The sequence below is a fragment of the Candoia aspera genome, chromosome 1, assembly GCF_035149785.1.
Source record: "Candoia aspera isolate rCanAsp1 chromosome 1, rCanAsp1.hap2, whole genome shotgun sequence".
Lineage (NCBI taxonomy): Eukaryota > Metazoa > Chordata > Lepidosauria > Squamata > Boidae > Candoia > Candoia aspera.
In genome coordinates this window covers 101,514,451-101,621,683 of record NC_086153.1, presented here as the reverse complement: position 1 = coordinate 101,621,683, position 107,233 = coordinate 101,514,451, and the positions used below count along the sequence as shown (strand labels likewise).

The 107,233-nt window shown below is 39.6% G+C and overlaps 2 protein-coding genes across 4 annotated transcripts; one reads left to right on the top strand and one right to left on the bottom strand.

The window, feature by feature from the left end:
- Positions 1–1,445: 1,445 nt before the first annotated feature.
- Positions 1,446–104,667, top strand: NT5DC1 (5'-nucleotidase domain containing 1). 3 transcript variants are annotated; one of them, XM_063310880.1, is made up of 13 exons: positions 1,446–1,709; positions 3,758–3,849; positions 4,979–5,050; positions 9,975–10,081; positions 11,003–11,082; positions 12,426–12,507; positions 75,503–75,677; positions 77,123–77,220; positions 86,314–86,432; positions 86,909–87,067; positions 95,046–95,214; positions 101,677–101,772; positions 104,387–104,667. In XM_063310880.1, exons 1-13 carry the CDS (start codon positions 1,617–1,619, stop codon positions 104,482–104,484), a joined length of 1,440 nt encoding a protein of 479 aa, XP_063166950.1. In that variant the 5' UTR covers positions 1,446–1,616; the 3' UTR covers positions 104,485–104,667. The 3 variants fall into 3 exon arrangements, 2 of the variants coding, with proteins under 2 accessions (XP_063166950.1, XP_063166942.1); XR_010068455.1 differs by having other exon boundaries at positions 1,447–1,709; positions 101,677–101,924; positions 104,387–104,456; XM_063310872.1 differs by having other exon boundaries at positions 1,543–1,709; positions 101,677–101,812; positions 104,387–104,443.
- Positions 14,947–22,651, bottom strand: COL10A1 (collagen type X alpha 1 chain). Its single transcript, XM_063290909.1, has 2 exons — positions 22,483–22,651; positions 14,947–16,784 (listed from the first exon to the last, which is right to left on the bottom strand). The coding sequence occupies exons 1-2, from the start codon at positions 22,649–22,651 to the stop codon at positions 14,947–14,949; spliced, it is 2,007 nt and encodes a 668-aa protein (XP_063146979.1).
- Positions 104,668–107,233: the final 2,566 nt, after the last annotated feature.

Sequence of the window (107,233 nt, the reverse complement as noted above, 5' to 3'; positions counted from 1 at the left end):
CCCAGTATCTGTTCTATAGGAGCTGCATTGCTTACAAATAGATTTTGGGCCCATTCAAGGTACTGGTAGCCAATGTTACCATCAGGTTATCTTCCTTAGATAAAATTTGCCTACATTACAGGTAGTCCTCACTTAACAATTGGGACTGGAATTTTGATCACTAAGCAATGTGGTTGTTAAGCGAATCTGACCTGATTTTATGACCTTTTTTTGGCAGTCATTAAGCGAATCATGTGATTCCCCATTGATTTTGCTTGCTGGATGCTGGCTGGGAAGGTCGAAAATGGTGATCACTTGACCACGGGATTCTGCAATGGTTGTAAATGTGAACCATTTGCCAAGCACCTGAACTGCAATCACGTGACTGTGGGGGAATGCTGCGATGGCTATGTGTGAGGATCGGCAGTAAGTAGTGTTTTTTCAGTGTCGTTCTAAGTCCAAACTGTGGCTAAACAAACGGCTGTTAAGCGAGGACAACCTGTTTATGTGGTTTAGCAGAGAGAGAGTGCTTTCGGTGCCCAAGAGATTAGATTGTGGGGCTGGGACCCAGAGAATAACATTCTTAGTAGCAGCCCCCTCTCTGGAACATCACTTCCTGAAGTCTGTGGGCTCCCACCCTTCTGCTTTCAGAAACATGGTAAAGACAATCCTTTTCTAGAGGTCATTTAGACAATAAGTTCTTATTGATGGTAGTAGTAGTTTTTATCAACAGCGTTTAATAGCTTACTGTGAATTGTTTTACTGCAAAATTATGAATATATTTTATATATTGTAAGCCACTCAGTCATATGAGTATGTGACATATAAATGTGTGTAAATAATTAATTTTTGAATTTTCTACTTGCACTAGATAAATGTATTTATTAAACATGCAAGACAGCTAGCAGAGGAAAAATGTTAAGACTGGAAAATTTTATTTTAAGCTTACATCCTCACTTTTATTACTGTTGGATGACAGTGCACTTATGAATTTTGGTTGCTAGTATGAACAAGAAGACACACCTGTGGGCTATCTGGATCAATCTGACAGATAGCAACAAGCCAGGCTCCAGTGATCTTGTTCCAATTTTAAACTATTTTGAAGTGGAAAGATATGAGGTATAGCTTATCTGTAAGATCTGTCATGAATAAAGGCTCTGAAACTCTATAGATCCAGATGATAACTGTCCAGTTAATGTGCAAATCACAGAGCAAAAGGAATAGATTCAAACTTCTTTTAACTCAACCTTGTCTTAAATACCCAAAGCAAATTGTTTCACCTTTCTGAATGGGAGAGGGCTATGCATCCTGCCATACCGAACTCCTTGAGGGACACCATGTGTTCCAGCAATGAACATTTAAACCCGGTTCTGCGTCCAAACGAAACCCTGACCAGGGTTCGTGCTAGTTGGAAGTAGTACGATCAGATGAACTCTGGCTTTTAGTGCCATAGCTGGTTCTCTAGCCCAAGCCCTGGAGGAAAGGAAAACACAAAGCAGGCCGAGAGGATCAGCCTCTGCAGGAAACGGCCGCTGCCGTCGCATCACCCAGTTTACACGCACAGCCGAGCTGCAGTTTCCTCGCGGAACACCGAAAGGAAGCCGCACGCCTGCCAGTTCGCCGCCGCCGCCGCCGCCATGGCCCAGTTCTTCTCGCTGGCCGATTGTGAAGTGATCGGTTTCGATTTGGACCACACGCTCTGTCGCTACAACCTGGTGGAGAGCGCCCGGGTGAGTGGTGCAGCTGGAAGAAAGGCCGCACGGGCTGGTTCCGGCTGGGCTGTTTGAATGGCCGCCGCAGCCGCCCAGCGCAGCGCTGTTGAGAAACAGCCCCTACGACGATCCTTTGGCTAGCGAGCTTCGCAGAGCAATCTTCGGACTGGTTGGGTGGCTCCTCCGGGTTAGGAGGAGGATCCAGATTGTAGCGAGCGCGGCCCAGCCTAATGTTTGCACAGCCCTGCCCGCTGCAAGTACTGCTCTGACGTCTTTTTGCGCGGCTGCAGTAAAACCCGCAGCGGAGCACGGGGACAGACTACCGTAACGCTATTTAACGAAGCGGAAAGGGGCGCGTGAGTTTAGCCCGGCCTGAACGGGCCTTTCCAGGAGGCCAATAATTTTGGGGTGGAAGCCCCCTAGGCTGTATTTCGGCCAGAACGCACATACCCGGAATTAAGCTGTACTGTATGAAAAAGCAACGGACTTAACTTCGGTCTGCATAAGATTATGCTATTATATTACAAGCCTGTATACTTTCACCAAGCAGTAACTCCTGCTAAAGTCAGTGAGATTTTGTTGTTGCGAATACATATGTGTAGGCTTTTGGTACTAGTCTCAAAATCTGTGTTCCCTCGGAAGTTGCATTATAGCTTTCGGCGTTTACACCCAGGACAGCATTAGCTGACAGCCTTTGTGCCTTTTACCAATCTATCTCCCTCTGTGTTTCCAAACTGGTTCTGAGTGTTAATACTGTACTCTGATTAGAAGTTGTATATTCCAGTATTTTTAACTTTTTCATATTTGTTTAGGAAAATTTATTTTGATTTTTTTTAATTTAAGGCCATTAAAAAACAATTAGATAAAAACATACAGCAAGTGTAGCAATGTTTTGTATATAAAATTTTGGAAAATATTTTTTATTTGGTATAAGGGAAACCTTGCCTGTTGATTGGTCTCTCCCTCCCCCCCCCCTGCATTTTTTTTTTCTTTTCCTAAATCAGTACATCAACTTTTGGGCAAGCTGAACTACAGTGCATCTTTCATCATGCAATGCACAAATGTCTCTCTGCATTGTTCTTCAGCCCCACTTCTGTTCTTATATAGGGGCTAAGCACACTTCACAGGTAGTTTTTTTCTGCAGATTGCAGGAATGGCAAAGGTTCAGGAGATCTTATATTCTGATGAAAGTTGGAGCACCTTCACCTATGTGCAGCTCAAGCACAACTATACCAACTATACCATTATGTACCAAAATCTAATAAATGCATAACTAGAATAACAACTGCCCTTCAACTAGTATACGGATAATATTTTTCTTCTAGCAGTTCAATTTTCATGACTTCCAAAGAGAGAAACTCTGAAAGAAATAATGCTGAGAGTTCCTTTTCAAAGATCCTGTTCTGTAAGAACTTCTGAATTATAATTCCTACAGTTCTTTTAGGTGATGGCGTAATTCTTAAATCAGTCATTGGATTTTATGCATGCTTACACAGGAATAAGGCCCAGGTCGGGCTTGCTTTTGCATATAGTACAGATTTAATTGGAATGTGCTTTGGATGGAAAAACAAGCAGCTTCAGGTCTGTATCCAGTGGAAAGAAAAACTTGTACACTTTTTGTTCATACACAAATAACAAAAATATTTATATCCCACTTTTTACCTAAAATAGGGCTCCCAGGTCAGTCTGCTAAACCCACTGTGACAAATGCATGGAAATTACATTCACTTATTTAATGAGCCTTGTCAGTACCCCCACCCTGGGTCCTGTAGTTTAACCAGTTTGCTATGTGTATATAATACTCCAATTTAAATTGCAAACTGATTTCAGCTGCTATTAGGATCAGAACACCCTGAGGGAAGAAAGCTGACATTTCTGAACACGTCGCCATTCCTAAAGCCTACCATTTTGCTGAAGAATCAGATCATTAAGAGGCCATCTACAATGCTGATGTTTTTACATACAGATAATTATTTCTGTTGCTAGAAAGGTAGACCCTGAAGAGTGAAGCAATGGTGTTTCAGTATATCTTTATGTAGCATTAAACTTTTTTTCTTGATTTGTAGCTTATATATGACAGCTTTGCTCAATATATGGTGAAAGAAAGAGGATATGATAAGGAACTACTGAATGTGGTCCCTGAAAACTGGGATTTCTGGTGAGTGATTTTTTTTTTTAATTCTCTTTCCTCTCCGCTCATTAGTTGCTTCTGGAAGAACAGCCTGCCTGCATTTAAGCATTATTAACCGAGCAGTCTCTCAGAAGCAAGAATACCCAATTAAGATTGATATAATTTATTTCAAGGTAAGAGCATGTAGGATTGCAGCTGAAGGGTACTAATGTTGCGGGGCTATATCCTGCTTCCCTATTTTCTCCACCCAACATTTATCCTGACTTTCTGGGTGCAGAAGTGTCCTTGTTTCCTTGATTGCTCAATCCTATAGATACATCAAGTATGATAGATTTTCAAGCGCATGGATTCTCATCCCATCCTTTGGTTGAGGAGCTGGGATTTTCTTCCCTTCAGTCTCTGCCTTCCGTATAATAAATAAGCAAGGCTTTCTCTGCAGCTTTTAAAAGACGTGTGAGCACTCCTTCTTTTCATTGCTGTGTTGTAGGAATAGAGTGGATTGGAGGATGTTCCAGTCAATCATCCTTTTCTTGTTTTCTTTCTCTTTTTGACACTTCATTTATATCTACTGTGTACACAGTTTGGTGTAGTGGTTAAGGAACAACCAGGAGACCATGGGTTTTTAGTCCTCCCTTAGCATGAAAGTCAGCTGGTGACTTTGAGTCAGTCACTTTCTCTCAGCCCAACCCACCTCACAGGGCTGTTGTTGTGGGGAAAATTGGAGGTGGGAGCATTATGTACACTAATTGAGTTGTACAAAATAAAGGGATGATGATGATGATGATGATGATACATAGCAGACTGCCATGGCAAGATACATCAGTTTTGGCAGACGTTTAAATTGATGGCTTGCGAAGGGCTTTTGTAATTAGACCAAAGGCCATAGGTTTTCTTTGGCCTGTCTGTATATCCTCCAACATATCCATTTTCTTGATTTTGTTGATTAGGAAGCCAGACTATGGATTAATATCAGTTTCCCACATTGTGCAGGTTATGCTGAAGTCCCAGGCTTTCATTTAGTACTAAGAGCCTTGATTATCTCTACTGCCCCTGTGGCATTTAAGACCACAGTCTGTTTACAGCTTCTTTGTATTTTGAAGCTTGCTCATAATGCACATCTTTTTCCCCTTCCACTGATGAACCTGAACTTATACAGCTGTAAGGGCTTAGTGCTGGACCTGGAAGAGGGGAACTTTCTTAAGCTTGCAGAGGATGGAACCATTTTGAGGTAACACTGCAATTCCTTACAAAAGTTTATGTTATACAGTTTAACTTTCTCACAATATTCTGTTTTCAAAGTGCAATCATATCAATCCTTCTGTTAAGTCATCATTTCCAGTTTGATGTTCTCCAGATGTGTTGAAGCCACATGCCTGGAATTTCCATCTCAAATCAATCATGTTTGGATTCTAGTACTTGTAATTCTGATCAATCTGGAAGGCTCCAGTTGGGGAAGACTGCTTTAAGCGCTGGCTATGTGTATAGTCAGACAGGTCTCCCAATTAACTGATCATAATAAGGATTTACTTTTAATACCAGGTGGTCCTCAGGTTACGACAGCAATTGGGACTGGGATTGCTGTTGCTAAGCGATGTGGTCGTAAAGTGCAACATCACGTGACCATGTCGCTTAGTGACAAAAATCCCGGCAGCCCCGGTTGCTGTCGTAACCCCAAGATGTGCGGGTCATTAAGCAGGAAGCAGCGGGAGTCCCAGGTAAAGAGCATGGGGGTGCCACAGGGTTGCCAAGGGGAGTGGGGGAGGCCCAGCGCAGGCCATGTGCGAGAGCAGGGAAGCTGTGGGAAGCAGGGCGCTGTGCAAGTGCAGGGAGGATATGGGAAGCAGGGAGCTGGGCAAGCACAGGGAGGCTGGGAGAAACGGTGTGTGGTGCTGCGCGAGTGCAGTGAGGCCAGGGGAACTTAGCAGAGTGACTTTCAACCTTCTCTGCTGGCTTCCCCGTTGACTTTGCTTTGGGGAAGCCGGCAGGGAAGATTGCGAATGACAATCACGTGACTGTGGGGCGCTGCAACCATTATAAGTGCAAGCTGGTTGCCAAGTGCCCAAATTGCAATCTCGTGACCGTGAGGGTGGTGTGATGGCTGGAACTTCAAGGACCAGTCATAAGTACCATTCATTCAGTACTGTCACATCTTCGAACGGCTGCTGAACAAGTGGTCTGTAAGTGAGGACTACCTGTAATTTAGATCCTGTCCTGTCTTCCTGAATGCAGTTCAAGTTAAAGAATCTGTACTATATTGCTAATGATGGAATTTTCAGTTAAAGTTTTAAAAGTTCATCTAGGCACCAAGTTAAAATGACAAATGAAAGAATCCCTAATTCTGGATCTACTTTTTTCAAGATAATATGAAGCTGAATGTTTGGACATAGTGCTTAAGATTCAGGGCCAATCAGTATAAAAAAGAAGAAAAATAGAGCCCAACAGAACTTCTTTTTTTATTAACTTTGAGCCACCAGTGAAGTTGCCTTTTAAATTCAACAGAACTTTAACCGAACAGGATGAACCTCACCACTATAGCCAACAGTTTTTAGATGTCTTGGGACTGAAATTAACATGCAAGTGATCTTTAAAGTGATTAACATGCAAGTGATTTTTAAAGTGATTAACATGCAAGTGATTTTTAAAGGGATGTACACATGAAATGAAATACATGCACTTGAAGATTCATGTTTTCAACAGCAATAGAAAGGTTTATAGGGTAATGATAAAAAATAAGTGAAAGGAGCATAGTGAAATGCAGTTTTCAGTAACTATTTTTCATGTTACCCTTCTGTGCGAGCTATGGGGACTAGGAATGGGAGGCATGGTGTTACAATGGTTCTCCTCCTTTCTCTCAGGCCAGTTCCAGTCATGTTGGCAGGGGGGAGAGGTCAACCTTTTGGCCCCTTATCTGAGGGGTGCCTCAGGGTTCAACACTCTGACCACTCCTGTTTGATAACTTCAGGTAGTCTTCACTTAGCGACCAGCTGCTTAAAGGGCATTCAAAGTCACGATGGTACCCCAAAAGTAAATTTCCGACTGGGGCCCGAAACTATGACCCTCCCAAGGCCTCCGCAATCAAGTGACCAAAATTTGGCCATCCCAGAAGTGGCGGCCATTTTGGCTCACATGTCCGTCCTTTGGAACCAGGAAGTCTTCCAGGCTTATGATGCTGGATTTCTGAGGCAGCAGGCCAGGTCACGTGGTCGCACTACTTCCTGTGATTTAGCAGCTGGCAGAGGGAGGCTTGGGTGTGCCTTACTGTAAAAATCTCTAAAAGTTACAGTACTTTTTTTTCCTGCTGTAGTAAACTGCAGCTTTCATTACTCTACAGTACTGTACAGTACTGTATATAAATCTGATTTTTGTAAAACAGCTGTTTTAAAAACAGTAAACCAGCATTCAGCATTGTTAAATATAATTAAAAATCAGGTAGGCAGAGGATGGAACATGCATGGCACCATACAAATCTCTACTTAAGTTAATCGAAAACTGGGAAAAAATTAAAGGCAAGCATAAGTACCAGAGTTCTACAGTATAGTACTGCACCTTTAAACCTGTTTAGTACTGTACTGTAGGACAAAGATTCCAATGAAGACCTTACAGTAAATTTTTTTAATAATGAACCAGTAATATTAGCTGAAAATAACAGTAATATTAACTGAAAATAATACTACTGTAGCCACAGAAGTATTTCCATACTCATGTTTTGGTGGAAAACATATGACTACCACACTCTACCCCCCACAATATTGCAAAGTAACTCCTAGTTTGCTTAACAACTGCACCATTCTCTTAACAAGTTAAGGAAACCACAGGCCCCAATCTTGAATCACTTAATGACCGCTGTGACTCGCTTAACAACTGCTGTAGAAAAAGGTTGTAAAAACAAGTCTGACTCACTTAACAACCATTATGACCTACAACCAAAAATCTGGGCTCAATTGTGGTTGTTAAATGAAGATTACCTGTACATGCAATCTCTGGGTGAGATCAGTATACTGATGATACTCAGTTGTACCTCCTGACCCTATGTCAACCAAGTGATGATATCAAGGTAACATCTCAGGGCCTGGAGGCTGTGAAGATCTGGATAGGGAGGAACAGGCTTCAACTCAATTCTGAAAAGGGAGACGGCACCCAGGAGGAGGGCCTTTTCTTCACCCACCCTTTGGAACATCATTTCCCCTGAGGTCAGACTAGCCCCAGCCTTGCTGGCCTGGGGATCCAGTAACTTGAGTATGGAACCTGCAAAGTGGCTTTTTTGCTAGGGAAATTGAATGTGCTCTCCCACAGATTATGCTTTTTAAAATTTTTTATTGTTTTTAATGTTTTTTAATGTTTTTGTTGGGGTTTTTTGGATATTTGGTTGTATTATTTTGTGTTTTTTACTTTGTAAGCCACCCAGAGTCATGGATGTGAAATGGGCAGATATATAAATTAAATAAGTAAATAGTTCCTGTCCACTGGAATGATATACCCTCCCCCCCGCCCGAGATTTGTGTTACCCTAACCCTGCCCTCCTTGGCTCTTTCCCCAGGCTCTAGGATAGAAGTGGTTTTCTTTGGTTGTTGTTGTTGTTGTTATTACTATTATTATTGTAATTATTATTATTAGACCTAGTTCTCTTTTTCTGTTAGTTCTATCAGGTCATGCCATCTTATTGGGGATCTTTTATTGATTATTTTCATTGTAAGCAGCCCAGAGTCAATTGAGTTGGACAGCTCTATACATTTTATTAGTAAATAAATAAATTCATGATGCTTCTGTGCGTAGTGTGTGGCCACATGCACCCATTTTTTTTTGGTGTTTTCTTATAAATGGTACATTTAGATGGAGTTTACTTTCTGCCCATATACCCCTAGAAGCCTGCACTTGTTGAGCTGTGTTTGACATTTGCTGGTACAGAAATCTTCATGTGTCACGCCCTGTCTATGCAGAGTAAAGCACTGACGCTGATTCGTGCAAGAGCAGGTTCAGTTTTATTCTGTACATAGTACCAGTTCCGAAAAAAGCTGAGAGTGACAGGAGCGTGCCGGCGCGGGGTTTAAATACCCCGCGCCGGTCAGCGCCCCCTCACTCAGGGTTACATCATCCCCCCTTTGTCCTGCATGCTGTCTTGCCGGTAGGTGAAGGGTTGCGAGGCCCCGCTGGTGCTCCGGGATCGCCCATCATCGGTTTCCTTATTCAGCCGGTGATTGCTGTCAGCTGGGCGATCTCCGTTGCGCTGGTGCTAACAGCTTGGGTGTGCCTCGCGATCCGCTTAGCCTTTGTCTCTTCTTTCTTCTTTGTGAGCTGATGGCTGCTTATCTTGGGCCCCTTCCCCTGCTTCCTTGTTATTGTCATGTGTGCCATTGCGCTGATGTCTTCAGCTCAACGGCACTCATGACATCATGTCTGATAGCTTTATTTCCCTGCCTGCAATTATACTAAATATTTTGGACTAATTAAGGCCCAGGACAATGACATTTATGTTATGTTATGCAAATGAACATAACAGCCTTTTCTTTGTTTTTATTCACTGAAGCCCTATATGAACTCTTAGGCATTACTCCTTCAATATTTATACTCCCACACTTGAATTTGAATTCTCAGTGGCATTTTCTGTTCCATAGATAGGAAGATAAGTTTTTCCTACCTGCCACAAAACAATTATCAAAATAATAGAAGTTATTATTGAAAGCAAAGAGTGATATGAGATGCAGATGATAGCAGACATCACTGCTGAAGATTATGGATGTCTTTGAAGATCAGCCATTTTCTTCACTTCCCTATTCAGTTGCCTCTTCCCGTCAGCTCATTTCCAATCCCTGCTTCTTTTCCCTTCCTTTCCCAGTTTGATGACCTCTTATCCGTCCCCGTCCCATTTTTTCCCCCTTCTTCTCAGCTTCTGCTATTGGAAGGAGGGAGGGTATACACTTGTTTTTCTATGAAAAAATAGCTTTTGCATGAGAGGGAGAGAACAGTTGGTATATGCAGGTGAGAGACAGATACTTTCATAAATTGGTTCACCTTATTTTATAGGTGATTAATTTTAATCTGTAATTCATTTTTTTATTTTTTAGCATTTAGAGAATTCTATTATAATGTTGGAAAAGAGAAATAAAAGAACATAAAATATAACAACATTCGTATCTGATTCTTCCCTTAAACAGGGCAAGTCATGGTACAAAACATATGACCTCTGGAGAGATTTTGGAGAAGTACGGAAGGAGGGAGTGGAAACACTTTAAGACAATGAGTGGGATGGTTTCTCGTTCAGGTACTACATGCATGGACCCAGCCCATATAATAGATTGTTATTGTATCAACTCACCTGGCCTGTATGCAACCTTTTAACATTCAGAGACTTAAGGCAGGACAAAGGCAGAGTTGGGAGAGTGGGTGTACGTCAAAGAACTAGCTGAGGGGACGGGAAGGGAGTGCCGTAGGCCTAATCTAGCTAGAGCAGTCCACCATAGCTGTTTTTTTTTACTAAAAGGGGAAAAGTTGCTCCAATTCCAATCATGAATCTTACATTTTATGCCAGGTTTTCCTGTAATTAATGTGTCACAATATAAAAAATGGGAAGTTTTCATTTCTTTTTCCAAAAACTTTTTTAACATCCAGGCTATCTATAAGGCTAAAATTAGAAGGAAATATATAAGTAGGAGGCTGAAAGCTTATTCCCAAAGGTGATAAAGAAGTCAGGCTGAAGCTTGCTTCATACATAGTCTGAGATGCTTTGATGTGTGGGAGAGTCTGAGATGGATAAAGTTATAAGTTTTTTTTTTCTAAAAAGGGGAGATTACCTTTCAGAAAAGCTCCATCTTCAGCTTTTTCTGGAAGCAGACAGTATTGGAGACAGACAACTCTTCAATGGGAGTCATTTCAGGGGGCTAGCCCCATCGCTGAAAAACAGCACTTCCAGGCTTAACCCTCACCTACTCCTGGAAATTAATGATATATCCCTGAATTCATTACATAATTTTGGATTTCCTACAATGATATTTGGGTTATGGTCTGGGAGGCAGCTCTAATTGTATGATTCTCCAACATTCTGATGTCTTTTGAGTAATATCCTGCTCAAGATACAAGGGCAAGGGTTGCAGACACCACTATTATTATAGTAAATAATAACTTCATAAAATGTTGATTTGTCCACTAAATATCTAATACGGCATTCAATTTCTTGTCTTTACAGCTAAATATTATGCCTATGACAATTACTTTGATCTACCTGGGTCACTTCTTTGTGCACGGATTGTGGATGGTTTAAACAAAGTAAGTAATAATCAGGTTTGGACCCCAAGGGAAATACATTTCACTTAATGTTCTTCCTGATTCTGCTTCTGCTTCTCCTCTCCCTTCCAACATGTTATATGAAGCTTGAACATTCTTTCAGGGATCAAATTCTTTACTCTTGTTTCATGGCAGCAGCTCATAGGAATTAGCTAGAACTGAATCACACATCTGCAGCTGAAGGAATTCATTTTTCTTAGGGAGGTAAATGTTGTCGATGCCTGTCTCTGTTTCTATTTCAGACAGCCCTACGTGTAAATGGGACAGTGATTCTGCTTATTGGCTTGTCCCTGAAACTCAGACATCATTTCTGTGATCAGCACTGATAAATCTCTTATTCTGAAGTTTTATGGACCGAGCAGGCAAACTCTTTTTCAGTGTGTTTATTACTGTATGTGTTCTAGTAACTTGCCATTCTTGCTTCAAAGATACTCTTTTTTGGGGGATATAAAAACCTGAAAAGATGGATAAAAATGTAGGTCTAAAAAGGGGAAGCCTGTCCTGTGTGGGGGACTTGGCAAGCAGGCAAGCATGAAATGAACTTTTTATTTTTTGACTGATGTCTCCAAAACTTATTAAATCCATCCCTTTGTTTAGAATGACTTCCACATTTCTTTTGGGTCGGTGTGCAAATGTTGTCATCCAGAGACCCATATGAAAAACAAGGCTTTTATGTTCATGTTAGGCATCATTAAGAAGAGAGTTTCCCAGAACACTCATCTTTAAGCAGATAAGATTTATTGTAATGATCAGCAGCCATCATTTATGTACTGCAGTGATGCCTGTGGTGAATCTCTTTCACACAAGTTATCCCCTTCCTGCAATTAATCATTTTTGGCTTTTGTTTTTTAATATTAAAATGTCTGTTTCATACAGGGAAGTTCAAGAAGAAGTGAAGTATAAAAAAATCAAGTCAGTAATGCAATCATGAAAGGGCATAATCTCTTTGGTCACCTCATTACATCACAGAGGGAAATCCAGTCCTACATATTAATAGCAAAGTCAGTCTTTAAATGTGTGTTGTTATGCTGCCAAAACTAAGGGAGAAACTTAAGGGGCATAAGAGGAAGGCATTCCAAAACATTCCATTGATAACTGAGCATGCTCAATTGAAGGGGTGGGGAAATGAAGAACAGAAACAGGGTGATGAAGTAGAGTGTTTTACAAATGGGAAGAAAGGCTGACTGGTATCCTGAGTGGGAGAACACTATATGACTGCATTGTATTTCAGGCTGCATTTGTGAACACTCGCTTATTTTCTCATTGCTTATTAGAAAAGCTTCTTACACTGAAAAAGCCAATGGGGTTTCTTTTTATGCTTGTAGCACAGCCCTAGGAGAAAATATGACTTCTGGAAGGATATGGTTGCTGCCATACAGTATAATTATAAAACTTCTGCTTTTAAAGGTGAGTGATTTCCCTGTATTTCAAGGGCAATTTCTTTGTCGAAGCTGCTTTTCATGTATCTGTCAGAACATAAGTGGCCCTTTGTGATGGTCTTGGCCATGCACGTTCACAATTAAAATATATTCATGTGGACTGAGTTGGAATCATAGTGTAGATTTATGTAGGTGGGACTATCTCAAATTCTGGATTAATAGTTCAGGAAGCCTCTTGACTAACTAGCGTGTACTGCAGTTCTGTAACCTTTTCCCTGCTGCAGTAAGTAAAATGTTTTACCTTGCGGTAAGGAACACTTTTTATCAGAAACTTTTTTGCAGCTAATAAGGAGCAGAGTTTTTGGCTTACTCTGTGTGAGGGGGGCCTTAGATGGGAAGTCAGGCACAAATCCAGGAGTTCTTGATTCTGTGGGTGCTTAGAGCATGAGACTACTCAACCCTCCCCAGACCTGCAAATAACTGGATGTATTGGTGTGTGGGAATCACCTTGGGAGACAGGAGAGAGAGCTGCAGCCTAGACAATGGTCTGATAAGAGAAATTTGAGTCTGAAGGAGGAAGGGTGGGAAAAGCATCTCAGAAGGGACTCTCCCTAGTTTTTGGTAGAATAAAAGTGAATTGAAGGGAGGGGTACTTTCAGACTTGCAAGATTCTGTTAATGTGACCTGACAAGAAAGATAGAGCTAGTACTCCTGGTTGTGCTTATTGCCTGGACTACCTCGCAAGGCTAATACTGGAAACGTTGGTTTACATGGTAGGCTGAGAGAAAGAAAACTTTTGCAGGCATTAGGGGATGAGCCATGTGAAAAACTAACCAGCGTGAAACTTTTACACATTTTCCAGCTTTTTCCCCCTCCTTTGTAAATGTCCATCTCCTGCCCTTACTTTACATACGGGAATCCAGCACAGAATTGAATGTTCCAGTATGTGTATCTGAATGCCTAATTTGTGGCTAAGGCCTATCCTGAGACACACAGCAATGCAGATAGTGTCCTAGGGGAGCACAAAAGGGTAGAAACATGGGTGGTTTGAGAGCTGTTCCTTTCAAAAGGTTTAAGGGGATCGTCTTAGATACTGTGCCTTCAATGCCGTTGATATGGAATGGAAATGGGGATGCCCAACGCATGTGAAGTAGAAGTTAAGGGTGGGTGTGGGTGCATGGGTATGTAAGTTTTAGCAAAGGAATGCTTATTCCCCATGGCAACTATACTAGAATTGTATTGCAGATTGCAACAAGGCACAGGGCTAAACATAGATAAAGGTCTTCGTATTATGAAGATGATAAACTTGTCCTCCAGAAATTCCCAGGGTAACGTACAGCAGAATACCACAATGCAGTAAAGACAATTGACAGAATTAAACCTAGAAGGCTTACTTTGTCAAAGTAAGCATTTAGGATAATAACACTATCTTTTGATAGCAAAATTCACTAAATAATGATCAGAGAAATTGAAAGAAATGTTTCACTTTTTATTTATAAGTTTTTTTTTAAATCAAAGTAGACAGATACAACCAGATGTTTTTAGAACGAACTGTAAAATGTGGATATTAAAAGAATACAGTACAGGCCATTTATTTTGATTTCATACAAAATGGTTTTGGAATCAAGATGTTGGTTTGGGATGAAATATTAACAAAATGTAGACTGGTTGCACAGTGGTACAATTATACTTACTATATTTATAATAAGTTATTCATAATTATACAAGCACCATAAGGTAAAAGAAACTTAAATAATGTTTTCTTTATGCAGTTGTTAGGTATTGTATGTAAACAGATGTCATTCTGTAAAGGGTAATACAGTAATTTGAACTATTTTCTGAGGATTATAATGCTGTCAGTTTAGCATTAAATATATCTACAGTGCATATGATCACCCATTACTAGGTAACAGGAGTGACTTATGTATGGAAGCAGCCTTTCATGCTTCCAGCTAATGTCTGTGCACTTGCATGTTTGGATAGACGTTCTTTCCACCTTAGATGCTCACCTGGGATACCACTGAACCAAATGGATTCATTTTGTGATGCAAATGATTCATTGAAAATGTTTTGAATTGTAGGATTGACAGTTCTTGCCTTTCCTGATTCAATTTCCCATAAAGCTATGTATTGCACATTTCTTTGTATTGGTAGCATTACGCTCTACACATCTATGAAAAGCGGTTAAGACAGTGGTGCCCTTTTTCAGAAATAATCTTGGCAATTTTAATTAGCTTTTCAGTATGTGGGCAAGTAAAAGCCATTTCTCAGTGTTGCAGTACCGTATGATTGTACCTTGTGAATAATCCTTTTTTCCTTTTTTTTTTTTTTAAATCATGCATTATGTTCTTTAGAAATGTGATGTTGCATTCAGATTTAATTTGGCTAATTCTGTTTTACATGTACAGTAGATATACATACTCTACATACATACATACCTGGAGGCCTTTTTCTGTTTTGCTGAATATTACATTTGTGCAAATAAGAAACCTGAGAAGGAGGAATGGACGTACTCTGATGAGTAAAGGCCATTTGTGTCATTGTTGGGCAGCTGTAACCAGACTTGGTCATTTTCCATGAGGTCAACAACAGCACTACCAGAAGCCTGATCAAGGTATCCTTTCTTGTACTCATCAAAGGTGTACATGATGGGTGAGCCATTTTTGTACAGGCCAACCCAAACATGTGTGCCTTTGACATGAACATGGTAGGCGAAGTAGTAAAGCCCTGGTATCCTGCAGGTGAAGATGCCTGATCGGGTGTCATAGTGCTGTTGTTTGTTGTACAAAATTATATCAAATCTGATAGGAGCAGCAGATGCAGGGTAAGCTTTGGAAAGAATGGCAGTGAAAGCTGACACCGGTCTGCCAGTGAGACCTTGAATTGGACCAGATTTTATAACTGGCACTCCTGCCAGGGCTTGTCCTGGTGGGAGGATTGCTTGTCCAGGAGGACCAGGGGGACCTGGAGGGCCTGGCAATCCAGGCTCCCCAGGGCGGCCTTTGGAACCTGGTGGCCCCGGTGGTCCCATAGGTCCATCTGAACCTTTGGATGAAATTCCAGCTGGACCTGGTAATCCTGGTGCACCTGTGTTCCCTTTGCTGCCAGGGAGTCCTGGAATACCTGAAGGACCAACTGGTCCTCTTGTACCAGGTATTCCAGGTGATCCTCTAGGGCCTTGCTGACCATTGACTCCTGCTGCACCTTTAGGTCCTGATGACCCCATTGGTCCAGGTAAACCAGGTGGCCCAGCAGGGCCTGGATCTCCTTTAGACCCTCCCATACCTGGATAGCCTTTGGAGCCAGGAAGCCCTGGCTCCCCTGGCTTCCCTGCTCTGCCCTCCAATCCTGGCAAGCCTCTTTCTCCTTTAATACCTGCCAATCCTGCTGGACCTGCAGGGCCTCTTTCCCCTTTGAGCCCAGGTTTACCACTTATACCACTGGCACCTCTCAGCCCTTGAGGACCTGTTTCCCCAGAGAGCCCAACTGGTCCAGGTTCTCCAGGGGTACCAGCTGGACCCTGTTCTCCCTTGGCTCCTGGGCTACCAGGGAGTCCTTCAGGCCCCCTACTTCCCTTCATCCCTGGCAATCCAGGTTTCCCAAATCCTGGGAGACCAGAGGGCCCAGTTGAGCCTGGAGGGCCAGGAAGTCCTTTTGCCCCAGGGGTTCCTGGGAGGCCAGGTGATCCACTTGGGCCAGGGAGTCCTTTTCTCGGCACTCCGGGTTTCCCAGAAGGGCCTTGGGGACCTGGAAGGCCAACTGGTCCTGGTAAGCCTGGTAAACCTTTGTCCCCTTTAATACCTGGGTGCCCTGGAAGCCCTCTTTCCCCAGGCCTTCCTATCCCTGCGCGTCCTGGAGGCCCCTGTGGCCCTAGCACACCTTTCTCCCCTGGGCGACCTGGAACCCCATACCCATTTTCTCCCTTTGCCCCTTTAATACCAGGAGTGCCTGGGTCACCTTTTTCTCCAGGCAAGCCTCTTGGTCCTTGGAGTCCTGGCAGCCCTTGCTTCCCAGCCACAGAAATTCCTGCAGGACCAGGGGCCCCAGGGGGACCTCTAGGCCCTGGAAGACCAGCAGGCCCCATGTTTCCTTTTTCACCAGGGAGTCCTCTCTCTCCTGGTCTTCCTGTCAAGCCTGGCGTGCCTGGCTTTCCAACAGCTGAAAGTCCTGGGGGTCCTGGTGGCCCTTGAGGCCCTTGTCTTCCATAGCCTGGTTTTCCTGGTGCTCCTGAAGGGCCTGGGAACCCCCTGGGGCCAGGAGGGCCTGCTGGGCCTTGAGGGCCTTGTTCCCCCCTTGCCTGTGAAACTAAAACAACATTGAGATAGTTAGCATCCTATAGGAATTAAATGGTTCAGAAGGGCAAGTAGACATAACTTCAAACGTTTTACACTTTCCTAACAACTTCTATTAAAAAAAACAGCTATGCCATTTAACAGTTACTGTTATTTCTTATAACAACATGATAGTTTGTGTACATTTCACTGGAAGTCAGTTGGGAAGGGAGGGAGGGAGGGAGGGAGGGAGGAAGGAAGGAAGGAAACTTTTTCCTCCCTCAAGCAGCTTGTTTACATCTGCTGAATAATTTTTTGACCTTGGAAAACAAAGGCACAGTTGCATTAATAGATACCAAAAAAGCTAAATCATGAAGGTTTAATGAAGATTCAATGAAAATAAACTGAAAACATCTCATTGTCTTTGGTGTGCATGAAATTTCAAAATGTCTAGATATGGCAAGCCTGAGAGTTGCTCCCTGTTCATGATTTTAATGGGCTGTTCATATTTTGGAGCCTGCAGTATTTCCTTATAAGAAACAAAATCACAACAGTAAATTTCATCTTTGTGATAGATTGCATAAGACAACATAAATATGTTGGTATGGGACCATTTACAGAATTGTCTGCCAGACATGTTCTGTTCCTTAGATGCTTGATGAGGACATTTCTCTTTGCACTAGAGGCATTTGTAATTAGATTTATTCAAGTAGAGGAGGTGTAGGAACCTGAATCTCTGTTTCTTCTAAACCTGCATGTTGTTGTTTATTCGTTCAGTCGCTTCCGACTCTTCATGACTTCATGGACCAGCCCACGCCAGAGCTTCCTGCCAGTCAAACCTGCATACATTTTCTGATATAAAGAAAGAAGGCAGGTCCCACAAGCTCCTTGATTGTGTGAATGACTGTAATCTCCTTAATTAGAGAAGTTAAATCATAAGAATCCTAGGTAGAACAAGTAAGTGTAGCGGTGTCTCAGGAGAACCTATTGCATGAAAAGATGATCTCTCTTCCCATACCCAGCTCTCCATGATATTTCTACCAGAAGGAAGGAGATGTGGTACAGCCAGAATAAAGACAGGGACAGACTGGCGAATGTGTTGGTTGCCCAAGAATTTCTGGGGCCCAATCCACCATCCTTTCTTTTCCAGCAATAGAAACATTACCCTGCTAAAGGGCAGAGCCAGCCTTATGAGAACAATCCTGTTCAAGTTTACTTGCAAAACTCAGTTCAATGTAAAAGTTTATTTATTATTATTTTTTATTTACTAGATTCATATTCCATCAGGTTGTGTGCATAATGCTCCCTTCTCCTATTTTCCCCACAAGAACCCTGTGAAGTGGGTCAGGCTGAGAGAATAAGTGACCCAAAGTCATATGTCACCTTTCTTGAAAGCGATATTCAGTGAGTTGAACATGATCGTTGTGTTTTAATGCAGCCCCCAACAAGTAATTTATTCTATTATTAAAAACAGGGGGAAAAAATCCAGAACGGACTACTCCTATGTGGTTTTGGGACTGGAGCTACGATATGTTTGTTTAAAGCTTCTAATATTAATGTAGTTCCTTGGTATTTTTTAAACCAGTAGAGGGAGCCACGCAGCCATGTACAAGCCAAAGAAAAAGGAATTTGTGTCTTTTTGTAGAATATACAGAATCTATAAGGACCTTGGACATAAATGCAAACATGATACTTAAAAAAGTATATTTAGAACTGTTAATTAGAAGGCTTCATATCAAGACTGTATTACATTTTTCATAATTTAAACCAGCTTCTCCCAACCAGATGCCTTCCAAATTACTGGACTACTATTCCCAAAATTCATAGTCAGTAGAATTCTGAGGGTTGTCATCTTAACAGACATGGAAAGTTTCAGGTTGGATAGGTGTCACTGAAGCTATGCTTCCTTACACACAACTCCAACTGCTAACAGAAGGAACTAAGCTTAAAATTAAAAAGAACTCTTTATAGTTATTGAAAGCATCTGTTTGGATACCGTGGAAAGCTTTGGGCAGTTCTTTGCCAGAGACCACTCCAGAGTACTAGAATCATGTTTGGCAAACCTAATATAAGGGAGCAGCAATAGCAAACCAAATAAGTACAATGATTTATCTTGTAAAAGTTTGTACAAATCTTAAGCGTTTTGTGTAATCACTTCAGTGTTTAAGTTGGGAACAGCGTAGCCTTACAATTACTGAGACTTGAAAAATCTTCTTTGAACTTACTACAAAATAGCAAAACCACATACACATTTTCCACATCTTTGTCCGTTGGGCATCAGGAAGAGCTGTTCAATTCTTGCTAGTCTCAAATAAACGTTTTTAAAGAGAGAAGTTTACTTTTTTGTGCATTTAGTAAACCTATTTATTCTTATTTAACTTGCATCTAAATATGCCTTGTAAAAATTACGTCCAGGATAATCTCCAGGTACTGCACAAGAAATCCCATGGACCTATGAACATTATAATATGGCTGAGTGTCAATGGTACATTGAACACGTTAAAAAATTTTCCTGGGTCTGCATTAAGTTTTGTAGAAACCTAGCATCTAGAACCTGAAAACTAATTTTAACATCTATTTTACTTGGCTTTCTTGTCCAAAGTATTTGCAGTCTTTGACAAGCTTATTCATTCCTGGGTTAGCTGTATCTTATTCTGGAACAAACTATCTTAGGAGCAAAAGCTAGTCCATATGTTAAAACAATGACCCTGAATGACCTAAGTATACAGTTGAAGCTCCATGAAAATCCTTCTTTGTATAAAAAGGATGGAGGGGGTATTATTCTGTGAATGTTGTTTCAGGATGCGGTAGGATCCAATTCCTGTGTATCAGCCCTGTTCACATAGCTTGGATTGTACAGTGTCTGATGCTTAGGCACTGAAAGTTGGTACCACCTTTAGAAAGGAACTGAATATCTATGTTAATTAGAAACATCCCATGTAACATTAAACTGAAATCTATGCTCCTGTAACTTAATCTGACTAGATCAAGTCCTGCTTTCTCTGACAGACAAGAACAAATCTTTGCCAGCAGAGGAGAAACACAACTCTGTGGGAGGAGTCATTGTTGAACTCTTCCCCATTTGAAGAATGTCGAGGTTTCCTTGTAATTTGTGCTGTGATGAGAGGGAGCTGTAGTGGGGGATCTTCACCCTCACTCCCCATGATATCATGCAATGTTTTTCAAATTTGGCAATTTTAAGTTGTGTTGACTTCAACTCCCAGAATTCCCCAGCCAACACTGGTGTAATGCTTCTCATTCCCCCCTGCCAGTGTGGAAGCAACAGTTCAACAGTTCAGATCAAGCAAGGCATCCTTTCCAACCAAGGATTGTGCATCAATTTCTTAATCATGTGGATTTCAAAGTAGGCTCCTGCCTGACCTCATTAGAAATGCATATGTTTAAACCTTAATATTTCCTTTTAAGCTTTAATTCACTTAAAATGGCAGCAGCTGGAATTCAGTATGGAATTGCAGTTTTAAGAATCTGAAAATATTCTGTTAAACTTAGAAAAAATATAGCTAATTCTTTTATACTTCTACCTCTATTTTAACCTCCTGATAATAACACTTTTGCTATGAACTGCACAGTATACCTTACCTAAGCTAATTTCTGAGCCAAACAAAGAACTGTGAGAACTGTAGAATGGATTGTACAAGTCTTAACTGCAGTGTTAACCTTTATAGCATCCTACAAAGACATCTGAGAATTACAGTTAACTAAAAATCCTTTTAGATATCTCATATTCTGTAATTTCACTACTGGGTATTTCAGAAGAGTTCCTTGTAGGTCTGCCATACTATCTAGAATCCTCCAGACACTACAATTCTTAGTGCCCTCAGTTAACATGGGATAATGACAAGGGAGGATAGACGCTGTAATGCAGCAGTATTCAGAGAGCCACAACTACTCCACCTATGGCGGCGGTGGTGATTCTGATGATGAAGCTATTTGTTTGATTTACACTATTCCTTCCTACTTTGGCTACTCTGGTTGTTAACAAAACTTTGAGAGCCAGTTTGGTGTAGTGATTAAGGCACCAGGTTAGAAACCAGGAGAACGTGAGTTTTAGTCCTGCCTTAGGCACAAAGCCAGCTGGATGGCCTTGGGCCAATCACTTTCTCTCAGCCCTAGGAAGGAGGCAATGGAAAACCACTTCTGAAAAGCCTTGCCAAAAAACCTGCAAGGACTTGTCCAGGCAGTCTCCGAGAATTGGACACGATTGAATGGATTAAAAAAAACCCTTCCTACTCTGGTTGCTAACAAAACTGTAAAAATAGAAATACAAAAAATGAAAAATACAGCTTTTAGCAGATGACATTAGACTGGTCTAAACTTAAAGCATATGTTATCATTTCAAAATCCATCTAACAAATGAATTTCTGCATCAAAGTACCAGTCAGTACATATACTAAAACCTGAAGTTAGAACATTTCCAGAAAAAGTAAAGATTTCGTGTCTGAAATTCCTGTTACTACAGTGAAATGTGGAATTTCAGCATTGCCATAACTTCTCATTAAAGACATTATATTTGCATAAAACTGAATAAAGGACTTGAATTTCCATTTAAAATAAATTCTCTTTGATTCTTTTGTAAATCACTTCCTAAATAGTATTACCTAAATGAATGGAAAGCTAAATCCATTCACGTATTACAGACAGGACAGCAGAGAAGCCTGCATGGTAGGTTGCTGGATATTGCTGATCTCCGGTTTCTGTTAAATCCAGTGAGCTCGGCCAATTATGAGAGATGATAGGACTTGCAATTCACCATCATCTAGAAAGCCGCAGGTTGCCTACCTGATTTTCTAGAACATTGACCACCTTGTGATATCACATTAGATATCCTGTGGGTATCAATGAGCCTATCTTACAGAGGAGAAAACATATATCTTGAACTTTTGCTTAAAGTCTAGTGTTTTGCTAAGAAAATTATCTTATTACCCATTTTGCTGTTAACTGCTCAGAATTCTTTCAGAGTGGAATGGATCACAAAGTCATTGCAACAAATCTCAGAACTAAGTTTTAGAGATGGGTAGTGTTGACGGTATTTTCATGCATTTGTTCCTGCTGGTACATCATTTATATTGCAATTGTTATGTTTCAGGGAAGAATGGAAGTGAAAAAATGTTTTCAGTGTGCATTTCCCATGTTCTGCCTTGAGCCTTTTGAAAGTTAGACCACAAAAGTATAGTTTGGAGAAGGTGTTCTTAAAATCACAACTGGCATGCCTTACCGTGTGGTCTGTGTTGCTTTCCAGTCCTTCGTAACTGCATCAATTGAACTTGTGAGCATAAAACTGAAGGGTGAGTTTTGAAAAACTGCACAATCTAGCCTCTTTGGGATGAACCACTTTAAAATATTTGGTGGCATGTATATTTAAACAGTTTCTTCTTATAATTGAAATCATCTTTCTCATGGAAAGACAGTGCATCAAAGAGGTTTTCCTAATATCCTAGTTTTCTATGTGTGTACCAGAAATGTTTATAGATAGAGTATTCAAACATTTTAATCTCCCATGTGTTATTTCCCTGCAATTATTCGTCAGTATTTAGTTTCACAGTGATAATTTAGATAAGTATCCTAAAGAGAACATGAGTAGTTTATCTTACAAAACCAATATTTTTTGTCCCTCAAAACAACACTTAGGAAATAGTAAGTATCCTGGTTGATACTTACAATCAACATACTTAACAAAAGTATTCATACTTTAAGAAGGAAATATCACTTACCAGGAGTTTTTACACTGAAAGGCAGAAAAGGTGGTCCTTTGATTGGCGTATTTGATTGTTTCTGATATCGTTCAGGATAAAAGCGTTCATCACCCCAGACTATGTTTATGGAAAGCAGCAACAGCAGAAAGGATAGGTATAACTTCATATTCCTAAATCCACTCTTCATTGAAGGAAGTAAAAAAATACTATTTGTGTATATATTTGGAGAATTGAGCTTTGGATTCTTTCTATCCCTACAAAGCTGAAGTAGATACATGCACACACCTCAATGGAACTCAACGGAGTACAGGCTTTAAATATTTTTTTTTAAATGTACGAGTTGCAAGCATTAGAAATCTAGTCACATTTTGTTGCATGTTCAGCATGATATGCAAATATACTAGAAAGAAAAAGGGGAGAAAATTACAAAGCTGCCAGTACTGTCTCCATATAAACCCACTGAAGTTTCCCAAAGCAGGATCTGGCTTCCCCTGTTTCAGAAAGCAAGCACCATTAGGAACTTATGCAGCACGTATGCCTTCTGCACTAACTGTAATCAGAATACCCTCAAGTGTCCTTAATGAGCACACAAAAAACCTCTGTCCCACTTAGAGGTGTTTGGAAGCCAAGCCAGATGGAATTGCAGCATACCAGCATGTTGTAGAATTACAAATGTGCAGTGGAGCAGTCTTGGCTCATGTGTCCTTCTACTACAGGTGTGCAGAGCAGAAGCTGTTATTTCAAGGAGCATCCTGAGTTATTTATACTGTTTGTGCCTTCTGTGATGAAGTTGCACTGTGTGGTAGCTCCACCTTCAAACCAAGAAAATGCTAATTATGGTGGAAAGTTTTCTTGGCCAAACATGTTGTGTCAGGTTGGGTTTCTATTATTATTATTTTGGGTGCCAATCTCCATTCATGAATTTACTTTAATTGTACTAAAACTGAGAACAGGTTAGTAGCTTATCTTCAGAAAGTACCTATGCCTTAAAAATAGAAAACACTAAGGTTTGTTTTGATTGAAATTTCTCCCTCCTCTCCTCTGCAGCAAAAGAAGAAACAAATGGGTAAACTATGCTAGGACTACATTTATTATCTAGGCTTTTTGGAAGATAATCCCTGCAAGTAAAGTTTGATAAAGGTCCACCAATCTGTAAAGACTAGTATGTATTTTCTTTTATGTAGATTTTCTATGCCTAATTCACCCATTTTCATGTTGGTTTCCCCAATTTTTTATAAAAAAGGTTTCTTCTGTTTCTCCATTCTCCTGCTAGTAATTCATTCAAGAGAGGATTTTTTGCATTAAAACTGGAATGTTGCAAGAATTTAGCATTGAACTGTGGGAATATAAGGACTCATTTATCCTATTGAAATAGGCAGTTTCCAGCTTTTTTGTTAGAGGATTTTTTGCTCCATACCTTTTTTTTAAATAGGAAATGACATATTCCATCAAAAAAAGCTCTCCAAGCCCCAAATTCCCAGTCAGTGAAACAAAAGAAACTTAAGCAGAGGTCTGCACTATTAGACTGCATAAAGCATTTGGAAGAGGTACTTCAGAAACTCTGTTGGCGCAAGCGAATCACCCGTTTGAAGCATTAAACTAGCAGTCCCTTCTGAAAGGCTTGTGCAAACTCTTTGAAGCTGTCCCTGGCTGTAGATGCAGGTGCGTGCACGCATAGATAACCCTGACTCTGGGACTGTCAGCGAAGCGGTGTGCATCCTCATACAAATGGAGATGGCAAAGAGCCTGTAAAACAGCCATGCAGCAGGGAGGCTAATGATGAGAGGAGCATCACACTGATGTGTCACAAGCTCTGTACTGACTTGACGATGTATCTGCCCGTTTTGTATGTGTGTCGTGATGTTGCATTCCGTATGAAAGAAGCAGAGCTTGTGTTGTGATGGCATGGTGCTGCTTTTATCATTTTGACAAAAGCGGTGGATCTGGCAGATGCTTCTGCAGTCATGCAAATCTTCCAAAGAAAGTAGATTCTTTAATGCTTTCAGAAAGAAGTGCATGGCTTTGCTAATAGGCTTTGCAAAGCCCCTTTTTCACATGCTGGGCACAGCCCTAACAGTAACTATATCCTACACTGAGGGAGAATGTTTAATGCATATGATGGTGTATCCATGCTTGGCAATACAGCCTCCTTCACTTCAGTGGAGAAAGCAGGCTCACGTTCCTTTGAATGTTTGGTTTTCCATAACTGGATAATATACTCCATGCACCTATAAGGCTGTGTCCCAGACTTGAATGTGTCATGGTGGTATCATTGAAAGCCCTTGTTTTCAGAACATAAAAAGGTATATCCATCTCCGTCCAAGAGGCCTCATGCATGTTGATTGTTCAACTATGAGCCATTTTATAGCAAGCATTTATTTCTCCACAATGTAATCAGATTATGCATTAGCTGTATGTATGTATGTATGTGTTTGTTTGTTTGTTTGTTTGCCACCCATCTCATGTCCATGACTCTGGCTAGCTCACAATTAAAACAGAATAAAGACATTAAAAAACAACAAAAATTCAAAACAACAAAAATGGCATAAAATTACCAGCCAGGAAGACTCATAAATACTCGAACAAGCCATGACACAAGCTCAGCCATGCTGCCGGGCCCCCAAGCTCGATGACAAAGCCAGGGTTTTAAAGCCCTGCAAAAGGCCAGCAGGGTCAGAGCAAGTCTAATTTCTGGGGGGATGATGCTCCAGAGGCGGGCACCACAGCAGAAAAGGGGCTCTCCTCCTGGGTCCCGACAGGTGACACTCTCTCACCTGTTGGGACCCAGAGCATGCCTCTCCTGCCAGGTCTAACAGGACAGGTAGGCACCATTGGGGAGAGACGGTCCCGTAAGCAACCTGGCCCCATGCCATGAAGGGCTTTAAAGGTAACCACCAGCACCTTGAATAGCACTCAGAAGCATACCAGTAGCTGACGCAGCTCGCGAAGCAGAGGTGTCACGTGTGCCAAATGACTAGCACCCATAACAGCCCACACCACTGTGTTTTGCACCAGCTGAAGCCTCCGAATACTCTTCAAGGACAGCTCCATATACAGTAGAGTGTATTGCAGTAGTCCATTCAGGAGGTGTCAGCCCTCCCAGGTAAACAAGACAGGAAACATGACCAGATGAGCTACTTCTACTTTATTGTTAGGCTACAGTACATTAACAGAATCTTGCAAATCTGAAAGTACAAATCTCCCACTGTCCCTTTTTACCACCTGCCAAGTTAGGGCGGATCCTTTCTAACTTTCTTTCTCTGTCCGTTACTCAATTGTGGGCTACTCCCCCTTTTATCTGGTCTTTCCCTAGGCAGCATCTCTTCCCCCCGTCTTCCAAGGTCATTCTCACATTCCATTACAGGACGTGACTAAGGCGTGAGTTCTGAGCAGGGTTCCCTTGGTCCAGGCATGAGCGCAACTGACACACCACACAAGCTGTGCAAAATACGCAATTGATTCAGCCTATGAACAGCACAGGAAGTCTGCTTGCTTTACTTGAAACAGCTTCCTGCTCTGCCTTGTCTGGAAGCCATAATAGCTGTTTTGCTATGGGCTTTAACTCAACTGTAATCTCCATATTCCATTCCCTGTATATTAGGTGCATGGATCCATTTATGAGCGTGAGTGGAGGTGCATTGAAGGATCAAGTCTTTGTTCAGTCATCTTGATCTGTCATTTATCATTTATGATACATTGGGACCACCATATCATAAGTGCAGCAACCACACTCCACACTTGGCCTTTGTACAGTTGTCCACAGCAGCTGAAGGGACTAGCTGTCAGTGCTTCATGTGTTTCTGCTTTTGATTTTCAAAAATTTCTTACAGCATTCTCACAGCAAATAAAACAAAAAAACTAAATAGTTTCTGTGTCCATGCATTTGGTCAAGACAGAAGTACACAGAAGCATGTTGACTTCATTTCTTCCCCTCCTATCCTCAAATGTGTCTTGTGCCTGACATAAATGTAGTTCTTTTGTAGGTTTGTACATGAGTTATGGGGCTATTTGTATTACCTCCTTGCTATTTGTAATAACTGTTTGGTTTAGAAAATGCACTTTCCCCCCTTTTTCTTATGTGAATACTTGACCAAAGATACAGATTCTTTTTTAAAAATCCTAACTTAATGAAGCTAGGTTTAGAAAGCTGGGCAAGATTCTACTCTTAAATAGTCTTTTATTTTTTAATTATGTGAAGGTTAGCCTTTCCCCTGCCCATATTAGTTAGGAAACTCTTAGTATAACCTGATGCCTTCTGGATGTCCTGGATTAAATCTTCTCCAATTCCCAGTAATAGCAGGAAATGGTAAGGATTTGTCCAATATGTTGTCCGAAACATATGGAATGCAGGACATTGGTCCTAAGGAAAACTGGGGCAAAGTGGATGTGATTTTGGAGCTCTCGTGGCTCATGAGACCCATCACAATATGCCACAAGCTTGGGAGCTAAGGAACAAACAACCTCAGGAAGGTGAATAGTACACACGGAATTTCACAGTTCAGAACAGACTGAAGTCCTCAGGACCTCTGATTAAACATAGGAATTGCCAGTTTGAGTGAGCTCAGAATCTGACTCATCCAGTCCTCTGTTTCGCAGTGGCTCACTAGGTAGGACATGAATATGAGCTTACTTTTTTTGTTGTGTTTCTTGGCAACTGTATTCAGAGGGGGAAATGGCCCTCCAATACTACTTTCTTTATTCACAAGTGAGAACAGAATTTCCATTTGTGCAGCAGTATACTTTACTAGCTATTTAAGTAATTTAGAAATCATGTTTTATGATTTTATTTAAATCAGAATTTATTGGCATGTTTTATGAAGTACATGATTTATATTAATTATTTTATCTACACATACAGTATTTCTATCTATGTTCATATATGGTAATTTAAATTTAAATAATTTATATGCTGCTTTTCACTTGGCCATGATATGGTAGCTATACAAAATAGTATGTGACAGAAGAAAATTTTAAAGGTCCCTTAGTTGAACATCGTAATGAGTCAGGTTGAGTAAGTTTGTATGTATGTTTGTATATTTCATTTATCCATGCATCCATTGATCCAGTACTGAAAAGTAACTAATCTCTCTGGGAAATCTGCCTATTCCTAAGGATGCATCTATTATTCCTAAGGATGCATCTCACAACAAAAAAGATGATAAATGTGGTAATTTAATTATTGTAAACAATATGTTTAAGAGGTGTTGAAATATGTCAGAAGCAGAACTGGGGGGAGATTATTTATATCACTGAATATTAACTCAAGTTATGCTTCACGCTATACATGATATGATTATTTTTCCACAGATACTGGAATTTGCAAAGTGGCTTTTTGTTAAAATTGCTAGGAAGCTTTTTAAAATATCCATTACTTAAATACAAGCAGGAGAAATTGGTAAGCACTTGGTGAATTTATTAGCACTTACAAATTCTTCAGGTATGCACATATCTACAAGTAGAAGAATAGAAAGGTCCCTTGAGTCATTTACTGATTCCTTGGGGAACGCCACTTTCATGAATGTTTTTCTTGGCAGACTATAGAGCAGGGTGGTTTGCCATTGTCTTCCCCAGTTGTAATTACCTTTCCCCCAGCGAGCTGGGTACCCGTTTTACCAACCTCGGAAGGATGGAAGGCTAAGTCAACCTGAGCCGGCTACCTGAGAAACCAATTTCCGCTGGGATCGAACTCTGCTGCAATACTGCTGCCTACCACTCTGCGCCACATGAGGCTCCTATACCCACAGTACTATATTGTAAATGTGCACCCACATCCATAGATATTTTATAATATGTGCCAATACATTGGTAATAACTACCAACTTCTCCTACTTATATTTAAGACATTAGATAGTTTTAAAAGCTTCCTAACAATGTTAACCTGCCAACTGTTGTAGGGGGTGTTTAGCAACAGTTTACAGTTACAGTGGTGATGAAAAAGTAACTTTACGAGCCATCCTCACATTTACAACCTTCGCAGGTCTGTAAAGCAAAGGAAAGCTGAAGTAAGATCATAAGCACAGCTGTGGTTTCACTAAGTGACCGCTTCACTTAATGACCAAGTTGCTGGTCCCAATTGTGGTCATTAAATGAAGATTACCTGTACAAACTTCTATATGCTCTGGATAATCACTATCTTTTTGCTAGCCATACCATAGCCATAAGCCCTGATTGGGGATCCCAGCTGTCATAGATGCCATCTCTGAGACAGTTTCCTGCACCCAGCTAATATGGCAGCTTTGTCCTGTGTTGATTAATGCCTTGCATTTATGGATAATGTGAAGCCTATCATGTTATCTCGTTTCTTTAAATTGGAGCTATTGTGCTTTTGCTGAGTGATCATACAGTCCTGTCTAGTTATATTGGTATCAGCTCTAGCATATTGATGTCTCTTTTGATTAGCCTTTTAGAACGCCCCACAAGGCTGCAATCCTGAGGATGAATTCAAAATTTAGTACTTCAGTGGGGTTTCTGAAAAAGAACTGCACTGCAACATTACCCTATTAAAGTAGGTATAATTATTTATATCCTATGTACATAGCACATAGCAAACATCAGCATTTCCTTGCAATTATTCCCTTAGTCATTCAACAATGAAAGAGAGGCTTGTTTATTTTGGCATTAGATGCATAACTTGAGTGGTCATTTAGGGCGATTCCTTACCATAGCACTTTAGTTAGTGTAAGGATATTCTTATTTTATCCAGCCAAGTTCTAATAGCATCGCTGTTTTTCTGGAATCTGTTTACCTGCAACCAGTTACGATGCTGAGGCTTTAGTTAAAATAATGTATGCACTATAATTCTTTATTTAAAAAGTGACATAGTGTCCTGAGTTTCCTAAATAGACACAGAAATGCTTAATTAAAATATATATTTTTATGAGTTTCTGTGAATAAAAGAGCTGGTGGGTTTAACCATGGGTAGGCAGGTTCTTTTAGATGTTGGTTCTTCCTGTGATGCCAGTCATAAGCTGAAATACGATGTACCAAGGAGTAGCTCTGCTTCTGGAATAAGGAAGATTACCTCAGCAGGACCGCTGCTTTATTGGGCCCAGTTCTGCTCTGCTGCTTTCCCAAGTTTTGAAAACCATTGCTGCAAACCATTTAACTGTTTTTAAAGCTTAAGAAAGTGGCTGAGAATACATAGAGGCCCTGTAATTAGAAAGCCCTTTATTTTTTTAGAAAAAGAGGAAAAATTAAATTCTCAATCTATTACAAGGCTCTTCGGCTTTCAAAGTCAATTCCTGTTGACTAGTGTTTCCCCTTAAACTGAGGCTAAGAAATCAGATATTCTCTTTCCTGTAGCTACTTCATAAAAAGAGATTGCAATACCATAAGTACCTAATAAAGTATTTGATCATAAGGTCATCATATCTGGCTGGCTGGGGAATTCTGGGAGTTGAAGTCCACACATCTTAAAGTTGCCAAGGTTGAGAAACACTGTCTTAGAGAGTATGAAGCCTTGAAATTGACCAGCCTGTATTTGGCTCAAGGCATGTGACTGAAAGGACTCGGGTCTTGTAATTTGGTAGCTTGCATGGGGGGAATTCCTTTCCCAGTGGCTGCTGCCACCAGGGAAGCCTGAGTCCTCACTTCCTCTTCTCGTATTATGTACTTGGGGTAGCTCACAGCTCTCACACAGATCCCCACAGCTATACCCCGTTCTCAAACTCTAGCTCTTCAGGAACACTTATCCACTGGCTACGTCTTGGCTGCACAAATCCAGATCACTAGATGGCAGCCAAGGGATGCAAAAACCCTTTTTTGCTGTCTAGTGGTCATTAGTGCAGACAATTCACCAAGTGACCCATAGACCATCATCTTAAATCAATCAGTTGATGGGACAACAGAAAAAAAAAGACAAATCTTGTGGTACATAACCACAGTATTGTGGATTATTACCTTTCTTCTGGTACTTCCATTTCTCTTTCTATCTGGACACAATTGAGATTGAGGAAGAGCACGATCTGTTAGAACCCTTTGTTTCTCTCTCATACAAGGCGCAAAGAAGGGGAGTGGAAGATAGAGATTTGCTGAAACTGTCTTTTCCAGAAAGAAGGGGTTATTATGTATGGGAGGTTTCCTGAAGAGAAGTCGGAGTTTCTGAGGGGGGCAGTTGGGCTGTTCGATTTCTGTAAAAAAAAAGCTCTGTGCGCATTGTGGGGACATGTAAATGCTTTGGTCTATTTTGAAGTGGGATAAAGGTTTAAGAATATCTGTTTGGATTGTTTTTAGGGTTTGGCTGATTTCATTTATTTTTAATGATTTGGATTAAGATTACTAAGGTATATAAAATGGTTTTGGGTTTGATATGATTTAAGATTATTAAAATTGTTGTATTGAGTATAACGGCAGACAATTTATATGCTTTTTAGTTTGATCTTTATTATATTAGACAGGAATGTGTAGAATAGTTGTAGGAAGGAAATAATTAAATAAATGTTATCCTTGAGGGGGTAGTTGATTAGGAGGTGTGTGAGTGTGTGTGTGTGTATTCTTTTAATCTAAGGGAATGGAACAACTGGATTTAGTTATTTTTATAATGTGCCAATGAAATGATTTATAGAAATAATGTGATTTTGGTTTAATATAGAGTGAGGGATTGATTATGGAAAATTGTTGTATATCCTGGCTGTTAAAAGTCAGAAGTCACCTCTTTTTGTAACTCTAAAAAAAAAATTCTCTTGTGTTTTCATACTTCTTTAGTTTTTTTTTCTTTTTCTTTGTAGTTTTTTCTTTTTCTGTAGCTTTTATCTTTGTCTGAAACTTAATAAAATTCTTTTAAAAAAAGAAAGTAACTGCCTTTTCCAGCATAAGAAGACAGACTCCTTTGAGTCACATAATAATTAATATCAGAAAGAGTCTGTCCCTTGAAAAACAAATGGTCAAATAGATTGACTTTTTTTTAAGTGAATAAGCTGATAGTGAATGTTAACTTTTCTCTTACCCTTAAATATCCTAATTTACTTCCCTAGTTTTATTTCTGTCACTGAAATCCATGTGCATACATCCAAGTGGTAAAATAAGTATTGGGTTATTTGGGTTTATGACTGCTCTGATCCACAAACAAAAAATAGCTTTCTCCCCCTTATTCCTAAACGAGGATCTTGCTTTCCTTCAGCGTGTGTTCTCCAGTGACATCCTGAGTAGAAGGTATAGGAAAGGTCATGGCTAAATCCAGTCTCCTTGGAGGTAAAAAGGTTCAAGGTATTTCCTCAAAAACCACATAATTAAGAGAAATCTTCCATCACTGTTGCAGAGCTATTTCGCAAAGTACACTTTTTCAGCAGGTAGCAACATTCATGAATAGGAGCATTCATTTATTTCAACCTTGTCCCCAGCAAACATCTGATTCATGAAGGAGAACACCCCATGTGTAAACAGGTGCTCAGGTATTTAACAAAATGTTTTTAGCCCTTTTCTTTTGTAGCATAATAATTCAGTGTTTGAATGTGTTTTTTTTAATAGGATAGATTCTGAATGTCTGTGTATTTTTAAAAGCAGGATCAGTGTTTATGCTCTGTATCTGCCTCCTATCTTCCCAAGAACTCCCTTGTATTTTAGAAAATCCGTTTCCCCGTTAAAATCATAATCATGTTACATTTTGAAAGATGGGTGGATACACATTTTTTTTTTGCATCTGTATTTATGAGAATGAATGTAACCAAAGGGTTTGACATCTGAAGCAGTTAATTCATGGCTTCTGCCTGATGAGCTTCAAGCACTGATTTATTTCATTGCATTTTCAATCTGTCTGAAGCCTCTTAAGATGAATACCTGATCAGGATGCAGTACTGTTCTCAGTGGAGCTATGGCTTCTAAATAAGTAGAGATACAGCAGTGATAACCCACAAAATAAATATTGGAAGACCATCTTTATGCCTTTTTATTACATGAAAAATTTCATTGCCAAACAGTCTCTTCCAGAAATGTCTGTAAAGAACCTTACATGAACTACTTTTCAGACATATACTTAAAGCTCTTTGTAAGATGGAGGCAAAAGGGGTTGCATTCCTAACGGAGTAAACTTTTCATTTTCACTCTGTAATTTTCACTCTGTAGCCTATGCTGACATGCACAAAATGATAAGCATTTTTGATACTAGCATTTCCACTTTTAAGATAGGCATTTGGGTAACATCCTTGTATATCCCTAACTGCTATCTTACAGGTGGTAAATTAAAACTGCATCCCTGTTTCTTTAAATAACTTAATGAGATACTAATATTGTTCCTTTTTATTTGTGGCCAACATAATGGAGCTTCTCAGTTCTACTGTTGTTGTGCCTGACATTTTAGTGTCATTTTAACAACTCTACAAATTGTTTGTATTATTTGTCACATTTACATTTCAGTTGTCTTTTCCCTAAGGGAAGGATTCAGGCTTAAAATTCCTTATCTTTGTTGAATGTGACTTTTTTCTTTCCAACATTTGTATAATGGATATTCAGAAATTGTGATATTTGGCACAGAAGACCATTATGTAAACAAAAATTGAAAAATCAATAAATAATGAAATATGGGAGGAATAATATTCTCACCAGTGTAATCGAAGAACATGGCAGTTGTTGAAACCTTGTAAGGAATGAGTGGAAAGTAGTTGAACTACTTAACTACAGTAGGTCATTATAATGATTATACCTTTTCTGCTCATATGCATTGTACCAAAACTTTTTTTACAAAAAAGTAATGCCACAACTCTTAATGTGTAAAGAGTTGTGACATTAATGGATACTTCCATTAATAGATACTTCCATGTGGCTTTCTTGGTGTTAGTATGGAAATTTTTTGCCATTGATTTCTTGATATAAGGTTTTTCAACTTCCCAGTCTAACCTACAGTCCTGGTATTCCCTGGAGTTCTCCCATTTAAGATTCGCTGTAATGTCAGACTTCAGGTCAGGCATGGCTACAAATCTGTTTTTCCAGAAATTTAATTCTGCATTCAGGAATTAGCTAACAGTAGAAACCTAAAGGTCTTAATACTACTAGATGACCTGCTTTATTGTAGAGAAGAAAAAAATCATATACATATGTATATGCAGAAGATTAGCATAGTGCAGAACACAAAAATCAAGCTTTATCTATCTTTTAACCCCACAGCTTAGTCTCAAGCTTTTTCCTCCTGCCCTTTCAAGTCAATACAATCATAGCCATTCTTTTCCAACTTTGAGATTAGAATGTACGTGTTCCGTGTTTACAAAACAGCATTGTCTGGTCTGAACAGTACTGGTTCCCACCACACCAACTTCAGCCTTTACATGCTGAAGTATGGGCGGACATATTATATTATATACAAATTAACATTGTCATTCAGAACTTACGTGTTCATTGGCAACTGGGAAATTAGTTTTTTTACTGTGTTCAACTGTTCTTACTATTAGCCTTTCCCAACCTGATACCCTCCAGATGTGTTGGGACTAGTTTTGAGAGAAATTACCAGAATTAGGAAGTGTGATTTAAGTGTTTGTAAACCTCCATTGTATACACATACTTGAATAAGAAATAATGTTTTCTTTGGATCTATTCAATTACCTTTCTCCATCTATTTTTTTTTTAACTTTAAATGAACTACAAAATGTTTTGAATTGGTTCAGTTTTGCACAGGCAAATCCTTGCTTCCAATTCCGTATTATCATATCTTCCACTAAATCTCAGTATTTTCCCTCTTTCCCTTCGATTTCCATGTAGTCCATCAAAAGTGGAAAGAACATGGAAAATGCAAGTACAGGATTAGCTTTTCTTCTAGCTTGTCTAGCCAGAAGTGGACTTTCTCACCATAGTGGTTGTCCTCCCCTTATGAAGCTGTCAAGAAGTGGTAGAAGTGCAGTGGAAATATGTGTGCCATACTTTATTTACATATCAACACTTGGCATTGACGTACTATGTTTAAAAGCTTATGAAAAACTGCTCACACTATTATTATATCACTGGTATTTGAAAATCAGGTTAAATTTATTTCTGTTACTGTATTTATTTACTTTGCTAAAAGTTTTTTTTTTAAGTTAAGCTAAGTTAAGCTAAAAATGACAATATTTTTTGAACAGAACACTGGTATTTTGCCAGAAACTGACTTAGGCTTTTTTCAGTGCATCCCGGGGTGCCATTCAACATGAAGATGCATGTTTGTGTTTAGCAGAACATACTCATTTGCAAGAGAAAAAATTTTACCAGTTATTGGCTGCAAACAAACATGTCACCATTAGAATGCCATTGCTTATTTTTCATCTGTATCTGCCCGAATTTGGGTCTGTACTTTATATTATTTTGATAGATTTTAGTCTTGCAAGAATGATTTCTCGGAGTACGTAGTTGATAACCTACAACAGTTATATTCAATATTCCTGGGGAAGTCAGGAATAATATAATTAATCAGTACAAGGGGATGGAGAATGAACCTGAGCAGCCTCAGATGTGTACTTCCTTTTTTGTATCTATGTGAGACCAAAAAGGTCATCCAAAGCTTGTGCAGCAGTAAACAGACTACAGGTAGTCTTCCCAATAGTCACAATTGGGACCAGAATTTCACTTGCTAAGTGAAGTAGTTATTAAGTGAATCCGACCTTTTTTGTGGTGGTGGTGAAGCAAATCACCACAGGCGTTAAGCGAACTACATGGTCGTTAAGTGAATCACACAGTTCCCATTGATTTTGCTTGCCAGAAGCCAGCCAGGAAGGTCAAAAATGGCAAACATGTGACCACAGGATGCTGCAATGGTCATAAATGAGAACTGGTTACCAAGCACCCAAATCGTGAGCCCGTGACTGGGTGGACGCTGCAACGGTTGTAAGTGTGAGGACCGGTCATAAGGTTTTTTTTCCAGCACCATCATAAGTCCAAACTGTCACTAAATGAATGGCTGTTAAGCGAGGACTACCTGTAGTTCTACTAAATAAAAAATAAATAATAGCTGTATTTATTTATTTATTTATTTATCTATCTATCTATCAGATTTGTCACTGCCCATCTCCTCCGACCAGAGGGACTCTGGGCGGTTTACAATATAAAACAATAAATATATAATAAAATTTCAATATAAAATATACTATAAAACAATTTCACAAGTGTGAAATTTTCCTAGTGTAGATAATAATTTCCCAGAAGCAGTTTGCGATTGATGCCCAATTCTACGGTGTGGTGAAAAGCAATGAAAAATTCTGTACCCAAGACTCAGTTTTGGCAGACTGGACGTAGTTCAGATGCTAGTCATGGGAAAATGATATTTACTCCCATAAAATAGAAGCTAATGGACTTACTTCCTCAATTGTAATTACCACCTGAGTGTTGTCATGGGGTAAGGAATATAGGATTAAAAGTCTGTTTTGTGATGTTTGAAATCATTTGTGGAACCTTAGCTGCATAGTTCGGAGGTAAACTTGATCACTTCCAAAAGTTGTAAAAAGGATTATGTCTATGTCCCTTTTCCTTATTCTTTGAATCTTCGAAATAGTATCTTAATAGATGTCAGAAGATATAGGCCATGGCCTAAGGCAGTGTTTCTTAAACTTTTTCCTCTCAGGACCCCTTCCTACTTTTAAAAATTATGGAGGACCCCAAGAGAGCTTTTGTTTGTAGGGGTTATATTTATTAATATTTACCATATTAAAAATTAAAATTGATACATTTGTAGAATATTTATTTATTGAATCATGTAAAACTAGCAATATTAAACCCATGAGATGTTAATATAAATAAAATATTTTTCATGAAAAAACTATATTTTTTAACAAACAAATAATAATGAGAAGAGTGACTTTGTTTTAAATTTTTGCAAGCATCTTCAATATCTGGCAGTTCTGATTTCGCAGACCCCAGAGAAGGTCTTGGGGGACTCCCAGGGGTCCTTAGACCACACTTTAAGAAACACTGCTCCAAGGGGACATGGTGCAGAACTATGCTCAACTTGCATAGCTGAATTTGGACAGGGTTCAGTCTTGCATTGAGTTTCAACAACAAAAGATGAAAACTGGAAGTTTCAAACTCTCTTTTGCAATGTGAGGAAAGTAATACAGACTTTTAAAAGGTACTTACTATTCACTACAATAATATGTGTCATCCCTTCCTCATAACAGTTGAATGTGTGGGATAAAAACATTCAGTTTCTTAGGTGAAAGGAAAATAAAGTTTCAGACACCACAGAGCAAGGCATTTTGTAGTATTTCACCTCAGAAATGATTTTTCTATCTTTCCTGTCCTCCATTCAGTCATACAGTTGTTTTCTTCCATGAGTTCTCACCAAATTTCAGTGGAAATATATATGTAGGAAGTAAGCTCTTGAGCGCTTCCCTAGGTTGTGAAAAGAATGATGTCTATGTCCCTTTTCCTGTCCTTTGTGATAAATGTAGCTACATTACATTCTCTTTAGACATTATCAGGAGATGAAACAAACTTGAAATCCTTCTTGTTGCTTTTCAATTGGTTCAGAATCTTCTTCGAAAAGGATAAATGCTGCTTGCATGTCAAACATGTAATATCATTTCCAGTAAATTTAGGAGAGGATCACTGGAATTCTACATGGCAGTTTAGACTTCTCTGAGGTTGAGAAATACACATTGCATGAATCTTTAGAAAAATCTGCATTCTAAATTTTTGCAGAAGTTTGGGGTCATGTGAGCCTTTTATTTATTTATTTATTTATTTACTGACTGACTTTATTTTCACACTGCCACATTCCTATACTGCATATTTTATGTAAAATTAATACAGAATATTAATTGTGTAGGTTAAAAAATAAAATTGTGTTTGTTCAGACATCTATATATACCATGAAATTTGGCATCAACGGTTATCTACCTACCTATCTCTTAGCACTAGGGGTTAAAATAAATGATTTTTAATTTGAAAATATGTATCAAAGAGTAAAATTACACAGTATGCAGCACAAAAAAGAAAAAAACCAAGACCAGTATTGAGGAGAGAGTTTGAAAAGCTGTATAGTACAGGGAGAAAGCTGTTTTCAGTGAAATGTTTGAAACCAGGACCTATAAATATTATTATTATTATTTGGTTGCAATGTATGTTCTATGGCATGAATGTGCTTATTTATCTATATACAGATCCTATAAAGTTACTGCCAGGGATTGAAAAAGTAATTTGCACACTACATAAAAGTAGGAAGTATACTTGTGAACTGCTTAAGTTGCAGTTCTGTACCCATATGCATTAAACTCCCTTGAACTTAGTTGGACTGACTTTTAAATAAGTGTATATAGAAGAAATGGAAAAGTACAGGTGCTTTTGTAAATTCCTTTTGGTCTGTGAGTAGTATAAGGTAGCTCCATAAGGAAACGGTACCTTTTTACTTTTCCTGAAATGGTGCTTTCAATTTTTTTTTTAAGGTTTTCAAGTAGTTTACATGTAGTAATAGAATTTTGTGTTAATTATATACTTAATCTGGTATTTTGAAAAAAAGAGAACAGTTGTAGCAAATTCTACATATTCTAAAGAAAGAAACAGCAGAAATGTGTTATGAAAAATTGTATCTTGTGCTATTTATTAACTGCTTCCTATTTTGTATGGGGTTTTTTTAGTCTTTATTCTTTCCAACTTAATGGAATATTGGGAGAAAAAATAAGTAAAGGGTCTCAGGTCTGTCTCTCTGCCTGTCAGCATGATAACTTGCCAAAATAGAACAGAATAGTGATGTGGCTGAGGAGGGGACCTGCAAAAGAAAGCTCAAGTTTGAAAATGAGTCAGATCTATCCAAAGGCTACAGAGAAAAAAGGTCATAAAAATTCTCCCAGCACACCCCTGTAGGAAAGGAAGTTGGGCAGAGGGTTAGAATGCTATTGACTGCTCCATTTGTAAGCCCTCTGGTCTCTTGGTCATATGATCTGAGGTGGAGTTGGAAAGAATTCCTGAAGTTATGCTCTCATGCTTTCCCTAACATGTGCCCAAGAAACTTTGGTTGGTTGGTGTAGTGGCAATGCGGAAGACCATTGTTATTTTGAGGAGTTAGTTGACATATGTTGATTTTCTCCCTCACACAAAGAAGATTAGAGTTTATTTTGAGTTATGTTGATGTTTAATTGGCTTGTTTTTGTTTCTGCTGGGCATGAGGAGAGGGGAGATAAAACCACAAGATTGTTTTTGTAAGAATAAGCCCACTCCTCCAACAGCCCTCCAAAAGTGTGGAGGGGGAAGAGATAATCCCCCCATTGTTTTCTGTAAATCTGCAAGACTTCCCAGGCTCTTGTAGACAGGTGTTTTTGGCCTGAGAAATGTCAAGTCAAGGTCAGGTCTCATAGCCTACAACCATGGAAACATGGTCACAAGGTTTAAGGGCCAGACTTTGATAAAAACCCCTGGAAGTGGTTGGAATTGTGGGAGCTTCTGTGCAGACTCTTAAGTGCTGGGGTGCTGCAGAACACCCTGTTGCCTTGGTCAGGAGGCTCCTGGCAACATAAAAGGGAATAAAGGCATCACTTTGCTTAGGTATGTTATGATTTCTTTCTTTATGCTATGCTTTTTATGCTTTTGTTTAATCTGCCTAAACTGTGTTTCTGGTTTAAACTGTGTTTCTGTTTAATTCTATTTGCTTACGTTTATAATGAAGCTTAAAGTTTCTTTATCTACTGGCGTGCATATTGTCTCTGGATCTAAAATAACCAATTGCCTGAGCACCTGATCACTGCTTGGACACTTGGCAGAACAGTTGGTTGGTTGGTTGGTTGGTTGGTTGGTTGGTTGGTTGGTTGGTTGGTTGGTTGGTTGGTAGGTAGGTAGATAGATAGATAGATAGATAGATAGATAGATAGATAGATAGATAGATAGATAGATAGATAGATGATAGAGTCAACTAACACGCTTAATTGCAAGAAGTCCTCAGTGAGTGTTGAGATGTTCAACACACTATAGAAGTGTTATGTTTCTGCAAGTGGAAGTATTGTGCTTTCCAATCCTGATGTCTAGACTGACTTCATTTTTTAGAACAGGATCAAAGCAACTATTCCTTGGCTATGCCTATATTGACTTAAAGCCACCCATAATCAAACACTTCTCATAGGTGTAAATAAGCAAATCCTTCAACTGTTGCTTACAGAATAGACAACACCTCCAAAAAGTCATCTGTGTAGAGGTGCTTGGAGAAACAGCAAGCGTGAAAACCAAGCTATATTCAATGTCACACACTGCTTCTATTCATGGTCCTGACAACCTCCAGACTATATTTTTTTTTCTAAAACCAGCAACAACAAAATAGCATTTCAAAATTAGAAAACAAAATACCTGTTGTGAAAGTGCTAGCCAGGTACAGAAAGAAACTCAGGCTGGAAGATTTATTTGTAAGTACAAATATATCCTCCCTCCCTGACCTGCTGCATAACCTCATTCAGTTTTTCATACATATTCCCTAACCCTTCAGGCCAGAACAGCAAATGCAAAAACTTTTAACGAGGAAACTGAAAGGAAAAAGAGGTTATGGTACCTACTATGTATTAATGTGGCAGACCAATACAACTGGTGTGCTTCAGCCAGCTCCATGATCAGATCTAAATAAACTTAGAGCTAGCCAAAGCCTTTGTTTCACATTTTTCCTTGACTGCAAAATCAGTATACTTTTGTTTTTTTTCTTTTTTAAATACTGACTTATTGTATAATCATTCAGGATTTCACAGATAACTTCAGCTCTGGCAATTGTAACACAAATGATAACAAGCTTTGTTAATAGTGGATGGCTGCCTCCAATATATAGTTTGGCTACATGGTTTAAGAATATACGGTAATTCCTCTGGAGCAGACCAACAACACATCAAGTAGCATTCTTTGCCATATAGCAGCCCACTGGATGTACGGTATCTTAAAGGATGTCATGATCACCGTTGCGATGCTTGTGACATCGCAACAGCTCGCATGAGAATGCAGGGAAATGGGTACCGGGCGGATCAAGGGAAAAGGCAACTAGCTAACAAAAGAGAGCAACGGGTGCTGGCAACAAAGTATCAACTCTAGCCGGGGCACGGAAGAGAGAGATACAATGTTGCAAAGAAGGTAATTGACAAGACCAGACCACGAGGTGCACCCGAGCTGTCAGAGGTTACGAACCTGATCGCCCGGCAATGAACCATCACCGGCCAGGGAAGCAATCGAGGAAACGCCCGGAGCACAGGAGGGGCTCCACGACCCCTCACCTACCGACGACGGAACCGACGGGGCTCAGGGCGCACCCGGAGTAAGAAAGGGTGGAGCTCTGACCGGCGCGGGCTATTTAAATCCCGTTCTGGCGCGCTCCACTCACCCTCAGCTTTTCTTAAAGGGCACGCATACTGTTACTCTAATAAAACCAGAACCTAAGCCTACACTAGCGTCTGCGTTTTTACTGGGTAGCAGGCAGAGCCTGACAAAGGAGGACGTAAAGGTGAAAGCCTTCTTCCATTGTTGCTCTATGTGTATGTGTGTGTATCTCAAAATCATAGCCATTGTTAGCTTTATAGTCCCTGAAGTTATCCATAGTTTCTGTTTCATGCATAGTTTTATAAAACTCTCTTGTGTTCCCCACTCCCCAGTCTTTGTTCTAAGCTAAAAAGCCCTCTTCCCCTGTGAGGCCTGCTCTAGCACCCCATTACTTAGCTTGTCTTTTTTTGCATCTTATCTTGCTTTATATTTTTTCTGAGGTGTAGTGTCTACTTTGTGTACAGTATTCCAAGTACAATCATATCTAGCAAAGAATTCATCTTTTAGAGTATTCAGGTGTGAGATTTTGAGCTGTCCTGCACAATTCCACAACCCTTTCCTGGCCAGCCAATACTAGTTCCTACCCAAATAAGGTGGAATGCAGGGAATAATATGCCTGATGACTCTTTTATCCTAGGATTCCATAGTGAATCATCCAGTTTTGCTAGGCTTCAAAGGACTTCCTAATTTGCTAAAGATGAAGCAATATATATTTATATGGTTTACAATTAGTAATGAGTTTAGGGACCAAATTGTTTTTATTAATTCCATACAGATCCTTTTTCTTCTTTTCTTGGCTTCTTTTTTCACCCTTAAGTTTAGTTTATTTTAATAACTGTAATAAATAACAAATTTTCCTTACTTGTATTTCAGAACTGTAAAAACATAAAAGGAATCTGCTCTGGTTTGATATATTTGGTCTGCACAGTTTTAGCCTTAATATGTGACATAAGAGATAGAGGAAGCAATGACTTTGCACTTACACTGAACCACAGAGCTGAGCAGTCATTGCATGGATGAGATAGTAATGTTGAGAGGAATGAGGATTTTTTAGGCACTGATCCTAATTTTGAGATACACTATGCCCTTACTGATTGGCTCCCCTTGTTAAAGGCTGTATTAGTATAATTTGATTATACATTTTCTTCCCTACTACTAACCACATTTGTTATCCTTCTTTAAAGAGTTCCAGGTGGTCTTTAAAATGCCACATTCAGAAAAACTTTAATCCCCATTTTCCAAATAGCTAAATTCAGATGATTTCATACAAATAGTTTGCTGGTGTGTTTTATGTGGATTTAAAACAAATCCAAATATACGACAAGTTATTGAGAGAATGTAGTTATATCTGGTCTGCTGACAGAAGATTCTTTGATACAGCCAAGGCTTCATGGTGAAAAAAAAAAAGGAATGGGTATGATGGCACAGATGATTTCTGATAATTTGCCCTTCCTTTTACAGCTCCATGTATTCCTCTTCCAAATCTCCTCCAGAGGACTGGGAGTTTATGTGGAGACTGGGGCGGGGAGGAAGTTTTGAAAATCAGCTTTTTGATTTCTGCTCATGGAAGCCTCTGCTAGATTAAACAGAGGGATACGATTAGACTCAACTCTTAACAAATAGGTTTAACAAGGATAACATATACTTTATATCATAGGCCACCCTTTCCCAGCTTGGTGTCCTGCAGATATATTAGACTTCCCAAACTTCCCAGCTAACATGCTCATAATGACTGAGAATTCTGGGAGTTAGTTTCAACAAGCCTGGAGTACACCAGATTGGGAAAACTAGCTTAAGTATATATGTATGTACATATGTATTTATTAACTAACTAACCATGCTTATATGCCACCAGATCTGGAGAACACAGATCTACAAAACGATTGTCAAAAACATAATTACAGTTATGGAATCAATATAAAACCCAACACGAACATTAAAATCAGACAATCAGCTGTATCAGCCCTATCTGTGTAAGGCAGCTAGCTCTATAAAAAGTTCCATCTTGACAGTCTTACGAAACAACACCAGGGTAGATGCAGCTTGGACCTCCAGGAGGAGACTGTTCCATAGGGACCATGGAAAAGGTTTGCTTCCGAGTCCTCCCCGCTCTTTTATATAGGATACAAAAAGCATCTCCACCGAGGTCAAGAGCGCAGGATGGCCAATTTGTCGCAGAGGAGATGGTCCTGGAGATACCTAGGAGCCAAGCCATGTTGGGCTTTATAGTTAAAGCCAGTACCTTTAACTGTACCCAGGAACCTCACCCTGTAATACTGACGATGGCTGAAGTAGCTCTCAGCCACCAATACGTGAGCTGCTGCATTTTCTACCAATTGCAATTTCTCAGTTGTCTTGAAAGACAGCCCTTTGTAAAGCTCATTGGAGTAGCAGTGAGGCCAAGAGACTGACTACAGTTGCCAGGGCCTCTTACCTCTGGGCCACAGCTGGTACACCAGCCAGAGCTGAACCAAGGCCCTTCTAACTATAGCCTCCAGCTGTGCACCTAGCAGGAGTCTGAAGCAGATGGAGAACCAGATAGTTTCAGGACAAACAGGAACTCCTTCTTCGGATTCAATTTCAGCCTGCTTTCCCATCCAGACCTCCGCAGCCTAGCTAGGACTTACACAGTATTTGCAGGCTGCCTAGTATTTACCTTTAAATTGTTCAAAACCAGATAATTAAATGGGGTCTAAATATAAATCATACCCTGTACATCTACATGAAGAGGCAATATTTAGGAGAAAGAAACATTTAGCTAAAAATGGTTGTGAAGACAAGGCTATTATTTAAATTGCTTATGCTTCCTACATTCTAATAATTCAAATTCTTACACTCAGCTTCTAAAAGTGGTTCTAAGTTTAAAAATAGCACTACTCTGCAACTTTTGAATGTATTCCCATTATTAATAGAATTGCTTGCTTATTTATGTGTTATAAACCTGTAAATTCCTCTCTCCAAATTACTGTACATTTAGCTACAAAGTGTAGCAGATTTACTTTTACCTGCTTTATAAAGGATTAGTATTTTATGTTATTAGGTACTCAATACCTTTAAGTAAAGTACTGCATTTCTTTTTTCTCCTTGGTCAATATTAAAAATAAACAACAAATTAAACATATTCAGATAAAAACTTGGTTTATTGGACAATTTTCCTTAGAGAGTTATATAAATAATAGATTTAGCTCCACTTCATCCACTCTACAAATGTGGTAACCCCAAATTTTGTCATTTGGTTTCATATAATGATACAATCTGAAAACAGCAGTTAGCATCCAAAAATTAATTGACAGACATTCTTTCATTTCATTTCAGCCTCTGAGAATGCAGCTGTAACCATTGTCATTGTAACCAGTGTCACCACACAGTGGCATGTGTTAATTTGGTGCTTGTTGCTAACTAATTAAATACCTAATGAAGTGGGCATTTTTGACATTGCTGTTACCTTGTTCAATTCATATGCATGTGCGTTGCAAAAAGTCCTGAATATCAGTAATTCCCTTTACACAGGGGAAGCTGAATACACATAGAGAAGTGTGTAGGATAGCTATATTGATATGCGTTACAGCAGGACTGCCTTGCAGCACTGGTTTCTGTGGCAAATAGAACAGGAAGATCTTAGGAAAGAGTTTTATAGAAAAGAGCTAATGATCAGATGCCAGGAAAATACAGCCAGGAACCAAACCATATAAAGGAGGTTTGGGGTTGCATCTGGTTAACAGCATGCTTTTGTGCCACCTGGTGCTCATGTGATAGTGAGTGGAGTTTAGATGTCTGTAAGTATTTTTCTTTAATTGTTGTTGTTCAAAATACCACTAGTTATGCCCAAGGTCTTGGATGGAACTGAAGTGGATTTTCGGATCCCATCACCGTATTTATTAAGACTGAAATACATCTGCTCTTTATTTGTACATAGTCTACCTAACCTTTTCTCCAGAAAAAGTTTTATGTTTTCACCCCTTCTAATATGAAACAGCCTGTTTGTTTTAATACTCTTTCCCCAAATTAATCTTACTGTATATGTCTTGCTTTGACATGCTAATCCAAGATAGCTTAACTATATTTACTACTCCCGTTACATTAATGTTATGCATGGATCTAGACTGACAAAAGGTACCATCCAATTTACGAGCATCCCTGTTTCCAGGGTTGGCCATTTACAAGACTAGTTGCTGATTTTTATGTGTTTGTAAATGTTTACTACAGGAACTTTTAATAGGTGGAGATGGGAGAAGATTGAGCATTCATCACTGCCATAAATTCCCACAAGTGAGCCTGTGACAGATTGAGAAAATATTATTTAAATAGTAAGTGATAAATAATGGTGTGAGGGAAGCAGAAGATTAGAAAACAAGCAAGCTGTCTGTCCCATGCCAATATTGTCTTTAAGTGAAGCAATAGAGTGAAAGAGTGCTCTGACTAAACAAGGGAACTGCATATTTATGTGTATCCTTAAAACTGTTTTTTGATTATGAAATGATGTTTGCTGAGAAGTGATCAGATGTTGGAAAAAAGTAAGTTCGGCATGAATTTAGTGAATTTGAAGAGATGCAGTTAGCCGAGTCCTTCTTTCACACTGGTGGGGCATAAATGGACACCCTGGCTGTCGCATGAACGGAGGCCCTGGCCAGCATGCGAGAGAAGCCCTTCTTTCTCACTCGCATGAAAGAAGGTGGTGCGAAAGAAGGCCCCGGCCAGTTCAGTAGTGGCACACGGTGTGGCGGGCATGGTGGCAACAGGCAGGGCCAGGCATCAAGGGCAGCTGGTGGCAGCAAGTAGGTGGGCAACCAAAAGACGGTTGTAAATGTGGGTGAGCCCGAGTGGGCCCCAATTTTGTTCATGTGACCACAGGGGCACTGCAATGGCCAGAATTTCAAGGACCAGTAGTAAGTCCCTTCGTTCAGCGCCACCGTAACTTCTAATGGTCACTGAACAAATGGACATTAAGTGAAGACTACCTGTAATATATAAGCATGAATATGATAGATGGATCATATATAGATAGATTTTCATAGTAGATTGAAATAAAACAGTAGTGATAAATATATTTTTAAACAAAACGTATACAAATTTGTAATAGAAATATGTTTAGGATACTGTACTCTATATTAATTTTCATTTTAAAACACAAGAAGTTAACTAGTTTGAATCCAAATCATTAGTCCTTTTTCTACATGAAATAATTTATATTTATTGTGACCAGCTTGTTTTGAATGCTAGTTATAAAGATATACAAAGGAAAAATGTATCTACAAGGAAATTTTGATCCCTCTTTCCAACAAGCCTTGGAGTAGCAAAGGCAGTCCTTTATAAGGAGACAACCCTAACCCTAAACTGACTTAATTAAATTTTATATTCAGTAGGACAAATGTAGACCAAAAATTAACTAGTTTGACTTTCTAGTTAGGCATGGGAAATGTCAAATCTTAATGCAAATAGGGCTATCTCTTTTGTTTATTTGGTATAAAATTCATTTATAGGAAAGAAGCCAGAATATTTTATTAAAAAATATCAAATATAGCTGACAGTTACGAAAGGGTAGGGTGTGTTTTGTTTTTGTTTTTTTGTATTTAAAAAATATCCATCTGAGGTGAGAATGTGGCAATGTTTGGACATTAAAATAAAATCATAATTTTAAACCCTAAATTTTTATCTCAGATGTTATGTTCTTTTTTACTGAAACAACTGGGAAGATATGTTTCCACTTCAGTATTAGATGAATTGCAGTTAGTATTACATCTGTGCCTAAACTGTGGTTAATTTTGGGAATATTCTTTGTTGAGCCAGCTTTATAACCCATCATTTGAAGGTGCCTCGTTCTGTGCAGACTATAATTAAGATTAACCGTTGGATATAATGATATAATGAGTTCTTGCTAATTAAAGCAGAAACAAATGCTTTCAAACTCATCACAGAAGACAGAGCATAGTCTCCAATTTATTAAGCATCACCTGCTTCCTTGTGAATTTGGACAATGTGTTCTGATTGATAGATAAATCTCAACTTTATTGTACTTAATCTTTCTGGAATACATAACGTTATGCATCATGAACATAATAGGGATTAATTATGCTATTGAGAAAGTGGCCTCGGGATCTTTTTTTTTTTTTTGCTCAGATTTTTAAAAGTCAGTGTACTTTTAAAAATCAAATCAATAAAACCCTGGTGTAAAAGAAAATAAGATTTAAATGTTATTGAGACTCCAGTCCAAGTGAGGATTAAGGGCACATCAATCAATTAATTTTGGAGGAATAAGGTATTTTTTGTAGACCATGACAATGAAGAACCATTAATCCACAAAGAGTTGGAACCAAAGAGTTGCTTTGGGCTACATTTTAACATAAAACAGACTAATTGAAAAAAGAAATCTTGAAAACAAACAAGATTAAATAGTTCCTTTCACTTTAGGGTTAATTACTGTATATCCTCTAGTATTATATTATGATCTAGTTTATTGGGTTTTTATTTATTAGAATTGAAACTGCTTTTCTCTTGTATGCTTTTGAAATGTTAGCATTTTAAAGAATAATAGTAAAACCACCCAGAGTCCCCCTCTTTGGGGGAGATGGGCGGTAATAGAAATGTGAATAATAAATAAAACGAATTATTAACTTCTAAAACAGGGTTCTCCAAAGTGGTCAATATCAACCCCCAAGGGTGGATGGGACTATCCAAGAGGTCGATATTATTATCATTACTATTATTAGTATTTGTAGTACTATTAGTTAAAGTAGTATTTATTCAATTATTTTCATATAATGTTTGTCAATGAACAGAGATTGTCAATGAACAATCTGAAACTTCATGAAGGGGTCGCAGAGCTGAAGAGTCTGGGGACCCCGTTCTAAAATGTAATAAAGGTTTTAATTCTCTGAATTACCATATGAGCATTGTTAAAAAACTGGGTAACATTATTTTATATATCCATATAAAGTCTTGGAGCTAGTATGAATTTAATGTCATGGTACCTTTTGGAGGGATTCTAATTATGTTTGAATAGCAGTGAAATTTCAGAGTGGAATAATAACAGGTATAGCCTATTCTCAGCTTTAATAAATCCCAAAGGAAACCTGTGTAGATAGGAACAGATTTTTTTTAAGCCTCAATACACAAAGTGTAGAAACTTTCCTATTCAGATATTAACATTTTAAAGAAATGGGAGAGAAAACTTAATGTGCTATGAGAGGACTTTCTGTAATATTATATTTAATAATGGGATGTATCGTGTTCCATTTGCACTTATGTTGTATTTACATTTTTATTCAGACTTTGCTTTCTATAAATTATAAAACAGCATATTTAAGATGTGGTGTATTTCATATATAATTTATTTTATCCTAGGCTTGATTTTAATGATTGTTCTATTTTGCATTAATTCTGCTTAGTAAATCCTTACTGGCAGAATTTGCATCTTAAGAATGTTCCTTTATGTATGACATCTTGTTCCTACCTTTCAGTTATGTGGGTGAGTTCCACAGGAAACTAACAACCATTGTCAATTCTTAGAGGGCTCTTCTTTCAGTACTCTGGATTTACAGTGGCTTTTGAGAGGCACTTAGGAAGGCTGAATTGAAGATCACTTTTTTCCACTCTTCCTAAGGTTTCAGTCTCCCCCACCCCATAAAGCTGTGTTGAATCATATGCTGGCTACAGAATGATGGGTCTGTCTTCTGAGTCAATGTCTGCAGGCATTATTTCTCCTCTTCCTCCTCTTCTTCTAATTAAAACATTTAATTTAAAAAAAAAATCTGTTCAATCGTATCCAGTTCTCAGAGACTGCCTGGACAAGTCCTTGCAGTTTTCTTGGCAGGTTTTTCAAAAGTGGTTTGCCATTTCCTTTGTCCTAGGGGTGAGAGAAAGTGACTGGCCCAAGGTCCCCCAACTGGCTTTGTGCCCATGGTGGGACTAGAACTCACAGTCTCCCTGTTTCTAGCCTGATGCCCTAGCCACTACACCAAACCGGCTCTCATAAAAAAAATTTAAAGAACAGAATAAATAGCTACATAAAAGAAAAAAAGACTCCCCCACCCATGCACCCTCCGCCAGCCCCTTTGCGCTAACGCTGCACTGGCCACTTGCGCACCCTTGTACATTCTCCCACACCCTCATCGCATCACCCTCATGCTCACATGCATCCTCCCTGACCCGTGCTGCACCTCCCTTGCACTCACATACCCAACCCATGCCATGCCTCTTGCACACCCTTGCACACTCTCCCCAACCTGTGTCACACCTCTTGCACACACCCTCACCCCCTTATGCACCCTCCCAACCTGCACCACGCCTCTCATGCACTCCCTCGCACACCTTCCACAACCTGCAATGTGCCTCTTGCACACCCCCTCGCACCCTTGTTTACACTTTCCAGCCCTCCCTTGACCCTTGCGCACCATCCCCAATCCTTCTGTGCACCCCCTCTCTCCCTCTGCCACCTGGCAGAAGCCACTTGCTTGCCAGCCTGGGACTTGCAACTTCCTGCCGGCTTCCCCACTGAGTTTGATTGTGGGAAGCCAGCAGATGTTGTCTCACCTAACAATCGTGGGATTCAGTTAACAACAGCAACCAGGACTGCAGGGATTGCCATTGCTAAGCAATGCTGTTGCGCTTTACGACTGCATCGCTTAGCAACAGAAATGCCGGGCCCAATTGCTGTTGTAAATCGAAGACTACCTGTATTGTATCTAAGAACTAAGGGTTTGGGGCCCAGTTCTTATTTATCACAGAGACTCAAACTTCCTGAATCCAAGAAAAAATGTTCGTTGTATATTTTGGTTCCTGTAGTAACCAATTCTCTCAAATTAAATACACTTCTTTGCCAGTGTAAACTACAAGCACTATGAAACACTGGCATACTCTTGAAGTTAAAATGTATATCCTCCCTATGTAGTCTCTGATATGTCCTTAAAGCAAATGTAGTGACTCCACTGAGAGAGAGCCCTGTTACCATATTTAGATTTAAAAAATACTGGCTTTATTGCTGTTATAGAAAGATGAAACATTGTTTTAAACTATTTTTCATGTTGATCAGGCAGAGCTAAACTGCCTTGCTGGGCTGAAACCTCCAGGAGCAGCCATCACTCCCCTGATTGCTAGTGGATCAGTTTTTCTACCTTGTCTAAAGTTCTCTATTAAAGCCAAGTGTTCCCTTCATTCTAGTTGCTTCAAAAAAAAAAAAAAAGATTATATCATCATGGAGCCAAATCAGAGTAAGGGTGATTCTCTCTCTAGGGAAAATGAGAGGAAGGCTGTACATAATGTATCTGGTGTGATAATTGTTCCACAAAACAGGTGGTGGCAGCAGAAGTATGAATTATGATGGTTTTATGAAACATTACTTCCTCTCCAGAACATCTACTCCTAAGTGAAAATATTTAAATCAACTAAGTGTAGGAATATGCAACTTATCTTATCCTCCCTTTATCTTGCTCTCTCCTTCTTTAGATGCTTCTTATGTCAAATATTAGCTTTTATGCTTCTGATAATTTACAAATGATACATTGTAGGCTTTTCAGGCAGAGATTTATTTCTTTGTTTTTTTTCAAGTGCCATTCCCATTTGTTGTTGTTGTTTATTCATTCAGTCGCTTCCAACTCTTTGTGACTTCATGGACCAGCCCACGCCAGAGCTTCCTGTCGGTCGTCAACACCCCCAGCTCCCCCAGGGACGAGTCCGTCACCTCTAGAATATCATCCATCCATCTTGCCCTTGGTCGGCCCCTCTTCCTTTTGCCTTCCACTCTCCCTAGCATCAGCATCTTCTCCAGGGTGTCCTGTCTTCTCATTATGTGGCCAAAGTATTTCAGTTTTGCCTTTAATATCATTCCCTCAAGTGAGCAGTCTGGCTTTATTTCCTGGAGGATGGACTGGTTGGATCTTCTTGCAGTCCAAGGCACTCTCAGAATTTTCCTCCAACACCACAGTTCAAAAGCATCGATCTTCCTTCTCTCAGCCTCCCTTATGGCCCAGCTCTCGCAGCCATATGTTACTATGGGGAACACCATTGCTTTAACAATGCGGACCTTTGTTGTCAGTGTGATGTCTCTGCTCTTAACTATTTTATCGAGATTGGTCATTGCTCTTCTCCCAAGGATTAAGCGTCTTCTGATTTCCTGACTGCAGTCAGCATCTGCAGTAATCTTTGCACCTAGGAATACAAACTCTTTCACCGCTTCTACATTTTCTCCCTCTATTTGCCAGTTATCGATCAAGCTGGTTGCCATAATCTTGGTTTTTTTGAGGTTTAGTTGCAAGCCAGCTTTTGCACTTTCTTCTTTCACCTTCATCATAAGGCTCCTCAGTTCGCTTTCAGCCATCAAAGTGGTATCATCTGTATATCTGAGATTGTTAATGTTTCTTCCAGCGATTTTAACTCCAGCCTTGGATTCCTTAAGCCCAGCATGTCGCATGATGTGTTCTGCGTACAAGTTGAATAGGTAGGGTGAGAGTATACAGCCCTGCCGTACTCCGTTCCCAATCTTAAACCAGTCCGTTGTTCCATGGTCTGTTCTTACTGTTGCTACTTGGTCGTTATACAGATTCTTCAGGAGGCATACAAGATGACTTGGTATCCCCATACCGCTAAGAACTTGCCACAATTTGTTATGGTCCACACAGTCAAAGGCTTTAGAATAGTCAATAAAACAGAAATAGATGTTTTTCTGAAACTCCCTGGCTTTTTCCATTATCCAGCGGATATTGGCAATTTGGTCCCTAGTTCCTCTGCCTTTTCTAAACCCAGCTTGTACATCTGGCAATTCTCGCTCCATGAATTGCTGAAGTCTACCTTGCAGGATCTTGAGCATTACCTAACTGGCATGTGAAATGAGTGCCACTGTTCGATAGTTTGAACATTCTTTGGTGTTTCCCTTTTTTGGTATGGGGATGTAAGTTGATTTTTTCCAATCTGATGGCCATTCCTGTGTTTTCCAAATTTGCTGGCATATAGCATGCATTACCTTGACAGCATCATCTTGCAAGATTTTGAACAGTTCAGCTGGGATGCCGTCGTCTCCTGCTGCCTTGTTATTAACAATGCTTCTTAAGGCCCATTCAACCTCACTCTTCAGGATGTCTGGCTCTAGCTCACTGACCACACCATCAAAGCTATCCCCAATATTGTTATCCTTCCTATACAGATCTTCCGTATATTCTTGCCACCTTTTCTTGATCTCTTCTTCTTCTGTTAGGTCCTTGCCATCTTTGTTTTTGATCATACCCATTTTTGCCTGGAATTTACCCCCAATGTTTCTAATTTTCTGGAAGAGGTCTCTTGTCCGTCCTTTCGGCTTTGAGCTAGCTGCGTCATCACGTCTGGGGCTAGTTGAACTCATCCTCTGTTCCTCCCCAGTAGCATTTTGACCATCTTCCGACCTGGGGGTCTCATCTTCCAATGGTATACTGACATATCTCTGGTTGTACTGATCCATTTAGTTTTCATGGCAAGAATACTGGGGTGGGTTGCCATTACCTTCCCCAGGGATCGCATTTAGTCTGACCTCTCTGTCATGACCTTCCCGTCTTGGGTGGCTCTTCACGGTTTAGCTCATGGCATCATTGAGGTGCTCAAGCTCCAGCACCATGACAAGGTAATGATCCTTTGCTGAAGCCATTCCCATTAAGAATGGTATATACATCACTGCAATCCATAATAACTAATAAATTACTTTAATTCCATTGGGTTTTACCAAAACATGTTTTGGGCATGCAGTTTTATTTTTGATCCTGTGTTTATTGAAGGGCAGCCCTGTTTATGGCTGTGTATATGTACCTTAGTGCAAAGAATCCATCAAAATTGAGTGTTGTGTATCCCCTGGCACTGATTTACGACAACCACTCTATCACAGTTCATAGCTCATTGCAATGTTGCATCAATAATGTGACATTGCATCAATAATGTGAGGGATTTTTAATTTATTTAGGAAAGTGTTATATAACAATTGGGCATACATTAGGCTATTTGAAGTTTGGCTTGAAACTCATTTTGTCCTAAATGAGAATGTCAAAAAGAAAAAAAAATGTGAAAGAGCAGCAGATGATATTAAAAGCTGCCAATTCTATACACATATGTAATTCTGGGTAGATATTTGGGTCAGAAAACGAATGACTGGAAGCTGTATTAGAAATATATACATATATATACATATATACATACATACATACATACATACATACACACACACACACACACACACACACACACACATATATATATATATATATATTCATTCATTCATTCATTCATTCATGTAGACCTCCTTATATGTGGCTTGCGCCCTCTGGTGGTACCCAAGAATCAGATCTGAAAAAAGTTGGGCTGACTTGCAAGTAACTTAGAAGGACACAAATCTGAGTGCTAATATATCGTATATAAAAATGAAGTCTAACGCATACTAAACAGTGTTATTTGTTAAAACTGCAAGATTGCATAGGTACTAAGACAAATAGCTTCAGTAGCCTTTCTACAAAACTTTTATAAAATATATGGAAATTACCAAAGGCTTCCATCATTTGTCCAATTTCAAATTGTACTTTTCTGATATCCCACAAGGTTCATGTTCACCGTTTCAACGTTCTGTTAACATCCTAACGTTTTACATGTCACACCTCTGATCCGTGTATTGCAGGCTTGCTGGTACTTTTCCGTTTCTCTTTGTTTCTTATCTTGCTGCTTAGGAATGTATGTTTGGGTTTGTAACTCTGTTCAAGGTTACTTTCTCAGGCCGATGTGGGTAAGGGTCGCTAGCACCTGGGAGGGGGTGGTTGCTAAGAGGGGGTAAGAGCGGGACTGGTTTTGAAGCAAGGGTTTTTAGTTTGTATTTGGCACGCTTTTGCTCATTCTCAGCTTTCTCTGTATTTGCATACTATTCTTTTAATAAATCACTTATCTTTAAGCTCTGGCTTGTGAGACTGAATATTTTGGAGTAGGCAACCATTACACAAGGGTCATAAATAAATTCCAATTCAGAGCATGCAGTAACAGCATCTCTAAACAGAGACAGTAGAATATTTTACTTAAATAGTATATTGTCATTATTATCATCAACATAATCAACAACAGTAATAGCAGTATCACTGACACATAGCATCAATGTTTAATGTACTATCTGTATTTGTTGGTGAAGGCTGCATGGGGTGGTTCTAATAATTAGTCTAATTAAAGTAGAAAACAAGATCTATTTATTTAAAGCCATGAGCATCTACAGCTATTGAACTCCAACTTTCATCACCAACTTCCAACATCCAGCATGAACAGTAGGAAGAGATGATGGTAATGAATCAGTAGAGGGCCATCCAAAAGAGCCAGTTTGGTCAAGTTGTTAAGGCACTGGATTAGAAGCCAGAAAACTTTAAGTTTTGGTCCTATCATAGGCTTGGAAGCCCACGGTGTAACTCTGGGTCAGTCACTCTCTGAAGGCTATCCAAGCTTTACAATGTTTCTGCAGATCTCTATGTTAAAAGCCAAAGAACTTGAAAAAGAATTCATCTTGTCCAGTAACTCTCTTTCATTCTGTTAGACCTTATGGAGTACTTCGGAGGGAAACCTTTAAAACTTTGCAGTAGTTTAGGAAAGCTGCAACAATAGACTCTTCTCCTAAAGTGTGAAAAATGATTTTCAAATTACTGTATAGTAGTTTTTGTACTATTACTTTTATTTAAATGACTAAATACAGCTTCCAACATAGACAGATAACAGTAGGGTATAATAGTAAGCCAAGAAATATTTCTAAGCCTTTCCAGGAGGACCTGTCAACAAAGGAATACAGCCCTGCTCACTTTTACGGTGATTTCTTTTGCTTGCAGTTACTAGATAATACTGCTTTTAAAGGCTTACTTCCCAGTATTTTATTACATATCAGTTGAATTCCAATTTATGTATTTTGCTTTGTTTTATCTTGTTTTGTCTTGTGGCCAAAAAGATTACCTAGCATTGAGTGGCTTTTATTCCAAGGGCTGTATTCTAAAAGTGGCCAGTAAAATAGAGTTAGGTTCAATTCAATTTGATTTGGTTTAATTTAATTAAAATTATATTAAATGCAATAAATATGATTATTTCCATTATATGTAATAGTCTCCCCGTACTGTCACATTAAAAACATTAAAAACTACAACATGGGGTCATTTTTTGGAAGTCTCACTCTCAGTGCTCTCAGTGGCTTCTTAAATGATGAGAAGTGCTTTTCATGTTGTTTGCTCTGAAACAGGGATTTTCTAAGTATGTTATGAATAATTCTGGAGTTTTTCTGAAGCTTATCAATCAGTGGGTTCAGATAAACTTTCTAGTTCCTCAGAAGTACACAAATGTCTGGTCTAAGACCCATCAACCTCGTTCCTACATAAGGGTGAACCCTAACAAGGCTTGCTGGGGTTCAACTTATGTGGAAACCCACACTAACAAAATATGTGATCTTTAATCAGGGCTGGCTTTAGACTAAGGCCAGGTAGGCACTGGCATAGGGTACCAAGGCTGCCCCTTCTCCAAATCATTCTAAAAAAGAAAATCTTTGCATCTGAGGGAGGTGGCACATCAGTCAATGTGGTCTAGGGGTGCCATATAGCCTTGGGCCAGCACTATCTTTAGTATTTCCAGAATCTTCCATAGAGGACAAAATTCAAGGAATTCTGAGGGGTATTTCCTTGGGGGAACTCAAAGGATCCTTAACACAGAAATCACAAGTGCAAAGTGTCATGAAAGTACAATACTTGAAACACTTAGCATGGAATTGCTATGCCTGCTTTACTCCCAGTTTATAGAAGAGCTGCATAATGTTGTCATCCCTTTTTTATTTTTCCCATTTTCCCAGTGAAGTTCAGCCTTTTTTCTTCTTGTATAAAGCCTCAGGAGGGTCACCCAATTCCACAAGTGGTTTGCCTTAGCAGTGTTCAGTTTTTTTCAAGAAGCTTGGTTTGGCAGGAGAAATTGTTAGGAGAGGGCTTCTGAACAAGCCCATCAAGCCCTTCAGTGCACATTCATAGGGATCTTTGCCGTGTTACCATGTTATAAATATTTTCCCCAAGTTAATCGTTTTATTGCATTATAAAATGTGAATAATATATTATGAAATACTGATGATAGCTGAGTACAGTGGTATTCATACAATAGAAATAGAAATTGTTAACACAGTAATGATCTAGATAAATTGAACGTTTAAAGATGAGGGAGAGAAAATATGTTTATATCACGTTTATATCAATGTGAAATCTAATTTCTAAAATGTTAATGAAGGTAAGGTTGCTTAAATTGTAGAATTAAGGCTAAGTATAACATTGATAAACAGTTGCAAAATGCACTGCATTATTTTATAATATGAGAAAGGTTTTTAACTTGGAGCTTAATACTTAATGCTAAGGTCCCCACTGTATTGTTATTTATTGTTATTTATAAATGTTGAAAAAAGAGGAAAGAGAAAGAGAAAAAAATCATGATTCATGATTTTCTAAATTGATCTTTTAATCAGTAAAATTTTCTTGGGTCTTTAAAAAAATTGAAGTGTTGTATGCTGAACTTTTTCCCTCATTAACTATTTTAAATCTACACTGTCAGTGCAAAGCAATAAACAATGTTCTTCTTAATTATATTGGCATAATGAACAATCATGCTTAAATGACTGAGCATTTGATACTAAAACAAATTACTTTTACATTTAAGAATCCTCCAGCTTCTTTTTTCCCAAATGGCTGCTTAGATTAAATGGATGTTTTCCTTTCTGATCCACAGAAGCCACGTTAGCACCTCAGGCTTGATACAGATAACAAGTGCAATAACCTTAAACGTATGGAAAGTCAGCTGCAATTCTGCTTGTAAATTACTGCAGTGATCTGTTAACACCAGTCCAGACTAGTTACATAGTCCTCAAAATATTTAGTGAATTCAGGACAGTGTCACAAGATGGCAGTAAAACACATATTTTAGTGAGAGAATAAACATGTAAAGGAATCCATTTTTAAATTATTTTGAAGTATCCTTTTCTCATCTCAATTCAGAAGGCCTTATGTCATAAACAGACTCAACAGCCTGAGAGATTCAGCTCCCCTTTCCGTCTGTAATGTAGCTATTAAAAGGCAAACCTTCAAACAGAGATAGAGGAAAAAGACATTTCCACTTGAAAATGGGACCAAATGGATAATGCAGGAAGTACATTTCAAAGACATTTTTGGAGCTCATGTGGCATGTATTTTGTTTTGCCAGGTGAGTTCATTTTCCATTTTAACTCTCTCTCCAAAGAAAAGAGAACACTGATTGATAATATCAGTATTCACTCTTTTTGTAAAGTAATACTTTTATGTCTGCAATATGCTGCACTGGTTTTCAGGGACTAATGATGAACAACAACATCAACAGTTTGAAATGCAGATGAGTGTTGCAAAAAAGCTGCCTTTCTGTTCCTGTCTTGATCATAAGCATTTCATTTTGTTTCCGTTTGAAACAGTTTTGCATTTGCAATATATTAAGCTTATTTTGCAACACCCTGGGAGTTCAGTGAGTTGCAGTGCTTTAGTATTTTAATATCCATTTAATAGCCTTAGATTTCACCAAGGCTACTATTGCTCAACTTCTTCTGTGGTTCACCAGGTTGCATAAGACACAAACTATGTTGCCACAAATCCTTTCCTGAAAAAAGAGGAAAAAACCATTCCAATTTCTGCTTTCCTTAATTGTGTTTTTATGAGTTCTGCATAATCAATAACTGTTGCTTTTTCGGCACTTACAATCCAGGTTTTCAGTAGAGACAACAGTATACAAGTAGTCCTCAACTTATGGCGGCAATTGGGACTGGAATTTCTGTTGCTAAGCGATGTGGTCATAAAGCAAGTCTGCATCACTTAGCAATAGCAATCCCTGCATTCCCACCTGAGATTCAAGGGATCCCTTCCCTTTTAACGCTCTAGAAGGCCATGAAGACTGGCTCTTCCCCCAAGCGTTGGGCTAGGATGGAATTTGAGCTGGGAATATTTGGCTTGGTGCCTACTGGGAAGGATGGTTTTGTTTTTATTCCTGTTTTTAATAGTTGTGAGCTGCCTAAGATCATTATATGAGATAGGCAGCCATATAAGTTCAGGAGGGAAGGAAGGAGCTCAGACTCAGTGAACTCTGATTTTTCGATACCATCGACCATGGTATCTTTCTGGGTCGGCTCAGGGAGATGGGGGTGGGGAGCGTAGTCTTGCGCTGGTTCGCCTCCTTCCTCCAGGGCCGGTCCCAGTCGGTGTTGATAGGGGAGGAGAGATCGGCCCCACGTGTCCTAACAACCAGGAAACACACTGAGACAATGAACAGGTCTCTAATATTTATTGCTAGTACTTAACAGGAATCCTAAAAAACTGAAGAAGCGTGAGGAAAACCCAGACATATAACCCCCAAGGGTTAAGGCGGTCCCGATCTGTGTCTCTTCGAATGGCTGAACAATTCATCAGTGCTACGCATGCGCTTGACAGTCTGGATGGGAGCCCCCTGCTCGCCATCCTTACTCATGACATCACCCTCCCCTCCAGATTGACATTCCATTTCAGCCCCCTCCCCTCCAGAGTCTTGATAAGATGTGCCGTCTGCTTCTAAAGTCCCATGGGAACTGGGCAAGGAAGGCAAGTCTTCAAAGGAGAACTCCTCCAAGGACGAAGCAGTGCTGCCCTCCCAATCCGATAACGCCTCCGGGCCAGGTGGCTGCTGCTGGAAAACATCTAGAGAGTTAGCAGGGTCAGTCCCCCTCCCCCCTGGGAAATGCAAGCCCGAGGTAGAGGGCTGTGGTTCCCCCACCTCCTCTGTAACTGGAGTCGAGGCTTCAGGCGGGGGCGGGGGGAAATACACACTCACAAACTCCTCAGCTTGGGCTTCTTCGGCCTGCTCAGGCGAAAGAGGAATCTCGGGTAAAATGCGAGGCTTGGGTTTGTGAGGGAAAAGCTGATGGAATCGATGAACCAGTGCTGGAGCATGTACATCTCTGGCATTCTCCCACGTGCGCTCTTCCTCAGGGTACCCTTTCCAGTGTATGAAATATTGGATGCCCCTTCCCCTCCTCCTAGAGTCCAGAATTTCCTCCACTTCGTACTCTTCCTCTCCCTCCACAATTACTGGAGGTGGGGGGGGCAGTTGCGATCGCAAGTTACTTGGGGGAGGGTCTTTGGCTAGCAAGGCTCTGTGAAACACGGGATGGACCTTCATGGATGGTGGGAGCTGTAAACAATAAGCTACTGGATTTATCTGCTGCACCACAGTGAAAGGGCCGACAAACTTAGAGTCCAATTTCTTGGAGGGTCTGGTAGAGATCAAAAACTTGGTAGAGAGCCACACTTTGTCTCCTACTGCAATCGCTGGCCCCTCCTGCCTGTGAGCATCAGCCGCCCTCTTGTAAGCACTCTTTGCCCTGTTCAGCTGCTCCTTTAACAACTCCTGTGCGGCTTGTTGCTCTTTAAGAAAATCAGCTGCGGCTGGAACAGCTCCCTGCTGGGAGGAGGTGGGCAACACCTGAGGGTTAACTCCGTAGAGTGCTTGGAACGGAGACATCTGGGTAGACGACTGCACAGAGTTGTTATAAGTAAATTCTGCCATGGGCAGCAGGGCTGGCCAATTGTCCTGCCGATAAGTGGTGTAACACCTGAGATACTGCTGTAACCACTGGTTAATTTTTTCGGCTTGCCCATTACTGGCAGGATGATGTGCTGATGACAGGTGGATCTGGACCCCTAATGACTGGAAAAGGGCCCTCCAGAACCTGGAAGTGAACTGTGGGCCTCTGTCACTCACCAAGTGATTCACCATGCCTCTATACCTAAAAACGTGGTCTATGAACAACTGCGCTGTGGCTGGGGCAGATGGGAGGCCCTTGCAAGGAATAAAATGTGCCATCTTTGTGAAAAGGTCCACCACCACCAGTATGGAAGTCAGGCCCTGGACCGGGGGTAAATCAGTGATGAAATCCATGGAGATCATATCCCAAGGCCTACTGGGGGTGGGTAGGGGTTGCAAGAGTCCTGTGGGCTTCCCTGGGAGAGGCTTGGCTCGTCTGCAGGTGTGACAAGAAGCAACGTACCCCTTAACATCTGCAACCATCTTAGGCCACCAGTAGTCTCTCAGAGCTCTATGGAGAGTTTTGAAAACGCCTCCGTGGCCTGCCGTTTGGTGGTCACGACACAGTCTCAGTACTTCTTCCCTCAATGAAGGGGGAATATACAATCGCCCACTATGCCAGAGGATTCCTGCCTCCACATTGAATGGGGAGGCAGTGTCTTACGGGGCCCTCTGGAGGTCATCCATCCTGGCCCTGGCATACAGGTCCTGTTGCTGCTGAGCTCTGGCTCTTGAAAATAGGTCCTCTGCTTGTCTGCCTGCTGCTAAAATCTCTGCTTGGCTCCCCCTCATCGACTGATCAAAGTTGTGAGGTTGTAATATAGCAGCCTGTACTTCCTGGTGAGTGGGGGGTTTTGCCTGAAAGGATCGAGACAGGGCGTCTGCCAAGCAGTTTTGCGCCCCAGGCACATAAGAAATAACAAAATTGAAACGGGAGAAAAACTGGCTCCATCTGATCTGGCGTGGGGTGAGGGATCTGGTGTTCTGTAGAAGCTGTAAATTCTTGTGATCGGTGCAAACTTTCACAGAAAAGGTCGCCCCTTCTAGCCAGTGCCTCCACTCTTGGAATGCTGCTTTAATTGCCAGCAACTCTCTGTTAAAAACATCATAGTTCCTCTCTGCTGGTGAGAGTAGGCATGAAAAAAAGGCACAAGGAAGCAATGTATTCTCTGCCTTGTTTGTATATTGCAATAACACTGCCCCAATGGCAACATCTGAAGCATCTGAATACATTATGAATGGCTTCGTGGGGTCAGGGTGCCTTAAGAGCGGTTGGGAAGCAAAAAGCTGCTTCAATTCCTGGAACGCTGCTTGCTCCCTCTCCCCCCATATGAATTTTGAGCCTTTCTTCAAGAGCTGTGTAAATGGTCTGGTACGGTCACTGTAGTTTTTTATGAAACGACGATAAAAATTCGAAAATCCTAACCATCTTTGTATATCTTTAACATTTCGGGGAGGTGGCCAAGAGAGAATTGCCTGGACCTTAGCAGGATCCATGGATATGCCTTCTGTGGATACTATATAGCCCAGGAAATGTACTTCAGTTAAATCAAAGGCACACTTCTCTAGCTTGGCGAACAGCCTGTTCTCTCTTAGTCTTTGCAAAACATTACGTACATGGGTTACGTGAGTTGTGGCATCCTCAGAGAAAATTAATATGTCATCTAGGTAAACGACCATATACTTATCTAGTAAATCAGCAAAAACGTGATTCATAAATCTGGAAAATATGGCTCCTGCATTAGACAAGCCAAAGGGCATAACAAGGTACTCAAATTTTCCAAACCTGGTGTCGAAGGCAGTCAGGTATTCGTGCCCCTCTTTCACCCGGATCAGATTGTACGCACTCCTGAGATCCAACCTGGTAAAAATGCGTGCCTTCTGTAAGCGATCTAGCAGATCCGAGATTAAGGGCAGAGGATAGGATTCTCTCTTTGTTTGTTTATTTAAAAAACTGAAGTCGTGGACCACTCTCATGGGTGTCTCCTGGGTTGCAGGTGCCAACGGGTCAGGCTTCTTTGGTACGAAGAAGGTAGGAGCAGACGCTGGGGACGTAGATGGTCGGATGAAACCCTTTTGGAGATTGGAATCCAAGTAATCCTACCTAGGTGGCTAACTCCTTGGGGGACATGGGATATTGTTTCCTTGCTGGAATCTTGGCTCCTGGTATCAACTCAATGGTGCAGTCACAGTCCCTATGGGGGGGTAGTGCTGTGGCCTCTTGCTCGCTGAAAACGTCTGCAAAATCTGCATACTTGGCTGGCAAGTGGACTCCCCCTGCTACTATGACTGCGTTGGTTGCTGGAGAGCGTGGAGCGGCTTGAATCTTGTGGTGCTGGCATTCCTTAGCTGGGAAGGAGATTGCTCCTGTAGTCCAGTTCATCAACGGGTTGTGGATCCTCAGCCAAGGCGTGCCTAGGATTACCGGCACATTTAGCGATGCAGTAACATAAAGCTGGATCCACTCAGTGTGGTCTCCCACTGTCAGTTGCACCGGTTCTGTGAGCCTTCTAATCGGCCCTGCTTTGAGTGGCTGGCCGTCAATGGTCTCCACTTCTATGGGGCATGGTAATTCTCTGGTCGGGATGTTGCAGTCTTGTACGGTCTGCGCATCAATAAAATTAGTTGAAGCTCCAGAATCCACGAGGGCCTCTAGCTTGACCTGGTGCTGTGGGTTGTCATGGATTATTACTGGTAAGTAGTAAAAGGCTTGCCTGGAATCTTCGGAATGAGCCCTCCGTAATTGATTTATGGTCTCCCTGCTGAGCTCTGTGGAGGGAGACCACTGGAGTTTCCCTGGTTGGGAGTAGAGGCGGCGCTGGTCCCTGTTTCAGCTGCTTGCCTTGGGACTCTTACTGCAGCTGCTTGGCCTCTCGCTGGGCAAGCTCTCACCATGTGCCCCTGGGCTCCGCAGTAGAAACACAGGGCTCTCTCTCTCCTTCTCTGCCTCTCAGTCTCGGAAATCAGTCTCCTGCTTGCCCCAATCTGCATTGGCTCCTCTTGTGCTGAGTGAGAGGATGCTACAGAGAGAGCTGGAAATCCTGAAAACGCTCTGAGGGTCTTGCTTCTCCCCGGTTGCATCTGCCTAAGCTCCTCTAGCCTGGCATCTATGACCACCGATAACTGATATAGGGCTTCTAACGTAGCTGGTGTTCCCTGGCGCACCAATTCATTCTTAATTTCCTCATCCAGCCCCTGTTTGAATTGGTCTTTTAATGCACTCTCATTCCAGTCCAGATCTCCTGCTAACAACTTGAAATCAGCAATGTAGAGTCCCACCCTCTTGTTACCTTGCTTGAGCCTCCGAATTTCCCGGCTGGCCGTGGCTTCTCTGATGGGGTCGTCAAAGTGTGCTCGGAACCCTGCCAAAAAGTTCTGGTAGTCGTTGAGAATCGGGTCGTTGTTCTCCACCATGGGAATAGCCCATTTGGCAGCTGGTCCCTTCAGCAGGCCTAGGATGAAAGTGACTCTGGTTCTGTCTGTGGGAAACTGCGGGTCTGCTATCGAAGAACATAGTACACTGTGTGAGAAAGATTCTCAGCTGTCCTGCTTCTCCTCCAAATTTCTCTGGTAGACTGCCCTGGGATCTCAACATTACTGGTGGAGCTACTGCTGCTGCTGCTGCTGGTGCCGGTTGTGGGTTAATCGGAGCTGGTTGTTGTAACTGCTGTAGCATGGCAGCTTGTAATGTGTTGATCTGGAGATCTACTTGTTGCTGGTGTTGTTGTAGGGCTGCTGCTAATTGTTGGATGGCGAGCCGCATTTCTTGGTTTTCTGAAGACATTTCTAAACGTATCTCCTTAATTGCTTGTTCCTCCCTCTTTCGATGGGAGTAGGAGTTTGTTAGGATTGATGTCCTAACAACCAGGAAACACACTGAGACAATGAACAGGTCTCTAATATTTATTGCTAGTACTTAACAGGAATCCTAACAAACTGAAGAAGCGTGGGAAAAACCCAGACATATAACCCCCAAGGGTTAAGGCGGTCCCGATCTGTGTCTCTTTGAATGGCTGAACAATTCATCAGTGCTACGCATGCGCTTGACAGTCTGGATGGGAGCCCCCTGCTCGCCATCCTTACTCATGACACCACAGCTCCTTTGTGGGGTGCCGCAGGGATCAGTACTCTCCCCTCTCCTTTTTAACATCTACATGAGACCGCTGGGCGAGATCATCCATCACTATGGGATGAGGTATAATCAGTATGCTGATGATACTCAATTGTATATCTCCATCCCGGGTGAAGTAAGTGATGCCGTGACTACCCTTTCCGAGTGTCTGGGGGCTGTGGGGGCCTGGATGGGGAACAACAGGCTTCAACTGAACCCAGGGAAGATGGAGTGGCTGTGGATTAACGGCACCTCGCGTGCCAGGAACTTGTCATCTTTAGTGCTGGATGGGGTTGCACTGCCCCAGACAGACCCAGTGCATAACTTGGACTCACAACTCCTGCTCAAAGAGCAGGTGGCAGTTGTGGCCAGGAGGGCCTTTGCGCAACTTCGTGTTGTGCTCCTGGACCGAGAGGCCCTACGAAAGGTCACTCATGCCCTGGTCATCTTCCATATAGTCTACTGTAATGCCCTCTACATGGGGCTACCCTTGAAGAATATCCAGAAGCTCCAGCTGGTCCAGAATGCGGCCGCGCAGACAATCTTGGGTGTCCCAAGATTTGTTCATGTAACAGCCTTGTTGCGTGAGCTGCACTGGGTCCCAGTATGCTTCCGGGTCCAATTCAAGGTGTTGGTCATCACTTTTAAAGCCCTACATGGCATGGGACCAGGATATCTGAGGGACTGTCTCATCCCTATTACATCAACCCGCCCCATCTGGTCATGCAGGGAGGGCATGTTACAGACCCCATCTATGAAAGAATTCCATCTAGCGGGGTCTCGGAAGCGTGCCTTCTCTGCTGTAGCTCCCGCCCTTTGGAACATCCTTCCCCCAGAGGTGAGACAGGCCCCCTCGCTCCTGGACTTTTGCAAAAGATTAAAGACCTGGTTTTGTCTGCGGGCTTGGAATGGGAGGGGGAATAATTACACCTGGGGATGGCTAGTGCCGTAAAGTGATTCTGAGGGGCCTGTTACACTCAAGGATGGATTAAGATCTTTTTGCCATGTAGATTTTATTATATTTGTATTTTTACTGTATTTTGTATTGTAATGGTTTTGAATTTTAATCCTGTTTTATTGTAAGCTGCCCAGAGTCCCCATGTAGGGGAGAGATGGGCGGTGAATAAATTTATAAAATAAATAAATAAAATTTTTGCCCCTGAAGGTAATTTTCCCCTCATACAATTATAGGCAGGGGAGGGGCCTAGGGAATAAACTTGTGTATGTACGTATGTATTTTACCCCTTGTTGTAGTGCTTTAAATATGGAGGAGAGAAGAATAGGACAGCTAGATCTACATTGTCTGGTTTTCTTGGAATCTTACTTTAGGCTAGAACCCGCTGGACAGGAGTGACAAAGGGGAAGGTGGCAACAAGTAAAGATTTATCTCTTTGTTCTATAAGTAGTTATTGTCCTCCTCCTGTCTGGTGCACAGAGTGTTTAATTTTGGAGATTAGAATTGCAGTAACAGACCTACCAGGTTATGTTCATTAGAAAAATCTAAAAGTATATCTCAGAGGCATTCCGATAAGCAGAAAGTGTAATTCACAGGATGGCATCTCCTGGGTTCAGTCTCTCCTTGGGCTGTTCTCACTCTTCTGCCTGAAGCAAATATATTTGTTTTAACTGGTTGTTTTATTGTACGCCATCCAGCATTGTGCTTCTGAGATGGGCGATATAAGATAGATAGATAGATAGATAGATAGATAGATAGATAGATAGAGATAGCTTTTTGCTGATTTTTTGGTTCTCTTTCTCATATCCAAAGAGTTACTTTCACTCATTCAAGAGGAGATACCATAGAAGGCAACAGCAGAAGTTCATACATAAATGAAGTCAAAATAATGTACCAATTAATATTTCCTTTTAATTTTGGACACATCATTGAAGCAGCTATTTTCTCATCAGTGAATTAATCTCATTGGGAAGGCTTGGGGTCAACATTATTAAGTAAAGAAGAATCTGTTATTAGAGAAGAAAATAACATTGATGGCTGTCAGTGGGAAAGGTATGGAATTATCAGGTTCTTTGAATTTGTTATGGCTAAACAAGATTTTGGAGTTTAAATTTCTAATCCTTTTTAATTTGTTACATAGGATTACTTTTTCATACACATGCTATCATTTCATTTAGGCAAACTAATACATCCAACATTTTTACTGTATAAAAGATAGATAGGGAGATAGATGTCTTACAAATTGTTAGGAAATCATCAGCTGGACCATTTTGTCTTGTCCATCCTTAGAAATCCAGATGATTTGACATCTTTATTCAGATGTAATTCATAATTGGAACAATAAACCATAACTTACTACAAGACAATATAATGACAAATTCATTGGCTTCATCTCCTGTTCCCTTTCTTCCCATGAGAGACAATAATTTGAAATATTAATTGGCAGTTTGGGGCTAACCAAAGATTCATGCTTGGTCTGAATATAATTGCTTTGTGCAAACATTATAGACCACCCAAATGTGATCTGAGTTAGTACCATATCATAGTTTTATAGAAATTTCAAATTCCTCCACTTGTGTGTGAACGAGGTGAAAGAGCAGTCAGTCTCACTGAGGAATGTTGTTACACCTTAATGGAGCCAAAATATCCAGAAAGGGGAAATAAATTATTATAAGTGAATCCTTGGAAAAAATAGGCTATCTTCCCAGTATCCGAACTCTCATTTTAAAAGTTGATAATTATAAAGCTCTTTATGGGCAAAACGAAGAAGAATAAAACTAATAGGCTTAAAAATGACTCTGTCAGTGCAATAATTTGAAACGATAGAATTGTATAAAATAGTAATTGTTTAAAAATAATGAAGATAAGCTGTCATATTTACAATTTATATGGTGGGCAATATTAGTATTTCTGCATACATATCTTTTTTCAGATCTGTGATTAGACAAATGAATAAATTAGATTGCAATTCTATACCCTCTGAATAACCTCATTGGACTCAGTGAGATTTGTTTCACAGTGGACGTGAAGAAAAATAACACTCCAAAGGTGCCTTCTTTATATACTTATATGTAAACAGATGCCACTAACTTCAGTAAGCCTTATTTCTGAACTAATAGGAATTAAGCTGAAACTGAGAAAGAACCACTGACAATGATAGGGATTCTTATTCATAATTCTAGATTCTTACTATTGCAGTAAGGTAGTAAATATATAATCAGTGCTAGTAAATTTTAAAGAATCAGTATCTGGAACAAAATATGGAATAACGGTTGAAACTACTTTGAAATCTAGGCATGCCAGCCTGGAATTTTTTTAATGAAGCTATTCCTATACATAGATTAGCATAAACCAAGGGAACCTTATTAAATTGTATGAATAAAGAACCGAACTCTCTTACCAAAGAAGGAATTAATTGGTATTTTGTTGGCTGCAGCAGGGTTTCAGTTGACTGTAGAATGGGGAAATGGTAGAAATGTATATATTCAGTGACATTTGAAAGTGTTCTGGGATTGTGACTTCTCAGATAAGTATTCTGGGAAAGTGACTTCTCAGATAAGCCAAGAAAAATTGCACAGCCAATACAGTTTCTGGTTTTGTTGGTGAAGATTTAAGTCCTCAACAGAAACCTTTGCTTCAAGAGACATACTTATGGGAAGTTTAAAAGTCACCAAATTGTAGCTGTAAACATTTCAACTATTGGTGTATGAGTCACTGTTTTGCTTATATTCTGGAATAATTCTCTCTTTGAACTATTTTTCCTCTGACAAACCATACAAACATTTAATGTCTTTCTTTAAATGTAACCAAGTAGCAAATTCTTGATTAAGAAATAGACCACTTCAGGCTGATTTTATACCATTAACTGAAATCTCTGAAAGTAGTACAGGTAGTTTTCTGTTAATGACCATTCATTTAGCGACCGGTCAAAGTTACGACAGTGCTGAATGAGGATACTTACACCCAGTCCTCGAAGTTGTGGCCATAGCGTCCCAATGGTCATGTGATCGCAATTCAGGTACTTAGCAACCAGCTTGTACTTACTACAGTCGCAGCATCCCGCAGTCACATGATCGCCATTTGCGACCTTCACTGCCGGCTTCTGACAAACAAAGTCAATGGGGAAGCCTGCAGGAGGTCGTAAATAGTGATCATATGACATCACACCTAATGACTGCGTGGGATTCACTTAATGACTGCAACTGGAATTGCTGTCATAAATCAGTGCAGTCACATGATGTTGGGTTTTATGACTTCATCACTTAACGGCTGAGTTCCTGGTCCCAATTACCATTGTTAACTGAGGGCTACCTGTTGTCATGTTCACTGTTTCAATGTGCATTGTACATCGTAACGGTTCGCATGCCAGGGCGCTGACGCGCGTTTCTGGTTGGGAGGGAGCTGCTGAGGGACCTTGTACCAAGCTCTCTGTGTTTGTTAAGATGGAATGTGTTTGGGTTATCTTCTCTGTTCAAGGTCTTTTCCCCGTTGATCAGCAGAACTCGTTAGGAGCACCTGTGATTGTGAATCTGAGACGATTGCAGGGGGGGTGGGACTTCATTTGTATCGGGGGTTATTTTAGTTTGATTTTAGGCACGCTTTTCTCATTCTCAGCTTTCTTTGTATTTGCATTCTATTCTATAATAAACCAGATTTATTTCACCTCATGAGTCTGAGAATATTTGTGGAATAGGCATTCATTACACCTGTACTGTTTCTTAAAAACTATTGATGCTAATGGTAAACAGACCTTGTTTTAAATATATAAATAATAATAAATAATTGTCAGGGTCAGCCTCGCTCCGAATAAGACACGGACTCACTTAATAGGGATTAAGGATTTCTGGTTTATTGAAACGGTTCTGACAGAAAGAAAAACGGGAACGGGGGTGCGGTGGTGAGGTGCCCTGTATATACCCTCTTGCGGGGTCCCGTGCTCCTCCACCCTTCATTGTCCCCAATCCCCCTTGATGGGTTTCTTGATGGCTGTGTGGGCGTTTTCCCAGTGGCTGTCCTTGTCCTCTTGGGTCAGGCGTGTCCTCCAGGGCACCAGGTGCGGCTTATCACTGCTTATCTGAAGTCCTTCTATTCAGCTGCATATGATTCCATGGGTGTGGGTGCTTTGGGTGCTTGGTTTAAGCGCTGATTTAATTATCTCCTTCCTCTCTCTCTTAATGATCATGATCCACGTTGTGAGGCTCTTTGTGCCTTGCAACGGGGTCATGACAATAATGAACGTAGTCTAAAACATTGTAAATGCTTTCTCTCTCTCTAAATCCCTATCAAGATCATATCGTTCTGCGATGTCCCACACTCAAATCTATAGTTTGAATTGGGAGGGGAAAAAATCAGTGATAGCCTCATTAGTTTGATGATGATGATGATGATGATGATGATGATGATGATGATGATGATGTCAGAAGAGTAGCTACTTGTATTAATTCAGGAAAATCAGTGTAACACAATTCTATCATGTTATCAATTTTGTGGTAGTCAGGATGGTAAAGAATTCATGCCCCAGGAGATGAATATCTGGGCAGGAAAAAGATATTTTCATGACTATAATGTGGGAAGAAAGATTAAGGCACACCTTAGGATTTGGGCTCTAGTTCCTGTCCTGCTAACCGAATAATGTGCCGGATTCAATTAGTTCTAAATAGGATTTCAGCAGTTCTGGCTGCAAAATCCTACATTACCTTTTTAAAGTAAAATAAAATAAAATAAAAACAGTTTTTATTTATTTATTCGTTCATTTATTTCTATTTATTTAAATAAATTTATTTAAATTTATTGACTGCCCAACTCCACTGGACTAGGAAAAAAAAACATAAAACAGCTAAAAACATTAAATCAATCAGGCAGCCCAAACTAATATGAATTAATAAACAACAAAATCAACAAAACAGGGGCTGCTGAACAAATAATGAACATCAACCCCAGGCCTGGGACCAAAGGCAGGTTTCCAAAGCTTTTTGGAACCCCAGGAGAGAGGGTGCCATCCTTATCTCTGGGGGATGCTGTTCCAGCAGTGGGGACCAACACAGAGAAGGCACGCTTCCTTGATCCCACAAGATGGCAGTGTTTAATGGAGGGGACCGGGAGTGCACCACTCTGCTGGAACATACTGGGCAGGCAGAAACAGTTGGAGACGAGCAGTCTCTCGGGTATCCAGGCCCTATGCTATACAAGGCTTTATAGGTAGTAAGTTCAGGCAAGGGAGGGAGGTAAATGCCAAAGAAAGTATTCAAAGCTGCGGAGATTTGGGGTGGTTTTTCTTTTTGTTGTTGTTTGGTGGTGGTGGTGGGTTTTGTTCATTTTTTGCAAAACGTAGTGATGGTTTTGTGAAATTCCCATGGTAAAAATGTTCTTGAAACATACATTGAATGCATCAAAATATTTGCAAGGATGTTGTCTCTGTCCCTGTTCCCCTCCTCCCCTCCCTCTAGGATTTTGTCCTTCTGAAGTCATCCCTGTTTCCTTGATTTGGCTCACATCCCACTTTGTTTGCCTTGGCTGCCAAATATCGGCTGTTTGTTGCTGCTCCTTGTTTTAGTACTAGAAGTAATAAATAGCAGAGATGTGTTGAAAAAGTGAAATAGAAGGAGGCATTCATAGGAATATTTGGCATTTGGTTTCCAGGCCTAGAATGAAAATGGTATAAATGTCTACCCACCAGACAAATGCCTGAGCAAAGGAATCTTTGGAACATCTTGCAGCCCATCAGCCTTTAGTGCTTACTCATTTTTGCTGTGCTTGTTAGAGTGCCCAGTTTGGAGCTTCTGCCAGATGGTCCCCATTTCCTATTGCAGAGCTATTGGCAGCAGCAATGGCTCTTGCAGCCAGCGCTGCCTAGAACTCTGGCTTTGCATTTTGCATGTGTGCTTCTTCCTCCTTCTGTTGCAACAGTCATGCTCTTGGCATGGCCAATCCCTTCAGACATGAGGTAACTTTTTCCAAAGGGAGTTGAATGATATAGAAAAGTCATGCTGAATCGTAAATAGGAATCATCTGTGGGCTTCAATGGAATCAGATTTATAACATTTCTTTCCAAAGAATTTAAACTATTTTATGAAGAGATCAGACTGAAAATAATCAATCAAGCCTTAATCATGAGGCAATAGTTGTCTTGAACAGCACTTCTTCTGAGCTTTCAAATTTCTAAGTCTGAAAAGGGCTTAGAAATTTGAAAGCTCAGAAGAAGTGCTGTTCAAGACAACTATTGCCTCATGATTAAGGCTTGATTGATTATTCTAAGGACAGCATCCTCACCTATCTGGTTTTCTGATTTACGTGTGGAAGGTCTGCATGAGTGGTTTTCTCTAGAAATAATGTTCTTTCTACATTCCTTTGCCCACACAATTCTTTTCTCCACAAAATATTTTTTTTTATCAAAATTCACATGCAAGTTGGCTGGGAAATTCTGGGAGTTGAAGTCCACATGTCTTAAAGTTATCAAGTTTGAGAATATATATATACATATATATATTGCCTTCAAGTCTGTTTTTTGACACCTGGCAACTGCCTAGACAAGTCCCTGCAGTTTTCTTGGCAAGATTTCGGAAGTGGTTTGCCATTGCCTGCTTCCCCAGGGCTGTGAGGGAGTGCCTGGCCCAAGGTCACCCAGCTGGCTTCGTGGCTAAGGTGGGAGTAGAACACATGCACTCCCAGTTTCTAGCCTGATGCCTTCACCACTACACCAAACTGGCTCTCAAGTTTGAAAAGCACTGGGCTAAATAGATCAATCTGGCAAAAAAAAAAAAAAAAATAGAAAAATGCAGGTAGTACCTGAACACTGAGATAATCAATGCCAGACTGATCCAGGAATAATGAGATTCACAGTACGGAAGGATATTTTATTTTATTTTATTTTTTCAAGTATGTCATATGAACACTTAAAGTTCAGGGAGAAAGCTTTCCATTTTTATGGCTCAGACAGATTTATGTGGAATAAAGTGGCCTTTTAAGTGGTTTGATTCCAAGCCCTTAGGAATGTAAACGCTATAACCAGTGCTGTGATTTCCACCCAAAAACAAACTGACTAGCAACTGATGTAAGAACAGTGTTATTTGCTCTATTCTCTTAAAGCCAGTCAAAACACTAGCGTATTTTGGACTAGTTGCAGTTTCTAAAAAACAACCCTATGTAGAATGTGTGGCTATAAGCTAAGCCAGAAGTTGGCATTACTCTTATTTATTTTTTTGTTTATAACAATGTTTAGCTTTTCATTAAAAGAAATGTCAAAGTGAGCTGAAAATATATATTTATATTACTACATTTTATGTCCATCTTTTTCTATACTGTAAAGAATTTCTAATAGGGCTCCCCAATATTTAATTCATCCAAGCATTTTACCAGGCCAGGCTTACTCAGGTTTTGGAATAATTCTTTGTAGAATTGTGCCCCTTATCTAGGTTTCAATCCATTAGAAATCCCAAATTAAAGGAAAGTAAAAAAATACAATCTCAGCAAAAACATTTTACTTTATTTTCTGAGTAGCTCACAGAAACCCTCAAAAATGAGAGTTTTGAGACAAGTTTTTTTTTTAAAAACATAATTGATGCATCTGATTATTTTCATCAAGAAACTATAGGTTTCCAAAATAAATACTAGGCAGATCTCTTACTCAGATTGCTGGACAGTAATTTCATTTCCAGATAAAACTGTAACATCTTTTCTGTTGGAGAAACTGTGGTTTCGTTGTTATTAGAGCTCATAGGACTGCATTTGGATTTTGAAAAACTACGCCTCATCTTACCCTTTTGTACTGTATTTGGATTAGAATTTTCTCAATAAAAAAGATTCCATCATACAGGAAACTAGTACATTAACAAGAAAGGTAGACTGGAAGAGGGACAGGAGTAGGTTGCATATTCATAAACAATTTATTGTGAGCATAACTTGCAATTTGGAGGTTGCCAATCCACCACCAATTTATCATTTCATCTATATGAAGAAAACAGAACCATCTTAAGTATCATAAAGCAAAACAATAAGCCTAATCTTCCACCTCTTCCAAATCTTTTCCTCTTGTAAAGGAATGGCTCCTATCTGTTTTTCTGACTGAGGATTTTATAGATTTCTGTCTCACAGTGACCAATTCTTCATACTCAGGAATGCTGAACTTCTACCATGCTGAAGATTGGACTTAGATTTTGAATAGTGTGCTACAAATTCTACTCCCCAACTAGTAGGTGGGGCCAAGACAAACCCAAGCATTTCAACATTTCATTTAAATGTAATTCAGTGTAAACAAAATCAGATATATTAATATGAAAACTCTTCAATTTTCTTCTTTTATCGCATGAAAACATTTTGTTTGCCCACAGTTTTGAGGGAAGGAGCCAAGGTTTTAAGGGCAAGAGGCAGCCTGGGGTCTCAGATTATGCCCCTGTTCCACAGCTGATAGGGCTAAATTAGTTCTGTCTTAGGACTGAACAGATTTACATCTGGAGAATCCAAACCTAATTCTCCTCACCTCTATTCTGTTTACAGAATGTCCTGTTGATCTGCCTCAGCACAGTGGGAGTTAAAGCTTCATTGGTACTCCCAAATATCAGTGATACCTCCTTTCCCAGACTGAATTTAACAGACTGGGTTCTGTAATGAGTCCTTTACCAAAATTAAGTAGTTTCTTAATGAGCTAGTTTCCAAATTCAAGAGATGGGACTAGCCAAGGAAACTTTACCCAAGTTCTGGATCTATTAAGTTCACATTGTATCATTTAATTCTTTTGGATGTAAGCAGTTTTGTCCTGTTAAAGTTGGTGGTTTAAATCCAGGTGCTGTTTAGAAGCATCTGCCAAGCCCATTTTGTTAGCTACAAATATTGCAGTTTCAGGTATTCCTTTGTTCCTTCTCATGTTATAATTGAAGATCACAAAGCTTAAATCTTTATTTTGGTTTTGAACAGAAGAGAATTGTGCACATTCCACATGGAAAAGTAATGTCTAAGATTTCTTAAATGATTCTGGGAAGCTGACCACAGATATTTAGTGGGAGAGATGAATATGTATAGAAATATTAACTGATTTGGTTTGCAAGCTGCCATCAGAAGTGTGTATCTTTGGTGACCATTGGAAATTCTGCCTAAGTATGATTCAAGAACCTGATCAGTCAATAGGAACTGCTGTATTCACCGTTCTACTTCATGTGGGCTTTTACTTGCTAAATACTGAAACATTGCCTTCTTTTATGATGTTGTTTAATAAATTTGTTTATTAAATTCCAGTTAGAGCATTCATTTTTAGTACTCAGTTTTGAGGAAGCGTTATAAACTTATCTCACGTTCATACTTTTTGTTCTGTACTGGGCAGAGTCTTCTTCCTTATTGAGTACTTAGATATATGACAAGATGAATCATCCAGCGAGCATCAGAGTAAAAGAACTTGGAAAGATGGAAGTAAAACTTCTATCTCAATTAAGAGAATCCTAGAACCCAGATTCAAAGGTCAACACACAGAATGGGGTCCCACACAGAAAGAGGAAACAATATATCCTAGGACATAGGCAGCATGCCAGTGAATAGACATTATTCCAGCAACTAACTTTTTGAAACTGAGGTATTTATAACTGAATCTTTTGTGTCACTCCTGGAGCATGTAATGTTCTGCTAATGATCTGGTGAATTCTACTCATAGGAAATAAAACCTTTTCCTTTTTATATAAACATTGCATTGTGGAGTCCTTGGTGCTCTCTGAGCCTTGTTTTCTTGCAGACATTTCATTGCCAGACTAGGCAACATCTTCAGTGCAAAGAGGGAGTGGGCCTTGCTCTCAGTTTATATACCATGGCTTGCCCTGCTTGTGTTGGTAGGGAGGTTGTTCTCTCCTTGGGAGTTCCTTGATTGGGCTGTTGTTTGCTACTTGGTTGACTGAATTGGTTGCTTGATTAGGGTGTATTGTGCTGTTTGATTGTTCATCTGGTGTTAATCCTAGTGTTGATTTTTGCATATCTGGGTATTGATTGCTGGCAAGGGAGTGTACTGGTCTTTTGGCTTTTTAGAAAACTCCCTTGCCAGCAATCAACACCCAGATATGCAAAAATCAACACTAGGATTAACACCAGATGAACAATCAAACAGCACAATACACCTTTATCAAGGAACTATTAACTCAGTCCATCAACCAAGCAGGAAACAACAGTCCAATCAAAGAACTCCCAAGGAGAGAACAACACCCCCACCAACACAAGCAGGGCAAGCTACTGTATATAAACTGAGAGCAAGGCCCACTCCCTCTTCACACTGAAGATGTTGCCTAGTCTGGCAATGAAACATCTGCAAGAAAACAAGGCTCAGAGAGCACCAAGGACTCCACAGTTCAACCCTGAGCTACCAATATTTGCTTCGATTGGTAAAACATTGCATTGCCTAGCCAGCAATGGAACTAGTAGAACCTCCTGTTTACTCTCCCCTGAGATTCATATTTCTTTCAGAAGTAGAAGTGAGAACTTGCAGGTACAAGAACATACTTCTGACAGATTAGGTGTTCACGGCTCACCTCAGGGCTTCCAGAAATAGCTGGTTTCTTCTAGTTAAGAGATAGCTAAGAAAATTCCAGTTTTTCCTCTAAAGAGAGCCAGTTTGGTCTAGCGGTTAAAGTGCTGGGCTAGAAACCAGGAGTCTGTGAGTTCTAGTCCCGCCTTAGGCATGAAAGCCAGCTGGGTGACCTTGGGCCAGTCACTCTCTCTCAGCCCAACTCACCTCACAGGGTTATTGTGGGGAAAATAGGAGGAGGAAGGAGTATTAGGTATCTTCGTCGCCTTGAGTTATTTATAAAAATAATAAAGGTGGGATAAAGAATTAAATAAATAATTAGAAGGTTTTTGGAGGAGCAGAGCAATATCCAGATAATATTGAGGCTGTGTCTATATTAAATTCAGTTTGCTAAGGAAAATATGTTTGTAATTTTATACTTGTGACCAGCGACATAGTTATTGCTAGTATAAACTGTGGATTGAAATTCCATTTCCTTGTTTCTTTATAAGATTCTTTAATAGGTTACAAACCATAGGAATGCTCAGTTATGCAAATTCCATATGCCCACCAGAATATTTATGGCAGCTCCCTTTCAATACCTTTCCCAAAGGAATTCTATCAGCTGCTTTTTAAAAACTTAAACATTTTTAAGATTGAGTGGTGTTTGAATGCAGTGAATGCTGAGATGAATACTAAACACAAATTCTTGGACACGTTGACAGGTAAAACATGTGCCATATTCGACATAAGGTTATTCTGTATCTTTCAGAAAACTGTGGAATATATTTTCCTGAAGTGAAAAGCAACCCAGAAAAATATATACAGTCTTGTCCTGATTCTGTCAAAAAATGGTTAAGAAGATTGAAGAACAGTGGAAAGATTCTGTTATTAATTACTAGCTCTCATTGTGACTACTGCAGACTGTTATGCGAGTACACCTTAGGGTAAGTGTAATGATTCCACAGAATGTTACGTTATTTCAGATTTCTCCTGCCTGCTAGTAGTATAGCAGTGTCAGTTAAAAACAGTTCATGATAGTGAAATGTTTCTTCCCGCATGCTCTGTTAGTCATTTGAAGCATTCCTCCAAATCTCTCAACCTGAGTAAAGATGGCTAGAAGCCACTAACAATATTACTTGAAGCTGTTACTTCTTATTGTTGAGAGAGAGGATTAGAATTCTATCCAATAAGTAAAATAAGCCAAGTCCTTTTCTTCCAAATGTGTGAGAACCATTTTAGAATGGGATGATTATTGTAAATTGATACCAATTTCTGTTATACCTGAATACTAAATATGAGGTTTAAAACCAAATTATTCATTCCTTTCTGTGTAAGTCCAACTTAACAAACGCCTAAGAAGGATGCACAGGATAGTAGCTTCACTCCTGCTGTATTAGTAACCTGTGAAGGTGAAAGGTCCCCTGTGCAAGCACCAAGTCATGTCTGACCCTTTGAGGGGACGCCGCTTTCACAATGTTTTCTTGGCAGACTAAACATTTAATATTTGAACTAGTTTGCTTGCTTTCATTGCAACTTCCAGGTAAATTCATGAGCAGATTCAGCAGAAATATATCAGAGTAGAAAGCCCTCAAGCAACATATTTTACTTCCTTTTTCCACACTTCTGAATTTTTGGACATAGAATACTGGAAATCCCCAATACTGGAAATCCCCAAAGAATTTGCTGTTCGTTGCTGTAATTCAGTTCACTCAGTGTGGCTGTAACTGCAAAATCTGCCATCTTTGTGCTTACAGCATTTCTGATTAGAAGCATTGTATACTGCTTATTGTACAATATTGTCAGGCATCCTCAGGGCCAATCGAGAAAATATGGCTGACATGGGGGCTCGAATCCTGTGTGCAGTTAATTGGCTGGAATACCAATTGGCTTATTTCAATGGGGTTTATTTCTGTTTTGGAAGTTTGCTGTGGTGCCTTGGTGGATACATTATGCTTGTTCACCATAATGAACAATGTAATGAATTGTGTTTTTGTTTTTGCATTGTGTTTAATGTATGTATGTATGTATGTATGCATTCATTCATTCATTCATTCATTCGATTTGTATGGTTGCCCATCTCACCTAAGAAACTCTTTTGAGATTCTTTTTAATGTGTTTTTTTGTGGCTTGTTGTGAGCCACCCAGGGTTATATATTAAGATTTGTGGCCAAATCAAATTTCTAAGTAAATAAATAAAATGTGTAAGATTGCATTATGAATTACATATAAGACATATCTGCATACATACAGTCCTTAGCTGGATCCGTGGTTTATATAGTCACAGTTTTCACCAAGAGAAAACAATAATTGAAATGTTGTTTGTGCTTACTCAGACAGATGAAAATATCGATGTAATTCATTGTTGTTGTTGTTGTTGTTGTTGTTGTAGGAATGATTTTGCAGACCTTTTTGACATTATAATCACAAATGCCCTGAAACCTGGTTTCTTTTCTCAGACACCAAATCAAAGACCTTTCCGGACTCTGGGTAAGGTAGAATTAAATATCTAAGCTATTTTAAGATATGAGCAGTTCAGGTTTATGGCAATAGGCAGGATAATAGTTTTCTTGGGTGTTTTTTTTTAATTATTGTTCTCCCTGGGAAAAAATGTTTGGGGAAAAATGATGAAAATGGTAAATATGAAAAAGCAAGATGTTAGGCATGAATAATTGGTGTGCAAAAAAAGGAAGCAGAGAACATCCTTGAAAAATTCTTACAATTTCAGAATGATGGATTATGAAGTTGATAAAATAAAACTGGTTAATCTTTAAAGTGCCATGAGATTTGTTTTTCTAATTAACTAGTACTTAAATATGCTACATGTCCTTAATTGGGAGACTCTTCCAGATTGTAATGCCATAACTATCCCTTTTCATAGGTGTTAAATGAAGTGAAGTAGGTTCAATCATGCTAGTTCCACTTGTGTATTGCTCATCAGATGCAAAAGCTCTATAATGAAGGCTATCTGGAGAATTTTCATAGGGATTAGAAGTGCTGATTTTCCGAAATCCTCGGTTACATAGAAGGTCTTCATGAGTAGACTTCTATTGCAGGCTGTTGCCCTATAACACATGATGACTTGTTCAAGTGCTGACCCTACCTGAAGAAAACTACTAAAGATATCCCATCTCAGGACAGAATTGTGCTGGTTCATTAAATACTTAAAAGAAATATTACACATTACATACAGATGCAGTAGATTACATTTTCCTGATTATTGTATCTGGGTTTTTTTAAATATATGAACCTGTAAAAACATGTTTGGTGCATTCACACTTAGCATTTATAGGTGTACATTTAGATTAACACCTCCCTCTCCTCAAATACTAATGTATGAATAGCCCTTAGGAATGTAAACTGTGTCTAAGGTTCCCCTTGTGATCTAAACAATTTTAATCAAAGAATTAATACCTCCAAAGAAGCATTTGCTAGAATGATTGAAACTAGGTATCAGTGTAGATAGAAACCAACCCAGATCTTTCATTCTGTCAAGATGGAAGTTTCTCTTTGAGAATTCTGTAATGTGGAAGTTAGCAAAGATGTAAACAACTTGAGTGGCCATCTGATGGCTGTCCTTTTCTTTTATCTTGTTCCTTTTCACATTAGAACTGCTTAAATTCATAAAACGTCTGGTGAGCAAAAAATCGTACTATTTCAAGTATGTATGGAGAAGACATTTGTTTGGTTCACTGATTTGTATTTAAAACTGGAGGGCTAAATTTGCAGTTCCTAAGCTAACAGGCAAACTGAAATGCAATTAGCCTTTGCTTTAACACTTCTCTGAGTGTCAGACAAAACTGCATATAAAAATGCCAGCATTTGGGAACCAAAAATGTAGATGTTATGAGAAACATATACAAATACAGACCTTTCACCAAAATATTTACCAACAGATGCAGAAAAAAAGATTAAATGAACTTGTGCTTCAAATTCAAATATTGTAGAAAGTGAAGCCAAAAAAAAGTATGTGTGTTTATCCATCCCTGTTCAAAGAACTAAAAGAGTGAAAAATGTCTGAAGTTTTAAATCAGATATTATCAGCAGACTATGCAAAGCTGTTTTTTTTTAACTAAAGTTGTATATAAAGGGCAGGGATCCAATTTCTGTGTGATTAGCTGGGCATCTTCTCTTTATTATAATAAACCAATGTTACTGACATACCCTTTCAAATAATTTGCTTGTGTTTTACTTTCCTAAACTTGTAGCAATCCAAAATGCAGGTCAGGTCCATAAGCTTTTTGGGCATTTTTCAATAGAGCTGTGTGTTCAAAATGGGTGCTGTGGGGAAATGGCTAGTCCATGAAGTTCTGACTTTTTGCTGTATAAATGGAGGTGTGACTCCCATTTAATCTGACCTTAAAACAAAATATATGCTCCAATTTTCCTTCTAATTTTTCTTATGCTGCAAAAGCCATACTTTTGTCTAAAATCATGTTTATTTCAGAGGTATGCCCATGAAAATATATCTCATTTTGGGCATAAGTTCTTTGACATTCAGCTCATTTTTTATGGGTTTGGCACCCTATATAGCAGCCTTTCTCAGCTTTTTGACCCTGGAGGAATCCTTGAAATATTTTTCAGGCCTCAGGGAACCCCTGAACATTCAGGCTCAAATATAGGCCAGAAGTTACAAAATTATTATCTTCATTTCATGTGTAGGCCTGTATATATGCATTCACAGTGTTCTTAAACTAAAAATAAAGAATGAAACTTACCTCTTTAATGTGATGTTGCCCTAATTTGAAATATTTTTTTAAATATTTTGTGATCTCCCAGAGAACCTCTAGTGACCTCTCACAAAACCCTAGGGTTCCGTGGAACACTGGTTGAGAAACCCTGCTATATAGGATAAGTATGTAAATATAAATTTATAGTATTTCCTCTTCTATAGATTAACAATTGGCTATGTATAAATGATTTCTGATGGATTGTCATCATAATAAACATTCTGTTGGAGTGCTTTTAAGCCTTACATGTGTTGCTGTATTATTACTTAGATATTTATGGGAAAAAATTAGAAAATAAGCAAGATTTTTAAAAGGTAAGAAACTTCTAAGTAGATATACAGCAGAATTATATAAAGGTTTTATGCATGCAAGAAGAATTTAATTCTGTTTATGTAGTTGAAACAGAATATTGAATTATACAAAGCAAAGCAAAGATATTGGGAATGAGGTGAAAGGCCTGGCAGATTATTAGTTTCTCTGCTGGAACAACTGAAACAATGTAATATTATGTCAACACTGTTCAGACTCAATAAATTAACTTAAAAAAACTTGACAACAGCATAATATTTATTTATTGAGTTAAATGTAACAGAGGAAGACATTAATGAATTTGTACATATTATAGCTTTTCCTAAGATCATGCATGAGCAAGCATACCTTTGATGCCAGAATTATTGATATTGTGCAGCTGTTTGGTAATTTATCACAATACTTGATTAAAATCAGTCCCATAGGCTTCCAATAGGCTAATACTTCCATGGAAATTAGTAATAATTGGAGTTTTAATTAGGTTTTTCCCTCACTTAGGTCTCTAAATATAAAAAATATTTTATTGGTATAAACAGAAGTTTAAAAATTCCATACATACTACCTGGATGATTTGAACATCTTTTTGTTTTCACCATGGATTAGATAATTATGGCTAAGGATTTTAGTCAAGTTTTAAATCCTTTATTAGATTGGATTATTATCCCACCTAAATCTGATTCTTGTTCATGGAAAGCATAGCAAGTTTATATGCTGGAGGTTAACTTTGATTCTATGTGGTGACTTTGAACTCCTCAACAACAAGAATTTACTTTCTTTTCAGTTGCACATGGAAGTTGCTCTTGGTTAGATTATTTTTTGATACCTTGAACTTTTGTCTCTCTCACTTGTATCCAACTTGTCTTGAAATAAGCTCTGAATAGGAGTTTCAGCCTCTCCCATTAGAAACTCCAGATAAAACATTAACAATATGGCAGAAGAAGATTGAAAGCTTTTGTTTCAGTTCTAAGGAATCAATGGACAGATTTTATATTGACCACAGATACAGGGAGGTCGGGGGGTCCCAAATGTAATGTCTCTAGCAGAAATAGTATACCACATGTTGATCCAGCAATAGGGTACATTTCTAAGGCTGAGTGGTGTATTTTGAGATGTTTACATGGGAGTAGTCAGGGAGAAAAGCTATTTGGAGGGACATGCTTGATTAATACATTAGAACATTGTCAAAAATAAATTATGTTTTCTTCAAGCTTGTTTAAATTATATTTATCCTAGCAAATCCCTGAATGAAATGTACAGGATAGTATTTCATATACATGCAGACCATCTTGTCCCCTATTGTCAACAGAGACTAGGTTGGGTTGGCAAGCTCCAAAGGAATAGAAGAAAGTAATTCTAGCTGGATCCTTACAGAACTTAAACTCAAGTAAATAAGGATGAAATCAAGATTGGTTCCTTTCATTCATAAAAAGCCAGTGTGGTATAGTAGTTAAGGTGCTGGACTAAAACCAGAGACATTCAGGTTCAAGTGCCACCCTCAGCCATGGTAACCCACTGGGTGACTTTGGCACACTTTCTCTCAGCCCAGCATACCCCAGAAGGTTATGGTTGGAGAGAAAAATTGAAGGCAGGAGTGAAGTACAAGTTGCCTTGAGCTCCTGGAGAAAAGACACAACATAAATAACAAAAAATAAAAGCTTCCTCTCATTTGTAGGAAGGACTGAAATCCAATAGATGTTCCCACTGGAGGAAGGGTAAATAGGTAGAAGTTATTCCCTCTGCAGCTTTGCATCCATTTCGCACACGTTCAAGTGACTTCTTAACTTTTGGAATAGTTTCTAAGATAGTGCAGGGGCAGGAATCAGTAAACATCTCTTGCCTCTCTTTCCTTAACAGGCGCATCCCAAGGACAGTGTTCTGGGACAGAGGTTCCAACTTACCATGTTTAATGCTCTACATTTTTCTACCATATTCTGCCAGTGATTCCTCCATTTAGAAATCTAAGCACCAAAAAGCCTTTCACATGCACAGACACATACATGAAAAGATATAAAGAGCTTGTGTCTCTGCTGTGTCTGATATCAAATGTTACATTTGGCATTAAAGCAATAAGAAAGTTCTACAAAATCCATTTTTAAAAAAAGGTTTCTTCCAAAGTCACAATATTATTTCTTGAGGACTGAATAGGTTTCTAGCTTATTCAACCAAGTGTTCCTAAAATAAATGTTCCATTAAGGAAACAAAGGACCTCACTTGAAAATGCTACAGTATCAAATATTCATTATGATCAACTTCTGGATTTATTTAGAATTCAGGTTACATTAGTGCTGATCACTAGTTTTGTGTCTTAGCAGAGAAACATGCATTATTTAGAAGCCATGCTCTGTTTCTGCTTCATACATCCAGCTATTTATTTCCGTTTTCTTGGGCAGCCACACATTTTTTTCAACTATATACTGTACTTAGAAATATGAATATGGCATATATCATACAAGTACAGATTTTAGAGAACCAGGTTAACATTGCCCCCCACATTCAAACCTGCACATTAAAAGATCACATTTAATGTACCTAGTTTACTTTATAAAATAGCTGTGGGCAATATGAGAGGACAAATCCAGAAGAATGTGAGAAGAAAGACTGACATTGTGCTTCACGTCCTGAGAAAACGCCCTTTGGAATAAGCTACCCCCAGAGATAAGACAAGCCCCCACTCTCCTGGTCTTCCGTAAGGGCCTCGAGACGTGGCTGTGCCACCTCGCTTTCATCATGGGGGTGGCTGGCGCCCTGGAAATTTTAACCAGACTGCAATTTTGCCATCTTGGGTTTATATATTATACAGTATATTATATTTTAGAGTTTTTATTATATTTTTAGATTTATATTTTTATAATGTATTTTTTATTGGTATTCAACTATTGTTTTAAATCTTTTGTAAACCGTCCAGAGTCATTTTGAGATGGGCGGTATAAAAATACAGTAAAATAATAAAATAAAAATCTGCCCTACCACTTATGAAAATTATTTGTCCTGAGAACAAATGGTGCTGCATTAACAGAAGCATTGCATCCAGAAGATGAGAAGTAACCGTTCTATGGAACTCTGCACTGGCTAAACCTCATGTGGAGTCCCAGAGTCAGTTCTGGACCCTGCATTTTGAAAGGGATGTGAAGAAGGTTCGGAGGATAGATACAAGGAAGATAAGGAGTCTGAATCCAAGCTCTGTGAGCCATGGTTAAAGGAGCTGGGTATCTTTAGCTTGCAAAAGAGAAGGCTAAGGGGAGATGCATATAGCAGTCTACAAATGGTTAAAAGGCTGTCATGCACTCATGAGGGCAGACCTGATGTCTGCTGAAACTGATCGGTGGACTGGCATTGAAGGTTCAAGCCGAATGTTGGGAGGCATGTTCTGGTGGTAAGAGCTGTTAAGCGGTGGAAGAATGCCCACTGCAGTGGTGGATTCTCCTTCACAAGAGGTTGTTAACTAGGGCCTGGGTAGCCTATTACCGGGGATGATTTAGTGAATCCCACTGAACTCAGTGGGGTATGCTTTTGAGTGTGGAGCCCTAATCTTCCAGGTTTGTTTTCATTTCTTTTTATAACAATTGTGCATCAGTTTTCATTGAAGAAAAGGCTGCACAAGATCTCATATGCTTTTTTCATGCATATTTCTCTGACTGTGCATATTAATACATACGCATAGATGCATACATACCCCAAGGTCATATCTGTGTCTTTCTACAGTTCAGGAAGTATAAATAAAGTAACTGTGCATTAAAATGTGAACAGATGTGTCTATTTCTACTTCTGCAAAGAGAAACATCATGAGCACAGGTAAACCTCATATTAAGGATTACATTGTGGCGATAGCAGCAAAATTAGTTATTTTTCTGTTCTTACCATGTCTGCTGATAGCCACCCAACAGCCCTCTTCAAAGTAACTTGTTCTTTGCTGGGGTGGGACAACTCACAGGACAATCCACAGGACCATTGTGAATGATATTTTAGGCCTGTATTGCTCAACCTTAGCAACTTCAAGATGTGTAGACTTCAACTCCCAGAATACTCTAGCCAGCCATGCTGGCTGGGGAATTCTGGGAGTTGAAGTTCATACATCTTAAAGTTGCTGAGGTTGAGAAATACTGCTCTAGGTATATAGAGTATATATACTATCTAGGTATATATACTCTAGGTATATACTATTTAGGTAGATAGTCACTTTGATTTGCTTGGTGTTGGACTCCAACTGGGCATGTCCAGTTGAGATGATAGAAGAGCAAGCTTACATGGTTACCTGAGATGAGTTTGAGTCTATAACTCATGAGGAAGTGAACAGGATCCTGAGGACTGTTAACCCAACCACATGTTTATTAGATCTATGTTGACTCTTAGAAGAAATGACATAAATTCTTAGATTGACTTCAGATTGGTGAAGAATCTCTTTTAGTAAGTTGACCAGAAAGACTTCCACTTTTGTATTGGAAGAATGAGCTACATTTATAATAAAAGCAATAATTTTGTATAGCTATATATTAGTTTGGGCCAATATGGTCTCCCAGTAAAGCAATTACTACTGTCCTTGCAGATGAAGAAACTACAGTGCATTTTTAAATTGCTTAGCAAAGGATTCTTTTCAATATTTTCTTTCTCCCTCTCCCCTACCCTGGTAAGAATGAATTGTAGGAAGTTGGGACATTGTAGGAGTAGAGCAGCATGTAGTTCTAGTTGATGCCAATGTCTGAGTAGGAGCTAAGGTTTGCATGCACAGGGTATGTGTAAAACAGATGGGCAGGTCCCACTCCCTTGACTTTATCTGCATAGCACTGTATTGTCCAAATTATTGTTCTGTGGCCAGATCATGATGGACCAGAGAGCTGGTTGTTAAAAAGCCTATAAAATTAAGATGTTACTCGTTTATGATTTCTAACTACTGCTTCAAACATACTTGCTATTTTTATGGACACACCATGTATTGGAAATGTGAGGTTTATTTGTCTGTGTTGCTATCCTGAAATTAGTGGTCAGCAATTATGATAGAAAGAAGGCAAAACCATACTCCCTTCACAATCAGAGTGTTCCATTGTTGGAGTCCTAATATTCAGAAAGGCTGTCTTTCCTGTCATTTTTAAAGAACAGTTTTCTTCAGGTTGTAAGCAGTAACCAGAAGCTTGAGACCGGTACAGGACTCCTAAATTTACTTTATACTGAGGTACTGGGAGAGCTTTGCTTCACACAGATTCAAAGCCTTCCCTGATAATGCTGATACTATCTTCCCCCATCAATTCTCTTCTCAGCTCTCATAACCTCAGAGAGGTGATTGCTGGGTAACTTTGCAGAAACGTTCCTTTCTGAAAGTGAGTGCTCTGTCTTAAACCTTGGACCGTCATTATGCAGCTGTGCTCTGGCCCCTGAAGTAGTTACTGAGTTCCCATTGGATTACACCTAAAAGTTGTTTTTCCTCTTCAAATACTTTCAAAGTCTCTACAACAAAGTGTTTTAAAATAGCACTCTGTTTGCAGAACAACAATATAACTATATCAATAGAACAAAGATGTGATTGATGTTCCTGAATCAGCCAGAGAAATCAACCAGGAAATAATAAGAATAACACATCTTTGTCTACATCACCAATGGTTGCTTATGCAAAAAAAGAATGAAAGGAAAGCAGTTTTCTGTTTAAATAGAGGGCTTGAGACTGTTGTTTGGGCTTGCCCTTCCTTTTATCCACTTTATAGAGAACCCCTAAAAAATAGCTGTTTTGTCTAGAAGTAATCCTTTCTCATGTTATAAAAGCTACTTAAAGTCATGATTGGTTTCAGACTAGTTTTATTCCAGTAAAACCAATCAACATACTCTGAATATTGGTGATTTCATTCCTGGGATTCTAGACTTCATGTCCAACTCATTTCATGACAGTAGGATGCATTCAGGCTATCAGAGATAAACATTACTAATGTGAGGGTGCAGCATTTGTACCAGAAGCAGTCATGTATTTGAAACTATTTTTGGAGGAAGACCTGGGGAGAACTGTGCTAAAAGTGCAGTGATAAAGAAGTACCTTATTCTGACAGAAGATCAAACTGACTTAGTTCCCCTGGACCTGTTTAAAAATCTGTTATCTTTCTCTTTAGCTAGGTATTTGTCCTTTTATTCTTCTTGGCTTCCTGTGTCTTTCCCCATCTGCCCCATCTAATTTACTTCTCTACATACTGGTTCTGTACACATTAACTTCTACATTTGCTTTAATTTAAATTGATACAGCTATAAAGCCCTAACTTATCCTTTTACTGAACTATCCTGGCCCCAGTTCTGATTTTATATACTCAATTTCCAGGACCCTAGAAATAACTTCTTGTATAATCTTAAGGCCCCTTCCTTTAAAGCTTTCCCAAGGAGGTTGTAAACATTGTTGCGGACTCCACCAGAAGATGAGAAACACTGAGGCAAACTCTAATTTGTGGGAAATGATGTAGGTATCATTTGGTACATTCTTAGAGTTAAGTCTGTTCAATGTGTATTAGTTATTTGAGGAGTGCATTTTTTTTGCGTTTTCACTAAAATAGATAAATTTGCTTCATTACTTCAGAGAATGATGAGGAACAAGAGGCTCTCCCAACCCTGGGCAAACCTGGCTGGTACTCCCAGGGTAACTCAACCCATTTGTGTGAGTTGCTGAAGAAGATGACTGGCAAAGTAGAACCAAAGGTATTTAAAAAACAGAAGATAAGGCATCATAGCAAAGCCTCATAAGAGGGCTTCTCAGCATCAACACAAATTCAACTTGACCAGTTTTTCTGAGGGAATAGACCCAGCAGTAAGACACAGTAATGACAATTATATAAATTCCACTGGCTAACAGGAAATGCGAGCAAGCATTCTACATCATACTCATTTTTAATATTTAATACAAGATAGGTATAGCCTAATTTAATGCATGATTACCTTTAAAGAAATTCCAAGTCTGTTTAGTGTATTTTATTCTCAAGTCAGTGTCCATTAGATTGCAAGCTTAATTAGTAATTATTAACATACTATAAAGTCAAGGATAATAGAAGTTAGTTTGGGATTCACTGGTAGATCCTAGATGATTTGCAGATGATCAGCAAAGACTCATGAGAGCTGAATGTTCAAATACTGCTATGTATTTATTGGATGCAATTGCTGTATTTCCTTATTTCCAGGTCGTTTACTTTGGTGATAGCATGCACTCAGATATTTTCTCAGCTCATCACTATTGTAACTGGGAGACTGTCCTTATCTTAGAAGAGCTTAGAGGGGATAATGCTGTGGTGCCTACAGAGTCAGTGTCTGAACCCTTAGAGAAGAAAGGAAAGTATGAGGTAAGGATAATCCAGTATAATTCAGCTCTTCTTCCATTATGTGGGGATGACATAGCACTGTAGCTGATAACAGCAAATTCTCTGGTAGTGTTAACGTTGTCTGGATTCAAGCCTGATTGCACTTCAAAATATCTTTATTTATGAATATTTTAGCCCAAATATGAGAGAGATACGTATTCCAATTCATATCTGGAAGCAAATTATTAAGAGCAATGCAGTGCAGGGAGACAGCATCTAGCATGGGTTATGTTTTCATTTGCAATTGGAAATGCATGAGAACCCATGGTTCTGGCAGCTAATAAATTTGCTTACACATCCAGATCTCTTTCATTTCATCAGGAAATATATATTTTCAGATAACAGGATAATTTATTTTGCAAAAGGGATAGCCAGGGTATATACTGCTCCCTTTTTCATTCTTCTTTCATTATTAAATCTGTAGATCTCCTGTATTCACTTTCACTAAGGACACAACCAGCTTGAAGTTCTCTTGCACCAACTCTGTTGGGAGCTACACAATAGCATGATAGTTTTAGTTCAACAAAGCCAGAACTACTCTTTGTCAGAATGAAGTAAGCACCTCAAACAATGGAGGATACAGGCAGCAAATCTCACACCAGTGGGTCTTCCTAAATTGCTGTCTATTCCCAGTATTGGAGTCAGTGCTGAATATGCTATAGATTGTCCTGGGCCTCCTAAACAAGCTTTTAACTTCAGGTAAGGTAAGGGATCTTATCTTGCCCATCAGATTCTAATCTGATAAGTTTATGTACCTGAAATTCAGAAGAAGCAGGTGCTGGTTTAGCTCCTATGTCGTAGGACATAATGTCCTGGGCATTATGTACAATTTCCTGATGGATTGCTGAAAAACTGTTGACATTAATGTTCCATATTGTGTGTGTGTTTGTGTGTAGCCTTTCGTTCTTGACTCCTGGCAACCTTTTTCAGAAGTGCTTTGCTGTTGTCTTCTTCCTAGGCTTAAGAGAGAATGACTGGCCCAAAGTCATCCAGCAGGCTTTCTTGCCTAAGGCATGACTAGAACTTACAGTTTTCTATTTTCTAGCCTGTGCATCTAACCACTACATCAGATGGGGTCTCATGAAGTATATATAGCAAAATATTTTTTTTATGAACCCTCTCTCAAATCTTAACCATTGTTTTCTTGGCAACAATATAGAAGTGATTTGCCATTGCTGCCAAGGTCAGCTAGATGATGCAGTCTGCTGTGATACATGAGAGAGAGAGAGAGAGAGAGAAACATATTTGGAACACTAAAATTGGAAGGAAATGCTTAATTTTTAAATGCTGAAATGACTGGCATGGTACAAGATTTCAGATACAGGTAATCTCACTTAAGAACTACAATGGGAACTGGCAACTCCATGGCTAAGCGACGCAGTCGTTAAGTGAAACATCATGTGACTGTGACTGACTTACGTCAGTTCTGCTGCAGTCGTTAAGTGAATCACCCAGGGTTGTGAAGCACAATGTCATGTGACTGCGACTTATGACTTACTGCCGGCTTCCCCATTGACTTTGCTTGTTGGAAGCCAGCTGTGAAGGTCACAAATGGCAATCATGTGACTGCGAGATGCTGTGACCATCGTAATTGCACGCCAGTTGCCAAGGGCCTGAATTGCAATCACGTGATTACAGGGATGCTGTGACAGCTGTAAGTTCAAGTGGTCGCTGAACAAGGCAGTCGTTAACTGAGGACTACCTGTACTGAAAATGATTTAAAATGACAGTGGTCCTCTTGAGTTTAAAGATCCTAGTTGTAGGTTCTAATCCCTACCCACTCATTAATTTACTGAATGGCTAGGAATGAATGCCTGAACCTTGCTGCCTTCTCAGCAAATTAAAGGTAATTATTTACTTTGCAAGATTATAGAATAAATAAGGCAAAAAACTGGCATACATTGTTGTTGTTGTTTATTCGTTTAGTCGCTTCCGACTCTTCGTGACTTCATGGACCAGCCCACGCCAGAGCTTCCTGTCGGTCATCAACACCCCCAGCTCCCCCAGGGATGAGTCCATCACCTCTAGAATATCATCCATCCATCTTGCCCTTAGTTGGCCCCTCTTCCTTTTGCCTTCCACTCTCCCTAGCATCAGCATCTTCTCCAGGCTGTCCTGTCTTCTCATTATGTGGCCAAAGTATTTCAGTTTTGCCTTTAATATCATTCCCTCAAGTGAGCAGTCTGGCTTTATTTCCTGGAGGATGGACTGGTTGGATCTTCTTGCAGTCCAAGGCACTCTCAGAATTTTCCTCCAACACCACAGTTCAAAAGCATCGATCTTCCTTCTCTCAGCCTTCCTTATGGTCCAGCTCTCGCAGCCATATGTTACTACGGGGAACACCATTGCTTTAACTATGCGGACCTTTGTTGTCAGTGTGATGTCTCTACTCTTAACTATTTTATCAAGATTTGTCATTGCTCTTCTCCCAAGGATTAAGCGTCTTCTGATTTCCTGACTGCAGTCAGCATCCGCAGTAATCTTCACACCTAGAAATACAAAGTCTTTCACTGCTTCTACATTTTCTCCCTCTATTTGCCAGTTATCAATCAAGCTGGTTGCCATAATCTTGGTTTTTTTGAGGTTTAGCTGCAAGCCAGCTTTTGCACTTTCTTCTTTCACCTTCATCATAAGGCTCCTCAGTTCCTCTTCGCTTTCAGCCATCAAAGTGGTATCATCTGCATATCTGAGATTGTTAATGTTTCCTCCAGCGATTTTAACTCCAGCCTTGGATTCCTCAAGCCCAGCATGTCGCATGATGTGTTCTGCGTACAAGTTGAATAGGTAGGGTGAGAGTATACAGCCCTGCCGTACTCCTTTCCCAATCTTAAACCAGTCCATTGTTCCGTGGTCTGTTTTTACTGTTGCTACTTGGTCGTTATACAGAGTCTTCAGGAGGCATACGAGATGACTTGGTATCCCCATACCGCTAAGAACTTGCCACAATTTGTTGTGGTCCACACAGTCAAAGGCTTTAGAATAGTCAATAAAAGAGAAATAGATGTTTTTCTGAAACTCCCTGGCTTTTTCCATTATCCAGCGGATATTGGCAATTTGGTCCCTAGTTCCTCTACCTTTTCTAAACCCAGCTTGTACATCTGGCAATTCTCGCTCCATGAATTGCTGAAGTCTACCTTGCAGGATCTTGAGCATTACCTTACTGGCATGTGAAATGAGTGCCACTGTTCGATAGTTTGAACATTCTTTAGTGTTTCCCTTTTTTGGTATGGGGATATAAGTTGATTTTTTCCAGTCTGATGGCCATTCCTGTGTTTTCCAAATTTGCTGGCATATAGCATGCATTACCTTGACAGCATCATCTTGCAAGATTTTGAACAGTTCAGCTGGGATGCCGTCATCTCCTGCTGCCTTGTTATTAGCAACGCTTCTTAAGGCCCATTCAACCTCACTCTTCAGGATGTCTGGCTCTAGCTCACTGACCACACCGTCAACGCTATCCCCGATATTGTTATCCTTCCTATACAGGTCTTCTGTATATTCTTGCCACCTTTTCTTGATCTCTTCTTCTTCTGTTAGGTCCTTGCCATCTTCGTTTTTGATCATGTCCATTTTTGCCTGGAATTTACCTCCGATGGTTCTAATTTTCTGGAAGAGGTCTCTTGTCCTTCCTATTCTATTGTCTTCTTCCACTTCCGCGCATTGCTTGTTTAAAAATAATTCCTTAAGACATATGTTATATTGTCTAAAAGAATTAGTAAATAATTTTGTGTAATACTTATGATGTATTATTTACCTTTCATGTCATTATAAATGTATTTTTTCCTTTTATTTTACTTCTGAAGAGGTACATCAAAGCCAGAAGATAAATGACCTGTGTTCAGCTATGGCTTCCTTCCTTTGTTTCACAACACTAGGAAAGGAGAGAAACATACCCTTATTCTTATTCCAAATGAACACTTGCAGCATGGGATGGTGGTAATAAGTATTCTTCGTGCCTTTCAAGGAAACTGGATGGTTCAAAGGCATTTGCTATTGGCTTCTATAGAAAGTTTATATTAAAACTATCTCAATCTCCTCTGGTTTAATGAATCAGAGAAGGACACTTTTTTGTTCTTGCTGTAAAAAGCAAGTTGTGAGGACGTGACACAGAGCCAGTTCTTGTCCCATTAGTTTACAGTTCTCTCAGTAATACTAACAGTATTGCATGATGCAGATTAATAGTAGGTCCCCCCTCAAAGATAGCTGACTTTCAGCCAGTCACTCTCTCTGTTTCTGTTGAAGGGATAAAATGAAGGGAGACTCTAAGTAACCCATTTTGAGCTATGAACTTTAATCCTATAGTTTGTAATTGCATTACTAAATTCATGTTAACCTATACTCAAAATAGATTCTATGCCAGTGTTTTGGTTTCAAACTAGCTAAATTGAAAAAAACATGGAAGAAATCATTAGGTTGACTATTACATGGAGGCTCCAGTGCACACAAGTGGAGAGCTCTGATCGTTCTGTTGAGTGTCTTCATGTCCAAAGACTTTTCATTTCTCTTCAGTGAGAAAGCTCAGAGGGCAGGCGCTGCAACAGAAAAGGCATGTTAACAGGAGGAGTAAGAGTATCAGCCCGGTGGCACCCTGCAGGTCAAGAGGTTTAGACTCAGTCTCTCCCTTCCCATTAACATTGACCCAGTATTGTCAACCAGAACTGGAGAAAGGAGGAGAACCACGACAACACCATGCCCATGCTGTGGTCAGTCCAAAAGGATACCCTGATTGATGGTATTAAAGTCCACTGAGAGATCAAGGAGATTCAGGATAGTTGCACCATCCCTATCCTAGCTCCACCAGAGGTCATCAACAAGTGCAATCAGTGCTGTCTCAGTGCCATGCTGTGGCCTGAAACCCAACTTAAAAGGGTCCAGATAAGTCATTTTCTACAGGGTCCCCTAAATTTGCAGCTCAATCACCTTCTCAGCAACTTTCCCCAGAAAGAGGAGATTAGAGACTGAACAAAAGTTGCCCAGGATTGTTGGGTCCAATAATGGTCTCTTGGGGAGGGGGCACACCATACCTCCTTCCATGTAGGTAGAACCACTCCATCACTCAGAGAAGTAACCACTGCATGGACCCAACCACATGACCTTCCAGGAGGCTTTCACACAACCAGGAGGGACATGGGTGTCCAGATTAACAGGGCCAAGGATCTTGTCCTTTACCTCAGGAGTTACCAGATCGAATTCTTCCCAGATAACTAAGCAAGACCATGCCTCAATTCCTTAACCCAGATCTACCCAGAATCCATCTCTGAGCAGATCTGAGTGATTTGTCAGATGCCCAGAATATTCTTCGCAGCAGCCCTCTAGATATTCTTATGGTCCCTCCCTCCCTAGCAGGGAACAGTTTGCCTTAAAAAGAGCTGCTGGCTGGCTATCTATAGACACAATACGAGCAGACAAATTGATAAATTTTGCACTTTTATTGTCACAGTAAAATCCTTAATGTAAGCTCTTACACAATTGACTTTATCTCTTTCTCCATCAGTGCTCTAAGGGTCTCTTCTGTCATCATCTCCCAAAGCTTCTTGGAAAATCAGGTAGCCCCCTGGGAGCAACAAATAGGGAGAGGCCACATACAGTCAGTCCAGTCAAGGCCCTTGTCACATGCCTACTCCAGGAAGAGATTAAGACCTCAGTCAAGCTGCCTACCAGATCCTCAAGAAAAAAACTATGGTCCCTATGAAACCTGCTAAGCACCATTAGCCTCCTGGTGTGGACTGTCTAATAGCTCTACCCTCCTTGCAGGGGGAGTGGGGATAGCACCAGAAAGCCAATCACTAACCAGAGAATGATATGACTATGATAAAGGACTGATGTTAATGCCACACTAGGGCAGGTTAAAATCTCCAAGGAATATCAGTCTTGGAGATTCTATTGCCATCCTGGCAATGGGGTCAAGCAGCTCAGGTAGGAATGCCTCTGCGCAGCAGGGAGGCTAGTAGAGCTGCTTCTTAGAACCTGACTTCATCTACAAGATATCACATTAGGACTTCCCAGATGACAACTGTGTGCATATATCAGGAAGGGGAACACTCCCCTCTGAGCCCACCCAATTCTCAAGTATACATGCCATCCACAATCAAACTGTAGATGACTCAGTGTTCAGAAGGAACAGTCAGAGACCATGGCTGCCAATGATCTAATATGAGATGAATATTGGGGGCCAGAAGTCAGGATCAGTCTCAGCCATTGCCACCATCTTCCTCGTGAATGCCCCATCCTCATATTCTTGTAATTTCTCTCTCTTCCTACCATCACCCTGATGTTGTTGTCTGCTCTCACTCCTTCCATCATAAGCCCACCTTAAACCCTCCCCCCCCCACTTGCAAGGCCATGAAGGCCCCCAACCTCACCCTCCAAACCAACTGCATACCTGTTAGCCCTATGAGGTAGACTAGATCAGGAAACTGACTCCACCAGAAGGCTAGAACTATACTTTAAATAGGCAGAATTGTAACAGAATCTTGCAAGTCTGCCTGTGTTTTCCCTTCCCTCCCTTTTACATCCCAGGGAATCCAAGGGAGCCAGGCTGAGTCCCTTTCTAATACTTCCCACCTTCTTGGGTTTAATGTATGCTTTTGCACCTGTTATAGTAATGGTGCCTGGATGCTTCTCCAAGGTGATCTCCATGACTCCCAACAAAACCCCACCCCCAATGTCAGACTACAGCACCCGCAAAGCTGCTGCTCTCTGGCACTTAGTAGTTACACAATCATACTTCTTATCCACAGAATCATCTTCCCACCTGCTGGCTCTGAAGTACTGGAGCCAACCACTGGCACAGTTCTGTTCCTAACTCCCAATCCCCAACCCTGAGTCTAGTCTAGAGTAGATTCCAGATCTAACTATTAGGCAGTCCAAGAGACATTCCCAGCTGCTGACAAATAAACACACCAGAGTGATCTTGTTCGATAAAGACTTAGCACAGGCAAAGAATATCTATGCCTGGAGATCCACAGAGCTTGGATCAACAACAGAAGCATTCCTCAAAGAAATGCCACTTCCACAGCTTCCCATCATGATGCCTCAGAACATTGTTCTCCAACAGAGGATTTAAAGTCTTGCCACCTTAGCTCCAACATGCTCCCCAAGGTAGAAAATCTCCACTGGGCTTCCTCTCCGTGATGCCAGTAAGCACATGCAACTCCCAGGCCGAGGCCCCATTCCAAATTCTGCCTGGAAATTGAGTCCACCTCGGTGTGGCCAACAGGCCAACATCCGCCTCCCAGCACCTCAGTGCAATACACCTCTTGACTCCAATCCCTGCTGTGGCTTTACAGCATCCCAACTCTCTCTGGTAGAGCTTGTTCCCACACCAACTCCCATTGTAGCCATTCTAGGCACTGGCTCCACCATTTTCATTCCATCAGTGCCAAAAGCACAAGAAACAATCCATCTCTGGGCCTCCCGCTAACATTCCTTAACATTCACTAATGTTCAATTCCCCCTTGGTACTATCTTGGGAAAAAAAAGCAGTAATCTTTTCACTGGTTTAAGAATATTTTTTACACAACTCTGTTCTCATGCATGTTTTTCCCAACTCTTAATTTCTTAAATCAAATGGGCTATGTATTATGAACTGGATGGTCAATTGTCCTGCAGAGTTGGTGAAAGCAATAATAAACAAAACAAAATAAAGTATATCAAAGATAAACATGGTTTTATCACCACAGGTCATATATGAACAAAAGAATTGTCCTGATCAGAATTTCTTTAATGTCTGGAAATTATTGAATTTGGAAGTATGATATTTTCTTGTGCCTGAGAGAGGCTCCAGAGTTTCTTGACTGACTTCGTTATTGGGACTTTTTGGAACATTCACCAAGTTTCTTTTTGTGTATGTGTGAAAATGCCTTGAATATTAGAAAGATCCCATTTGCATAGAAACTATATGAAAGTATAAGAGCACATATGGATTTTCTAATTACCTTAGTGTTTGTTTATATTCCAGGGACATCAACCCAAAGCTCTCCATTCTGTTTCTAAACAGTGGGGTTCTTTCTTTGTGGATACTATTTCAGGAAAGGAAGATGCAGAGGAAATCTTAGTAAATACATGGTCTTGCAAATCTGTTAATACTTACAGCACAATTACAATCCCAAGCATTGAAGCCATAGCAGGTAAGAATAATGATCCTGAGTCAATCCCTGGAATTTTCAAACCATTAATTTTAAAGTCAGTTTCATATTAATGTCAGATTAATATTGATGATCAGAAGTCTATTTCCCCAGGATAAATCTATTATTGATTGCCTCTCACAAGCTTACTTTTGAGTAAATATTCATAGGCCTTTGTTGTAAATCCCAGAATAAATTCTACTACTAGCATGTTTGAGTTTGAGTTTGAGAAAGGGAAAAGAAAACAGTGAAGAGTGTTTGTATCTTCATTAAGTGTAATGATATGTTCTCCACAAAAATTATTCCAATAGCAGACCAATAAGAAAAGCATTTTATTCTTTTCTAAAAGTAATTATTTGTTACGCAAAACACTAAGTGGTCCAGCATTGAACTTGTCCATCCCCAATAGTCTAAGTTTTATTCCATAACCATAAATCATTAACAAGAAGAAGGAATAGATATGGACTAAAATCCTTTGTATATATTTTTTCTACAATTATTGTTTTTCTCCATTTTAGCAAGTGTGTGTGTGTGTGTGTGAAGGCCTCTCCAGTGGATTGATGATTTGGGTACTTGTTTTTATAACTGCAAAGCATTACACTTTCAGTAGGAAAAATAGTTGAATGTTAGAATAACAACAGTGAAATTAAGAGCCCACACAGGAAGATAAAGGCACTCAGTTCAAGTTCAATTCCTGGTGACCACATAGACACATCCATGTGGTTTTCTTGGTTCAAAGGATCAACAATCCATCCCCAGTACTGAGTGAGAGTAATGCAACAAGAGAAGAATGGCAGAGGCTGAAGCATCCTTTGGAGATACAAGGGGTTAAGGAGACATTGTGGTAGCCGCCACTGTAAGTCCCATGACTGCAAGAGTTGTGAAAATACCTGCTGGAGTCTAAGGCTGGGAGTGACCATAATGCTGAACTCATCCCAACAGAGGGGTAGGAATGGAGGGCCTGTCCAATAAGTTCAGATAGACTTTCCAAGTCCTTCTCTTATAGAATGTCATCTGCACAAATCTTAGAAGCAGTTTTTTTCAGTCACTGCCTCCTCCTCCCCCAACCCCCAAGATGACCTCAACCTTGCTGGGTTTTAGAAAGCTATTAAAATGTGGCTTTTCCAACAGGACTTTGGGACTGATATATTATTAATGTTGTTTCCTCTTGCAGTCTTAAGGTTTTGATTTAAGTGGAGTTCTTGTATGGTTCCCCATTGGAGAAATGTAAAATGGTGTGTGGGGTGTTTGTGTGTGTGTGTGTACAGTACTGTATATAAAGCCTCATTTATGGAATAGGCTGTGTAAGCTGTTCAGCATCTGAAATCCTCAGGTTTTTCCTGATGGTCTGGTGGGCAGTTTGGCCAAGTCCTTAGTCATTGCCTGGAATGGACAAGTGACAAAGGTCTTACTGGATTGTTCCAGTGCGGTTTCTCACAGTACAACAATTTTGGGGTACTCCTTGGTTGAAGATGAAATGTCAGAAGAGATGCCTAGCACACTGTTCGAGGAAGACAAAGAGTAAATCTGACTGAGCACAAGTAACAGCCCACCCTAGGAATTGCCTCATGGCAATAAGAGTAGCAAAATATAACTGTTTTTCTGCTCTCATCCTGTCGTCAGCCACTCAGCAGCCCTCTTTAAGGTGACTTGTTCCTTGCTGGGGAAGGACATGATACAAGCTATCTGCAGGGTCATGGTAGAGAATATTCTAGGCAACTGTGATGTTGTTCAGAGCTGGGAAAGAAGAGAGTACATTCCAGGCTGATAAGAGTTCCCACAGCATGCTCAGCTTGGAGAATGCCCGGGGTGGGGTGGGGGACCGAGGAAGAAAGTTAGACTAGCACCGCCCTAGATTCCCAAGAGTATTTTTCCTTTTAGCTTAGTTGAGGAGCCTTTAGTCTGTCAAGAGTCTGTGAGAGGTGGAAAACAATAAAGGAACTAGAGTTGCAGCCGGACTCAGCGTGATTTTCTTTGCCAGTTACCCTGACAGCAACTGGCAGATAAAGTCACTCAGATTCTCTTGGAATTGGACTCTGACTGGGATCCTTTCAAGGTGACAGAAGCATAGTCTAGCATGGCAAACTGGGAAGAATTTGCTCCTATGACTCCTGAAAAACTGGACAGGATCATCAGGATTGCTAACCCAACCACCTATTTATTAGATAAATGCCCCTCCTGGCTTGTTAATGCTTCCCAGGAGGTGGCACACAGTTGAGTCCATGCTCAAGGAAGGAAGGGGTACACCCCCCTCCTCAGGAAGCCAATGCTGGACCCAACCATTTGGGACAATTTGCATCCAGTATCCAACCTTCCCTGCTTAGAGAAAATTGTTGAGAAAGTGGTTAGTGTGCAGCTTCAAAGGGTCCTGGGCAATGCCTTTACTTGGCAACCTCCCACAACACACTCTGTATGTGTGTGTGTGTGTCTGTGAGGGGGGGGCAATATGTATGTGCTTACCACCAAATAGAGGGAAAAACTGACAAAAAATGAAGTAATTTCTATTGGTCCATTTTCTGCATCAGTATCATTGAGGTGAGTGATGAGAGAAATCACCCACCTCCCTTGGGAGGCAGGTCTATCTCACAAGGTATAAATAGAATCAAATGTTACTTCTTGAAAAAATAAAATAAAATGCAAATGTCCCTTTTCATCTTTAAGCAGTCAAATGTAAAACACACAGTATCAAAGAAAGAAAGATACAGAGTTACTCAAATCACATGTCGCGACTTAGAAGGATCTTCCATACAAAACATATAAAGGACTGTATAAATTTCTGTTTGTTCCAAGTAGCATAAAAGCCTGCAATTTACTGAACACATACACGGAACAGAAATACAAGAGACAGTAATCAACAGAGACAATAAAGTAGACATGCATAGATGAAAAGTAATCTTGCACAGTATTTCTAGCCATGTTTTTTTGCCTATCCTTTGCAAATAGTTTTTACTCGAATGGATTTCCCTCTGTCTCAGTTCTTCCTGGTGTCCCTTCCAGATCCCTGAGAGTTATAATTCATTCAATACTGAGGCTGCAGGGCTGACAAAAGGTGTCCCATTTTCTCTTCTCAGCCTCAGTTCTCATCCCTTTGTTTTAAAAAGACGAACCATTTTTCCTTCCAGCAGAAAGGGACAGGTTTGGGTAAACTCACTTTGTATGTGACCCAAGGCATAATTTTTCCTCCTGCAGATGTAGGTTGGGGAAATCTGCCTGCGAGAATGTCTACTGGAAATGTCTGTGCTTGTCTCACAAGAAAGGCTGGCAAAGCAGTCTTGTAAAAACAGGCTAGCTATTCACAATACACTGTTTGATTTTTGTACTTGTTAATGTCTTAATTCTGAGAGCCATAACTCATAGAAGTTTTCAATTAAATAAGTAGAGCAAATGCAGGAAAGCTGCCTGATTGGAGGCAGAGTCTGAAAACAGTGGCTAATGCCCTCGAGGCACTATGGTTCTCTTAATCCCCAGCTAGCTTCTTTGATGGCCATGCTGTCTGGGGAGGTATGTGACCTAGAGCATCTGGCATGCACCAGCTGGGGAAGACTGCTGCACTCTGCAAAAGCATGCATACCATGGAAGTATAAATTCAGCCCTATTAATAAGGAATGAGGCTGGTGAGGGCAGAAAGTAGCAGTTCCCACATAGAGAGAACCATTATGTCAGGTATCTTCTAAGAACATCTTATCTGTGGCTATTTCACAGATAGCCATTGACTTGGCAGAGTGGGAGGAAAAAGCCTAACATTTAAACCCAGGAGCATAGACCTATCTAAGGGCTTTTCTTTCTGTGCAGTGCTATGGACAAGTTCTATTTTCTTCATACTTTTCTGCAATAAAAACACTAAACCTCTGAGTAGTATTGGTGAGCATTCTGCAGAATAAACCAATTTTTGAAGTGGTTAAATCTCTGGAGAGTTAAAATTATCTATCTCAGTATTCTGCAAAAAGCTATCTTGAACTATGGTGTTCAGATTGTCAAATCACCCAGTGAGTTCAGGCGTGCAGCCTTGGGCTCATTGTGATAAAAAAAAACAAGATCAGAAAGATCTTAGAATTTTTACAGTGGGGAGCCTCCACTTTGATTTTTCTGGATATAGGATCAGATGTCTCTCACATCATAACAAAACTCTGAAAATAAAGAAGTCAGCAAAAAGAATATTCTTTGTCAGTCCTATGGGGAAGTGATGAAGTCAGGTAGTATACCTTATTATATATATATATTAAAAAAAAACAGACTGCAAGACAGGAAAAGCTTCAAAAGGAATTGTATGTAGCATATGAAGAAACATTAACATTTACTGAGCAAAAAAAATTGCTACACAAAGATAGTTTTCAGCATCATTCTGTAACGATGTATAAAAGGAGACAATCCTCAGTTGTAAATTCCCCATTAATCTGTTTCCATGCAGTTTTTTGAAGTTGATACAATTGATCTGCACTTCTTATTTTGTCTATTCTCACTTGGCAACCTTAACCCTTCTTTGAGCTTTGTATGTTCTTAAAGAGGAACCAAAGGTTATCACACCTCCTTCAACATTCTGCGTTATAAATCTGATGCCTAAATATTGTTTCTCCTGGACTAACTATGATTACTCCTGCTGTTGTTTCATCCTCATCTGCTGGTCAGAATGTGCATACTGAGTGCTTTAGTTTTCTGTAAAAAGCCAGAACATACTTGGAGAAAAAATTGTTCCTTTGAGCACTCAAAAAGCAGATTATATACAGTAGCTTCACTTTGATGCTTTGACCCTGGACATCTAGATTTTTTTTTCAGTTGAATGTGAAATGTTATAGACGGGATTGAAGTTGGACAGATATTTCCACAAATAGGCTACTACATTCCACTGTAATAGAATCAGTAAGTACCAGCAAGCACCAGATCCTTGAGAAATAATATTGATTTAAGTGTACCCAGTCAGTGACAAAGAATATAAGAGCATTTAAAAAAAAAAGTAGTAAAGAATGCCCAAAGCACCAAACAGTCATATTGGCCTTTCATACCTCTTGGCATTTCCATTTTCATATGACCAGATCTAAGAAGGAACAGTATTATCAGTTCTTGATTTAGAATCAATTGTTCTTTTTCTGCTTCCTCTTAAGGACAAAATAATTGTGCTGGTATTGCCTTCAGTACCGAAATGGGTCAAAAAATTCCTAGCTAGGTTGGTCTCCCCTCAGTCCTCTTACCCTGACTTCAGTGCAGATTGTTGCAGGACTAGCACAGAGAGCCATACTGGTGAAGGTCACAATTCATAGATTCTACCATAGAAACAAAATATTTCATTGTATTTTATTCTTTCAACCTTCCAGGTATTTATGCAGAAAAATTACCAGTTTCCCAAGTTTATCTTCCCACCCAGTATCAGGCACTTTTAGAAGGCACAGGCTAATCCGAGAGAAAATATAAGCCACATTTAAATCAGAATTATTACATATAATAATTTCAGGCAAGCTGTGTGAATATACATCCTATCAATGTAAGCATCAAGGTGTCTGTAGAGATAATGCTTATTAATAAATAAGGGAGCAAAAATAATGGTAATTCATTCAAACCAAAATATTTCATTTTATGGATAAAATGTGACCTACTGACCTGTTAATGCACTTATACTCTTGTGAAATTGGTAAGTTTGGGCTTGGAATCAGAAAAGGGATAATATATTCTTTTAAGCAATTACTTGCAGTATATAACATGTTCTTTATGAAGAACATTTGCGCTTATCTTTAATATTTACATTAGTTATCTGAACAAGTTCTGAACATTACAGAATCTGGATGTAACTGGTGTTCAATTGTGGAGTAGTTTGTTGTAAATAATATATCAATTTTGTAATCATCAAAGTAATTTAGAAAGTTTCCTGAGAATAATAGAAGAAATCTTTATTTGCCTGCATTACTCTTTTTCCAGACAGTGGCTATGTAGCCACTGCAATAAAAGCAACAGTCATTGACACCTCAGATTAATGTACTTTTTTACTGTAAAAAAAGAATGTCCAAACTTATAGCCAAAATATGATTACGGGAAGCATAATGTTGCTCTTATAAAATTCATATTAAATAATTAATTCAAAGTAGTATATACAATGCAAAAGCAGTTTTTTTTGGTGATGCTAGCAAGTATATTATTTATTGTAATGGTTCATGCTATGCCTGCATATTTGACCCAATATATTTTAATTTGTTACTAAAAGATGCATATTTCAAATTATGTAGAATCACTTTTGCTTTATTTTAAACAATGATATTCAGAGAAGGAAAAGCAAAATATGCCCTTTTTTATCTGCTCAGGCATGTAAACTCTAGACACAAAATACGTAAGCTTGTGGTCTGAGTAAACTGGTGTGATATTAAGCAAACAGATAAAAGAGCTTAAGAAATAAATTATTTTTCTTTGGAGCTTCTGGGATTATATAGATGTGATGTAAGTGTAATTCCTAATCATAATAAATGTGTTTCTTTCTTTCAGATTTACCACTGGATTATCAATTTGCCAGATTTTCCTCAAATAGCTCAATAACTGCTGGTTACTACCCCAAACCTCCAAGGTCATTATTATCAAGTGGTGAGCCAATGGCAACCAAATAAAGCATCTTTAAAGAAAAGTAAATCTGCATCTTCATCATGCTTAAGCAAAAATGTTAGAAGCGAATGGGAATCATGCAAGTCAAATGCTACATGAATTCAAAAGATACATTTTGGAAAGAATCTAACCAGGTTGAAGAAAAAACTTCCTATTTTCCTATTGATTGTAATATATGAGTACTATTGTCTAAAGTGTTTTCTCTGTTTTCTGAGAATTTGCTGCACACTTACATTCGCGTCTTGGACACTTTTGCCAGTTCATGCCTTACATGGCCACCGTGTATCCATTATAACATAAGGGCATGCATGTGCTGTTTACCATAAGCAAAACTCCATGACAGGCAAGATAAGAGAGCTCTGTACATACTCAGTCTTGCTATGAGGTCCAATTTCCGTAATTCTTCCTACTCAAAAAAGTGGTAAACAGGTGTGAATGAGATTGATAGACCTAGGATTTTGAGGATCATGCAGGAATATAGCAAGTCCTACACAATGGGGAAGGATAATAATTAGCCCTTCATTTCACAGTCTGATTAAACTTTGTAGCGTGAAATATATTGTTAATATTCTGATTTAGAATTCAATCCAGTGAAATTCAATGAATCCTTCTTTAGAAAATCTGTTCTGAGAGATATATATTAGCCTGTTTCTGGGAAAACATAACATTTTATATTTAAGCAGTTAAATGCATGAGATTAAGATGGTGAATGCTGTTTTGCTGCTACATATTTATCTAATCAGTAAACTGCCCTCAACACTGGCATAAAAAAAAAAGCACCTAGTAGCATCATCTTTTGTGGGCTTTCTTCCAGGATGGTTATCCCCCTTGCTTACATCTTAGTTCTTTTTCATAAAAGAAAATCTGTAATTATTTAGAAGAATAGCCTGGAATACAAATTTGTAAAAAAAAAAAAAAAAAAGCAGTATATTGGAATTGTGAAATTATTCTGAGTCTTCTAAGATACTCAAAAATTTTGTTTTTACATCTTTCTGATACTGGAAACAATATCCTTAAAACTGCTTTGCTATTCAGAAGAGAGTGCTTTTCAAATCAGTTGAGTTTACTTTCTCATAAGTAGTCACAGGACTGCAATTAAGACTGCAATCTTATGAGCATGTAGGAATACATTTTTCAGTTCACTTCTGAGTAAATAGGTCAAGGACTATACTGTAAGCAAGCCAATATGTATGTTCATTGGTGTTTTCTCAACTAGAGAAAACTTGGTATGTTGGATTGCATTCAACTTGTCTTGCATGTGGACTACTCCCTCAGAAAGGGTGAAGTGTTATAATAAGGATCTGATAGTATAAACGTGGAATTTTGTGATTTCTGAAGCCTTCCATCTGCTTTGGCAGTTCTGATCTGTATGAAGTTGAAAATAAAGGTTATTTATTCTTGAGAAGCTCTGGATTCTGTTACTTACAGCCATATAGCAGAAAAAGATTCTCCTCTTGTGGAATGCAATATTATAATTAATGACATTGATGCATTGTTAAACATTGAACATTGCTCAGGAAGTACTAAAGGAGATAACAGACTCAAAATCATGACTCAATTTCTTCCACTTTAAGCACCTGTTATGGTCAGAAAGAGGGAATTATTGAAAAGTTAAACTCTTGTCATCACACTATGGAACCAATCCATATCTCCCCCTCCTTAATTCATTTGGAAAAAAAACAAGGCATTGAAAAATCTGGTCGCTTATCTCTTGAATCTGTGTTACGTTGTCCTCCACTCACATGTCACATTTAAGCATTCTTGCAAGCGATATAATTAACCGACAGCTGCCAAATCAAACAACTATTTAGGATGACATCATCAAATTAGGTTCCCCTTAATACATGTATTTTTCCCCAAGTCAGAAAATACAGGATGGCTACAAACATTCACGTTATATTTTCCTGGGACAATGAAACATTAGATCCGAATAAAACTGGAACTTGTAAGGGAAAATGAACAGGCAGTTCTTAGAATCGTCTCTGGTAAGGTGGCAGCACCTTAGTACACATCCAAACACTAAGATGGGTTAAAATCCCATGGAAGTAGACAAGATTGCACGTGTACCTACCATGTTCTTCCCTTTCAAAGTAAAGAACATTATGAGAAGCACAGAAAAGGAGTGAATTGAGCAAAAGAGAGATGAGATGAAAGGTTATTGAACTTTATCTTGTTTACACCAATATTATTCATTATATCTCTCCATAATTTTCTCTCTCTGCAAACCATCCATGTGCATACACTGATTCATATATTGCCTTTTGTTCTTTATAAGATGTAGGTTTCCCTTGACATTAAGTCCAGTCGTGTCTGACTCTAGGGGGCGGTGCTCATCTCCGTTTCAAAGCCGAAGAGCCGGCATTTGTCCATAGACACTTCCGTGGTCATGTGGCCGGCATGACTACACGGAACGCCGTTACCTGCCCGCCAAAGCGGTACCTATTAATCTACTCACATTTGCATGTTTTCGAACTGCTAGGTTGGCAGGAGCTGGGACTAGCAATGGGAGCTCACCCCATCACGCGGATTCGAACCGCCGACCTTCCGATTGGCAAGCTCAGCGGTTTAACCCGCAGCACCACCGCGTCCCTTATAGGCTGTACTGGGAGTCAAAAACCCCTGGAAGAAGGCAATGGCAGATCACTACCGTACTGTTGTCAAATAAATTTCATGGATGTGTTGAGCTTCACTTGAAGAAGATTATTATGATGATGATTAAAATTATTTCCTTCTTTGAAATTAGGCTACACTGAAAATTCTTCTGTTTAGCAGAACTTGATATTGCTGTCCCCCCCACCTACCCCCATCAAACAACACATTATATTTCCAGGACAGAAAATCAGAACTATTAAACCATTTACAATGCACTTTTCTACTGCAACATTATTTTTTTTTTCTATTTTATCTAGGTACAAAAAAAGTATTTCTAAACCTCGGGGGGGGGGGGCGGTCCCTGTCACAACTACCAGGTAAACCCATTTGGTTACATACTGAGATGGGTGAAAAGATTATTCACCTAGTCGAAGAAAAATTAAAATGCCTAAATATTTATGCAAAATAATGTAGTAAGCCACATTTTTCCATTTGTGGCAATCAGAATTTGCCTCTACTATTGATCTGGAATATTGTGGCTTACATGTGCTCTCTAAACCAGAATGGAAAGCTAGAATCAAACTTTCATTATGGTTTGCAGAGTAAACATTCGATTATTGGAATGCAATAGCAAACTGATTCACTAGAAGCCAGGAAGTAATGGATTAAGTGAAATAGAAGTGAGAGAGGTAGACAAATCCATGTTGAAGTCATGCAGTGGCAAATGAGGTTTGCAAATCAGAGTTTGCTGAGATCAGAAATTGAATACAGCAAGGTCAAACCTCCGCACAACCGTTGTACAAGTGAGCAGAGTATGATTTGCACAGAACTGTAAAGTCGGTCATTATGCAATTCAAATTTAAGAGCAATGCTTTACATCTACAATCCATTAATAGTTTTGACTGACAAAGTTTATCATGTTGATTTCCTTGGAGCAAAATAGCTTAATGTTTTAAGTGTTTTGTGAACCAACTTAAAAGCCCATGCATATAGTGTACATGTAAATATATACAGTACCATTGGTCTATATTGCAGTGGAACAAAGCTAGAAGTGTTTTAAAGTGTCCTGTTGGTATTTTTCAGCCTTGAGCTTGGTAAATTATTTCCTTCTTATCCCTTGAGATTGCCAATTGACTGGATGTCTCATAGTTATCACTTTTTTTTCATTAAAAATTAAGCTAAGACCCCCTCTGAATGAGGAATGGGGGAGTCAAAGGTTCTTTTAAAGCATCCAATTTTTGAGTCTTATTTGCCAATGGAACACAAATGTTAGATTTAGCAATCAAAAGTAAAAACCATGTAGGTCTCTAGATGTTCTGTGCTGCTTATAGACAACATTAAAAGTTTTTTTCTTAATCATTAAAAAAGAGAACAGGGAAAGTGCAGTGAAAAAAAAATCAATGAGCTACCAGAAAACAGAGAGCCTCTGTCTTTGTGAAACAAATGGTTCGCAAATAACACAGTTTGAGAGTTTGTTATTAACATTTACCAGCTTTTCTACAAGCAATCCAAAAGATTGTGGTTCCGACATGCCTATAATACATGGTGAAACTAGTGGACATCTACTTAGAGTTATATGGATACTTCATAGGTTTGGTTTGGTTTTTGACGTGTGCTTTAGTAGAAAACCACAGAGGGATGTTTTTTGAAAAAATGGTCAACATATGTTATTCTCAGAGACAAACTTCTGAAGTTCTTTCAGTGCTATAACAAAAGCATTTTCAACGGAATCACGGTAAATCCCTTCCTGCTTTCCCTAGTCCAAGTTCAAACATAGGTCTCCCAACCCAACAAGTGAATTTCACATACTTGTCACTGGAATGATGAAAACCAGACTAACCACTTCTAAACATTTTTATGTTTAAGTTGCTTGGCCAAATTAAAGGCTAGAACACCCAAAATGACCATTACACAAAAGGGATATAAAAGCTAGTGCCGTTCATGATTCCAATCTGTGTTAAACCAGACAACCCTTGAGCTTTGATAGTCAATCCAAAGCAGTTTCGTTCAATCAAACATGATTTGGGAAAATAAGACAATATTGAATTCATCTATTTAGACAGGGAAATAATCTGTTTCAAACTCTTTTGCATGTGTATGCATGTGTATTTAAATAATTTAATTAATCCAGCTGTACAAAGATAGACAAATAGAGGAACTTTATTTATAAAACAGATTTTAAAACTAATTTTAAGCAGGAAATTAAGTGATGCTACAGTTGGGTTGAAACACTATAATTTGATAGCTTTGTTCCCTCGCTTAATGTGAATGAATGTATGCTAGGACATCCCTATTAGAATGAAAACCAGAGTTTGAAATGATTAAAAGCTTTTGTGAAGCCAAGACTGATTTGGAGAAACATTTTAAAAAGTTCAGTGTAATGGTAGGGCAACAATTAACCTTGGGTAACAAAACATTCTTGAACCAGGCTATGATGATTAGTGATACATAGTTTGAATACCATCAATATGCATACATTCTGGTATATAAAGGTGTTGACAATCTAAGTGCAGTATAGTGATTAAGATGCTGAACCAGGTTCAAGTCCACTCTTAGACATGGAAATTCATTGAGTGACTATGGCCCCTCACTCTCAGCCCAACTCAACTCACAGGGTTGCAGTTTTGGAGATAAAATAAAAGGCAATCCCCATGCCTTGAGCTCTTGGAGGAAAGATAGAAGTAAAATGACTAAAAAAATGGCACATAAGTGAATTATATTTGTTATAAATTTACAAAGCCAAGGAGCCTCTTGGTGAATACGCATGCCTTCACCATGCCTTCTCCCATTATATTTCTATGACAGCGTGTGAGATGTAGATCTAATGTATTATTTCTCCTTCAAAAGGAGC

Bases quoted from the DNA above. Each gene is read 5' to 3' on its own strand.
- NT5DC1 (XM_063310880.1), top strand. From the start codon at position 1,617: ATGGCCCAGTTCTTCTCGCTGGCCGATTGTGAAGTGATCGGTTTCGAT. The intron at 12,508-75,502 runs GTGAGTGATTTC...TGTATCTTTCAG, and splicing joins TAAAACTTCTGCTTTTAAAG to AAAACTGTGGAATATATTTT. The intron at 95,215-101,676 runs GTAAGAATAATG...TCTTTCTTTCAG, and splicing joins AAGCATTGAAGCCATAGCAG to ATTTACCACTGGATTATCAA.
- COL10A1 (XM_063290909.1), bottom strand. From the start codon at position 22,651: ATGAAGAGTGGATTTAGGAATATGAAGTTATACCTATCCTTTCTGCTG. The intron at 16,785-22,482 runs GTAAGTGATATT...ATGTTGTTTTAG, and splicing joins TTTCAGTGTAAAAACTCCTG to TTTCACAGGCAAGGGGGGAA.